At 45.8% G+C, this 143,323-nt stretch overlaps 7 protein-coding genes, 1 long non-coding RNA gene and 1 pseudogene across 10 annotated transcripts; 6 read left to right on the top strand and 3 right to left on the bottom strand.

The window, feature by feature from the left end:
* Positions 1 to 74,115: 74,115 nt before the first annotated feature.
* Positions 74,116 to 75,216, top strand: LOC127348018 (uncharacterized). Its single transcript, XM_051374136.2, has 3 exons — positions 74,116 to 74,526; positions 74,618 to 74,831; positions 74,946 to 75,216. Exons 1-3 carry the CDS (start codon positions 74,350 to 74,352, stop codon positions 75,164 to 75,166), a joined length of 612 nt encoding a protein of 203 aa, XP_051230096.1. The 5' UTR covers positions 74,116 to 74,349; the 3' UTR covers positions 75,167 to 75,216.
* Positions 75,217 to 80,006: 4,790 nt separating this feature from the next.
* Positions 80,007 to 86,984, top strand: LOC127349396 (sucrose nonfermenting 4-like protein). Its single transcript, XM_051375136.2, has 13 exons — positions 80,007 to 80,609; positions 81,300 to 81,387; positions 81,703 to 81,879; positions 82,319 to 82,453; positions 82,535 to 82,594; positions 83,452 to 83,541; positions 84,273 to 84,404; positions 84,859 to 85,003; positions 85,104 to 85,277; positions 85,473 to 85,536; positions 85,645 to 85,714; positions 86,114 to 86,231; positions 86,326 to 86,984. Exons 1-13 carry the CDS (start codon positions 80,470 to 80,472, stop codon positions 86,415 to 86,417), a joined length of 1,485 nt encoding a protein of 494 aa, XP_051231096.1. The 5' UTR covers positions 80,007 to 80,469; the 3' UTR covers positions 86,418 to 86,984.
* A 325-nt stretch (positions 86,985 to 87,309) lies between these two features.
* LOC127349398 (ribosome-binding factor PSRP1, chloroplastic) lies at positions 87,310 to 88,993 on the top strand. The gene is made up of 4 exons (XM_051375137.2): positions 87,310 to 87,643; positions 87,730 to 88,143; positions 88,419 to 88,527; positions 88,651 to 88,993. The coding sequence occupies exons 1-4, from the start codon at positions 87,398 to 87,400 to the stop codon at positions 88,776 to 88,778; spliced, it is 897 nt and encodes a 298-aa protein (XP_051231097.1). The 5' UTR covers positions 87,310 to 87,397; the 3' UTR covers positions 88,779 to 88,993.
* Positions 88,994 to 89,234: 241 nt separating this feature from the next.
* On the bottom strand, positions 89,235 to 93,996 carry LOC127349395 (putative disease resistance protein RGA4; annotated as a pseudogene).
* Positions 93,997 to 96,427: 2,431 nt separating this feature from the next.
* On the top strand, positions 96,428 to 98,718 carry LOC127348017 (putative F-box protein PP2-B12). The gene is made up of 3 exons (XM_051374134.2): positions 96,428 to 96,909; positions 97,058 to 97,176; positions 97,663 to 98,718. Exons 1-3 carry the CDS (start codon positions 96,601 to 96,603, stop codon positions 98,153 to 98,155), a joined length of 921 nt encoding a protein of 306 aa, XP_051230094.1. The 5' UTR covers positions 96,428 to 96,600; the 3' UTR covers positions 98,156 to 98,718.
* A 21,099-nt stretch (positions 98,719 to 119,817) lies between these two features.
* LOC127348015 (acyl carrier protein 2, chloroplastic-like) lies at positions 119,818 to 120,999 on the top strand. Its single transcript, XM_051374132.2, has 2 exons — positions 119,818 to 120,319; positions 120,538 to 120,999. Exons 1-2 carry the CDS (start codon positions 120,155 to 120,157, stop codon positions 120,676 to 120,678), a joined length of 306 nt encoding a protein of 101 aa, XP_051230092.1. The 5' UTR covers positions 119,818 to 120,154; the 3' UTR covers positions 120,679 to 120,999.
* A 486-nt stretch (positions 121,000 to 121,485) lies between these two features.
* On the bottom strand, positions 121,486 to 123,147 carry LOC127349394 (uncharacterized). 2 transcript variants are annotated; one of them, XM_051375134.1, is made up of 2 exons: positions 122,921 to 123,147; positions 121,486 to 122,772 (listed from the first exon to the last, which is right to left on the bottom strand). In XM_051375134.1, the coding sequence occupies exon 2, from the start codon at positions 122,714 to 122,716 to the stop codon at positions 121,670 to 121,672; it is 1,047 nt and encodes a 348-aa protein (XP_051231094.1). In that variant the 5' UTR covers positions 122,717 to 122,772; positions 122,921 to 123,147; the 3' UTR covers positions 121,486 to 121,669. The 2 variants fall into 2 exon arrangements, with proteins under 2 accessions (XP_051231094.1, XP_051231095.1); XM_051375135.1 differs by having other exon boundaries at positions 121,486 to 122,768.
* A 12,025-nt stretch (positions 123,148 to 135,172) lies between these two features.
* LOC127349393 (uncharacterized) lies at positions 135,173 to 138,430 on the bottom strand. 2 transcript variants are annotated; one of them, XM_051375132.2, is made up of 2 exons: positions 138,185 to 138,430; positions 135,173 to 138,015 (listed from the first exon to the last, which is right to left on the bottom strand). In XM_051375132.2, the coding sequence occupies exon 2, from the start codon at positions 137,999 to 138,001 to the stop codon at positions 136,934 to 136,936; it is 1,068 nt and encodes a 355-aa protein (XP_051231092.1). In that variant the 5' UTR covers positions 138,002 to 138,015; positions 138,185 to 138,430; the 3' UTR covers positions 135,173 to 136,933. The 2 variants fall into 2 exon arrangements, with proteins under 2 accessions (XP_051231092.1, XP_051231091.1); XM_051375131.2 differs by having other exon boundaries at positions 135,174 to 138,062.
* A 1,110-nt stretch (positions 138,431 to 139,540) lies between these two features.
* On the top strand, positions 139,541 to 142,419 carry LOC127349392 (uncharacterized). The gene is made up of 3 exons (XR_007880251.2): positions 139,541 to 139,942; positions 140,476 to 140,519; positions 141,980 to 142,419. It is a non-coding gene; the product is annotated as an uncharacterized lncRNA (long non-coding RNA).
* Positions 142,420 to 143,323: the final 904 nt, after the last annotated feature.

Below are 143,323 nucleotides of genomic sequence, written 5' to 3'. Positions count from 1 at the left end.
CTCTAGCACAAATATAGCAATCGATGCTTTTCCTCTATGGAGGACCATTCTTTTACTTTCAATGTTGAGTCAGTTCACCTATTTCTCTCCACCTCAAGAAGCAAACACTTGTGTGAACTGTGCATTGATTCCTACATACTTGCTTATTGCACTTATTATATTACTCTATGTTGACAATATCCATGAGATATACATGTTACAAGTTGAAAGCAACCGCTGAAACTTAATCTTCTTTTGTGTTGCTTCAATGCCTTTGCTTTGAATTATTGCTTTATGAGTTAACTCTTATGCAAGACTTAATTGATGCTTGTCTTGAAGTGCTATTCATGAAAAGTCTTTGCTATATGATTCACTTGTTTACTCATGTCATATACATTGTTTTGATCGCTGCATTCACTACATATGCTTTACAAATAGTATGATCAAGATTATGATGGCATGTCACTCCGTAAATTATACGTGTTATCGTTTTACCTGCTCGGGACGAGCAGAACTAAGCTTGGGGATGCTGATACGTCTCCAACGTATCGATAATTTCTTATGTTCCATGCCACATTATTGATGTTATCTACATGTTTTATGCACACTTTATGTCATATTCGTGCATTTTCTGGAACTAACCTATTAACAAGATGCTGAAGTGCCAGTTGCTGTTTTCTGCTGTTTTTGGTTTCAGAAATCCTAGTAAGGAAATATTCTCGAAATTTGACGAAATCAACGCCCAGGGGCCTATTTTTCCACGAAGCTTCCAGAAGTCCGAAGACGAAACGAAGAGGGGCCACGAGGCAGCCAGAGCATAGGGCGGCGCGGCCCCTGCCCTGGCCGCGCGGCCCTATGGTCTGGGCCCCTCGCGCCGCCTCTTGACCTACCCTTCCGCCTACTTAAAGCCTCCGTGACGAAACCCCCAGTACCGAGAGCCACGATACGGAAAACCTTCCAGAGACGCCGCCGCCGCCGATCCCATCTCGGTGGATCCAGGAGATCGCCTCCGGCACCCTGCCGGAGAGGGGAATCATCTCCCGGAGGACTCTACGCCGCCATGGTCGCCTCCGGTGTGATGTGTGAGTAGTCTACCCCTGGACTATGGGTCCATAGCAGTAGCTAGATGGTTGTCTTCTCCCCATTGTGCTATCATTGTCGGATCTTGTGAGCTGCATAACATGATCAAGATCATCTATCTGTAATTCTATATGTTGCGTTTGTTGGGATCCGATGAATAGAGAATACTTGTTATGTTGATTATCAAAGTTATATCTATGTGTTGTTTATGATCTTGCATGCTCTCCGTTACTAGTAGATGCTCTGGCCAAGTAGATGCTTGTAACTCCAAGAGGGAGTATTTATGCTCGATAGTGGGTTCATGCCTGCATTGACACAGGGACGGTGTGATGAAAGTTCTAAGGTTGTGTTGTGCTGTTGCCACTAGGGATAAAACATTGATGCTATGTCTAAGGATGTAGTTGTTGATTACATTACGCACCATACTTAATGCAATTGTCTGTTGCTTTGCAACTTAATACTGGAGGGGGTTCGGATGATAACCTGAAGGTGGACTTTTTAGGCATAGATGCAGTTGGATGGCGGTCTATGTACTTTGTCGTAATGCCCAATTAAATCTCACTATACTCATCATGATATGTATGTGCATGGTCATGCCCTCTTTATTTGTCAATTGCCCAACTGTAATTTGTTCACCCAACATGCTGTTTGTCTTATGGGAGAGACACCTCTAGTGAACTGTGGACCCCGGTCCAATTCTCTTTACTGAAATACAATCTACTGCAATATTGTTTTACTGTTTTCTGCAAACAATCATCTTCCACACAATACGGTTAATCCTTTGTTACAGCAAGCCGGTGAGATTGACAACCTCACTGTTTCGTTGGGGCAAAGTACTTTGGTTGTGTTGTGCAGGTTCCACGTTGGCGCCGGAATCCCTGGTGTTGCGCCGCACTACATCCCGCCGCCATCAACCTTCAACGTGCTTCTTGGCTCCTCCTGGTTCGATAAACCTTGGTTTCTTTCTGAGGGAAAACTTGCTGCTGTGCGCATCATACCTTCCTCTTGGGGTTCCCAACGAACGTGTGAGTTACACGCCATCAAGTACCTTTTACCTTTCCTCCCTGGCAACGGCGCCAGAAAATAGCTTGATGTCTACGCCCCCTCCTTTTCCTGTAGACAGTGTTGGGCCTCCAAGAGCAGAGGTTTGTAGAACAGCAGCAAGTTTTCCCTTAAGTGGATCACCCAAGGTTTATCGAACTCAGGGAGGAAGAGGTCAAAGATATCCCTCTCATGCAACCCTGCAACCACAAAGCAAGAAGTCTCTTGTGTCCCCAACACACCAAATAGGTGCACTAGTTCGGCGAAGAGATACTGAAATACAGGTGGTATGAATATATATAAGCAGTAGCAACGGCACCAGAAAAGTGCTTTGCCCAGGACAGTAAACAAGCAGTAGTAACGCAGCAGTAGTAACGCAGTAAAATAGTAAACAAGCGATAGCAGTATTTAGGAACAAGGCCTAGGGATCATACTTTCACTAGTGGACACTCTCAACTTTGATCACATAACAGAATAGATAAATGCATACTCTACACTCTCTTGTTGGATGATCAACACCACTAATTGCGTAGGATTATACGAACCCTCAATGCCGGAGTTAACAAGCTCCACAATATTCAATGTTCATATTTAAATAACCTTAGAGTGCATGAAAGATCAACACGACTAAACCAAGTACTAACATAGCATGCACACTGTCACCTTCACACTATGTAGGAGGAATAGATCACATCAATACCATCATAGCAATAGTTAACTTCATAATCTACAAGAGATCATAATCATAGCCTACGCCAAGTACTAACACGGATGCACACACTGTCACCATTACACCGTGCAGGAGGAATAAAACTACTTTAATAACATTGCTAGAGTAGCACATAGATAAATTGTGATACAAAACTCATATGAATCTCAATCATGTAAAGCAGCTCATGAGATTATTGTACTGAGGTACATGGGAGAGAGATGAACCACATAGCTACAGCGGAGCCCTCAGCCTCGGGGGTGGATTACTCCCTCCTCATCATGGAGGCAGCGATGGCGGTGAAGATCGCGGTGGAGACGGCGGTGGAGATGGCTCCGGGGGCAATTCCCCGTCCCGGCAGGGTGCCGGAACAGCGACTTCTGTCCCCCGAATTGGACTTTCGCGATGGCGGCGGCTCTGGATGGTTTTCTCTGTTTCCGTCGAACCCGTCGATGTTTTTAGGTCAGGGACGAATATATAGGCGGAGAGGCGGCGCAAGGAGGCGGCTGGGGCCCCCACACCATAGGCTGGCGCGGCCAGGGGGCCACCCGCACCGCCTTATGGTGTGGGCCCCCTGCTGCCCGCCTCCGACTCTCCTTCGGTGTTCCGGAAGCTTCCGGGGATTCTAAGACTTTCGGTGTTGATTTCATCCGATTCCGAAAATATTTCCTTACTAGGATTTTTGAAACCAAAAACAGCAGAAAACAGCAACTGGCCTTTCGGCATCTCGTCAATAGGTTAGTTCCGGAAAACGCATAAAAATGATATAAAGTGTGAACAAAACATGTCGGTATTGTCATAAAACAAGCATGGAACATCAGAAATTATAGATACGTTGGAGACGTATCATGGGCCACATGCCTCATCACCATCTGTGGGCCACCCGGGCTTCCCGGATCTAGGCACTGTCGATGGTACACCCATGAAGTATACCCACAACAGTAGCCCCCAGAGTTCTCCGAGTTTCGCCTGCTGTTTCCGCCTTGCTAGTCCATCATGGTCTCCAACAATATCGGTAACGCGGAGAAACTTGAAGAACTCCAACTTCACATTTTCTTCTTTTCCCAACTTTTAGTCGGAAAATGCTCCCATTCTGCGGGACTTCATCCATTGACGATTCGAAATACGTTTCCGGGTTACCCCCTGCTTGCGAATGAGAGCCAACTTATCTTCACGCAATTACCCGGAATCTTAAAAGACTCAAATGGTTCCGCCAATTCTGGCGCCATTTTCGCGCGATTTGTGCGGTAACTTATCTCTAGCCATTTTTACCGTTTAGGCTTTGGGACACGTGTCACGCATCCAACGGTGCGACGCTTGCGTTCCGACCACAGGATGCGGAGCACGAATCTCGTCCCTCCGGCCTATAAATATCCGCCGTCGACCCCTAATCCTCATTCACCCCCCTTTCTACCTCTCTGCGAAGCGCCGCCTCGAGCTTCCTCTCCGCCGTGCCGGAATCTCGCCGGAGCTTCGCCATAGCTTCGCCGGAGCTGCTTCGCCGCCGCACGGTGTTTGTCCTGTTCTTAACTCCAGCGAGCCACCGCGCAGAAACCTCGTCGCCGGCGACTCCGACCACCGCGAACTCCATCACGGTGAGCTCTCGAGCTTCGTTCTCGTGCCGTAGTCGGTAGGGATGAACGTTAGGTTGACGACGCTGGATCCGACTAAGGAATGTTTTCCGCCAATGTCTTTTCTTCAGATGTCTTCAACGACTCCGCCTCCAACCTCTGAACCTATCCTGGCAACCCCGATCTCCTCCGCCCCTCCACCCTTCATCCCAGTCAGGCTGGATCCTTCAAAGTATTCCGGCAAGGAGGCTGAAGGGACTTCTGCTAACCTAGAGAAAGCCTCCGGGGCGGATCAGGCGGAGCACAAGGCGGAAGAAATCGTCAAAAAATCGAAGGCTCGTCAACGAGACTCTGAAGCCAAGGGAAAATGGTGGCCCTGCACCACCACTGAGATGGAGCTGAAGAACCTCGAGGCGGAGGGCTTCCTGCAACCCGGAAGCTGGAGGTCAGTTCTGAACGCCTTAGCTCCAGCTCCGGAGGACAACGAGATGGTGCTGACGAAAGCACTGGTGGAGCGGGGCTTTTCATTTCCGCCTTCGGACTTCTTCCTGGAGATCCTGAAGGTCTATGGGCTCCAGCCCCATAACATTTCTCCGAATAGCGTGCTTGCGATCAGCAATCACGTCACCCTCTGTGAGGGCCATCTCCGGGTAACTCCTGAGCTCTCCCTGTTCCAATATTACTTCACTGTCAAGAAGGAGAGGATCCGACAGTCCACCGAGCTAGCAACATGCGGATCCATCACCTTCATGATCCGCCCGAGCCGCGTCTACCCCCACACCGACCGCCACGAATCCGCGCGGTACTGGTCTGGGGGCTTCTTCTACTTGAAGAACGTCTCCGACCCAGCGAGTACAAGAAAATTGCCGCCGTTCAAGAACTGCCCCGCCACCGAGCTTCCGGCATGGTCGTACTGCCCCCACCTCTCCGAGTCGCCCCAGCTCACACGCGCCGTCAGGCGGATCTGCAAGCTAACGGAGGAGGGGCTGACAGGGAAGGACTTGACCCTTTCCTGGTTCACCAAGCGGATCCAGCCGCTCCAACACAGGGACCACCTGATGTTCCAGTACACAGGGCGCGACGACCCAATGCGCGCCACAAAAGACAATCTTTCCGCCGACGCCATCGACAAGAGGATCCGGCTCCTCATCAAGACTCCGCGTGAACTTCACGTTCACGCGTGTAATAAAGACATTCACATGAATGGTTCTGGAACCGCGGTACGTCGTCTTGACTTTAGTCCATTGTTTCTCATCGCATTCAAACTTTTGTCTAAGTGTTTAACTCTATGCATTAGCTCGAGGCCCTTGAAGAAAGTGAACTCGGAACTCTCCTCCGGGTTCCTTCCACCGGCAACACGGATCCGGAAGCTGCATCGGAGGCGGAAGCTCATGAGGCTCCGCGCCCTTCTAAGAGGAAAAGGCATGCTCCTTCCAGCCCCGCCGCTAAGCGCGCCCGTGAAGTGCTTAGCACTGCGGCTACCCGGAAAGCGGAGGCGAAAAAGAAACGCCTCAAGCTGATTAACACCAGCAACAAAGGGCAGCCCGCCATCCAGCACTTCTTCAAGCCTTCCGGGTAAGTGTCTGTTTCCGAGATCCAAGTTCCGATTTCACAAGCAAACCCTTACTTAGTTGTTATACTTTTTTCTTTTTACTGAAGCTCCGGAAGCCAGCCCCCCAAGGCTCCAAGGGTCTTGAAGAAAAAGGTCAAGCCGTCTCCGGCTTCAGTTCCTGTTACTCCTGAGGTGGAGGTCCCACCCAAGGCTTCGTCTTCCTCCAAGCCGGATCCCAAGGATGTCATCAACCTTGATGACCTTCCGGAAGATCCCGCTGACCACGGCGATTCCGCCAAGGGTGCCTCCTCGTCTGCTCCTCCGCAAGATCAACCAGGCGCCACTTTCGCGGAGCCCACAGAGGAAGAATATGAGAAGAAGGTAAAGCTCATTCAAGCCGTCAACGCGATTCGGGTCGACCCTCGACCGACTCAGTCTCTGCAAAAGCTTACCCTCGCACAGCGCCACGCGGAAGTTTCCGCCATGCTGAACAAAGTTTGGGGGAAGCCAGACGAGGAGATGCAAGAGCTCACCGATCTGGAGGACAGTCTGAGAGTGTTTTTTGCCAAGCACAAGGAAGTGCGGCAGGTAATACTAGCCCCCAAGCATTGGGTCAGACATTTCCGTGTAACATGTGTTAGCCGATGCTTTCTCAAGATGTACCTTAGGCGGAAATTTAAAATTTTATACCTCCAAGACTTTGAATTCCTCGCCAGCCCCCAAGATTTTAAATATCCGGCTAACTCCTTGATACGTCTCCAACGTATCTATAATTTCTGATGTTCCATGCTTGTTTTATGACAATACCGACATGTTTTGTTCACACTTTATGTCATTATTATGCGTTTTCCGGAACTAACCTATTGACGAGATGCCGAAAGGCCAGTTGCTGTTTTCTGCTGTTTTTGGTTCCAGAAAGGCTGTTCGGGCAATATTCTCGGAATTGGACGAAATCAACGCCAAACCTCCTATTTTTCCCGGAAGGCTCCAGAACACCGAAGAAGAGTCGGAGAGGAGCCAGGGGGCCACCACACCATAAGGCGGCGCAGGCCAGACCCTGGTCGCGCCGGCCTAGGGTGAGGCCACCCTGTCAGCCCTCATGCGCCGCCTCTTCGCCTATATAACCCCTTTCGACCTAAAAACGCAGTACCAATTGACGAAACTCCAAAAAGACTCCAGGGGCGCCGCCACCGTCGCGAAACTCCAATTCGGGGGACAGAACTCTCTGTTCCGGCACCCTGCCGGGACGGGGAATTGCCCCCGAAGTCATCTCCACCGCCGTCTCCACCGCCATCTTCACCGCCATCGCTGTCTCCATGATGAGGAGGGAGTAGTTCTCCATCGAGGCTCGGGGCTGTACCGGTAGCTATGTGGTTAATCTCTCTTCTATGTACTTCAATACAATAATCTCATGAGCTGCTCTACATGATTGAGATTCATATGAGTTTTGTATCACTATTCCTCTATGTGCTACTCTAGTGATGTTATTAAAGTAGTTTATTCCTCCTCCATGATGTAATGTTGGCAGTGTGTGCATCATGAAGTACTTGGTTTATGCTATGATTGTGATCTCTTGTAGATTATGAAGTTAACTATTACTATGATGGTATTGATGCGATCTATTCCTCCTTTCATAGTGTGAAGGTTACGGTGTGCATGCTATGTTAGTACTTGGTTTAGTTGTGTTGATCTATCTTGCACTCTAAGGTTATTTAAATATGAACATTGAATTGTGGAGCTTGTTAACTCCGGCATTGAGGGTTCGTGTAATCCTACGCAATGGTGTTCATCGTCCAACAAGAGTGTAGAGTATGCATTTATCTATTCTGTTATGTGATCAATGTTGAGAGTGTCCACTAGTGAAAGTATGATCCCTGGGCCTTGTTCCTAAATACTGCTATCGCTGCTTGTTTACTATTTTACTGTGTTACTACTGCTGCGTTACTACTGCTTGTTTATTGTCCTGGGCAAAGCACTTTTCTGGTGCCGTTGCTACTGCTCATACTTATTTATACCACCTGTATTTCACTATCTCTTCGCCGAACTAGTGCATGATACGTCCCCGACGTATCCATAATTTCTGTCGTTCCATGCTTGTTTTATGACAATACTTACATGTTTTGCTTGCACTTTATGATGATTTCATGCATTTTCCGGAACTAACCTATTAACGAGATGCCACAGTGCCAGTTCCTGTTTTCTGCTGTTTTTGGTTCCAGAAAGGCTGTTCGGGCAATATTCTCGGAATTGGACGAAATCAACGCCAAACCTCCTATTTTTCCCGGAAAGCTCCAGAACACCGAAGAAGAGTCGGAGAGGGGCCAGGGGGCCACCACACCACATGGCGGCGCGGCCAAGCCTGGGCCCGCGCCGGCCTAGGGTGTGGCGCCCCCAGGTGCCCCCCCGCGCCGCCTCTTCGCCTATAAAATCCCTTTCGACCTAAAAACACCGGACGAATTGACGAAACTCCAGAAAGACTCCAGGGGCGCCGCCACCGTCGCGAAACTCCAATTCGGGGGACAGAACTCTATTCCGGCACCCTGCCGGAACGGGGAAGTGCCCCCGGAAGCCATCTCCATCAATGCCACCGCCTCCGCCATGCTCCGTGAGTAGTTCCCCCATGGACTACGGGTTCTAGCAGTAGCTAGTCGGTATACTCTCCCCCATGTACTTCAATACAATGGTCTCATGAGTTGCCTTACATGATTGAGACTCATCTGATGTAATCGGTGTTGTGTTTGTTGGGATCCGATGGATGATACATTATGATTAGTCTATCTATAAAGTTTATGAAGTTATTGTTGCTGCAATCTTGTTATGCTTAATGCTTGTCACTAGGGCCCGAGTGGCATGATCTTAGATTTGAGCTCTATATTGTTGCTTAGATTGTATCTACAAGTTGTATGCACATGTCACTGTCCGGAACCAAAGGCCCCGAAGTGACAGAAATCGGGACAACCGGAGGAGATGGCGGTGATGTGAGGATCACATGTTTTCACGGTGTGTTAATGCTTTGCTCCGGTACTCTATTAAAAGGAGTACCTTAATATCCAGTAGTTTCCCTTGAGGCCCGGCTGCCACCGGCTGGTAGGACAAAAGATGTTGTGCAAGTTTCTCATTGCGAGCACGTACGACTATAATTGGAAAACATGCCTACATAATTAATAATCTGGATGTTCTATCTTAATGCTTTGATTCCTGTCAATTGCCCAACTGTAATTTGTTCACCCAACACTTGTCACTTATTGGAGAGTTACCACTAGTGTAGATCGCTGGGAACCCCGGTCCATCTCTCATCATAATATACCTGTTCTACATGTCATTGGAAGTAGTATCAACTATTTTCTGGTGCCATTGCTCTCATATTGCTATTACCGCTGCTGTGTTCTTGTTACCTCTGCTCTCATATTACTGCTACTTTCACATCACCCCTGTTGCTAGTGCTTTTCCAGGTGCAGCTGAATTGACAACTCAGTTGTTAAGGCTTATAAGTATTCTTTACCTCCCCTTGTGTCGAATCAATAAATTTGGGTTATACTACCCTCGAAGACTGCCGCGATCCCCTATACTTGTGGGTTATCAAGACTGTTTTCTGGCGCCGTTGCCGGGGAGGCATAGCTCTACTCATAAGTTCACCTGGGGAGTACACTCTACCTCTCTCTCTGTATTTAATTTGTTTTATTTTGTTTTGCTTAGTTTACTTTTTCCTAGTTTACTTGTGCTTAGTTTATTTCTGTCTAGTATTACTTTGCTTAGTTTACTTTTGTCTAGTTTATTTCAGTTTTGTTTTATTTTCCTCATATACCCAAAAAACCATAAAAATTTGAAAAACCGAAAAATTAAAAACTGCTGTCATGGGAGAACCAACAACCTACTTGGAGCTTATGGAATGTTATAATTGTTATAGAGAATCAAGAACTGGGAAAATAATGAGTGCTATGATAGAAAAATTAAATACAATTGCTAGAATCTTGCTTAGACGCCATGACATAAACTGTTGCTCTCAACAGGATACTAAACATCTTAAATTTCAATGTGTCTTTAGTGAGGAATATTTTATTAAGAGCTATAATCGGAATTGCTATATTCATTATGGGTTCGAAGAGGTAGAACAATTTGTCTTATTTATGGGAGCCTCCGAGATAGAATCCTTCATGGTTGAGAATTATGAAACTTGTGCTATTTGTAAGGACCTTAAAGATTATGTCTCTACTATCCTTAATTCTTGCATAGAATGCTACAGTAGGAATCCTTATATCCTTGATTATAAAGAGAGACACATTAATGCACAAAAATGCACTCACAATTTGCAGGAACCGGTGGAAGAAGAAATTGATGAACCTGAAAGCTCATTGGATGAAAAAGAGGAGGAAATTGATGAACCTGAAAGCTCATTGGATGAAAAAGAAGAGGAGAGTGACGAACAAAAGGAGGAAGAATGGATTAGCTACCCATGCCGACCTTCTAATGAGAGTAACTCTTTATCTCTTACACTATTTGATTGTCCTCCATGCTTACCGAAAGAGGTTGAATGTTATGTTCCTGTGGATTCTCTTGAAATAGTACCTATGAGTAATACTTGTGAGAATAATTATGCTACTGTTATATATGATAATCCATGCTACTTTGATAAATCTTATGATAATGCTTTGTTTGTGCCTGATGTCGAAATGCATGGTACTAAAGAATTTTGCTTAGCAAATGTTTATGATAAAGCTCTAGATGATGGTCCTATGTTACTTGATACTATTAATTGTACTACTAATGAAAATGGGATTGGAGAGTCCTTGACTTATTCTATGAGTCCCATATCTCTTGAGATTGATCAACTACCTTGTTATATTATTAATAAAAGTAAGTTTGAAAGTTTTAATTCCACTATTCTTGAGATTGATAAAAATTATATGTTTGGGGATCATGAAAAGTATGCTGCATGTGATAATTATATTGTTGAGTTTATTCATGAAGCTACTGAAAATTATTATGAGAGAGGGAAATATGGTTGTAGAAATTTTCATGGTACTAAAACACCTCTCTATATGCTTAAAATTTTGAAGTTACTCTTGTTTTATCTTCTTATGCTTGTTACTTTGCTTTTCATGAACTTGTTTATTTACAAGATTCCTTTGCATAGGAAGCATGTTAGGCTTAAATGTGTTTTGAATTTGCCTCTTGATGCTCTCTTTTTCTTCAAATACTATTTCTCGCGAGTGCATCATTAAAACTGCTGAGCCCATCTTAATGGCTATAAAGAAAGCAACTTCTTGGGAGATAACCCATGTGTTATTTTGCTACAGTACTTTATTTTTATTTGTGTCTTGGAAGTTGTTTACTACTGTAGCAACCTCTCCTTATCTTAGTTTTGTGTTTTGTTGTGCCAAGTGAAGCCTCTAATCGAAGGTTGATACTAGATTTGGATTTCTGCGCAGAAACAGATTTCTATCTGTCACGAATCTGGGCTGTTTTCTCTGTAGGTAACTCAGAAAAACATGCCAATTTACGTGCGTGTTCCTCAGATATGTACGCAACTTTCATTAGTTTTGAGTTTTCTGATTTGAGCAACGGAAGTATTTATTAAAAATTCGTCTTTACGGACTGTTCTGTTTTGACAGATTCTGCCTTTTATTTCGCATTGCTTCTTTCGCTGTGTTGGGTGGATTTCTTTGTTCCATTACCTTCCAGTAGCTTTGAGCAATTTCCAGAAGTGTTAAGAATGATTGTGTTACCTCTGAACATTTGTGTTTTTGATTATGTACTAACCCCTCTAATGAAGTTTATGAGAAGTTTGGTGTGAAGGAAGTTTTCAAGGGTCAAGAGAGGAGGATGATATATGATCAAGAAGAGTGAAAAGTCTAAGCTTGGGGATGCCCCCGTGGTTCATCCCTGCATATTTCAAGAAGACTCAAGCGTCTAAGCTTGGGGATGCCCAAGGCATCCCCTTCTTCATCAACTTATCAGGTTCCTCCCCTGAAACTATATTTTTATTCGGTCACATCATATGTGTTTTACTTGGAGCGTCTGTTTGCTTTTATTTTCGTTTTGTTTGTATTTGAATAAATTCGGATCCTAGCAATCCATGTTTGGGAGAGAGACACGCTCTGCTTTTTCATATGAACACTTGTTCTTCGTTTTACTTTTAATGTTCAATGAATAAAAGTTGGAAGCTACAATATTTATCTTTATTTGGTTGGGAAAAGAAAATGCCTCATATGTCTTGGATAATTTGATACTTGGCAATTGTTTTGAGCTCTCAAGTAGATCATAAGTTTTTGCATGTAGTTTAAACCTATTAGTGGAGAACTACCGTAAAGCTTGTTAAAATTGGTTTGCATAATTGATCTCTCTTAAGGTCTAGATATTTTCTGGTAAAAGTGTTTGAGCAACAAGGAAGACGGTGTAGAGTATTATAATGCTTGCGATATGTTCTTATGTAAGTTTTGCTGTACCGGTTCATACTTGTGTTTGCTTCAAACAACCTTGCTAGCCTAAACCTTGTATCGAGAGGGAATACTTCTCATGCATCCAAAATACTTGAGCCAACCACTATGCCATTTGTGTCCACCATACCTACCTACTATGTGGTATTTCCTGCCATTCCAAAGTAAATTGCTTGAGTGCTACCTTTAAACAATTCAAAATGCACCTCTGATTTGTGTCAATGTTTTATAGCTCATGAGGAAGTATGTGGTGTTTATCTTTCATTCTTGTTGGGCAACTTTCACCAATGGACTAGTGGCTTCATCCACTTATCCAATAATTTTGCAAAAAGAGCTGGCAATGGGATTCCCAGTCCCAAATTAATCAAACTAAATAGACACTCCTCCATGGTATGTGATTGTTGGACAGCACCCGAAGGATTCGGTTAGCCATGGCTTGTGTAAGCAAAGGTTGGGGGAGTGTCATCATCATAATAAAACTAAAATAAAAAGGCACTCCTTCATGGTATGAGATTGTTGGCAGGCACCCGAGGATTCGGTTAGCCATGGTTTGTGAAAGAAAGGTTGGAAGGAGTGCCACCCAAAAATAAAATAAAATGGGAGCCGCTCTTTGAAGGTTTGTCTGGCAAGGGGGTTAGAGTGCCCACTACCATTTGTTGACAACAACAAACACCTCTCAAAACTTTACTTTTGTGCTCTCTTTATGTTTTCAAAACCAAAGCTCTAGCACAAATATAGCAATCAATGCTTCCCTCTGCGAAGGGCCATTCTTTTACTTTATGTTGAGTCAGTATACCTACTTCCTTCCATCTTAGAAGCAAACACTTGTGTTAACTGTGCATTGATTCTTACATACTTGCATATTTGCATTCATCATATTACTTTGTGTTGACAGTTATCGATGAGATATGCATGTTGAAAGTTGAAAGCAACTGCTGAAACTTATATCTTCCTTTGTGTTGCTTCGATGCCTTTACTTTGAATTTATTGCTTTATGAGTTAACTCTTGTGCAAGACTTTTGATGCTTGTCTTGAAAGTACTATTCATGAAAAGTTTTGCTATATGTTATCTACTTGTTAGCGACTATAGATCATTGCCTTGAGTCACTTCATTCATTTCAGATGCTTTGTAATAGTATGATCAAGGTTATGTAAGTAGCATGTCACTACAGAAATTATTCTTTTTATCGTTTACCTGCTCGGGACGAGCAGGAAGTAAGCTTGGGGATGCTGATACGTCCCCGATGTATCCATAATTTCTGTTGTTCCATGCTTGTTTTATGACAATACTTACATGTTTTGCTTGCACTTTATGATGATTTCATGCATTTTCCGGAACTAACCTATTAACGAGATGCCACAGTGCTAGTTCCTGTTTTCTGCTATTTTTGGTTCCAGAAAGGCTGTTCGGGCAATATTCTCGGAATTGGACGAAATCAACGCCAAACCTCCTATTTTTCCCGAAAAGCTCCAGAACACCGAAGAAGAGTCGGAGAGGGGCCAGGGGGCCACCACACCACATGGCGGCGCGGCCAAGCCTGGGCCCGCGCCGGCCTAGGGTGTGGCACCCCCAGGTGCCCCCCTGCGCCGCCTCTTCGCCTATAAAATCCCTTTCGACCTAAAAACACCGGACGAATTGACGAAACTCCAGAAAGACTCCAGGGGCGCCGCCACCGTCGCGAAACTCCAATTCGGGGGACAACTGCTCGGCACCTGCCGGAACGGGGAAGTGCCCCCGGAAGCCATCTCCATCAACGCCACCGCCTCCGCCATGCTCCGTGAGTAGTTCCCCCATGGACTACGGGTTCTAGCAGTAGCTAGTCGGTATACTCTCCCCCATGTACTTCAATACAATGGTCTCATGAGCTGCCTTACATGATTGAGATTCATCTGATGTAATCGGTGTTGTGTTTGTTGGGATCCGATGGATGATACATTATGATTAGTCTATCTATAAAGTTTATGAAGTTATTGTTGCTGCAATCTTGTTATGCTTAATGCTTGTCACTAGGGCCCGAGTGGCATGATCTTAGATTTGAGCTCTATATTGTTGCTTAGATTGTATCTACAAGTTGTATGCACATGTCACTGTCCGGAACCAAAGGCCCCGAAGTGACAGAAATCGGGACAACCGGAGGAGATGGCGGTGATGTGAGGATCACATGTTTTCACGGTGTGTTAATGCTTTGCTCCGGTACTCTATTAAAAGGAGTACCTTAATATCCAGTAGTTTCCCTTGAGGCCCGGCTGCCACCGGCTGGTAGGACAAAAGATGTTGTGCAAGTTTCTCATTGCGAGCACGTACGACTATAATTGGAAAACATGCCTACATAATTAATAATCTGGATGTTCTATCTTAATGCTTTGATTCCTGTCAATTGCCCAACTGTAATTTGTTCACCCAACACTTGTCACTTATTGGAGAGTTACCACTAGTGTAGATCGCTGGGAACCCCGGTCCATCTCTCATCATAATATACCTGTTCTACATGTCATTGGAAGTAGTATCAACTATTTTCTGGTGCCATTGCTCTCATATTGCTATTACCGCTGCTGTGTTACTGTTACTACTGCTCTCATATTACTGCTACTTTCACATCACCCCTGTTGCTAGTGCTTTTCCAGGTGCAGCTGAATTGACAACTCAGTTGTTAAGGCTTATAAGTATTCTTTACCTCCCCTTGTGTCGAATCAATAAATTTGGGTTATACTACCCTCGAAGACTGCCGCGATCCCCTATACTTGTGGGTTATCAGTGCACCTACTAGGTGTGTTGGGGACACAAGAGACTTCTTGCTTTGTGGTTGCAGGGTTGCATGAGAGGGATATCTTTGACCTCTTCCTCCCTGAGATCGATAAACCTTGGGTGATCCACTTAAGGGAAACTTGCTGCTGTTCTACAAACCTCTGCTCTTGGAGGCCCAACACTGTCTACAGGAAAAGGAAGGGGGGCGTAGACATCAAGCTATTTTCTGGCGCCGTTGCCGGGGAGGAAAGGTAAAAGGCACTCATACTCCGGTTCAGTGTAATGTACTTTCTGGCGCCATTGTGTTTGTGCTCGAAGCTATTTCCTTTAGATCCTGCAATTGCATCTTTTTGTTTCTTGTTTACACTAGTTAGGCATAATGGAAAACAACAAAAATATGAGAGATCTTTATGAACTTTATCTTGAATTAGGACATGATGTGTTTGAAGAGAGAATTAAAAAACCCATGGAACTTTATATGCATGCTAATGGGAATGTTATTAATATGAATGCTTTGAACACTATTGTTGCTAATGCTATGGAAAATTCTAAGCTTGGGGAAGCTGGCTTTGATGAGCATGATCTTTTTAGTCCACCAAGCATTGAGGAGAAAATTTTCCTTGATGATACTTTGCCTCCTATTTATGATGATTATAATGATAGTAGTCTTTTGGTGCCACCTGTTATGGAGGATAAATTTGATTATGATTACAATATGCCTCTTATATTTGATGATGAGAATAATAATGATAGCTACTTTGTTGAATTTGCTCCCACTACAACTAATAAAATTGATTATGCTTATGTGGAGAGTAATAATTTTATGCATGAGACTCATGATAAGAATGCTTTATGTGATAGTTACATTGTTGAGTTTGCTCATGTTGCTACTGAAAGTTATTATGAGAGAGGAAAATATGGTTGTAGAAATTTTCATGTTACTAAAATGCCTCTCTATGTGCTGAAATTTTTGAAGCTATACTTGTTTTATCTTCCTATGCTTGTCGCTTTGCTCTTCATGAACTTGTTTATGTACAAGATTCCTTTTCATAGGAAGCATGTTAGGCTTAAATGTGTTTTGAATTTGCCTCTTGATGCTCTCTTTTGCTTCAAATACTATTTCTTGCGAGTGCATCATCAAAACTGCTGAGCCCATCTTAATGGCTATAAAGAAAGAACTTCTTGGGAGATAACCCATGTGTTTATTTTGCTACAGTACTTTGCTTTATATTTGTGTCTTGGAAGTTGCTTACTACTGTAGCAACCTCTCCTTATCTTAGTTTTGTGTTTTGTTGTGCCAAGTAAAGTCGTTGATAGCAAGGTTGATACTAGATTTGGATTACTGCGCAGAAACAGATTTCTTTGCTGTCACGAATCTAGGCAAAATTCTCTGTAGGTAACTCAGAAAATTATGCCAGTTTACGTGAGTGATCCTCAGATATGTACGCAACTTTCATTCAATTTGAGCATTTTCATTTGAGCAAGTCTGGTGTCCCAATAAAATTCGTCTTTACGGACTGTTCTGTTTTGACAGATTCTGCCTTTTATTTCGCATTGCTTCTTTTGCTATGTGGGATGGATTTCTTTGTTCCATTGACTTCCAGTAGCTTTGGGAAATGTCCAGAAGTGTTAAGAATGATTGTGTCACCTCTGAACATGTGAGTTTTTGATTGTGCACTAACCCTCTAATGAGTTGTTCTAAGTTTGGTGTGGAGGAAGTTTTCAAGGGTCAAGAGAGGAGGATGATATACTATGATCAAGAAGAGTGAAAAGTCTAAGCTTGGGGATGCCCCGGTGGTTCACCCCTGCATATTTCAAGAAGACTCAAGCGTCTAAGCTTGGGGATGCCCAAGGCATCCCCTTCTTCATCGATAAATTATCAGGTTCCTCCCCTGAAACTATATTTTATTCGGTCACATCTTATGTACTTTACTTGGAGCATCTGTTTGTTTTTGTTTTTGTTTGAATAAATGCTTGAGTGGGAGAGAGACACGCTCCGCTCGTTCGTATGAACACATGTGTTCTTAGCTTTTAGTATTCATGGCGAAGTTTCTTCTTCGTTATATTGTTATATGGTTGGAATTGGAAAATGATACATGTAGTAATTGCTATAATGTCTTGGGTAATGTGATACTTGGCAATTGTTGTGCTCATGTTTAAGCTCTTGCATCATATACTTTGCACCTATTAATGAAGAAATACATAGAGCATGCTAAAATTTGGTTTGCATATTTGGTCTCTCTAAGGTCTAGATAATTTCTAGTATTGAGTTTGAACAACAAGGAAGACGGTGTAGAGTCTTATAATGTTTTCAATATGTCTTTTATGTGAGCTTTGCTGCACCGGTTCATCCTTGTGTTTGTTTCAAATAACCTTGCTAGCCTAAAACTTGTATCGAGAGGGAATACTTCTCATGCATCCAAATACTTGAGCCAACCACTATGCCATTTGTGTCCACCATACCTACCTACTACATGGTATTTCTCCGCCATTCCAAAGTAAATTGCTTGAGTGCTACCTTTAAATTTCCATTCTTCACCTTTACAATATATAGCTCATGGGACAAATAGCCTAAAAACTATTGTGGTATTGAATATGTACTTATGCACTTTATCTCTTATTAAGTTGCTTGTTGTGCGATAACCATGTTCCTGGGGACGCCATCAACTACCTTTTGTTGAATTTCATGTGAGTTGCTATGCATGTTCGTCTTGTCTGAAGTAAGAGCGATCTACCACCTTATGGTTGGAGCATGCATATTGTTAGAGAAGAACATTGGGCCGCTAACTAAAGCCATGATCCATGGTGGAAGTTTCAGTTTTGCACATATATCCTCAATCTCAAATGAGAAAAATAATTGTTGCTACATGCTTATGCATAAAACAGGAGTCCATTATCTGTTGTCTATGTTGTCCCGGTATGGATGTCTAAGTTGAGAATAATCAATAGCGAGAAATCCAATGCGAGCTTTCTCCTTAGACCTTTGTACAGGCGGCATAGAGGTACCCCTTTGTGACACTTGGTTAAAACATGTGCATTGCGATGATCCCGGTAGTCCAAGCTAATTAGGACAAGGTGCGGGCACTATTGGTATACTATGCATGAGGCTTGCAACTTGTAAGATATAATTTACATGATACATATGCTTTATTACTACCGTTGACAAAATTGTTTCTTGTTTTCAAAATCAAAGCTCTAGCACAAATATAGCAATCGATGCTTTCCTCTTTGAAGGACCTTTCTTTTACTTTTATTGTTGAGTCAGTTCACCTATCTCTCTCCACCTCAAGAAGCAAACACTTGTGTGAACTGTGCATTGATTCCTACATACTTGCTTATTGCACTTGTTATATTGCTTTGCATTGACAACTATCCATGAGATATGCATGTTATAAGTTGAAAGCAACCGCTTAAACTTAATCTTCCATTGTGTTGCTTCAATACCTTTACTAAGAATTTATTGGTTTATGAGTAACTCTTATGCAAGACTTATTGATGCATGTCTTGAAAGTACTATTCATGAGAAGTCTTTGCTATATGATTCAATTGTTTACTCATTGCATTTACATTGTTTTGAATCGCTGCATTCATCTCATATACTTTACAATAGTATGATTAAGATTATGTTGGTAGCATGTCACCTCAGAAATTATCTTTTATCGTTTACCTACTCGAGGACGAGTAAGAACTAAGCTTGGGGATGCTGATACGTCTCCAACGTATCTATAATTTCTGATGTTCCATGCTTGTTTTATGACAATACCGACATGTTTTGTTCACACTTTATGTCATTATTATGCGTTTTCCAGAACTAACCTATTGACGAGATGCCGAAAGGCCAGTTGCTGTTTTCTGCTGTTTTTGGTTCCAGAAAGGCTGTTCGGGCAATATTCTCGGAATTGGACGAAATCAACGCCAAACCTCCTATTTTTCCCGGAAGGCTCCAGAACACCGAAGAAGAGTCGGAGAGGAGCCAGGGGGACACCACACCATAAGGTGGCGCGGGCCAGACCCTGGCCGCGCCGGCCTAGGGTGAGGCCACCCTGTCAGCCCTCCTGCGCCGCCTCTTCGCCTATATAACCCCTTTCGACCTAAAAACGCAGTACCAATTGACGAAACTCCAAAAAGACTCCAGGGGCGCCGCCACCGTCGCGAAACTCCAATTCGGGGGACAGAACTCTCTGTTCCGGCACCCTGCCGGGACGGGGAATTGCCCCCGGAGTCATCTCCACCGCCGTCTCCACCGCCATATTCACCGCCATCGCTGTCTCCATGATGAGGAGGGAGTAGTTCTCCATCGAGGCTCGGGGCTGTACCGGTAGCTATGTGGTTAATCTCTCTTCTATGTACTTCAATACAATAATCTCATGAGCTGCTCTACATGATTGAGATTCATATGAGTTTTGTATCACTATTCCTCTATGTGCTACTCTAGTGATGTTATTAAAGTAGTCTATTCCTCCTCCATGATGTAATGTTGGCAGTGTGTGCATCATGAAGTACTTGGTTTATGCGATGATTGTGATCTCTTGTAGATTATGAAGTTAACTATTACTATGATGGTATTGATGCGATCTATTCCTCCTTTCATAGTGTGAAGGTTACGGTGTGCATGCTATGTTAGTACTTGGTTTAGTTGTGTTGATCTATCTTGCACTCTAAGGTTATTTAAATATGAACATTGAATTGTGGAGCTTGTTAACTCCGGCATTGAGGGTTCGTGTAATCCTACGCAATGGTGTTCATCATCCAACAAGAGTGTAGAGTATGCATTTATCTATTCTGTTATGTGATCAATGTTGAGAGTGTCCACTAGTGAAAGTATGATCCCTAGGCCTTGTTCCTAAATACTGCTATCGCTGCTTGTTTACTGTTTTACTGTGTTACTACTGCTGCGTTACTACTGCTTGTTTACTGTCCTGGGCAAAGAACTTTTCTGGTGCCGTTGCTACTGCTCATACTTATTTATACCACCTGTATTTCACTATCTCTTCGCCGAACTAGTGCACCTACTAGGTGTGTTTGGGACACAAGAGACTTCTTGCTTTGTGGTTGCAGGGTTGCATGAGAGGGATATCTTTGACCTCTTCCTCCCTGAGATCGATAAACCTTGGGTGATCCACTTAAGGGAAACTTGCTGCTGTTCTACAAACCTCTGCTCTTGGAGGCCCAACACTGTCTACAGGAAAAGGAAGGGGGGGCGTAGACATCACTCCTCTCTGCTCCTCAGACCACGCGGAAATTGCACGAAGATCTACGCGTTCATGTGCTGGAGCAGATCACGGAGATCGAAGGGCTGCGTCAGAACGCGGAAAACAGCCAAAAGGCTATCCAGCTTCTTGAGACCCGCTTTCATGGTACGAGATCCGGGTTTTGATTTCTTGTGCTGGTATAACTGTTCAGGATGCGTAATATGTGCAACTTTCCGCCTACAGAAAAGTCTGCCAAGCACTCCAAATTCGATGAGCTATCCGCCAAGGTTAAGGTGCTTGAAGCGGAGAATGAGTCCCTCAAGACCTTCATCAAAGAATCCTCCGACAAGGAGAATGAGGCGAGGAAGGAGCTCTCCGAGAAGCATGCCCGCAACCTGGCCGATCTGAATGATAAACTCAAGAAGAGCCAGAGTCGTGTGACTTCCTTGGTGTCCAAAAACAAAGTTCTGGAAGCGGAGGTGGAGGCCATCGACAAACTTATCTTCCGTAAGCGTTTTTCCGTGTTGTTGCTCCGACTACCCTCATATGCTTTTCTCTCCGTAACGGAACTGGACCTCCTTCTTCCACAGCGAGCCTTGGCTTCGAGTGGTCACAGGAGTCGAATCTGAAGAGGACGGAGGCATACGATGAAGCGCGGATTTCCATTGACGCGTTATTTGAAGCCTGTCGCGGAATCGCCAAGACTCTGTCTTTGAAGAAGGCCAAAACTTCCGTGATCGACACGATGACCAAGCTAATGGAACAAGTGCCGGACTTCATTAAAGATTGGCAGAAATCTTCCGCGCGCGGAGTCGCCTCCCTGGTCTTAGCCACCTGCAAGGCTCACTTCCCCGCACTCAACTTTGCGGATGTTGCGCGCGGAGCTCCAAAGGGTTCCGACATGAGCGCCCTCCTCTCGGAAACCCAAGGATACGAGCAGTTGTTTGTCAGGCGGGTGAATCACTCGTTCTGGTATAACAAGCACGACCTGCCCCAGGGATTTTCCGATGCAGAGGAGGAGGAAGGCGAGCCGGAGTATTACGGGGAAGGCTCCGGGTCAAGCATCGAGCGTTCCGGAGAAGGCTCTGGTGATGACTCCGAGGCCGGCTCCGGCGACAGCGACGGCGACGGCTCCGCCTACCAGGAATCTGAAGAAGAGGACTTCGAGTAGAGTTCATGTTTGAACAATGAAACAAAGTTGCATCATCTTGGCCCCAAAGTAGGTTTGTAATAAGACTTTAATTTCTTAAGTAGCTAGGGACGAAACAACTATGCGTGGGGCGGAAACACTTATCCTGCTATCCTTTAGTATTATGTGCATGTTTCGTTTTATGTTGGAAAGCAAGTGCTGACTTCGTTGTTTTCCGGCTTGCCCGCTTGACCTTCCGCGAGCCGGAAGACCTTAGCCGGAAACACTCGCCAGCGGCGACGAAGCCCAATGGCAATCCGTCAATAACCGCGGAAACAAGCCCCCAAGCATAGGTGCCGGAAATCGCTACTAGGAATCCACGAGTTCGCAACAGATAACAATTTAATCAGAAAACTTAAGCTTACGTCCTAAAGGACGATTTTTGAAAATCACAACTTTTATACACGCCTAGGCGGAAATATCCAGCTCTGCGGTTTTAGTCGGAAAACATACATGATCTAAAAATGAACAAGTAAAGGAGGTAGAAGACTCAAAGAGTGAACCATAAGCTTTATTTTATTGATCATGTATAACTATTACAGAGTTTGTAACTCGGAAAAAATACGCTAAGTGTAGAAAGGACGTAGCTGTGCGATGTTCTAGGGGCGATCTGTCTCATCGTAGATGTCATCCGGATCCTCACGCTTGCGTTTCCGGTGCCAATTAGCAGGTCTGTCCTTCAGCTCTCGGAAATCAACAAGGTAGTATGATCCATTATGAAGCACTTTGCTAACGATGTCCTTCCCATGGAGACTGCAGCTTATGGTCTTTCACCTGCCGAAGGCGGAGGACCAGGTCTCCTGTCATGAAAGAGCGATTCCGAACTCGACGACTGTGATAACATCGGAGCTTCTGCTGGTAGATGGCAGAGCGCTGGTCAGCTAAATTCCGAGCTTCCTCGATCAGGTCCACAGATAGCTATCTGGCCTCGTCAGCTGTTTCTTCATTGAAGGCGGAAACTCGCGGCGAATCGTGGATGATGTCGGACGGAAGCACGGCTTCGGATCCGTATACCAGGAAAAATGGGGTAAACCCTGTTGACCTGTTAGGGGTAGTTCGCAAACTCCACAAGACAGCTTCCAACTCGTCAGCCCAAGCTCCAGCTGCTCGTCGCAGCGGTTCTTCAAGGCGTGGCTTAATTCCTGATAATATTAGGCCGTTAGCCCTTTCAACTTGACCATTGGATTGTGGGTGAGCCACAGATGCAAGGTCCAGCCGAATCCCTACTGTCTCACAATAATCCTTCAATTCTCCCTGTGCGAAGTTTGTGCCATTATCTGTGATTATGCTGTGTGGGATGCCGAATCTCATTACGAGGCTACAGACGAATTTTAGTGCCGTAGCACCGTCGGCTTTTCTCACTGGCTTAGCCTCGATCCATTTGCTGAACTTGTCAACAGCGACCAAGAGGTATTCAAAACCGCCAGGAGATGATCTTTTTAACTTACCAACCATATCGAGCCCCCAGACCGCAAACGGCCAGGTGATAGGTATGGTCTTCAGCTCTTGGGCTGGAGCGTTTGGTTGAGTAGCGTAGTACTGACAACCTCGGCAGGTCTTGACTATCTTATCAGCATCCTCTTTAGCTGTGAGCCAGTAAAAGCCTAGCCGAAAAGCTTTTGCAACGAGTGACCTGGGAGCGGCATGATGCCCGCAATCCCCTGCATGGATCTCTCTGAGGATTTCAATGCCATCTTGATTAGAGACGCATTTGAGAAATACCCCTGTTGCGCTCCGTTTGTAGAGCTGTCCATTAACATTTGTGTAGGATCTTGCTCGTCTGATGATCTGTCGCGCGAGGACCTCGTCCTTTGGCAACTTCTGATCGATGAGGTAGTCCAGGAAAGGCTGTGTCCAAGCCGGAATGATAGTCATCACTTCTCTAGCCGGAGATACTGCCACCTCTGGGTTTTCCGGGTTAGCGCCCTTCACCGAGGGTATCCGGAGATGCTCCAAGAAAATTCCAGGCGGAATTGGCTTCCTGCCGGATCCGAGCTTGGATAGCATATCTGCCGCTGTGTTGTCATCTCGTCTGACGTACTTGACTTCGTATCCGAGGAAATGTTTGGCGATCTCGTCAACTTCGTCTCTGTAGGCCGCCATGACTGAGTTTCTGGCGTTCCAGGTTCCGGCTACTTGCTGTGCCACCAGGTCTGAATCTCCGCAACATATAATGTGCTTGATCCCTATCTCCTTGGCGATGCGCAATCCATGTAGTAGAGCCTCGTATTCCGCCATATTGTTTGTAGCTTCGAAGTGTATTTGCAGGACATACTGCAGTTCTTCTCCGGTAGGGGACTTCAGGGTGACTCCGGCTCCTGAGCCTTGATGCTGCTTGGATCCATCGAAGTGCATGACCCATGTCTCAGGTTCCGGCTCCAAATTCATATCTGGAGCTTCTGTCCAATCTGCGACGAAATCTGCCAAGACCTGGGATTTGACCGCGGTCCTGGCTTTGTAGTTGATGTCGAAGGCGGATAATTCAATGCCCCATTTTGCTGTGCGTCCTATTGCATCAGCGTTGTTGAGAATCGTTGACAGCGGAGCCTTGCTCACGACTGTTACTGGGTGCTCTTGGAAGTAGTGTCTCAGCTTCCTGCTGCCTAGGAATACTCTGTAGGCTAACTTCTGAAAGTGAGGGTAGCGTTGTTTGGACTCCGTAAGGACTTCGCTAATATAGTAGACTGGCCTTTGGACTCCATACTCGTGACCTTCTTCCTGTCGTTCTACCACGATGACGAGGCTGATGACTCTGTTGGTAGCTGCCAGGTAAAGGAGCATAGGCTCTGACTCTCCTGGAGCTGCTAGGATAGGTGGGGAGGTAAGTATGTCCTTCAACCCTTGAAGAGCTACATCCGCTGCCTCGTCCCAGACAAACTTGTCTGTTTTCTTCAATAGCTTGTACAGGGGAAGTGCCTTCTCGCCAAGACGGCTAACAAACCTGCTGATTGCTGCGACACAACCAGTGAGCCGTTGCACATCATTGAGACAAGTTGGCCTTTTTATGCACAAAATTGCCTTGATTTTTTCCGGGTTCACTTCAATGCCCCTGTTAGAGACAATGAAGCCAAGGAGTTTTCCAGCTGGTACGCCAAAGACGCACTTCAGCGGATTCAACATCATCTTGTACCGACGGAGATTCTCAAAGGTTTCTGTGAGGTCGCTGATCAAGTCGGATCCTTTCCGAGTCATGACCGCGATGTCGTCGACGTAGGCGTGTACGTTCCGGCCAATCTGGTCCTTCAAGCACCGCTGCATCGTACGTTGGTAGGTGGCACCTGCGTTTTTCAAGACAAAGGGCATAGTAACATAGCAGTAAGTGCCGAAGGGGGTGATGAACGAAGTCGCCTTTTGGTCAGACTCCTTCATCCGGATCTGATGATACCCGGAATACGCATCAAGAAAACACAGAAGTTCCGCCCCCGTCGTCGAATCAATGACTTGGTCAATGCGCGGCAAGGGGAACGGATCCTTCGGACAATGCTTGTTCAAGCCGGAGTAATCGATGCACATTCTTAGTATTTCAGTGTTCTTTTTGGGTACAAGGACGGGATTTGCGACCCAATCAGTGTGGATTACTTCTATTACAAAACCTGCCTCTAGTAACTTTGCTAATTCCATTCCTATGGCGCGGCGCTTCTTATCTCCAAAGCGTCACATAGCTTGCTTCACCGGTTTAGCCCCCGGGTTTATATTGAGGTAGTGCTCGGCGAGTTCCCTTGGTACTCCGGACATGTCAGAAGGCTGCCATGCGAAGATATCCATGTTAGCGCGGAGGAACTCGACGAGCGCGTCTTCCTATTTGGGGTCCATGTTGGCTCCGACTGAGACCTGCTTGGAATCGTCGCCTTCCTTGAAGTTGACTTTCTTGGTCTCTATCACGGCCCTGAAGGAGTTTTTCTGTTCTGAGATCTGCTTCTTGGTGGTCTGCATTTCAGTCGGATCCACCGCGACTCTGTAGCCTTTCAGCTCTTCTCCAGATATCACAGACTCTGCGAAGGCGGCTTCGCCCAACTCACACTCATGAGCCTTTTTGTAGTCTCCGGATACGGTAATCATACCCTTAGGACCCGGAATCTTGAGCTTGTTGTAGATGTAGCACGCTCTCGCATGGAACTTGTGGTAGGTGGGCCTGCCGAAGATGACGTGGTAGGAGCTCTTGAAGGGCACAACTTCAAACGTGATCTTTTCTTCGCGGAAATTGTGAACATCGCCGAAGGCCACGGGAAGTGTGATGTTGCCGAGGGAATTCGCCTTCTTACCCGGAACCACGCCATGAAACTCAGTTGTGCTGTGTTTGAGCTGTTCCTTGGTGAGGTTCATCCGCTCTAGAGTCTCCAGGTACATGATGTTCAAGTTGGCTCCACCATCCATGAGGCACTTGGAGAAGTCATACCCGTCTATGCGGGGACTTACAACCAAGGCGTAGCATTCTTTTGGCACAATGGCAGGGTGATCCTCCCTGTCAAATGTGCACGGGAGTTCCGACCACCTGACATACTGCGGCACAGCCGGAACTGTGGCGTTCAGGATCCGGGTAGCTGACTTGGTAGCGCGGACTGTTGGGGTTCCGAGGAAAGTGTGGTAAGCCCCACGCTCTTTTTCTCGAATGGGTTGGATTTACCTGTGGACCCTGCCATGGGATCCGGCGAGTTATCATCCTCATCCATCGCCTCGGAACTGTCCTCCTCCTTGTCTTTGTTCTTGCCCTTGCCTCCTTTGCCGCGAGGGCGGTGCTTCCGGGCTCGCTTGTATCCTTCTTCCGGGTCGTTTTTCAGATCGTTGACCCACTTGCAGTTGCGGTTAGTGTGAGTGGACTTCCCTGTAACCGGATCCAGGTGGGCCAGGCAGGGCATGTCTCTGTACTCCTCGTAGGTTTGCGGGGCGCGGGATCCACCAGCTGTGACCTCAGTGCCGTGCTGCTGACCCCTACCGGCTCCGCCTCCACGGCCGCGTCCTCTTCGGCCTCCTGAACCTCCGCGTTGGAATGCCATGGCGACCATCTCGGATCCGCCACTTTTCTGGTCATCAGGTGGGTTTTTGCGTTTATTGCCACTGGTGTTACCGTTGTCACGGTTCTTCTTTTGCTGGTGCAGGGGAATTGCCATCGCTGCTAGATCTCCGCCTGCGTCGTCATCGGCGGTAGTGTGATCGCTGGCGATGGTGATCATGTCATCCAACGTCAGTTTGTTTGCATTGACCAAGCAAGTTAGCTTGTGTCGCAGCAGTCCTCCTCGCTGCAAGCCACCAATGAAGGCGTGCATTGCTGTGCGGTTATCAACGTTCTCGCACTCGTTTCTGCATGCCAACCATCGGGTGAGGAAATTCCTCGATGTTTCACCCTTCTTCTGGATACATGCCTGCAGGTCGCTTGTTGTGGCAGGTCTCTTGTAGGTGCCCCTGAAGTGTTTCTCGAAAGCGTTCTTCAGGTCGAACCAGCAAAAGATGGAATTCTTCTCGAGGTCGCTGAGCCAGATCCGGGCTGGACCTACAAGGTACAACTGAAGCATGCGGCAGGCGATGTTAGGGGTTCCTCCGGCGAAGGTTACAGCATTATAGTAATCCTCAATCCAGGTATCCGGCCTTTCCGTGCCATCATAATTCTTCAGATTTCCGGGTAGCTTGAGATTCATTCTTGGCTTTGGTTCCTCTCGAATCATCCTGCCAAAGCATTTTGGGCCAATGTAGTCAGATCTGTACTCATTGAGGCGTTCTCGGGCATCGCGTGGGCCGCCGCCTGGGGTTTTTGAGTGGGAGCGGGATCTTCGGCCACCGCCTCCGCCTCCGCCTCCGCCGCTGGGTGGCGGTGAAGGGGACCTGCGAGGGGGCCTGTAAGATTTTTTGCTTCCGCCTTCTGAATCCCGGCGGTCTTCCTGAGGCTCGCTCCGGCTTCGGTGACTACCTTCACCTTGGTGATAGTCTCCTCCGTCGTTCCAGCTCCAGCAAGGCTCTGGCTCACGTTCCGCGTTCCTGCTCCTCCTGGGCTCCGGCTCGCGATCATTATTCTGGTTCCGGCGTGGTTCCAGCGTACGCGCCCTGGTCCTTGGCGGCGGCATATTGTCGCGGATGTTAATTCCACCAGCCCCATGGGGCCTGGTGTTTCCGGCTGGACTGCGGCGACGAGGTGGCGGGGGACGCGGGTACCCGTTAGGCGGAGGTGACGGATCTCGGTACTTGTTCCTACCAGTGTACATTGCATCCTTTCCCTTCTTCGGATCTGACGGAGGCGTCTTTGACGGCACGGGGATTGGATTCGGGTGCTCCCTTGTTTTTCTTCTGCGCTCCGTGGATCCGGTGCGCGATTCATCATCAGGGTGGCGATTGACGCAGGCGTTCTTCTGCGCGGTAGATACACAGTGATCCGGATTGGATTCCAACCTGCGCGAAGTATCGGCCTTGCTCTGCTGCTGCATTGCTGAGGCAACGAGCGTGCGAACATAGTCGATGTCAATCTCCTCATCCTTCTTTTTCAAGATCTCAGCAGCCTTCTTCATGTTATCCTTTGGAGTTGCGAGCGGCTGCTGCTCTGTGGGGGTTGCGAAGGTAATCCTGCGGGGAGGGATGGCTTCACGCCTGATCCTAGCTTCCTCCTCTTCAACGAATTTCACCTTGGCCTCCCAGTGCTTCTCGAGTTCCCTGATTTTTGCAAGAGATTCATCGACCTCGCGGTCCTTCTTCTGAAAGTGGACCACAAAGTTGGCAGCTTCTGTCCTCTCATCCAGCATCGCAGCTGCGGTGTTGGCGAACTTTTTGGCAGTAGCCAGCATCTCCTATCTTGTTGCTTCTAAAGCTTCCGGATTTGCGGCATCGTCAGGGGTTATTGGTTTGTTGAGAATAGCCGAGTGCGCGATTGCCTCCATGCCTGCTTGTTCAACCAGCTCTTCAGGTGATAGTACTTCCTTGTGCGGACGCTCCCGCGATAGCGGGGATCCAGCACGGGATGGCTGTGGATCGGAATAGGTGTTGTCATCCCCTGATTCGCGTTGATCCATTGCCGCCAAGGTTGCAAGGACCTGTTTAGGCTGGGCGGATTCAACTTCGGGCTGATCACCGTATCCGTATTCCTTCACCTTGCGATCGAACTCTTCAGTATCCATGGAGGTGGCATCCCCGGAAATTGGGCTTAGGTTGCCCAAAATCGACTCTTCAACCGGAGCTCCGCTTTCTCCGACAGCCTCTTGCTGATCCGGAGCAGCGTTGTTTTCCGGGACCTCGACCTGCTCGGGACCAGCTCCGGCTTCTTGAGGGGCGGTTCCGGCGGTATGGGCCAAGAAGTGAACGAAGTGACACCTTTGCTTTTCTAACACCTGGGAGACCCAGGCGGATCTGCATTGGTCTTCCACCTTTACTTCCTGCTCAGGGGCGGATTGGGTGGGTTTTGATTTTTTCAGATCTAAGGCGGAATCTTCGCTAGGAAGTTCCTGCGTCTCAGATCGGATCTTCGCGACTGCGTCCTGCTCAGCGGCGGTCGCGTCAGCGCTACTTACCAGTGGGTTTCCGTCGGAATCGACGGTTTCCCCGATGAAGATGTGTATGCCGCCAACTGGGACGATGGAGAGCTTGACGGGGTCGGTTTTAGCCGGAATCCAGCACTCATCCGGAGGGACGATCGGCAGATTTCCGGCGTAAAGGACACGCCCCACAGCGATGGTGTCGTCGAAGCTTCCCATGGCGGAACCCTCCCGGTTCCGGCCTCTAGACGCCGCAGGCCCCACGGTGGGCACCAACTGTCGTTGCCTAATCGACGGTGCCTCGGAGGAGGGATCCTCACGAGGGGGAGAAGAAGTAGGGGCCATAGGGCGGAGTGCACACGGGACGGTGGTACGCGATTTACCCAGCTTCGGAACACCTGCACGATGACAGGGCCTACTGCTGCTTGTCTGGAATTATCTGGGCGCTTTCGCGTTGTTACAATGAGTTGTGGTTGTGCCTCTAGGGCTCCCAGGATCCGGCTTATAAAGGCGCACGGATCTAGGGTTTACATGGAGAGTCCTACCCGGATACAGGTTTCCTAACTACGGTACAGTGTCTTGCCGCGTACGTCAAGGATCCACCCTTCCATCTATGTCGTACCGGATCCGGGTCCCTACTGGGCCTTCATGGATCCGGGTTCCTCCAAAGGTCGGTCGGATCCGGCTCCCTACTCCTGGGCCGGACATCTTCCGTCAGGATCAACAGCAACTGGGCCGCCCGATGGGCCACATGCCTCATCACCATCTGTGGGCCACCCGGGCTTGCCGGATCTAGGCACTGTCGATGGTACACCCATGAAGTATACCCACAACAACCACATATTGCATTCTCACAAAGAATGATTATGAGGTTATTAAAAGTGAGCCAGGTAGGTTCACAGTTAAGTGCCCATACAAGAGGTGTAGGTGGATGCTGCATGCATCCACAATGCTCAGAAGTACCGTGGTTCAGGTACTACGCCAACCAGTTGTGTATTTTAGATCACGGTGTAAAATTTGTTAACTGTTACTGACATCCCTTATCATTATGTTTCAGATAAAGAAGAACTCGATCGTCCATACTTGTCCCCCTTGAGCGGGAGCGCCAGAGGAGAAATCAAAGCTAGCGAAGACTAGGTGGTTGGCAGATGCAATCATAGATTGGCTGAGAGAAACTCCATCACTTGGTCCAACAACACTCATAACCAAGATATCTGAGAAGTTTAATATAAAAATACCTTACATGAGGATGTTCTATGTAAAGGAAATGGCTCTTGACAGGATCAATGGTCCATGGAATGAAAGATTTCAGTTGCTTTACACTTTCAAAGCTGAAGTGGAGATGGCTAGTCCAGGCAGTGTTGTAGTGATAGAGAAGCATACAGTTCCCTACAAATTGAAAAGCGGGAGGATAATGCAGAAGGAATGTTTTAGAAGGGCTTTTGTTTGTTTCAAAGCTTGCTGGTGGAAAGGCTTTCTGGACGGTTGTACAACTCTTCATGGCAGGTTTAAAGGACAGCTAGTTGCTGCTACTGCAGTTGATGGACACAATTGGATGTTCCATGTTGCTTATGGAGTTTTGGAGGTTGAGTCAGAGGAAAGTTGGACTTGGTTTCTGCAGAATTTGCGCGACCTTATAGGTCATCCACCAGGACTTGTTATCCACACAGACGCTTGCAAAGGTTTGGAGAGTGTAGTAGAAGCAGTATTCCTGGAGTGGAGCATCGGAAATGTATGTGACACTTGGTACAGAATTTTACAAAGAAATTCAAGGGTAAAGTTTTTACTGACAACCTATGGCCAGCTTCATACACATGCATCATTATGAAGCATCTGTTTCATTTGGATGTGTTGTATAAACAAAAACCTGGGATGAGGGAGTACTTGGATGAACATCATGTTAGGGTGTGGTCAAGAAGCCAATTCAATGAAATTTGCAAGGTAGAATTGTAACAAGTAACCTTGCGGAGAGTTTCAATTCAAAGGTCAAGTCATTGAAAGGGTTAGGGTTAGGGCTGCATATGCTATGAATGTTCCTACCTTGTTGGGAAAAGATCAATGGATGAAAGTCGATCCAGGCTTCAAACTGTACTCTCTAGTTTTGACTAGACCGGGAGGTAGGCCGAGGAAGAATAGGATCAAAGCTAGTGCAGAGGGTGGTGCACCGATTCGACGAAGTAAGTGCAAATGTTGTGGAACCCATGGACACATTGCTAGGATTTGTAAAAATCCAGTTGACCCAGCTTTTGAAATGGAAGATCAGGCGGGAGCAGCAAATGCAGAGGAGAATGAAGCAGCAATTCAACATGAGGAGATTGAAGCAGTGAATCGAGAGCTGCTTGAACCGATGGATCGAGAGCGCCTTGAACCGATGGATCGAGAGCTGCTTGAACCGATGGATCGAGAGCAGAGGGAACATATGGATCGAGAGCTGCTTGAATCGATGGATTGAGAGCAGAGAGAACAAATGGATCGAGAGGCCGTTGAAGAAATGTATAGACAGCTGAGTGAAGCAATTGATCGAGAGCTGGGTAAACCGATGGATCAAGAGCAGATTGTAGAAGCAAGGGAAGAAAATGAATTAGAAGAAAGAGCACAAGATTCGTATGATATGGTTGTCTCGGTCTTGGCACAACCCGAAGAGCAGATTGTAGAAGCAAGGGAATAAAATGCATTAGAAGAAAGAGCACAAGCTTCGTATGATATGGTTGTCTCGGTCTTGGCACAACCCGAAGAGAACAAGAAGAACAAGAAAGAGGGCAAAAGGAAGGTAGACACTGGTAATATCCCTGGTAGGGTTACCCGGAGTAAGGTGGTGGACCCAGCGAGTCACACCAAGAGCAAGAGAAAGATTTTATTTTGAACAATTAATTTGAAATTGTATGAACAATTTGTATTGGGGATCCCTTTGTATTGAATTCGAACTAGTGTGACGTTCCCAAGTTTGTATGTTGAATAATCACAATAATGTATGTGTTATTGCAAGTTTTCTATGGTCATGCACCTCGAATAAGTTCATCGCTTAAGCCACATTTATCATTTTCTAAGTGACTAAACTCAAAAAATATAGTTTTGGGTTTAGTTTAATTCAAAATAATTCAAAACATGGTGAAACCTCCCCATAAAGTCTTGTTATATTACCTACAACCTAGAGAAATAATAATGGAAAAGGAAATATAGAGATATGAAGTTTTTCCAAAACCACTTGCTAGTCCATGAGCTACTAGCTATGAAGATGCATGGCTTTCTACTCAACACACCTCCCAAATACCCACTACGCTTACAAACTTTGTCCAAATGAGTCCAAATTCGTCACACTTGTGTATCTTTGAATTGCAAACATATCACATCGGCCAAAATGTACTATATTGTTCAAATAACAAAATCTAACATTTTTTAGGCCAAAAGCTTCAATTTCCCTTACTCCCTTTATTATTTGGGTACCCCTGTTTTACTTTGTTTTACTCAGTTTTCCCCTTCCGGGTCCACTTGTTTTACTCAGTCCTACTCAGTTTTGCCCTTCCGATAAACATTTCCTCACTTTTCCCCCTCTTAGTTCTACTTAGTTTTCCTCACTTGTACTCACTGGCTGATCTCTGATTGGTCGAGATGTATGTCACACGGCTCTTAGTTGGTTGATAGCTCAACGTACGCTTGCACCATTGGATCATTTATGATCGGGCGGCCTGTATATCTCTCTCTACCTCGATGGACTCATACGAAGAGAAGAGCAGAGCACATACCTACCAACTCTGGCAGTCACATATTCTAGTCGCATCTTCCTCTCTCCTATTTCTTCTCTTACTCTGGCGGTCGTGGCGGCGCGGAACTGCAGCGCACGTGTAGCAGCGCGGATCTAACCGTGCGTGCGGTGGCGCGGATCTAACCGTGCGTGCGGCGGTGCGGAACTGCATCGTGCGTGTGGCGGCGCGGATCTAACCATGCGTGCGGTGGCGCGGATCTAACTGTGCGGCGTCGTGGATCTAAGAGTGCCGGTGAGGATCTAACCCTCAGAAATAGTTGAAATGTCTCTCTTTGTCTCACTTTCGTTTCTCTTCTCAGATCTATTGATGATGAAGAACACCAAGACAGTGGCCGTGCCGACAGTGGTCATCGATGCCATGATCATTGAAGCCATCGCCTACAACATCGCTGCGACGACGCAGATCCAACCTTCAATGTCGGAGCCTGCCGATGTCTCACTTCCGTTGTCCTCCTCAGATCCATTGCTGATGAAGGACACCAAGATGGCGGCGGTGCCGAGAGTGTGAATCGATGCCAAGACCATTGAAGCCATCGTCTACAACCACGCTGCGAAGCCGCCGATCCAGCCCTCCTCAGATCCGTCGCTCATGAAGTACACCAAGACGGCGGTGGTGCCAAGAGTGGTTGCGAAGCCGCAGATCCAGCCCTCCTCCATGTCCGAGTTTGCGGATGGCGCAGATGACCACCCCTCAGCCGCCCTTCGTCCCGGCCCTTCTAGCCCATCGATGCGCGGCCGTGTTCGACGCTGCAAATTGGGATAAATTAAGATAAATTTATATTTTCCAATTTCAAATTGGGATAAAATTGTTCGAACTACTACCTCCGTCTCAAAAAAAGCTTCTCCACTTTCTCGATGTGTCCATGTACATCCGTATGTATGATTTGAATTCTATCCCAACTTTATTGGGAAGATTGATATGTATTTGATCCGAGAGGCTGGTACATGCTTTCACTTTTGGGATCCCTTCACTTTTATAAGATGTTCATGCATGCTAAAATTATCACGCGCATTACTTAGCACAACTAGGAAATTGTACGCCAAAATACAGTGGTTAGAGCCACAACAAAATACAGTTGTTTGAGCCACACCAAAATACAGTGGTTAGAGCCATCTACTGAATAACAATTCTATACTATCTAAATCATCTACCACAACCACATAACTGCTAGGACATGGATGACACCTAATAAAACTGCCCAGATGAATCTACTTTTCTCCTCTCCCATCACTTGAAGTTCATGTTCTAGATTTTCTACCACTTGATCAAATACGGCAAGATCTATCTCAAGTATCAACTTCTCCTTGCGAATAAGCTCTGAATACTTCTTTTCTTCCTCCACAGTACGCTTCAGCTCAAATATCATCAGGTTTTTATGGGCCAATTCATAACCTAAATTGGCCACCTTCTCCCCCAAATCCATCCTCTGGCTACACCACTGGGTTGATTCATCTTGGTATGCAATATACCATGGATCATCGGCTTGCCTGGAAAACTATAACAATAATGGAAAAAAGAACAACTGAAATCACTCCAACAGGCCATGGCGGCACTTCAAATTCAACGGTAGTACAGAGAGCAGAAGCTAGATACCTGCACTTCTGACGAGGTAGGAGAAGTAGAACGTGGCCACGGCATGATCGAATCCCCACCCTCGCCGGTGTACCCACTAAGACCAGACATTGAGGACTATTTCGCACCTGCAAACTCCAATAAATTACGGGAACCAAATCGATTAGGGGGCGGGGGAGGCAGAAGTGGAGGTCTTACCAAGCTATACTACCAATTGGTGTGCGGAACAAATCACGGTCGTCGTGGGCGGCGGATCTGCTTGCGGTGGACTTTCCTACGGTGGGTACAATGCGTGCAGACGAAACAAGTGATGGAGTCGTGGTTGACGTGCAGCGCCGCAGTCCGTCCGACACCGCCGGGGGACAGAGCCGGCGGCGCGACGAGGCACCGACGATGGCTGCTCCGTCCGAGGGTGGGGAACGAGCTGCTAGCGGTTCTCCGATGACTAATGAGATACACAACACTAGGTTCCAGCCATGTTTAGCATACGATTCACTTTAGATTAAGCTGCGAAAATAGTCACCTGCTGGGTCTAGCTTAAGAAAAGTTAATTAGCGAACTTGTTGCCTCTCTCTAACTAAAAGCATGGATATATGCCTTTTCACTAAGGGCGACCCCAGCGGTCATTGGCTGAGGTGGCCCCACAGAACGGCTCTATATGATTTTCTCTAAATAAATAGACGACCCCAGCGGTCATTGGCCGTGGAGGCCCCACAGAGCGGAAATATATAATTTTCTCTAAATAAATAGACGACCCCACTGGTCATTGGCTGTGGCAGCCCCACAGAGCGGCAATATATGTCTTTTCCTAAAAAATACACGACCCGACTGGTCATTGGTGATACGTCTCCAACGTATCTATAATTTCTGATGTTCCATGCTTATATTATACCAATTGCTACATGTTTTATATACACTTTATATAATTTTTATGCATTTTCCGGGACTAACCTATTAACAAGATGCCGAAGCGCCAGTTCCTGTTTTCTGCTGTTTTTGGTTTCAGAAATTCTACACAGGAAATATTCTCGGAATTGGACCCCGAAGACAGAAGTCAATATTTTGCCGACGCGGACCCAGAGAGCCAGAGAAGGGCCAGAGGGGGGCCAAGGGGCCCCCACACCATAGGGGGCGCGGCCCACCCCTCTGCCGCGCCACCAGGTGGGGAGGGCACCCTGGGGCCCCTCCGAGGCCGTCCTTCCGCCTATATATTCTCCCAGAAGTAAAAACCCTAGGAGCACCAGTCATATTCCACCAAGGGTTCCGCAGCGCCGCCGCCATCGACGACAAGTTTCAGGGGACAGAATCTCTATTCCGGCATGCCGCGGGACGGGGAATTGCCCCCGGAGTCATCTCCATCGACACCACCGCCATCTTCATCGCCGTTGCTGTCTCCCATGATGAGGAGGGAGTAGTTCTCCCCCGAGGCTGAGGGCTCTACCGGTAGCTATGTGGTTCATCTCTCTCTCCCATGGTGTGATCTTTATGTGATCATGAGCTTTGTAATCTAGTTGAATATGTAGATGTTACTCTTGTCTATTATGCACTCTAGAGGTTACTTTAATATGAACTCCGGAGTCACTCTCCACGGTGTGCTGGTGACAGTGTGCGCATCGTGTGTGATTCCTTTATGAAGTTGTGGAGCTTGTTTACTCCGGCTTGAGGTGTGCTTTTGCAGCCCTACACAATGAATGGTGTTTGTTATCCAACAAGAGAGTGTTTGAGAGTAGCATTTATTTATTCAATTATGTGATCATTGTTGAGAGTGTCCACTAGTGAAAGTATGATCCCTAGGCCTTGTTGCTAAGCATTGAAACACCGTTTCCAACAAGTTCTGCTACATGTTCGCTTGCTGCCATTTCTATTTCAGATTGCAATTACTACTTATAATCATCCATATTACTTGTATTTCACTATCTCTTCGCCGAACTAGTGCACCTATACATCTGACAAGTGTATTACGTGTGTTGGGGACACAAGAGGCTTCTTGTATCTTAATTGCAGGGTTGCTTGAGAGGGATATCTTTGACCTCTACCTCCCTGAGTTCGATAAACCTTGTGTGATTCACTAAAGGGAAACTTACTGCTGTTCTACAAACCTCTGCTCTTGGAGGCCCAACACAGTCTACAGGAATAAAAGCGTGCGTAGACGTCAAGCTATTTTCTGGCGCCGTTGCCGGGGAGGTAAGGTAAAAGGTATTCACATCCTCCGACTACTAAGTGATAAGTCTCCAACGTACCTATAATTTCTGATGTTCCATGCTTGTTTTATGACAATACCTACATGTTTTGCTCGCACTTTATAATGTTTTTATGCGTTTTCCGGATGTCGAGGGTGCTCCTCGGCAATGCCCTCCGATAGGGGCTTAGGGTTGATGGAATCCTGCAAGCTGACACGAGACATCGGTTCACAGACAAGCGGGGAGAGCGATTTACCTAGGTTCGGGGCCCTCGATGAGGTAAAACCCTTACGTCCTGCCTGTCTGTTCTTTGATTATGATGAAAACAAGTTACAATGGGGTGCCGAATAGTTCGGCTGTGATCTCGTCGAGATGCTAGCTGCTAGGGTAACCTAGTTCTAAGCTTCTGCTGGCTAGTATTGCTAGGATTGATTGTGTCCTCCTCGATAGCCCCTCTCCTGGTCTTTATATAGGTGGCCAGGTCCCGAGAGGTCTAATCGAGTACGAGTAGATTTACAGTAGATCTATCTCCAATCTTTCCTTGTTCGGCTTCCTCCGCGTCTTGTACTCCAAGTAATCTTCCGTCGCACCGTCCTAGTGGCCCATCTTGCCGTCGGGTTCCTTCATGGGCCTCCTGTTGGACCACGTAGGGTAGAGTAACATTGGTTACCCGAAGGGTAATGCCCACGTCAGTAGCCCCCGAGTGTCTAGCCGAACATAATTCGGGTAGAGACTAGAGCATGTCTTCTTCCGAAGTCCTTCTCCTCGATCATTCTTGCGTTTCTTTTATCTTCTATTTTTTATCGGGTGCGCGTCAGCACTCCCGATGGGAGTAGCCCCCGAGTCTAGGTACGGATGCTTGCAATCCGTGCGTAGACTCAAGTTGTGCCACACGAACATTTTCTTCTACCGAAGCTTTTTCCTGCAAGTCTCTGTAGTCCATCCGATACATTTTCTTTATGCAAGGGATAACGAATAACGTGCCCAACTTTTGTTGGTTAACTGCCGATGGCAAAACAACGTTATCCTACACAGAATCAAGTCCCCGGGCATGATCCTGGAGTGCGAAAAAAGTTTTATCGGGTGCACATTCAGCGCCCCCGATGGGAGTAGCCCCCGAGTCTGGGCACGGGCGTTTACGTCCGGATGCAGACTTGAGTCAAATTTTTCCTTCGAGTCTTTATTCTATCGGGTGCGCGTCAGCGCTCCCGATGGGAGTAGCCCCCGAGCCTAGGTGCGGATGCTCGCAATCCGTGCGTAGGCTCAAGCTGATCACCCGATACTTTTCTTATCTCTTCGTATGCAATCAACAGTGCCCATGATGTCACTGGTGACACGCTGCTGTTGTGACCTGATTGACAAGACTTGACCCCCCGGGCCCACCCTAGTTCTGCGCAAGCAGTTTTTAGGTTTTGACCAGTGCACGCGCAGCGACCGAGGCGTTTCCTCGATTTTCGCGCGACGTGGGAATAATGGGCCGCCGGTTCCATCCTGTTTTCTAGCGCCACGTGTACAGCTGGATTCGCTCCACCTCCCACGACACCCACGGAGTTATGGCCACAATCTCATGTTAATCCTTTTGGTATAAATAGAGGGCTTCCTCATTTTTACTTTTTTACACCTTCCACTGCTCATCTCCTTCGCGTATCCTCTCCTTCTTCCTGCATCCTTCCCTCAGAAGCTTCAGGCGCCATGGGTAAAAAGAAGGGTGCTAGCGCTTCGGAGGCGGCCAAAGTTAGCCGTGATTGGAGTGCCTCCGCCATCTCCAACCGCGACATCAACAAACTGCGGGTCCTCGGATTCATCTCCGCATCTGAGGACGACATTCGCCTTCCAGGTGCAGTTTCTCGCCCAAAGCCCCCAAAGGGCTTCACCGTCATGTTCACTGCTTTTTTGTTCCGCGGCCTTTCTCTTCCCGCGCACGAATTCCTTCGCTCTCTTCTTTTCTTCTACGGGATTCAGCTCTGGCAGCTGACTCCAAACTCCATCCTCCACCTCTCTATCTTCATCACTGTCTGCGAAGCCTTCCTTGGCATTGATCCTCACTGGGGTCTCTGGAGGAAGATCTTCTACGTGAAGCGTCATAATGACAGCAACGCCCCCCCCCCCCCCGTCGTCGGTGGTGTTGGCTTTGTTGTTAGGAAGGAAGTCGACTACTTCGATTATCCAATGAAGGAGTCCGTCCAAGGCTGGCGCAACAAGTGGTTTTACCTGCGAGACCCGTTAGTGCCTGGACGACGCTTAAACCTTCCTCCCTTCGAAGATAGGCTGATAGCTAGGCCGAAGAAATCTTGGCGAAACATTCTTTCTCCCGAAGAGAGATTGACAGCCGACAGGCTGTTCGACCAAATAGTCATACTGAAGAACACGGGAGGCTTGACAATGCGCGGTACTGAGGTTGTCTCAGTGTTCCTTCAACGTCGAGTGCAACCGCTGATGTCTCGCCCCCACCAGCTGTGGCTTTACACGGGCAAGGAGGATGAGTCCAGAGTTAGCTCTGCCGAACTTTCGGCTGAAGACCTCCGGGATGAAGTCCGCCGCTTAACGTGCCTTAGTATGAAGGACAACATCGTCCTGACATCGGCTCGTCCTCCTTATGATTCTGATCATCCTCCAACTGAGGTAATTCTTTACCTTGTTTCTTTTCTTCTGCTGTTACTATTCCTTTATCCGTCGTGCCTTTCAAACTCCTTTTCCTTCGGCAGGCGCTCGCTGCTGCCCGGTGTTATCCTCCTACACCTGAAAGCGGTGTGGTACTAGAGGATGATGACAAGGATTCTGACGGAACCGAGGAGGCCCCGCATGCCCTTGAGGATAGTGATGTCCAAGAGGAAGAGGCTACTGAAGATGACGCCTTCATCAGGAGTAGGCGTCGGAAGCAGGTACATGATGACCTTATCACTTCGGCTGAATCAAGTCCTCGCGGAGGAGATAATGATGCCGACGAAGCTACCGCGCCTCCTCCCGCCAAGAAGAGTTCAACAAGCTTCTTCGCAGGCGAAGATGACCTTGACCTGTGAGCGTCTCTTACTCCTTCTTTGATTTATTTCCCATTATCTTGCATGCTAAGTGTGCACTATTTTTAAGCAGCTCTGATGATGATGATGACGAAGTCCCTCTTGCGAAGAGGGCCAAATTTGTTTCTGAGAGAACTACATCGGCCAAGGAATCCAACCCTTCTCCCGCGAAATCGACGCCTCCCTCGCGAACGGTTGTAGAGAAGGTTCCAGTGTCGACGGTTATTCCTCCTGGCGACGTTCCTACTTCATCAGCGGGTCGCGACCATGTAAGTATTCAACCTGCTCCGCTTTTGCCGAAATTTTCTTTATATCGACTGAATCCTTATGATCTTATTTCGCCGCAGCCGATTTATGCCACAGTCGATGCTGTGGCGGAGTTCGCCGAAGAGTTCACCCGACTAGAAACCGAAAACTCCCAACTTCGAAAGACTATCAGATCTTCGGCTGATCAGGTGCTTGAGGCCAACAGGCTTGCTACTGACGCCAAGAACGAGAACGTCTTGCTGAAGGAGGAAGTGAAGAAGCTGAAGCAACGACTGAAGGATGAGCAAGACGCCAAACGTGCAGCGGCGGCCGCGATCGACAGGAAGGAAGGCGCTCTTCGCGAGTCTTTCAAGGATTTGTTAGGTAAAATTCATAGTCCACCGTTTTTCGTCTTGGTGTTTCTATCATTGATTACTGATCTGCCTTATTTCAGATGTTGCCGACTTAACCGTCACCCGACGTCATCAACTTCGGGAGGACTCTACAGCCGACGCCTTGTCACTTGCCGCTGAGTCCAATGTCCAAGTACTTGCCCTTTTGAAAAAGGCCAAAGGAGCGTTGTCGAGGTTATACTCGATGATCTTCCCGAAGATGAAGGAGGACAAGACTCTCGACGAGATGGCGACTTCTTTCCTTGTTGACCCTTCAGAGCCTGTGGAGGTATTGAAACGTCGTAGCCGTTTATTTGGGGCAGTTCTCACTTTCCAATTGCTCATGGGCCATGGGATGGGGTCAGACTTGGAGGAGTTGTCCAAGGCGTTGCCTGTCGATAGCGACAATCATTTAGTCGACCTTGAACCTTACAAGCGATCGGCAGTTACTTGTGCCAACCGACTCCTGAAGCTGGTGGATGAAGCTCAAGCCGAGCCTACTCCCGAATCTGCCCCTGGCTCGTCATCAGTGAACCCTTGAACTTTTCATTCGACTTGTTGTAAATAAGATCAGTCGTAACTTCATTGCAGTCCAGTTTTAGTTCGGCTTTGTTGCCAATTTGAACATGCTTTTGAATGTATCACATATGCCCAGCGCTCCCGATGGGAGTTTTACTTTGATACTAGTCTGAATTAAGGATTGCACTGCAGATTCCTCCGTCTTCTTCTCGTGCTGAGCTTTTTCCGAATCCTTCAAATAATGATGAGTCAGGCCTCGTTCGCCGCTTGCGTGACCAAGTGTCTAGTTTAGACAAAGATATCACTTCTCTTCGTGCGATGGCGGCCTTGGTGAAGAAAAGGGGGGAGACAGCGACAGCTATCGAACAGTACGCTCTTGATGGTCTCCATGTTGCTACCGAAAGTTTAGGCTGTAAGTATTAACCCATGCTCTGCTCTCTGCAATAGTTTTGAGTATTCCCTTAACTGGTTCTTATTCCTTTCCAGTTGTAGCTTCAGATGCGGCTGAGGAGAACAAGAAGATCCATGAAGAGGTTGAGGCAATGACTGACGTTGCGCACCCGAATCATGGTTTGTGGCTGCATCGTCCGAAGGCTGTCGTCATGGCGAAGTTTAAGTATCGGGTGGGGAAGGCGCATTATTATTTTGATAAGTTTCGTGCTCATCTCACGATGGTTTGGAACACCTTGTTTCCTCTGGACCAAGCACCCGAAAGCTTATCTGCCTTGTTCACCCAATTCAAGTCTCCCGAAAGGATTCGGCAGCTGGTGCGGAAGGAACTCCTGGCTGGTGCGGAGCTTGCTTTTGCTTCAATATTGGCATGTCATCCATCCCTAGACTTGGGAGCCGTAGCGAACACCGAGAGGAGCTTAGGTCAGTATTATGATGCCGCTAGAGGTCCTGCTTACACCATTGTTTCCCGGATGGAGTCGTGTCTTGAGAAGGATCTGAAGGCCCATTGGGACCGGGGAGCTCGACTATGAATGTAATAGCCTTATTTCCTGCATAAGATTACTTTGTATAAATTTATTGCGTACATTGTACGCTATGTTAATTTGATTGATATTTTATTTGTCGGGGGCGGCTGAGTGATCAGTTCAACCTGCTCTCCCGACGACTTCGTTGGATTATGCAATGTTATTGCGAAGCCTTTGTGTAAGTTTTGTAAGAGCGAGAACCATCGACTTAGTCGAGGGAATTAGACGCTTGGCATCGTCACGCGGTGCACCGGTTTGAGCCTTATATTGTGATAATGTAACCATCGACTGCAGCACTCGCGTATTTTCTCGAGGCTTGGATTGGTTGTTTTCTTTTTGTGTGTCACTAATCTTAGCTCTCGTTGAGAGTATTTAATTAATGACACTGCGTGTTTTCTGGGCCAACGCTCCCGATGGGAGTAAGAGCCGGAAGTAGGGGCCGCAGTCGACCTGTTCAGGTGGTGGGGCCTAAATTGAAGAAAGGAGGCAGAAAACCTGATTAAAACTTTATTCATAAGGAAAAGCAACCTTAAGGGCTATAAAAATAAAAAACAATCGCGCCCTATGTATAGAACCATCGCAGGTTGATGTCTACGGGTGCTTCTATTCTTGTAGACAATGTTGGGCCTCCAAGAGCAGAGGTTTGTAGAACAACAGCAAGTTTCCCTTAAGTGGATCACCCAAGGTTTATCGAACTCAGGGAGGAAGAGGTCAAAGATATCCCTCTCATGCAACCCTGCAACCACAAAGCAAGAAGTCTCTTGTGTCCCCAACACACCTAATAGGTGCACTAGTTCGGCGAAGAGATAGTGAAATACAAGTGGTATGAATGAATATGAGCAGTAGTACGGTGCCAGAAAAGTGCTTGCTGGCGTGCAGTTGATGGTAGTAATATTGCAGGCAGTATAAATGCAGTAAAACAGTAAACAAGCAGCGATAGCAGTATTTAGGAACAAGGCCTAGGGATCATACTTTCACTAGTGGACACTCTCAACATTGATCACATAACAGAATAAATAGATAGATGCTAGACTCTACACCCTCTTGTTGGATGATGAACACCACTAACTGTGTAGGATTACACGAACCCTCAATGCCGGAGTTAACAAGCTCCACAATATTCAATGTTCATATTTAAATAACCTTAGAGTGCATGACAGATCAACATAACCAAACCAAGTACTAACATAGCATGCACACTGTCACCTTCACACTACGAAAGGAGGAATAGATCACATCAATACTATCATAGCAATAGTTAACTTCATAATCTACAAGAGATCACAATCATAGCCTACGCCAAGTACTACACGATGCACACACTGTCACCATTACACCGTGCAGGAGGAATAAACTACTTTAATAACATCACTAGAGTAGCACACAGATAAATTGTGATACAAAACACATTGCAATCATAAAGAGATATAAATAAGCACTTCACTATGCCATTCATAACAGCGAATAAGTATTCTGTGAAATATAGCCTAAGAGACCCACACGGTGCACACACTGTCACCTTTACACACGTGGGACAAGGAGTCTCCGGAGATCACATAAGTAAAATCCACTTGACTAGCATAATGACATCTAGATTACAAGCATCATCATATGAATCTCAATCATGTAAGGCAGCTCATGAGATTATTGTATTGAAGTACATGGGAGAGAGATGAACCACATAGCTACCGGTACAGCCCCGAGCCTCGATGGAGAACTACTCCCTCCTCATGGGAGACAGCAGCGTTGATGAAGATGGCGGTGGTGTTGATGGAGAAGCCTTCCGGGGGCACTTCCCCATCCCGGCGGCGTGCCGGAACAGAGACTCCTGTCCCCCAGATCTTGGCTTCGCGATGGCGGCGGCTCTGGAAGGTTTCTCGTACCGTGGCTTTTCCGTATCGTGTTTTAGGTCAGGGACCTTTATATAGGCGAAGAGGCGGAGTCGGAAGGTCGACGAGGCGGTGACACAACAGGGGGACGCGGCCCAGGCCCTGGCCGCGCCGCCCTATCATCTGGGCCCACCAGGGCTCCCCTCTGGTGGCTCTCGGGTGTTCTGGAAGCTTCGTGGAAAAATAGGATGCTGGGCATTGATTTCGTCCGATTCCGAGAATATTTCCTTACTAGGATTTCTGGAACCAAAAATAGCAGAAAACAGGAACTGGCCATTTGGCATCTCGTCAATAGGTTAGTTCCGGAAAACGCATAATAATGACATATAATGTGCATAAAACATGTAGATATCATCAATAATGTGGCATGGAACATAAGAAATTATCGATACGTCGGAGACGTATCAGCATCCCCAAGCTTAGTTCCTGCTCGTCCCGAGCAGGTAAACGATAACAAAGATAATTTCTGGAGTGACATGCCATCATAACCTTGATCATACTATTGTAAGCATATGTAATGAATGCAGCGATCAAAACAATGGTAATGACATGAGTAAACAAATGAATCATAAAGCAAAGACTTTTCATGAATAGTACTTCAAGACAAGCATCAATAAGTCTTGCATAAGAGTTAGCTCATAAAGCAATAAATCAAAGTAAAGGTATTGAAGCAACACAAAGGAAGATTAAGTTTCAGCGGTTGCTTTCAACTTATAACATGTATATCGCATGGATAGTGTCAATGTAAAGTAATATAACAAGTGCAATATGCAAGTATGTAGGAATCAATGCACAGTTCACACAAGTGTTTGCTTCTTGAGGTGGAGAGAGATAGGTGAACTGACTCAACATAAAAGTAAAAGAAAGGTCCTTCAAAGAGGAAAGCATAGATTTCTATATTTGTGCTAGAGCTTTGGTTTTGAAAACATGGAACAATTTTGTCAACGGTAGTAATAAAGCATATGTATCATGTAAATTATATCTTACAAGTTGCAAGCCTCATGCATAGTATACTAGTAGTGCCCGCACCTTGTCCTAATTAGCTTGGGTTAACACTGATTATCATTGCATAACATATGTTTCAACCAAGTGTCACAAAGGGGTACCTCTATGCCGCCTGTACAAGGGTCTAAGGAGAAAGTTCGCATTGGATTTCTCGCTTTTGATCATTCTTCAACTTAGACACCCATACCAGGACAACATAGACAACAGATAATGGACTCCTCTTTTAATGCTTAAGCATTCAACAACAGTTAATATTCTCATAAGAGATTGAGGTTTTATGTCCAAACTGAAACTTCCACCATGATTCATGGCTTTAGTTAGTGGCCCAATGTTCTTCTCTAACAGTATGCATACTCAAACCATTTGATTGTGAAAACCGCCCTTACTTCAGACAAGACGAACATGCATAGCAACTCACATGATATTCAACAAAGAGTAGTTGATGGCGTCCCCAGAAAACATGGTTATCGCACAACTAGCAACTTAATAAGAGATAAAGTGCATAAGTACATATTCAATACCACAATAGTTTTTAAGGCTATTTTGTCCCATGAGCTATATATTGCAAAGGCGAATGATGGAAATTTAAAGGTAGCACTCAAGCAATTTACTTTGGAATGGCGGAGAAATACCATGTAGTAGGTAGGTATGGTGGACACAAATGGCATAGTAGTTGGCTCAAGGATTTTGGATGCATGAGAAGTATTCCCTCTCGATACAAGGTTTAGGCTAGCAAGGTTATTTGAAACAAACACAAGGATGAACCGGTGCAGCAAAACTCACATAAAAGACATATTGTAAACATTATAAGACTCTGCACCGTCTTCCTTGTTGTTCAAAACTCAATACTATAAATTATCTGGACTTTAGAGAGACCAAATATGCAAACCAAATTTTAGCAAGCTCCATGTATTTCTTCATTAATAGGTGCAAAGTATATGATGCAAGAGCTTAAACATGAGCACAACAATTGCCAAGTATCAAATTATCCAAGACATTTTATCAATTACTACATGTAGCATTTCCCGTTTCCAACCATATAACAATGAACGAAGCAGTTTCAACCTTCGCCATGAACATTAAAAGCTAAGAACACATGTGTTCATACGAACCAGCGGAGCGTGTCTCTCTCCCACACAAGCATTTATTCAAACAAAAACAAACAGACGCTCCAAGTAAAGTACATAAGATGTGACCGAATAAAAATATAGTTTCAAGGGAGGAACCTGATAAATTTGTCGATGAAGAAGGGGATGCCTTGGGCATCCCCAAGCTTAGATGCTTGAGTCTTCTTGAAATATGCAGGGATGAACCATGGGGGCATCCCCAAGCTTAGACTCTTCACTCTTCTTGATCATAGTATATCATCCTCCTCTCTTGACCCTTGAAAACTTCCTCCACACCAAACTCGAAACAAACTCATTAGAGGGTTAGTGCATAATCAAAAATCCACATGTTCAGAGGTGACACAATCATTCTTAACACTTCTGGACATTGCCCAAAGCTACTGGAAGGTAATGGAACAAAGAAATCCACCCAACACAGCGAAAGAAGCAATGCGAAATAAAAGGCAGAATCTGTCAAAACAGAACAGTCCGTAAAGACGAATTTTAAAGTGGCACCAGACTTGCTCAGATGAAAATGCCCAAATTTAATTAAAGTTGCGTACATATCTGAGGATCACGCACGTAAATGGTAAGATTTTTCTGAGTTACCTACAGAGAATTAAGCCCAGATTCGTGACAGACAGAAATCTATTTCTGTGCAGTAATCCAAATCAGGTTCAACCCTACTATCAAAGACTTTACTTGGCACAACAATGCAATAAAATAAGATAAGGAGAGGTTTCTACAGTAGTAACAACTTCCAAGACTCAAATATAAAACAAAGTACTGTAGTAAAAAAAACACATGGGTTATCTCCCAAGAAGTGCTTTCTTTATAGCCATTAAGATGGGCTCAGCAATTTCAATGATGCACTCCCAAGAAATAGTATTTGGAGCAAAAGAGAGCATCAAGAGGCAAATTCAAAACAAATTTAAGCCTAACATGCTTCTTATGAAAAGGAATCTTGTACACAAATGAATTCATGAAGAACAAAGTGACAAGCATAAGAGGATAAAACACGAGTAACTTCAAGATTCTCAACATAAAGAGGGGAAACTTAATATTATTAAGATGCATACAACCATGTTTCCCTCTCTCATAATAACTTTCAGTAGCAACATGAGCAAACTCAACAATATAACTATCACATAAAGCATTCTTATCATGAGTCTCATGCATAAAATTATTACTCTCCACATAGGCATAATCAATTTTATTAGTTGTAGTGGGAGCAAATTTAACAAAGTAGCTATCATTATTATTCTCATCATCAAATATAGGAGGCATATTGTAATCATAATTAAACTTATCATCCATAGTAGGCGGTACTAAAAGACCAATATCATTATAATCATCATAAATAGGAGGCAAAGTATCATCAAAGTAAATTTTCTCCTCAATGCTTGGGGGACTAAAAATATCATGCTCATCAAAGCCAGCTTCCCCAAGCTTAGAATTTTCTATATCATTAGCAACAATCGTGTTCAAAGCGTTCATACTAATATGTTCCATAGGTTTTTTAATTTTCGCATCAAACCATCCATGTCTTAAATCAGGAAATAGAATAAGAAGCTCATTGTTGTCCATTATGCCAAACTAGTGTAAACAAGAAACAAAAAGATGCAATTGCAGGATCTAAAGGAAATAGCTTTGAGCACACACACAACGGCAACAGAAAAGTACTTTACCTGAGACCGGAGTATGAGAGCCTTTTACCTTTCCTCCCCGGCAACGGCGCCAGAAAAGTGCTTCGTTGCCGGGATCCAGTGTGTGAGTGCCGTTTACCTTTCCTCCCCGGCAACGGCGCCAGAAAAGTGCTTGATGTCTACGGGTGCTTCTATTCTTGTAGACAGTGTTGGGCCTCCAAGAGCAGAGGTTTGTAGAACAACAGCAAGTTTCCCTTAAGTGGATCACCCAAGGTTTATCGAACTCAGGGAGGAAGAGGTCAAAGATATCCCTCTCATGCAACCCTGCAACCACAAAGCAAGAAGTCTCTTGTGTCCCCAACACACCTAATAGGTGCACTAGTTCGGCGAAGAGATAGTGAAATACAAGTGGTATGAATGAATATGAGCAGTAGTACGGTGCCAGAAAAGTGCTTCTTTGGCGTGCGATTGATGGTAGTAATATTGCAGGCAGTATAAATGCAGTAAAACAGTAAACAAGCAGCGATAGCAGTATTTAGGAACAAGGCCTAGGGATCATACTTTCACTAGTGGACACTCTCAACATTGATCACATAACAGAATAAATAGATAGATACTAGACTCTACACCCTCTTGTTGGATGATGAACACCACTAACTGTGTAGGATTACACGAACCCTCAATGTCGGAGTTAACAAGCTCCACAATATTCAATGTTCATATTTAAATAACCTTAGAGTGCATGACAGATCAACATAACCAAACCAAGTACTAACATAGCATGCACACTGTCACCTTCACACTACGAAAGGAGGAATAGATCACATCAATACTATCATAGCAATAGTTAACTTCATAATCTACAAGAGATCACAATCATAGCCTACGCCAAGTACTACACGATGCACACACTGTCACCATTACACCGTGCAGGAGGAATAAACTACTTTAATAACATCACTAGAGCAGCACACAGATAAATTGTGATACAAAACACATTGCAATCATAAAGAGATATAAATAAGCACTTCACTATGCCATTCATAACAGCGAATAAGTATTCTGTGAAATATAGCCTAAGAGGCCCACACGGTGCACACACTGTCACCTTTACACACGTGGGACAAGGAGTCTCCGGAGATCACATAAGTAAAATCCACTTGACTAGCATAATGACATCTAGATTACAAGCATCATCATATGAATCTCAATCATGTAAGGCAGCTCATGAGATTATTGTATTGAAGTACATAGGAGAGAGATGAACCACATAGCTACCGGTACAGCCCCGAGCCTCGATGGAGAACTACTCCCTCCTCATGGGAGACAGCAGCGTTGATGAAGATGGCGGTGGTGTTGATGGAGAAGCCTTCCGGGGGCACTTCCCCGTCCCGGCGGCGTGCCGGAACAGAGACTCCTGTCCCCCAGATCTTGGCTTCGCGATGGCGGCGGCTCTGGAAGGTTTCTCGTACCGTGGCTTTTCCGTATCGTGTTTTAGGTCAGGGACCTTTATATAGGCGAAGAGGCGGAGTCGGAAGGTCGACGAGGCGGTGACACAACAGGGGGGTGCGGCCCAGGCCCTGGCCGCGCCGCCCTATCATCTGGGCCCACCAGGGCTCCCCTCTGGTGGCTCTCGGGTGTTCTGGAAGCTTCGTGGAAAAATAGGATGCTGGGCATTGATTTCGTCCGATTCCGAGAATATTTCCTTACTAGGATTTCTGGAACCAAAAACAGCAGAAAACAGGAACTGGCCCTTTGGCATCTCGTCAATAGGTTAGTTCCAGAAAACGCATAATAATGACATATAATGTGCATAAAACATGTAGATATCATCAATAATGTGGCATGGAACATAAGAAATTATCGATACGTCGGAGACGTATCACAGGTGTGCGACATTCCATGGATTTCCGACATCTTTTCCCGAAGTTGGATTTTTGAGCATGTACGCTCCTCCTGGTATCACTTCGGTGATGATGTAGGGTCCCTCCCATGGAGACTCGAGTTTCGAGGGCCTTTTTTGCTTCAGCCGAAGTACCATATCTCCAACGCTAAAGCATCGGTTGCGTATTCGTCGACTGTGGTAGTTCCTCAGCACCTACTGGTATACCGTGGTTCTGGCTAAAGCAATGTCTCGGGCTTCATCTAGTAGGTCTACAGCATCTTGTAGTGCGATGTTGGAAGAGGGTTCTGTGTATGCCGTCACTCGAGGTGCTTCGAATCGAACATCAGCTGGCAGGACTGCTTCGGCCCCATGTACCAAAAAGAATGGGGTGTACTGAGTCGACCTGTTAGGCGTGGTACGCAAACTCCAAAGTACTGATGGTAACTCTTCGACCCAAGCTCCTTCTGCGCCTGTAAGGCGTTTCTTGAGACCGTCCCCTATTAGACCGTTGATCCTTTCCACCTGACCGTTTGTTTGCGGGTGAGCCACTGATGCGAATTTCAGTTTTATTCTCCTGTCATCACAAAATTCTCGGAACTCTTTGGAGTCGAAGTTAGTCCCATTATCTGTGACGATACTGTGAGGCATGCCGAATCGACATGTTATTTCCTTGAAGAATTGGACTGCTGTTTTTGCCTTCTGGTTTCGTACTGGTACTGCCTCGATCCATTTTGTGAATTTATCGACTGCGACTAATAAGTACGTGTGTCCTCCAGGCGATGATCTCGGCAGTGGCCCAACTTGATCGAGTCCCCATTGGGCGAACGGCCACGCCAAGGGTATCGTCATTAGGTCTGTTGCAGGGGCGTGCGGTTTTAGGGAAAACCGTTGGCAAGGGTCGCACTTCATGACCAGATCTCGAGCGTCCGCCGCCGCCGTTGGCCAGTAAAATCCTGCCCTGAAGGCTTTTGCGACGAGAGCCCTACTTCCCGCATGATGCCCGCAAGTTCCCTCGTGTATTTCGCGCAGCAGTGCTCTTCCGTCGTCGATGGCAATGCACCTTTGGAAGATACCGGATATGCTACACTTGTAGAGTTCACCGTTTACTATGGTGAAAGCTTTCGATCGCCTGACGATTCGTTTCGCTTCTACTGGATCCGCCGGCAGTTCCTGCCTTGTAAGGTACGCCAGGAACGGTTTAGTCCATAATGGCTCAAGGAGGAGGACTTGTTCGGCTGGGAGAGTTGGAGCTTCGTCGATAACTTGCTGCGGGTTTGCCTCTGCATCCTCAGTCGATGGTTTTAAAGGTGTCGGCGCCTTCTATTTTATTGATCGCTGAGTGATCACCTCGTAAAATACTCCGTCTGGGATGGGAGAGCACATGGAGCCGATGTTTGCTAAGGTGTCGGCTTCCTCGTTGCTGGCTCTGCCGATATGTTTGAGCTCACACCCCTCGAACTTGGCTTCCATATTTTGATACAGCTGCCGATAGGCGATCATGTTGTCGCTAACTGCGTCGCACAGATTCATCGACTGTTGTACTACCAAGTTTGAGTCCCCGTAGATTTCCAGGCGGGTCGCCCCACACGCCTTTGCCATCTTCATTCCGTGCAGCAGTGCTTCGTATTCTGCTTCATTGTTTGTTGGCAGAGAGAAGTTCATACGTAGTATGTACTTCATCTTGTCTCCTTGTGGTGATATCAGCACTACTCCTGCTGCAGCGCCTGTGCTTCGCTTTGACCCGTCGAAATACATTATCCACGATCCCGACATGTCAGGTGCCGCCGGTGTCTGGGATTGAATCCAGTCTGCCACAAAGTCTGGGAGGATTTGGGATTTTATAGCCGTCCGGTTAACGTAAGTTATGTCGTGAGGTGCTATCTCGATAGCCCATTGAGACACTCGACCTGTGGCCTCTGGATTGGTCATTATATTTTTCAACGGCGCTTCCCTCACGACGACGATCGGATGCTCTGTGAAGTAGTGCCGTAGCTTACGGGCTGACCTCCATACTGCATATGCCAGCTTCTGATGATGAGGGTACCTCTGTCTTGCGGGTGTGAGTACTTCGCTGAGATAGTAAACGGGCCTTTGCACGCCATGAACTCTTCCTGCTTCTTCTCGTTCGACGACCAAAACGCTGCTGAAGACTTGGGCTGTTGCAGCTATGTACATGAGCAGCGTTTCCTTCTCGCGGGGGGTTACAAGGACTGGAGATGTCGACAAGATCTTCTTCAGATTGTCGAAGGATTCCTGCGCCTCCTTTGTCCACTCGAACTTTTCCAATTTTTTCATCAAATTGTAGAAAGGCAAAGCTTTTTCTCCTAGCTTGACGATGAACCTGCTGAGTGCTGCCAGACGTCCTGCCAACTGCTGCACTTGATGCAGATTCTTTGGCGGCTCCATGTCGAGAATAGCTTTGATTTTCAAAGGGTTGGCTTCGATTCCCCTGGCCGAGATGAAGTATCCTAGTACTTGCCCCCCTGGTACTCCGAAGAAGCATTTTTTGGGGTTTAACTTGATCTTGTACCTGTCTAGGTTATCGAAGGTCTCCCGCAAATCGTCGACGAGGGTGGCAATGTGCTTCGTTTTTACCACGATATCGTCAATATAGACTTCGATGTTTCGCCCGATCTGCTCTCCAAGGCAAGCTTGCATGCAACGTTGGTAAGTTGCTCCCGCATTTTTCAACCCGAAGGTCATGACGTTGTAGCAGAAAACGCCGTGTGGGGTGATGAACGCGGTTAGTTCATGATCTTCCTTCTTCAATTTGATCTGGTTATACCCAGAGTAGGCATCGAGAAAGGAGAGGCGGTCGCATCCGGCTGTGGAATCAACTATCTGGTCAATTCTAGGCAGCGGGAAGTGGTCTTTCGGACAGTGCTTGTTGAGGCCGGTGTAGTCGATACACATACGCAGAGCGGTGGTGTCCTTTTTGGGTACCATGACAGGGTTAGCCACCCACTCTGATTCCTTGAGCTCTCGGATGAATCCTGCTTTACGAAGTCGATTGATTTCCTCACCAATTGCTCTCCTCTTGGGTTCAGAGAATCGACGCATCGACTGCTGCACTGGTTTGGCTGTCGGGTCAACATTAAGGGCGTGCTCAGCGAGTTCCCTGGGGATACCTGGCACGTCGGATGGTTCCCATGCAAATATCTCCCAGCGCTCACGGAGGAACTCGATGAGCGCGCCTTCCTATGTGACCGTAAGGTCAGCCGATATATTGACCGTTTTCTTCGGGTCAGTGGGGTGCACCTGCAGTTTCTTAGCTTCCTTTGTAGCATCAAACTTGTCGGATCTTACGTCTCGGTTGTCGGCTGGTGGTTGCGTATGATCCACAGCTGCGTCGATCGCATTGAGTTCCTCCTTAGCGCCGAATTTCGAGGCGATCTTCTGGAACTCCCTGTCACAGGTGTCTGATCGAGCAAAATTCCCGTGAACGGTTATTGGGGTTCCGTTGTTGCCTGGCATCTTCAGTTTTAGGTACGCATAATGAGGCACGGCCATAAACTTGGCAAACGCCGGCCTGCCGAGGATGGCATGATACTGAGACTCCCAGTCGACAACTTCGAACTCGATCTTCTCTCTCCTGAAATTGGCGGGCGTGCCGAAGACCACATCCAACGACGTTTTTCCAAGAGAATAAGCGGGTCGAGTCGGTATAATGCCATGGAATCCTGTGTCGGATTCCCTTAGCATATCGACTGTTAAACCCATTGCTCTCATTGTGTTGGCGAATAGTAGGTTTAAGCCGCTTCCTCCCTCCATGAATACTTTGCTCTGTTGTACCCTCCGATCTGTGCCTCGAGGACTAGAGCTGCATGGCCTGGTCTAGGGACAGCTTTTGGGTGATCTGTCCTGTCGAAGGAGATACTTTGTTCCGACCTGTCGATGAATTCGGGTGTGTCGACCATAGCGACTTCTGCGTACTTCACTTCTCGCGAGAATTTCTTGATTTCCCTTTTTGAAAAGCTGGTTTTATGGATCATGCTGACCTGCCCGCGTGGTTCTGGGAATACCTTGGCTGGTACATACTCGTCCTTCTCCATTGGTTCATATGGCTCCGGCACGTACGGCTCCGGCACGTACGGCTCTGCCCGATAGCTGTAGGATCTTGCCCTCTTCTCCATCATGTGGACTCTTGATATAGCTTCGCTCCTGAGGTCATCGCAGAACTGTCGAATCTCCAAGAAGTGTCGGCAGTTCCTCAATAGGTGACTGGATTTCTCCCGACCGTCCTTTGGGTCGATATAGGAGTGGAGATAGCATGGTGCATCGAGTTGCTCCGTGGCTGATAAGTGCGGTGAACGGGCGCGGCCATGGATCGATTGCATGCCCTCCTGTTCCCGTTCGGACTATCGAGGGTGAGGCGTTGCACGTTCTTCTTCTCCATGGTATAATTCCCTTCGCCTTTTCTTTCGCCCTGCTGTGGGATCGAAACTTCCTCGGCTGCCTCCATGCGTGCTTCTGGGTGGAATTCCCAAGGTTACTGCCAAGGTATCCTCTGCCGAAACCGAGGGGCCCGAACCGGACGTATCCGTCCTAGGGAGTCGAAGAAAGCCTCCGGAGTCAATGATGAAGTGGACCCCTCCAAAGGTGGTGGTCGTGTCGTCACGCGATTCCGCGGGAATCGAGTGCGACGTCTTGAGGTGAGGTACGAACTCGTAGGATCCGCAACGAATCGGATCTTTTGGACCTGGAGGTGTTGGTGACTCGAGCACGAACGCTGCAGATGTGACTGGTACTGCCGATGCCCTGCCTTGTGCCGACAGGCTTCCCACAGACGGCGCCAATTGTCGAGGGTGCTCCTCGGCAATGCCCTCCGATAGGGGCTTAGGGTTGATGGAATCCTGCAAGCTGACACGAGACATCGGTTCACAGACAAGCGGGGAGAGCGATTTACCCAGGTTCGGGGCCCTCGATGAGGTAAAACCCTTACGTCCTGCCTGTCTGTTCTTTGATTATGATGAAAACAAGTTACAATGGGGTGCCGAATAGTTCGGCTGTGATCTCGTCGAGATGCTAGCTGCTAGGGTAACCTAGTTCTAAGCTTCTGCTGGCTAGTATTGCTAGGATTGATTGTGTCCTCCTCGATAGCCCCTCTCCTGGTCTTTATATAGGTGGCCAGGTCCCGAGAGGTCTAATCGAGTACGAGTAGATTCTGATGAGATCTATCTCCAATCTTTCCTTGTTCGGCTTCCTCCGCGTCTTGTACTCCAAGTAATCTTCCGTCGCACCGTCCTAGTGGCCCATCTTGCCGTCGGGTTCCTTCATGGGCCTCCTGTTGGACCACGTAGGGTAGAGCAACATTGGTTACCCGAAGGGTAATGCCCACGTCACCGGAACTAACCTATTAACAAGATGCCACAGTGCCAGTTCCTGTTTTCTGTTGTTTTTGGTTCCAGAAAGGCTGTTCGGGCAATATTCTCGGAATTCGACGAAACAAAGACCCAGTATCTTATTTTTCCCGGAAGATTCCAGAACACCGAAGGGGAGACGAAGATGGGCCAGGGGGGCCCCACACAATAGGGCCGCGCGGGCTCCACCCTGGCCGCGCCGGCCTATGGGGAGGGAGCCCTGGCGCCCTTCCGACTCCGCCTCTTCACCTATAAGAGCCCTTTCGACCTAAAAACGCGATACCAATTGACGAAACTCCAGAAAGACTCCAGGGGCACCGCCGCCATCACGAAACTCCGTTTCGGGAGACAGAATCTCTGTTCCGGCACGCCGCCGGGATGGGGAAGTGCCCCCGGAAGCCATCTCCATCGACGGCACCGCCTCCATCATGTTCCGTGAGTAGTTCCCCCATGGACTACGGGTTCTAGCTGTAGCTAGTTGGTACTCTCTCCCCCATGTACTTCAATACAATGATCTCATGAGCTGCCTTACATGATTGAGACTCATCTGATGTAATCGGTGTTGTGTTTGTTGGGATCCGATGGATTGTTACATTATGATTAGTCTATCTATAAAGTTTGTGAAGTTATTGTTGCTGCAATCTTGTTGTGTTTAATGCTTGTCACTAGGGCCCGAGTGGCATGATCTTAGATTTAAGCTCTATACTTATTGCTTAGATTGTATCTACAAGTTGTTTGCACATGTCTATGTCCGGAACCCGAGGCCCCGCAGTGACAAAGAATCGGGATAAGCTGGAGGGGAAGGCTTAGGTATGAGGATCACATGTTTTCACGGAGTGTTAATGCTTTGCTCCGGTGCTCTATTAAAAGGAGTACCTTAATTTCCAGTAGATTCCCTAGAGGCCCGGCTGCCACCGGCTGGTAGGACAAAAGATGTTATACAAGTTTCTCATTGCGAGCACGTATGACTATATATGGAAAACATGCCTACATGATTAATAATCTTGATGTTCTGTCTTAATGCTATTTCAATCCTATCAATTGTCCAACTATAATTTGTTCACCCAACACTTGTTATTGGAGAGTTACCACTAGTGTAGATAGCTGGGAACCCCGGTCCATCAACTATTTTCTGGTACCATTGCCACTGTGTTACTATTACTGTTGATGTGTTACTGTTACTATTGCTCTCATATTACTGTTGCTTTCACATCACCCCTGTTACTAGTGCTTTTCCAGGTGCAGCTGAATTGACAACTCAGTTGTTAAGGCTTATAAGTATTCTTAACCTCCCCTTGTGTCGAATCAATAAATTTGGGTTTTACTTCCCTCGAAGACTGTTGCGATCCCCTATACTTGTGGGTTATCAAGACTATTTTCTGGCGCCGTTGCCGGGGAGGCATAGCTCTACTCATAAGTTCACCTTGGGAGTACACTCCACCTCTCTCTCTGTTTTATTTTATTTTGTTTTACTTAGTTTACTTCTGTCTAGTTTATTTGTGCTTAGTTTATTTCTGTCTAGTATTATTTTGCTTTGTTTACTTTTGTCTAGTTTGTTTTTGTTTTGTTTTACTTTTCTCATATACCCAAAAATCCATAAAAATTTGAAAAACCTAAAAATTAAAAACTGTTGTTATGGAAGAACCCACAACCTATTTGGAGCTTATAGAATTATATAATAATTATAGAGAATCAAGAACGGGAAAAGTTATGAGTGCTGTGATAGAAAAATTGAATACAATTGCTAAAATCTTGCTTAAACGCCATGATATAAATTGTTGCTCTAAAGAGGATACTAAACATCTTAAATTTCAATGTGGCTTTAGTGAAGAAGTTTTAATTAAGAACTATAATTGGAATAACTATATTCATTTTGGGTTCGAAGAGGTAGAACAATTTGTCTTATTTATGGGAGCCTCTGAGATAGAATCCTTCATGTCTAAAAATTATGAAACTTGTGTTGTTTGTAAGGACCTTAAAGATTATGTCTCTTCTATCCTTAATTTTTGCATAGAAAGTTACAGTGATAATCCTTATATCATTGATTATAAAGAGAGACTCATTAATGCACAAGAATGCACTCACAATTTGCAGGAACCTGTGGAAGAAGAAATTGATGAACCTTGAAGCTCATTGGATGAAAAAGAGGAGGAAATTGATGAACCTGAAAGCTCATTGGATGAAAAAGAAGAGGAGAGTGATGAACAAAAGGAGGAAGAATGGATTAGCTACCCATGCCAACCTTCTAATGACAGCAACTCTTTATCTCTTACATTATTTGATTGTCCTCCATGCTTACCAAAGGAGGATGAATGTTATGTTCCTGTGGATTCTCTTGAAATATTACTGATGCGTGCAATTAACACACGTCCGTTGGGAACCCCAAGAGGAAGGTGTGATGCAGACAGTAGCAAGTTTTCCCTCAGAAAGAAACCAAGGTTTATCGAACCAGGAGGAGCCAAGAAGCACGTTGAAGGTTGATGGCGGCGCCAACGTGGAACCTGAACAACACAACCAAAGTACTTTGCCCCAACGTAACAGTGAGGTTGTCAATCTCACCGGCTTGCTGTGAACAAAGGATTAACCGTATTGTGTGGAAGATGATTGTTTGTGAAGAACAGTAAAGAACAAGTATTGCAGTAGATTGTATTTCAGATGTAAAGAATAGGACCGGGGTCCACAGTTCACTAGTGGTGTCTCTCCCATAAGATAAATAGCATGTTGGGTGAACAAATTACAGTTGGGCAATTGACAAATAAAGAAGGCATAACAATGCACATACATATATCATGATGAGTACTATGAGATTTAATCAGGGCATTACGACAAAGCACATAGACCGCCATCCAGCATGCATCTATGCCTAAAAAGTCCACTTTCAGGTTATCATCCGAACCCCTTCCGGTATTAAGTTGCAAGCAACAGACAATTGCATTAAGTATGGTGCGTAATGTAATCAACACAAATATCCTTAGACAAAGCATCGATGTTTTATCCCTAGTGGCAACAGAACATCCACAACCTTAGAACTTTCTGTCACTGTCCCAGATTTAATGGAGGCATGAACCCACTATCGAGCATAAATACTCCCTCTTGGAGTCACAAGTATCAACTTGGCCAGAGCCTCTACTAGCAACGGAGAGCATGCAAGAACATAAACAACTCATATATGATAGATTGATAATCAACTTGACATAGTATTCAATATCCATCGGATCCCAACAAACACAACATGTAGGATTACAAATAAACGATCTTGATCATGATAGGCAGCTCACAAGATCGAACATGATAGCACAATGAGGAGAAGACGACCATCTAGCTACTGCTATGGACCCATAGTCCAGGGGTGAACTACTCACACATCGATCCGGAGGCGATCATGGCGATGAAGAGCCCTCCGGGAGATGATTCCCCTCTCCGGCAGGGTGCCGGAGGCCATCTTCTAAATCCCCCGAGATGGGATTGGTGGCGGCTGCGTCTCTGGAAGGTTTTCCGTATCGTGGCTCTCGGTACTGGGGGTTTCGCGACGAAGACTTTAAGTAGGCGGAAGGGCGGGTCAGGGGGCGTCACGAGGGACCCACACAACAGGGCCGCGCGGCCAGGGCCCAGGCCGCGCCGCCCTGGCGTGTCGTCGCCTCGTGGCCCCACTTCTTATCTCCTCCGGTCTTCTGGAAGCTTCGTGGAAAAATAGGCCCCTGGGCGTTGATTTCGTCCAATTTCGAGAATATTTCCTTACTAGGATTTCTGAAACCAAAAACAGCAGAAAACAGCAACTGGCTCTTCGGCATCTCGTCAATAGGTTAGTGCCGGAAAATGCATAATATTGACATAAAGTGTGTATAAAACATGTGAGTATCATCATAAAAGTAGCATGGAACATAAGAAATTATAGATACGTTTGAGACGTATCAAGCATCCCCAAGCTTAGTTCCTACTCGCCCTCGAGTAGGTAAACGATAACAAAGATAATTTCTGAAGTGACATGCTATTATAATCTTGATCAATACTATTGTAAAGCACATGAGATGAATGCAGCGATTCGAAGCAATGATGAAGATAATGAGTAAACAAATGAATCATATAGCAAAGACTTTTCATGAATAATACTTTCAAGACAAGCATCAATAAGACTTGCATAAGAGTTACTCATAAAGCAATAAATTCAAAGTAAAGGCATTGAAGCAACACAAAGGAAGATATAAGTTTCAGCGGTTGCTTTCAACTTCAACATATTTATCTCATGGATAATTGTCAACACAAAGTAATATAACAGGTGCAATAGGTAAACATGTAAGAATCAATGCACACAGTTTACACAAGTGTTTGCTTCTAAGATAGAAAGAATAGGTAAACTGACTCAACAATAAAGTAAAAGATAGGCCCTTCGCAGAGGGAAGCATGGATTACTATTTTTGTGCTAGAGCTTTTCATTTTGAAAACAAGAAACAATTTTGTCAACGGTAGTAATAAAGCATATGTGTTATGTATAAGATATCTTATAAGTTGCAAGCCTCATGCATAGTATACCAATAGTGCTCGCACCTTGTCCTAATTATCTTGGATTAACACGGATTATCATTGCATAACATATGTTTCAACCAAGTGTCACAAATGGGTACCTCTATGCCGCCTGTACAAGAGTCTAAGGAGAAGGTTCGCATTGGATTTCTCGCTTTTGATCATTCTCAACTTAGACACCCATACCGGGACAACATAGACAACAGATAATGGACTCCTCTTTTAATGCTTAAGCATTCAACAACAAGTAATATTCTCATAAGAGATTGAGGTTTTATGTCCAAACTGAAACTTCCACCATGATTCATGGCTTTAGTTAGCGGCCCAATGTTCTTCTCTAACAATATGCATACTCAAACCATTTGATCATGAAAATCTCCCTTACTTCAGACAAGACGAACATGCATAGCAACTCACATGATATTCAACAAAGGTAAAAGTTGATGGCGTCCCCAGAAACATGGTTACCGCACAACAAGCAACTTATTAAGAAATAAGACACATAAGTACATATTCTTCACCACAATAGTTTTTAAGGCTATTTGTCCCATGAGCTATGTATTGTAAAGGCAAAGAATGGAAGTTTAAAGGTAGCACTCAAGTAATGTACTTTGGAATGGCGGAGAAATACCATGTAGTAGGTAGGTATGGTGGACACAAATGGCATGGATTTTGGCTCAAGGATTTGGATGCACGAGAAGAATTCCTCTCAATACAAGGCTAGGCTAGCAAGGTTGTTTGAAGCAAACTCAAGTATGAAATGGTGCAGCAAAGCTCACATATGAACATATTGTAAGCATTATAAGACTTTACATCGTCTCCTTGTTGTTCAAACACCTCAACCAGAAAATATCTAGACTTAGAGAGACCAATCATGCAAACCAAATTTTAACAAGCTCTATGTAGTTATTCATTAATGGGTACAAGGTACTTTTTATCGTTTACCTACTCGAGGGCGAGTAGGAACTAAGCTTGGGGATGCTTGATACGTCTCCAACGTATCTATAATTTCTGATGTTCCATGCTTATATTAAACCAATTGCTACATGTTTTATATACACTTTATATCATTTGTATGCATTTTCCGGGACTAACCTATTAACAAGATGCCGAAGCGCCAGTTCCTGTTTTCTGCTGTTTTTGGTTTCAGAAATTCTACACAGGAAATATTCTCGGAATTGGACCCCACGAAGACAGAAGTCAATATTTTGCCGACGCGGACCCAGAGAGCCAGAGAAGGGCCAGAGGGGGGCCAAGGGGCCCCCACACCATAGGGGGTGTGGCCCACCCCTCTGCCGCGCCACCAGGTGGGGAGGGCACCCTGGGTCCCCTCCGAGGCCGCCCTTCCGCCTATATATTCTCCCAGAAGTAAAAACCCTAGGAGCACCAGTCATATTCCACCAAGGGTTCCGCAGCGCCGCCACCATCGACGACAAGTTTCGGGGGACAGAATCTATGTTCCGGCACGCCGCCGGGACGGGGAATTGCCCCCGGAGTCATCTCCATCGACACCACCGCCATCTTCATCGCCGTTGCTGTCTCCCATGATGAGGAGGGAGTAGTTCTCCCCTGAGGCTGAGGGCTCTACCGGTAGCTATGTGGTTCATCTCTCTCTCCCATGGTGTGATCTTTATGTGATCATGAGCTTTGTAATCTAGTTGAATATGTAGATGTTACTCTTGTCTATTATGCACTCTAGAGGTTACTTTAATATGAACTCCAGAGTCACTCTCCACGGTGTGATGGTGACAGTGTGCGCATCGTGTGTGATTCCTTTATGAAGTTGTGGAGCTTGTTTACTCCGGCTTGAGGTGTGCTTTTGCAGCCCTACACAATGAATGGTGTTTGTTATCCAACAAGAGAGTGTTTGAGAGTATCATTTATTTATTCAATTATGTGATCACTGTTGAGAGTGTCCACTAGTGAAAGTATGATCCCTAGGCCTTGTTGCTAAGCATTGAAACACCGTTTCCAACAAGTTCTGCTACATATTCGCTTGCTGCCATTTCTATTTCAGATTGCACTTACTACTTATAATCATCCATATTACTTGTATTTCACTATCTCTTCGCCGAACTAGTGCACCTATACATCTGACAAGTGTATTACGTGTGTTGGGGACACAAGAGACTTCTTGTATCTTAATTGCAGGGTTGCTTGAGAGGGATATCTTTGACCTCTACCTCCCTGAGTTCGATAAACCTTGGGTGATTCACTTAAGGGAAATTTGCTGTTGTTCTACAAACCTCTGCTCTTGGAGGCCCAACACTGTCTACAGGAATAGAAGCGTGTGTAGACATCAATTGGCTGCGGCAGCCCTATAGAGCGACCCCATTTGTCATTGGCAGCACCACGTATACAATCAGGAAATAAAACGGCCCACACGTCATCGATAGATGGATGGCTGCTCCGACGTGTCTCGACCCTACCCGTCAGCATGAGACGGTCAGGAGGAACTGCCCCTGTGCAGCCCCACCCGTCAGATTAACGGTCAAGGCCTCTGACCAGACGGCTACCGGCCGTTCCAACACTTGTGAGTGTTTAAAACTAGAGGGAGGGGAAACTGAGGAAAAGTTAAGCGGCTGGGGCCCGAGGGCACGAAAATAGAAATCCCAAGAGTTAATGATGTTATTGGGCATAATTTTCAAACTAGGAAAGGATTACGCCAGGGGGACCCATTATCTCCAATTCTTTTTAACATTGTCGCTGATATGTTAGCGATTCTTATTGCTAGGGCTAAGGATGAGGGTAAACTGGGGAGTTTGTTGCCTCATTTGATTGACGGGGGAATCTCCATTTTACAATATGCGGATGATACAATTTTTTTTTGGAACATGATATTGCTAAGGCTGTTAATATGAAACTAATCCTATGCATTTTTGAACAACTATCGGGTTTAAAATTAATTTTCACAAGAGTGAAATTTTTAGCTTTGGTAAGGCAAAAGATATGGAGGACCAGTGTAGACATATTTTTGGGTGCTAGTCCGGAACCTTACCTTTAAATTACTTGGGGATTCCTGTACATTAAAGGACACTGCGGAATGCGGAGTGGAATCCTATTGAAAATCGGTTTGCCTCCAAATTGGGGTGCTGGCGGAGTAAATTGTTGTCCTATGGAGATAGGTTGGTTCTTATTAATTCAGTTCTCTATGTTTATTCTCTCCTTCTTGAAAATACCAATTGGGATGAGGAAGAGGTTAGACTATTATAGATTAAGTTTTTTCTGGCAATCTGATGAGCACAAGAGGAAATATAGATTATCTAAATGGAATATTTTGTGTAGACCGAAGGACCAAGGTGGGTTGGTAATTGAGTTTTTGGAATTAAAGAACAAATGTTTGCTGAGCAAATGGTTGCTTAAACTTCTCTCAGAGGAGGGTATGTGGCAGCAGCTCTTATGTAACAAATATTTTAAAAATAAAACACTGGCACAAGTAGAGGTCAATCCGACTAATTCACCTTTCTGGAAGGGTCGCATGCATGTTAAAGAGGACTTCTTCAAAAGAGGTTTTTTAGAGTGGGGGTTGGAACATCTGTTAGGTTCTGGGAGGATGTGTGGATGGGAGATACTCCTTTATCTCATCAATATCCGGCATTATATAATATTGTTCAACATAAGAATGTGTTAGTTTCGATTGTGCTTGCTACTGAACCTATCAATATTTATTTTAGAAGAGGTTTGAATGACAATAAGTGGGTGCAATGGTTACATCTATGCCAACGATTAATTACAATTAGCCTAACATCTGAACCTGATAAGTTTATTTGGAAGCTTACTGATTCGGGTATTTTTCAGTTAAGTCTATGTACCTTGATTGGATGAATGAGCATACTATTTACCTTCGTAGATATCTATGGAAGTTAAAGATCCCTTTGAAAATCAAAAAAATTATGTGGTTCATGAGCAATAAGGTGCTTCTAACTAAGAAAAATTTAGCTAAACGGAAGTGGAAAGGATCTCAAAAGTGTTGTTTTTGTGATTCCACGAAAACCGTTAATCATTTGTTTATTCGTTGCCTTTTTGTGAAGATAATATGGTGAATGATGTACCTTACATATAACATTCCTCCCCCAGCTAATATTACTAATATGTTTGATAGATGGCTGAATGCAGTGGCAGAGCCATGCCTTAGCTGTGTAGTCAATTGACTACACAGTTTTTTGTCAATATGAGCTGAAAATTGCAAAAATTAATTTAAAAATTATACAAATATGTGTATTTGACTACATAGTTTCATGCTGACAACACAGAGTTGATATGCTGGCTCCGCCACTGGCTGAATGGTGTGAGGAAAGATGACAAAAAAAAAATTAGAATTGGTGTTTCGGCCATTTGTTGAGCTATTTGGAGGACTAGAAATGATATTATCTTTAACAAACAGAGTGGAACTATTTTTTGCAGGTTATCCGACGAGCTGCTCATTCAATTCAGCAATGGGTTTTCTTTCTTCCGGTGGAGCAGCGGGTGGATATGGTTATTGGATGCAATCGGATGCTAGTGGTTGCTCGGGACTTTTTTTTCAGGCTACTGGGTGGCGGCATCTTAATAGAATAGCAAATCAATAGCTTTTCTAATTGCCATATTTTCAGCTGGTTGATTCATGTATCGACCCTAGCTTTTTTGTGATTGTAATAAGTGATGATGGATTTATCGTGACTTGTTACTTTGTTTTAATAAAGTAAGCCGTCTGCATCTATTGATGCAGAGGCTGAGCCTATGCTCCTTTATCTCCACTACTTATAAAAGCACGAAGTTGGCAGGAACAATTGATCTCAGCCGTTTATTCCTGCACATCTAATGGTGTATGTCGCTCCAATGACGTTGTAAATTTTCTATCCTTTTCTGTTTTGTACCGCGCCCACTAATTGCGGTTTTTACGCTAGGCAGTTTTTCCATCTCCATCTCCATCTCCACTACTTATAAAAGCACGAAGTTGGCAGGAACAATTGATCTCAGCCGTTTATTCCTGCACATCTAATGGTGTATGTCGCTCCAATGACGTTGTAAATTTTCTATCCTTTTCTGTTTTGTACCGCGCCCACTAATTGCGGTTTTTACGCTAGGCAGTTTTTCCAGATTGCAATTTGGCTTCTTACTTTCCAAACGGACGCTCGCCCCGTCTATCTCGCGACACCCCACGCAGCCGAGACGATGAGGAGCATGAGCCCCAGCCAGAGTGCGGGGAGATTCGGCAGGGCCGCCGGTGGCAGCAAACTGCACCACGGTGTGCCGCTACTGCCCTCATGGCGTTGTTGCCGGTCGTGCTGTTTCTCGCAGTCAGGCTGCCCGCAGACCATGTGCGCCAGGCGAGGCTGAGACGGTGCTGGCGGCGACTGCGACGTGACGGCGGCAAGGCGATGATCGTGATCAAGGCCACGCTGAGTGAAGAAGAGGAGGAGGCGGTGGGGGCTATCGCGAGGGGCGGGGAGGCGGAGGCCGCGTCGAGTTGGAGCAGTAGATCTGATCAAGGGCTCCTGCCGGGTGCCTGTTTCTGGCCAGCGCCTCCTACCGCTCCAGCACCTGCCCCTCATCCGCGCGCCAGTAGCAGAGCCGAGGGCCAACGCCTGTTGACGACAGCGACATCAACTTCTTCGGTTCTTCCCGTGGAGTGTTCGTACTGTAGTATTACTTTAACATCTTGATAGAATGTGAACGGAAGAGGAGCTCCATGAAGCCTGAAATTACAAGATTTGCTCCGGAAAACCTACAACTTAAACAGGACCTTCAAATATTTTATCCGTGATATCCAATCACTTAAACTGTTGCTAATATGTTTCGTAGCCTGATAGCTTGCTACTGTCGAACTTTGTAGGCTGCAGCTATTTGTTGATGAAGAAGAGCAAGAAACAGTCACTTGTTGAACAAGAACAAGACGAGCCGGGAATGATGCAACAGCATATTATTGCTTTACAACATCAGGTATCCACTTTCATGACATGTCGGAGAAGGTGCACTGGGTTCATTGATGTTTTTGTTTAGTGGACTTTTTCCGCGGTAGGTTCATCCACCAGGTTCGTCTATCAATATTGTTATTTTGACCGCATTCTGCCGAACGATGAGTAGAGTTAAACTGAGAGCCAAGAACGCACACTGTCGATGAAGCTAACATTGTTAAAAAGTTGCAATGCTTTTACATTTCCTTAACTTATCTTGATTTGATAGCCCCAAACACGGTTGATAGTCCACGTTTTATATTAGGATGTTTAGAGAAAATATTTTCCAAATTTTGCAAGTGAGTGCAAATAATATGTGTACATTTTCCCCTAATTTTTACTATAATAAAAACAATTATAAATTACATGGTTAGTCGTGTGTTGCACGTGCACGCTAACGATCATAGTAGAACTCAAAGGAAGTGTATGTTGTGCGATCACCTAGAGATAGCTTAATTGTTTGGTACGTAGTTTGGTTGATGGCGTCTAGACCTGATCAATGTTCTATATGTACTGTAGAATTTATCGAGACAAGATGCACATGAAATTAAATTGATTTACAAAAAAGGACTAAATGATACATTTAAACTATTTTATTATAAAAACGTGCGTTGCACGTACACACTAACTAGTATCGACAAAAAAAAGCGAAGAGCGGAAGAGTGAGAAGTCAAAAGATCACGTGGTGAGGAGCACCAGCAGAACAACATCCAAGGCTGGAGAGCTCAGAGCATCTCCAGTCGTGTCCCCCAAACCGTCCCCCAAACCGCGCCGGATCGAGCGTTTGGGGGACGTGTTTTGTTCGTGCCGTGTTTGGGGGACGTCGCTCTCCAGCCGCGTCCTCCAATCGCCGCCCCCAATCAGAAATTCAAATAGATGCATTCAAAAGAGATCGTTCCCGCCGATTCGTCGCGATCAGAGTAGCGGCGATCGATCAAAGTACTGGGCGCGCGATCATATTACAGACCGGTGGTGCATGCAAATTAGAAGAAGGGGAAGGGGTTGGTGATACGTCTCCGACGTATCGATAATTTTTTGTGTTCCATGCCACATTATTGAAGTTATCTACATGTTTTAGGCACACTTTATGTCATATTCGTGCATTTTCTGGAACTAACCTATTAACAAGATGCCGAAGTGCCAGTTGCTGTTTTCTGCTGTTTTTGGTTTCAGAAATCCTAGTAACGAAATATTCTCGGAATTGGACGAAATCAACGCCCAGGGTCCTATTTTGCCACGAAGCTTCCAGAAGACCGAAGAGGAGACGAAGTGGGGCCACGAGGCGGCCAAACCCTAGGGCGGCGCGGCCCCTGCCCTGGCCGCGCGGCCCTATGGTGTGGGCCCCTCGTGCCGCCTCCTGACCTGCCCTTCCGCCTACTTAAAGCCTCCGTCGCGAAACCCCCAGTACCGAGAGCCACGATACGGAAAACCTTCCAGAGACGCCGCCGCCGCCAATCCCATCTCGGGGGATTCAGGAGATCGCCTCCGGCACCCTGCCGGAGAGGGGAATCATCTCCCGGAGGACTCTACGCCGCCATGGTCGCCTCCGGAGTGATGTGTGAGTAGTCTACCCCTGGACTATGGGTCCATAGCAGTAGCTAGATGGTTGTCTTCTCCCCATTGTGCTTAATTGTCGGATCTTGTGAGCTGCCTAACATGATCAAGATCATCTATCTGTAATTCTATATGTTGCGTTTGTTGGGATCCGATGAATAGAGAATACTTGTTATGTTGATTATCAAAGTTATGTCTATGTGTTGTTTATGATCTTGCATGCTCTCCGTTACTAGTAGATGCTCTGGCCAAGTAGATGCTTGTAACTCCAAGAGGGAGTATTTATGCTCGATAGTGGGTTCATGTCTCCGTGAATCTGGGGAAGTGACAGAAATCTCTAAGATTATGGATGTGTTGTTGCCACTAGGGATAAAACATTGGTGCTATGTTCGAGGATGTAGTTACTGATTACATTACGCGCAGTACTTAATGCAATTGTCTGTTGTTAGCAACTTAATACTGGAGGGGTTCGGATGATAACCTGAAGGTGGACTTTTTAGGCATAGATGCATGCTGGATAGCGGTCTATGTACTTTGTCATGATGCCCAATTAAATCTCACAATACTCATCATAATATGTATGTGCATGGTCATGCCCTCTTTATTTGTCAATTGCCCAACTGTAATTTGTTCACCCAACATGCTGTTTATCTTATGGGAGAGACACCTCTAGTGAACTGTGGACCCCGGTCCAATTCTCTATACTGAAATACAATCTACTGCAATACTGTTCTACTGTTTTCTGCAAACAATCATCATCCACACTATACATCTAATCCTTTGTTACAGCAAGCCGGTGAGATTGACAACCTCGCTGTTTCGTTGGGGCAAAGTACTTGGTTTGTGTTGTGCAGGTTCCACGTTGGCGCCGGAATCCCTGGTGTTGCGCCGCACTACATCTCGCCGCCATCAACCTTCAACGTGCTTCTTGGCTCCTACTGGTTCGATAAACCTTGGTTTCATACTGAGGGAAAACTTGCCGCTGTACGCATCACACCTTCCTCTTGGGGTTCCCAACGGACGCGTGCTGTACGCGTATCAAGCTCTTTTTCTGGCGCCGTTGCCGGGGAGATCAAGACACGCTGCAAGGGGAGTCTCCACATCCCAATCTCTTTACTTTGTTTTTGTCTTGCTTAGTTTTATTTACTACTTTGTTTGCTACACTAAATCAAAATACAAAAAAATTAGTTGCTAGTTTTACTTTATTTGCTATCTTGTTTGCTATATCAAAAACACAAAAAAATTAGTTACTCGCATTTACTTTATCTAGTTTGTTTTATTTATTACTGCTAAAATGAGTAATCCTGAAGTTGAAGTTCGTACGTTTAAGCAACGAGGGGGAGAATGTTTAAGAGATGCTTGGTATAGAATTAGTGATGCCCATAATAGGTGCACTAAGAAACACTCCACCACTATCTTACTCAGGAATTTTTATGTTGGTATCTCTAGCTGGAATAGGTATGTTCTTGATAGTCTCGCGAAAGGTAACTTCCTAAGTACTCCTGCATTAGAAGCTAACTGCATTATTGAGAATCTATTTGGAATACCCCCTGTTGATGAAGTTAAAACTGAAATCTCTCTTGAAGATGTTATGAAAAAATTGGAAACCTTAGAGAAAAAATTTTTAAGTATTGAAGCTAAATTGGAAATGTTACTTGATAAAACTGATGAACTTGATAAATCCTTAGGAGGAATTGATGAAAGAATTAGTGTTCTAGGAACTTGTGTTGTCCATGACGATCAAAGCAATAGGATTGACGAACTTGAAAAAGCTATGGGAACCTTGGGTTCAACATTTTCTTCTCTTAAATATAAGGAGAAAGCTTATGTGGGTAAGGAGCAAAAGTTTATGTATGTCTCTAAAGTGCCTAAACCAAAGAAGTATTATTATAGGCCTAAAATTGACAAAGCCCTTAGTGCCACTACGGATGGGGGAGCTCATAATAACGATGCACCACCCTTTGATAATACTTGATACACACTTTCTGCGCCTAGTTGAAAGGCGTTAAAGAAAAGCGCTTATGGGAGACAACTCATTGTTTTTACTACAGTACTTTGTTTTTATTTTGTGTCTTGGAAGTTGTATACTACTGTAGCAACCTCTCCTTATCTTAGTTTAGTGTTTTGTTGTGCCAAGTAAAGTCGTTGATAGTAAAGTTCATACTAGATTTGGATTACTGCGCAGAAACAGATTTCTTTGCTGTCACGAATCTGGGCTGTTTTCTCTGTAGGTAACTCAGAAAATTATGCCAATTTACGTGAGTGATCCTCAGATATGTACGCAACTTTCATTCAATTTGAGCATTTTCATTTGAGCAAGTCTGGTGCCTCGATAAAATTCGTCAATACGAACTGTTCTGTTTTGACAGATTCTGCCTTTTATTTCGCATTGCCTCTTTTGCTATGTTGGATGAATTTCTTTGATCCATTAATGTCCAGTAGCTTTATGCAATGTCCAGAAGTGTTAAGAATGATTGTGTCACCTCTGAACATGTATATTTTGATTGTGCACTAACCCTCTAATGAGTTGTTCTAAGTTTGGTGTAGAGGAAGTTTTCAAGGATCAAGAGAGGGAGATGATACAATATGATCAAGGAGAGTGAAAGCTCTAAGCTTGGGGATGCCCCGGTGGTTCACCCCTGCATATTCTAAGAAGACTCAAGCGTCTAAGTTTGGGGATGCCCAAGGCATCCCCTTCTTCATCGACAACATTATCAGGTTCCTCCCCTGAAACTATATTTTTATTCCATCACATCTTATGTGCTTTGCTTGGAGCGTCGGTTTGTTTTTATTTTTGGTTTTGTTTGAATAAAATGGATCCTAGCATTCACTGTATGGGAGAGAGACACGCTCCGCTGTAGCATATGGACAAGTATGTCCTTAGGCTTTACTCATAGTATTCATGGCGAAGTTTCTTCTTCGTTAAATTGTTATATGGTTGGAATTGGAAAATGATACATGTAGTAAATTGCTATAATGTCTTGGATAATGTGATACTTGGCAATTTTTGTGCTCATGTTTAAGTTCTTGCATCATATACTTTGCACCCATTAATGAAGAAATACATAGAGCATGCTAAAATTTGGTTTGCATATTTGGTCTCTCTAAGGTCTAGATAATTTCTAGTATTGAGTTTGAACAACAAGGAAGACGGTGTAGAGTCTTATAATGTTTACAATGTGTCTTTTATGTGAGTTTTGCTGCGCCGTTCATCCTTGTGTTTGTTTCAAATAACCTTGCTAGCCTAAACCTTGTATCGAGAGGGAATACTTCTCATGCATCCAAAATCCTTGAGCCAACCACTATGCCATTTGTGTCCACCATACCTACCTACTACATGGTATTTCTCCGCCATTTCAAAGTAAATTGCTTGAGTGCTACCTTTAAAATTCCATCATTCACCTTTACAATATATAGCTCATGGGACAAATAGCTTAAAAACTATTGTGGTATTGAATATGTACTTATGCACTTTATCTCTTATTAAGTTGCTTGTTGTGCGATAACCATGTTCACTGGGGACGCCATCAACTATTCTTTGTTGAATTTCATGTGAGTTGCTATGCATGTTCGTCTTGTCTGAAGTAAGAGCGATCTACCACCTTATGGTTAAGCATGCATTTTGTTAGAGAAGAACATTGGGCCGCTAACTAAAGCCATGATCCATGGTGGAAGTTTCAGTTTTGGACATATATCCTCAATCTCATATGAGAATAATAATTGTTGCCACATGCTTATGCATTAAAGAGGAGTCCATTATCTGTTGTCTATGTTGTCCCGGTATGGATGTCTAAGTTGAGAATAATCAATAGCGAGAAATCCAATGCGAGCTTTCTCCTTAGACCTTTGTACAGGCGGCATAGAGGTACCCCTTTGTGATACTTGGTTAAAACATGTGTATTGCGATGATCCGGTAGTCCAAGCTAATTAGGACAAGGTGCGGGCACTATTAGTATACTATGCATGAGGCTTGCAACTTGTAAGATATAATTTACATGATACATATGCTTTATTACTACCGTTGACAAAATTGTTTCATGTTTTCAAAATAAAAGCTCTAGCACAAATACAGCAATCGATGCTTTTCCTCTTTGAAGGACCATTCTTTTACTTTTATTGTTGAGTCAGTTCACCTATTTCTCTCCACCTCAAGAAGCAAACACTTGTGTGAACTGTGCATTGATTCCTACATACTTGCATATTGCACTTATTATATTACTCTATGTTGACAATATCCATGAGATATACATGTTATAAGTTGAAAGCAACCGCTGAAACTTAATCTTCCTTTTTGTTGCTTCAATGCTTTTACTTTGAATTATTGCTTTATGAGTTAACTCTTATGCAAGACTTATTGATGCTTGTCTTGAAGTACTATTCATGAAAAGTCTTTGCTTTATGATTCACTTGTTTACTCATGTCATATACATTGTTTTGATCGCTGCATTCACTACATATGCTTTACAAATAGTATGATCAAGATTATGATGGCATGTCACTCCAGAAATTATCTTTGTTATCGTTTTACCTGCTCGGGACGAGCAGAACTAAGCTTGGGGATGCTGATAAGTCTCCGACGTATCGATAATTTCTTGTGTTCCATGCCACATTATTGATGTTATCTACATGTTTTATGCACACTTTATGTCATATTCGTGCATTTTCTGGAACTAACCTATTAACAAGATGCCGAAGTGCCGATTCTTGTTTTTCTGTTTTTGGTTTCAGAAATCCTAGTAACGAAATATTCTCGGAATTGGACGAAATCAACGCCCAGGGTCCTATTTTGCCACGAAGCTTCCAGAAGACCGAAGAGGAGACGAAGTGGGGCCACGAGGCGGCCAAACCCTAGGGCGGCGCGGCCCCCCCCTTGGCCGCGCCGGCCTGTAGTGTGGGGCCCCCGTGCCGCCTCCCCGACCTGCCCTTCCGCCTACTTAAAGCCTCCGTCGCGAAACCCCTGCACCGAGAGCCACGATACGGAAAACCTTCCAGAGACGCCGCCGCCGCCAATCCCATCTCGGGGGATTCAGGAGATCGCCTCCGGCACCCTGCCGGAGAGGGGAATCATCTCCCGGAGGACTCTACGCCACCATGGTCGCCTCCGGAGTGATGTGTGAGTAGTCTACCCCTGGACTATGGGTCCATAGCAGTAGCTAGATGGTTGTCTTCTCCCCATTGTGCTTAATTGTCGGATCTTGTGAGCTGCCTAACATGATCAAGATCATCTATCTGTAATTCTATATGTTGCGTTTGTTGGGATCCGATGAATAGAGAATACTTGTTATGTTGATTATCAAAGTTATGTCTATGTGTTGTTTATGATCTTGCATGCTCTCCGTTACTAGTAGATGCTCTGGCCAAATAGATGCTTGTAACTCCAAGAGGGAGTATGTATGCTCGATCGTGGGTTCATGTCTCCGTGAACTGGGAAGTGACAGAAATCTCTAAGATTATGGATGTGCTGTTGCCACTAGGGATAAAACATTGGTGCTATGTTCGAGGATGTAGTTACTGATTACATTACGCGCAATACTTAATGCAATTGTCTGTTGTTAGCAACTTAATACTGGAGGGGTTCGGATGATAACCTGAAGGTGGACTTTTTAGGCATAGATGCATGCTGGATAGCGGTCTATGTACTTTGTCGTAATGCCCAATTAAATCTCACAATACTCATCATAATATGTATGTGCATGGTCATGCCCTCTTTATTTGTCAATTGCCCAACTGTAATTTGTTCACCCAACATGCTGTTTATCTTATGGGAGAGACACCTCTAGTGAACTGTGGACCCCGGTCCAATTCTCTATACTGAAATACAATCTACTGCAATATTGTTCTACTGTTTTCTGCAAACAATCATCATCCACACTATACATCTAATCCTTTGTTACAGCAAGCCGGTGAGATTGACAACCTCGCTGTTTCGTTGGGGCAAAGTACTTGGTTTGTGTTGTGGAGGTTCCACGTTGGCGCCGGAATCCCTGGTGTTGCGCCGCACTACATCTCGCCGCCATCAACCTTCAACGTGCTTCTTGGCTCCTACTGGTTCGATAAACCTTGGTTTCATACTGAGGGAAAACTTGCCGCTGTACGCATCACACCTTCCTCTTGGGGTTCCCAACGGACGCGTGCTGTACGCGTATCAGTTGGGCGACGGCGTCGTATCCTGAGTCGACGCAGGCCCGGGAGTGGCGGATTCATAAACCAGTTTAGAGCATCTCCAGTCGCGTCCCCCAAACCGTCCCCCAAACCGCGTCGACATTGCCTTCTGGCTCCTCTTCATTGGCACTTTCTGGTAGTCGCTGTTGATGAGCTTGCGCTCATCGAACTCGGCCTTGATCCTCGCCCAATACTTCCCGCTTTTCTGGTTGGCGCCGATGATGGAGTCATGGCTCACCGTCGCCCACGACTCGCACAGACAAAGATCTTCCAGAGGCGTCCACTTCGGGCCTCGTGTGCCCGACGCCTTCTTCTTCTTCTTCTTCGTCCTCACGCCGTCCGCGTCTACCTCCACGAGATCATCGTCACCGGCACCCTCGTCGTCCTCTTCCTCGCCGCCCTCTTCGTCCTCATCGTCGTCCTCCTCGTCGTCCTCCACCTCAACCCCGTCGTCCTCCTCAGCACCGGCGCCGTCGTATTCGAGCGGACCCCTGCGGCCGGTGAAAGGGTCGCCGTCCGGACCGGGTCCTGGCTCGCGCTGCTCGTACGCCGGGGAGTAGAGGTTGTTGGGGTTGAAGCCGCCGTGCGGCAGCGCATCCTGGTAGTGCGGCGACAAGTTAGGCGTCACGCACCCGGGAGTGGCGGAGGTGCCGTCGTTGTAGAAGGCGGCTTGCGACGGAGAGATCACTCCCGGAACGTACACCGGCATGGACGTACTCCATGGGCTCGCGTTGGTGGCGGCGATACACCCGGCCATTACGTGCTGGTGCTGGTGCGCCGCCTGAGCCTTCTTCTCCAGCTCCGCCGCCCTCCGTCCTTTCCGCTCCGCCGTCGATAGCTTCCGGCGCAGGCAATCTTGCTGCCATTGATCTTCGGTCCATCCTTCAGGCTTCTTCTTCGCAGCCGGCGCCTTCCGCGGCTTCGCGAACGGCGCTGTCGCCCCTTTCGACCCATTGCCCGGCGGCTTCTTGGCCGCTTTCTTCGCCATCTTTTTGGGGGCTGTCGGCGGCGCCATGTAGAGAGGGTAGCGGCGGCGGGTGGACGGCGGGAGGGAGAAAGAAATCGGCGGGATAGGAGAAATGAATCGGCGGCGGGATATGTTTTGGGAGGCCTGTGCGTGGTGGTATAGGCGCGATTTGGCGGGAGCGGCGGGATTTGGCGGGAGTGTGAGACGAATTTTCCGTGTGCCGCTGACGGGTCGGCCCCGCGTCGGTTCGCCTCGCTTTTCGTTGTGTCCGGCGTCCCCGAACCGTCCCCTATGGGACGGGGACGGGCTCGGGGCGCCGGACACCGTATCGGGCCGCGCCGGACAAAAATGGGCTTTGGGGGACGCGGCTGGAACGCTTTTTTTGTCCGGCGCGCCCCAAATCCCTTTAGGGGACGCTTCGGGGGACGCGACTGGAGATGCTCTCAGGCTACTAGGTATGGGGGGTGCGGGCTGGACGGACGTCACAGGCAATCTGCTGTCCTCGTGCTGTAGCTGCAGGGGCATGTCGGCCGAGTTGGGGAGGCGGACGATCCGAGGCGGTGTTTGATTAGGATTAGGAATTCCGATTCCGATTCCGATTCCGCCTTGGTCCCTTGGTCACCCGGCCTATAGATCTATCTATATATACAGAGACTCGATCGATCGATTGACGCTGTACCTAGCACCGGTCGACTAGACGCGCGATGGGATCCTGGTTCTCTTCCCCTGCTCCTACTTTCTGTACGGCGGCAGCTGGACATGATGTCCTCCGTGAACTCTGGAATCGCCAAGCTGCTATCAGCATCCCGGGCAAGTTCGACGCCATCGTCATCTGTGATCTAGCCAACTGGGCCCTCGAACACTACAACTCCAACCATCCGGTATACATCCCGTTTCCTTCTTAGTTTATTTTCTTGATTCTATCTACGGACGCATGAGCTTATTACTAATATGGATACATCACTATTACAGGGCGCACCCGAGTTCCACTGTCATGGCTACCTGACACCGGAGTTGGACCTCAAGGCAGCCTGCGTTGGCTTCAGGAAAGATCTCTGGTACCACCTCAACTTCCTGGCTCGCCGAACAAGCGACGGCCATGCCGTCGAGACGCGACGCTTCTTCGCGGAAATGCGGTTCGAGCCATCCTCCGACAGGCTGATCGTCGAAACATGCATCATCTTAGGTAAGTATGTAGCCCACGCGGTTTATGTTACTCTATCTATGCAACTCGGCTGATTGATTGATTGATCCAATCCAAGCAAGCTGATTCTGTTTCTACCTCCCTCTTTCTCTCCAGAGGAGCCGTGTTCCAACTTCAGTACCAGCTGCGCATTTTGTCCCGATGAATACAAGATCTTGCATCCAAGCGAATTTGAGTGCGGAAAGGAGGGGCACGAAAAGGAATTCTTCCGCCACAGGTGTGGAATGGATGGACGCACCAAAGTGTTCTTCAGCGAGAACGAGATGCTACATACACCTTTCATGCTAGGAGCAGCAGTACCTCGATATAGATTGTAATATGTTGAAGAGTGATGTGTATAGTTTCGCTTGAGATCTACTGCTGAAAGTTATACCAAACAATCTATAGATAATAAATAGAATTCCACTTTTTTACCCTCTAGTTGTGCAATTGTGTAACGGCCCAGGGTAGCACCCCTATTAGATTTGTTTGTGTTTTTCTTTTGTGCATCATCATGACATATGCATCATATCATCCATGTTTTTATTAAATAAAATTATTTTATAAAACCCTTCCTCGTCTTTCCTTTAAATAAAACCTTATTCTCTCCCTCTCATATTTCTTATTTTATAATTAAGCTTTTCCAACAAATAAATTTTAGAATATAAAGGTGTTTTGTTTGTTTACAAATAAGGTAAATATTTTGAAAACTAGATTTGAATCTCACTCTCATCCCGGGTTCAAATCCAAAACTGAAAAAGAGTTTTAACTAAAAAGGTTTGAACAAAACAGAAAAGAAAAAGGAGAAAACAAAGCTTTGAAATAAAACTCTAACCTAACCTCTAACCAGGCCCAGCTCCCTTCCTGGCCCCTTTCCTTTCTCTTTCCCCGGTGGCCATCACTCCATCTGGCCCAACTCCCTTTCACCCCGGCGGCCCACCATCTTCCTACCAGCAGCCCACCACCAGCCCTTACCCCTTCGCTTCTTTTCTTCCCCTCTTGGCGTCTTCCTCAAAAGCTAGCACGAAAATGGCATGATGCCGTGGTCCTCCACCAGCACAACCACCCCTGCCCCACTCCTCACTTTCCCCCCTCCATAATTTCCCTTCGGTGCCATCCAGGAAAACCCTAGCCTCTCCTCTTCCTCCCCTCGCGTCGCCACTCTTTCTTCCCCTCTCCCTTTCTTTCTCTGTGAGCAACGGAGGCTCCACCGCCACTGGTTCACCGTGCTGCCGCCATCTCCGACTACCCCGCGTCGTTCTGAGGGCACCGACGGGTGCGCCTCGACGTCCTCGACCTCCCTGTACCTCCAATCGAGCAGGGGCGCCCTAAATCGCCGCCGCCGACCTCGTTCCCCATCAGCACCGGCGGCCAAATTCTCCGTCTCCGGCGCCGCCCTTCCTCCTCCGGCACCAGCGACCGCACGTCGAGCTTCAGGGTGAGCTCGTGCACCCCCTAGACATCGTTGCATCCTCCCTAGTTTCCGTTTCGACCTCTTCACCGCGGTGACCGCCGCCCTTCTTCCGCAGATGCCCGACGCCGGCGGTTCTCCGTCGACCCCTGGGCCCCGCACCGCCACTTTCTGGTCCGCCTCCTCGAGGTGCTTTGAACGCGTGCCTCCACACCTCCTGGAACCATATGCATCGTCGCACACGTTCACGACGACGCCGGTGGTCACCGCATCGAGCACCTTCTGTGTGTGCGCGCATGGTTCGCCACGTTGGCAGCCCACGTGGAATCTAACCCCACCAGTCATCCTCCGCGGCTACACCCTCCCCCCCGGTGAGAAAACGTTTGCCAGATCTAGATCTGGGCTTTTGCGAAAAAACCCCTTCATGTTTGTTCCTCAACCCGCGGTACCTGCAGCTGACAGTTTTCCCCATAACCCCCTGCAGTTTCGAAGAAACAACCCGTGATCCTGCATCTGCCGTGTCAGCCCTCCCTGGCCCGCACGTCAGCCGCCCATGCTAGCTTCCACCTGGGTGAGAAACGTCTCTGTTTTTTTTGAAAAAATGGAAGGAAATGTTTAAAACTTGCAAAATTAATATCTTTTAAATGGTAACTCGAAATGAAAAGTGTTATATATGAAATTTGATAAATGTGTTGAACATGAATATGCCATCCATGCTTGCTGTTTCATCATGCATCATATAATTTCGTGCTAGTTTGCATTATCACCTAATAAGTAACATATGGAATATGTGGGATATTGTATAGAGGATGTCCCGGTTCCATTTAATATTGAAGTAGCGCACCCTGCCATGATATGTCATGCTAACCAACACTTAACTTTGTCGGTAGAAAGTGCAACTCCAACCTTATTTGATTGTCCGGGGTTCCAACTCCGCTTTAATTGGATAAGAGCATCACATCATCCTTGCCATGTCATGCATATCTTCTTGATCATGCCGGTTCTTCTTTTAGTAGTAAGATTTGCATACATTGTGTGTTCCAGCATTTGCTTCTTCCCGGATAGGATCGCGAAGTGGTGCTGTGAGATACGACGAGTCCTCCGGATGTTCCTCGACAAGCTTTAACAGGCAAGCATTTCCTAAACTCCTGTCTCTGCAGGAGTCGCTCACCTATTTTATTTTGCCTTCTCTCTTGTGGTAGCCTTGAGTTGCGTTCTTGTCACGTGTCCTATCCACTTGTTACCTCCCATATTGCCTCCACCACCCTCCTAAAGATGTTGTTTGGTTATCCAGTCTGCCTTGCGAGTCGTAGCGCATGCTTAGGAGCTGTTGTTATCTCTATATATCTGTTGGGCTTGTTGGGAGGTTATCACATGATATATTAGTTGTTAGAGATAAACATGCTTTACCTTAATTGTTAACAACTAAAATTGTAAGCAGAGGCATCTGTGAGCCCTTTTGCGAAAGCATCGGAACTTTGACTCGCTAGTGTCCCCTAGGACCCGAGTTCTTGTTATCTGTTCCGAGATTGCGCGCTCTACCCATACGTGGGGACGATTATCGGGACCCTCCATCACCCATTACCTTTCCTTGAGTCTGTTTAATTGGGAGCCACAACCTTGGTTTTATTTGCATATGCCATGCATGCCATGCCTTCGTGTGTTTACTTCCTATTGCCTTCGGGTATTTATATTATGTATTGTACCTTGCGGGACGTTTAGCGAAGCGTGTGGTTTGCACGCCTAGCCGCCGACACAAACCTTTGAGTCCGTATCGGAGTACGGCCGAACTTCGTCACGGGTAGCTTAGTTTGGTGGCTCCCATTAAACTTTCTCTTGCATTGGGAACGGTCTTGTTATGAGACTTCACCTGTAGTAAGTGGGGTCGAGCATGCGTATGGTTACATTTGGCAACCCCTGCAGGGTGTACATCTTATCGATAAGCCGTGTCCACGGTTATGAACGACTTGAAATTATATAGCTCGATCATATAACAACTTACACCTTTACTTATCAGCTGCGTGTTGGTCAATTTGGACTAGTCGGAATAACATTATTTTTAACAGACAAAAGGGAACTAATTTTTTGCAGGTTATCCGACGAGCAACATACTGGATTCAGCAATGGGCCTTTCTGCTCCCGGAGGATCAGCGGGACACTTTGGCTACTGGATGCAACCGTCTGCTAACGGTTACTCAGGACTTCTATTTCCAGGCTACCGGGTGGCGGCACACTAGTAGATTGAAGAATGCTTAGTTTGAAGTCTTTTTTCAATTTTTCGATGGTTGATACTTGTCTCAACCCTCTCTGATCCGTGACGTAAACCTTATACTTTACTAAACTCTGCTGAATTGTTCAATAAATGAAAAGGCCGTGTGCATTGTATTGATGCAGAGGCTGGGCGATGCCCCTTTTCAAAAAAATATATAGTTCCATCATTGCAGTGTTGTTGTCAGACGGAAGGGGCAAGTAGAGGAGTTGAGGCTCTAATGAAGGTTCGGCTACCCATAACCGTCTTAGGGTAATTGACGTGGAACAAATATCGTTTGGTTGCAACATTTTGTTTACTCTGACGCCGCCACCTCACATTTGAAATGGAGGAGAAAGAGATAATTGAGACTCTAGTGACACCTCGATTACCCATGATCGTTTTAGGGTAACGTGGAGCAAATAACGTATGAGATTTTCAAAACAACAAGTTTGGGGTTTTAAAAACTCTGTGCACCCCCAACACACCAGGGATCAAACTTGACGCTTTGGTGTCTCATAAAGGTGAAATATTCTTTTATTGGGAGACAACATTCCCGTTGATAGTGAGACGGTTGTGGTGACTTCGTCAATGTCAAGACCCGCCAGGTTAGATTATCAAAATTTGTCTCTTGGAGGATCTTATAGGGGTAGGATGTGTATTCGTTCATATGGATGATTGTATGCACATATTTATGACGTTTTCGAGAAAAAAAGCCTTATTGCCTCCGAGAGAAAAAAATCTTGGTGTCTTTGATAGAAAATTCTCTTGTTCCTCTACTCTTTTATTGAATTTTTTTATATCATGGTTCAATCTTTTAAGGCGAAAGGAAAGAAGAGTACTCATGACTCAAGGAAAACCCTATTGCCTACAATCTTCAATATTAATGTGGAACATTTAATGCATGTGATTTATGGAGCAACATCTACTATTCCGGTGACGAGACCTCTTTCTTGGCACCTTCCCCTCCCCCTTCGGCGCCGCGCCATAGGAACGTCATTCCTGGCACTATCCATCCATATCTCCATCACTCTTTCTCTCCGTCGTCACCTTCCGTCGTCACGTCCCCTCGCGTGTCACCCCATCTTCATAACGCAAGGCGGGAAAACAGACGCGCCTCCATCAAACACGTTTCCCGACGTAAGAGCCACCTGTTTTCGGCGCTCACGTCACGCCGGCTATAAAATCCCCCCACGGGCTCTCGGCCCCTCCGCACAACCGAACACCCACCGTCGCCTCGAACCTCCCGTCCGCCATAGCCATTTTTCCCGGGCATCGTAGGTCGTTATCATTGTGATGATAGTAGAAGAGGAAAAATCTCTATGAGAAAAGCTTTCCAAAAACAAAGAAATTCTTGAGAGGAAATTGCGGAGTCGATAAGGCGAGGAGGAGAAGAGAGAGGGGGGAAGAATGTAAGGTAAGGTAAGGTAAGGTAAGGAAGGTGAGCTGGTGCTTGGGTGGTAGGCGGGCGCAGAAGATCCGGGGCTGGCTAGCTAGGTCTCCTTTTCAACCCTCTCGGCCCGCACCTTTCCTCTTCCTCTTCCTCTTCCTCCCGTCTCCGTCTCCCTCCGTCCCCATCCTCACCGCATTCGCATCTCCGGATCCCCTCACTCCGCCGCCCGCCCGCGCCGCCCTCCGCCCCGCCATTCCCGCCGCCTCGATCTCGCACCCACGGACTGAACCAGGGATGCCGGTACGACGCGAGCTGCCGCGCGGCTGATCTCCGCTCACGCCGGTGGGAGCCCTCTCTCTCGCGCCTGCGCGCGCGCCGACCTAGAGGGATCCCGTCGCGGCTGCGCCACCCCCCGTCCTCCTCCTCCCCCATCTCCCCTGGTAGCAGAGCCACCACCACCGCCACCAGCAGCAGCGACCCCGTTCTAGGGTTTGCTCGGGGGACGCCTCCCCGATCTCCTCGTCTCCGCTCGCCTCTTCCTCCTCACGCTCGCCCTCCCCTCCGTCGCCCGCGTGGTGCGACGGGCTAGATGTTTTCCCACGGCGCGGATTCCGCCCACAACGCCTCCGCTGGCGGCGTCGGCGTCAGCGCCGGCGGCCTCACCCTCCCCGCCCGCTTCATGTGGCCTCATGGCGGCAAGAGTGTCTTCGTCACAGGCAACTTCACCAGGTTCGCTACTTATCCCCCACCTCCCCGCCCTATCATATCCCCTGTGATTACTCACTGCCATCTCGTTGACCTCCTTGTATTTACTCTGCCATTATTATGCGCTAGGAATATTGGATTCCTCACTGCCCGTAACCGTTTCAACTGTATTTTTACTTCTACCGTGTGTTGTGTGTGCAACGCTCTATAGTTTCATTTCCAATGGGAAATATACTGCACTACTTACATATTTGCTCACTTAATTTATCTATGACCGCGCCCTGTGTAGATACAAACTTGATGACCTAAGTCCTATCTTCTGTGTTGACCGTAATCAATGATGAATATAGATTATCTCCCCGCCCTCGGTCTCTAGGATGTATTTTTGTATTGTGGTTTATCAGGGTTCCATGCAGACCGTTGGGCTTACCCGGCGATGCTGTTTTGTCGGTTCGTGCATGAGTAAATACGGCGGGGCATGTTCCCGCCCGTAGTTGAGTGTGCCTGGCAAACCAAAGTTCGAGTACTGTCCTCGTGCTGGCACACGGAAACAAAGGAAATTTCCAAATAGATACAAAATTGTAAATGTTCCCTGTTCAGGAAAGCAACATAAAACGGGATTTGGGCTTCTATTTTTTCTGTCGATCGCTGGCTCTTTAAAACCCAGGCTAATGTTTTATTATGCACCAACCTTATTGCAATTTTTTGTCCTAGGTGGTCAGAGCATGCGCCGATGTCTCCTGTCGAAGGTTGCCCCACTGTATTTCAAGCTGTCTTCCAATTACCTCCAGGGATTTATCAGGTGCCCTTCTTTATCCCGTGCGACCGACAGTTGTTGCGTGCTTTTCGTTGGTATATGTTTAGATTTATTTCATGTATTAATATTTCTATTCCGCTTCCTTGGGTTACTATTTAGCGTTTCTGTCCAGCATAATAATGCTTGAATGTTACCTGCTTGTCTTTCATTGTCTTCCACGTGATTGCATATTGCTGCATTTGCATTTGCATGTATATGTAACTATGTTTTTTCTTTCATCACATCTAATTAACCAGGCATGACATATATGCAATGTAAATGCTAACGTAAGGACCTCCTTGCTTGGTTATTGATCTGCAGTACAAGTTCTGTGTGGACGGAGAGTGGAAGCATGATGAGGGGCAAACTACTACAACAGGAGAGTATGGAGTAGTAAACACTTTATACTTGACAAGGGGATTCGACCACATAAATAACGTAGTGAGCCCCAGTACACCTGGGAGCATGGATGTGGACAGTGAAAATTTTCAGCGAAATGTAAGTTTCACTTATCTTGCAGAGTTTTGAGTGAACAAACACATTATGTGGTAGACCCTGTTCTTTTGGTAACCATTCTTGTTAGCTTAATATAAATAGCATGGGGACATGATCTTAAGCACATATAAATGTATAACCATCTGAGTGTTGTGATGTCTTGAAAATGCCTTTCTGTGGGAGAGGAGGGTGGAGTGGTTACCCACCTCTGTGTCTGCACAAGGGGCATACATCATATGTTCTTTGTTCCCTTGGATAATTTATACTAAAGCATGCATGCTCAATCATATCTTGTTACCTGCACTTCATGTGCCCGTTGAATGGTGGTTACAAGTTAGTTCTCTGTTTTGTTATTTTATAAGTTCCTACTAGAAGGTTAGAAAATTGAGTTATTGAGCAGGGATGAAATTTGTGACACTGGTCTTCCTTGTCTTCATCACAGGTTTCAGTGTCAGATGGTGCCCTTCAGGATGGTTCTCCAAGAATTTCAGAGGCTGCTATACAGATCTCTAGGTGTCGTGTTGCTGAGTATCTGAACGCGCATACTGGCTATGATCTACTACCTGATTCCGGAAAGGTATGGAAAACCAGCTGCTCTTATATGAGTGTTGTTAATGAAAAGCTTTATTTATATAACATTATCCTTTTTTCAATTCAGGTCATTGCTCTGGACATTAATTTACCCGTGAAGCAATCTTTCCACATTCTCCATGAACAGGTATTAAATCTTACCTTAGTTTTCCCCCCTTCTGGAGCTGTATCGTTAGTATTCGGGAGACATTCGAAATTGCTCGTCAGCCTGTTGCTTTACACCACCTTCCTGTATTGGCACAAATTAGATGCAAAACATAAATCACAATTTATTTCAGTTATTCTTGCTGATACTGTTCTTAGCAAGTACTACCTCTGGTCGGAATAAATTGACACGCCTACCACCTAGCAACATGCATGCATGGGCCTCCCTCCATGTCGATTAAGTCCGACCAGAGGGAGCATCTGTGGCTGTATCTTGTAATTTAACACACATAAACAGATGATGCTTAACTGTCCATAGTTGCACTGCGCTGTAGATTTGGGAGAAGTGAGAACAATGGCATACATTTTAGTAAATGCTGACCCATCGGTTTACTTGATATTGGAAACTGAACATTACTAGTTCGTTTGTTAAAATACAACTAATATAAGTTTACAATTTAATACTGTACACGGTTTCTAATTTGCCTTATTCCACCAGCTGCTCCCAGTTAATAGATATTAGCTTTTTACATCTTTTCAAGCTCTGTACACTAGTTTATGGGTACTTCCTCTGTCCGGAAATAAATGAATCGGATTTGTCTAGATTTGCATGTATCTATACACTAAAACGCGTCTAGATACATGCAAATCTAGGCAAATCTGACTCAGTTATTTCAGGATGGAATAGATGTGTCCTGCTCCATAAGTTCAGATACATCAGTTATTTGTCTTTATTGCGATCCAGCATTTCTGGCACCTTGATAACCCGTTGTTGGTTTTATGATATATTGAAGTCATCATCAGTTTGTGAGAACATACATTAAGTAGCGCACTTTGCAGGGTATTCCTGTGGCTCCTCTGTGGGACACATACAGGGGTCAGTTTGTTGGGCTTCTGAGCCCACTTGATTTTATACTTATATTGAGAGAGGTAATCTATTTCAACACTTGCTCTTTGTTCTTAGACTCTTAAGTGTTGTCATTATAATTCAACTGTGTTGGCAGTTCGCTTGTGTTATGTGTCATTCTTGTACCCTGTAGGAGAGGCAAATAGTCCTGGATGTGTTTTTCACTAAAATTTATCGTTGCGGGCGATGCCTAACTATTTATTTCATACATTTTTCCACTGACAATTTAGAAGCATCGGGAATATAGACTCACTTGTTTTGAACTGAATTATTCAAGTGTTATATCGTCTTGCTTGTTTGACCTGGGGGAGGGGGGTGGCAGTTACTTGCTGTAACCGCTTACTGGCCACCCTCAGTGTGGCGTAAATCCGTGTATAACTATTTTATTGTAGTACTGTTGAATCATTTATGCTTTTTAGGGCAGGTACTGGATTACACTTTTGGATTCTTTAAGCTGTGAAAGGTCAATTTTTATGTGCCCTTTTAGTTACTAGTCGTTCTAGGAACTGCTAATGTCTACGACTAACAAGTTAGGTGATCCTTGTCCACTGGTAGTATATCCCAGTTCTCCTGGTCAGGGTAATCCGTGTTTGTTGGTGACAGTTTATAACAAGTTTTTACACAATTTTTTTGAGCAAGTGGAACCCCCCTGCGCAGGCAATGAAAATGCACTCATCTCGTTATGTTTTACATGATAAATCCTTGTCTGTATCAGGTATTTTTGTTGAATTGTAATATCTTATTTTTGTTGCAGCTGGAGACACATGGCTCAAACCTCACAGAGGAACAGCTTGAAACACACACTATATCTGCGTGGAAAGAGGCTAAGAGGCAAACTTATGGAAGAAATGATGGACAATGGAGATCAAATCAGCATCTAGTGCAGGTAAGTTGCTACCTATTTCTGGTTGAGAACTGGATTTCAAATTTCCGTGCAATTTGGCTTTGCAGACTTAATGGGACTGATGTTTGATCTCGAGTTGACCAATTATGCTTGCTTTCATGAAATTGAGAACCTTGCTTGCCTAGTGTCTAGATGAAATCATTCCTTTTCCTTTTATTTTATTTTATTTTATTTGACAAGTCGTAGACAGCAGTAGTGGAAGAACCCTTTTCATCGCCCATGTTTAGCACACATTGCACTTTTGTATAGAACTGACCTCGTGAGCGTTGTGACCTCTTTACTAATCAGCTGGTTGGTACGGAATTTGTTTCCATTACTTAAGTTTTGAATGTTAATGTTTGCTTCAGTTTTTCTTATTCAACCCCAAGTTCTTAGTATTTATTTTCCTTGCAATTTTATGTGGCAATGCACTAACATGAGTTGACCTGATTTCTAGGCCACCCCTTATGAATCCCTGAGGGATATTGCCATGAAAATACTCCAAACTGGTGTTTCTACAGTTCCAATTATCTATTCATCTACATCAGACGGATCATTTCCGCAGCTGTTGCATCTTGCATCTCTTTCTGGAATTTTGAAATGTAAGTATTCCCCTCTGCATCTTTATGACAGACCGGACTTGTATTTTATGTGCTATGAGCAGCTTATCGCAAGATAGCTTAGCAGAATATTATTTTTCAGGTATCTGTAGATATTTTAAAAACTCTACTGGTAGTTTGCCTATTCTAAACCAACCAGTATGCACAATTCCGCTGGGTACATGGATTCCGAGAATAGGTGAACCAAATGGTCATCCATTGGCTAAGTTGCGACATAATTCATCACTTAGCTCTGCCCTTACCTTATTGGTTCAAGGTATGTTCTCTCTTCTCTTTGTTGCAACCAAAGGCATTACCAAATAAAGGTGCTCTTGCCTGAATTTATAAATTCGAAAGCAGGCCCTGTGTTATTCAACACAATTCCACTGATATTCCGTATAATGTGAAACTATTGGCTCTGCAATTCTTCGAAACTGATCACTTACATTCTATACTCTAATTGTATATGCAGCTGGAGTTAGCTCAATACCAATTGTGGATGAGAATGACTCGCTGATCGACACATATTCCAGAAGGTATACACCATTTCGACACAAGAAGACACACTGCTCTTTTGGTAGAGTTATTTTGCTATGTTCCACTTTTGCTGATGACTTGTTTATTCTGTTTCATCCATTGTGTAGTGATATCACAGCTCTGGCGAAAGACAAGGTCTACACACATATTCGCCTAGATGAGATGACCGTTCAGCAGGTATGCTAGTAAAAGTCTAGTAATGCCTATCTTAATTAGGTTTTAGACTGAAACTTATGCCATGGTTTAGTTATCCAACCATCAGGATGTTTGGTATGGTAAACATGTTCCCTTACGAGTTGGTATTTTGGGAATGAATTGGCATACCACAGCTATTTTGGAAGTATGTTTATCCCGCCGTTTGCTGCATCTGGCCTGAAATGTAACTGATATTCAGGCAGGGAGAAAATCTACATGTGGTTGAATTTTTTTTTTCACCTATGTATAGATAGTTAGGTACTCATTTGTCCAAGTGTCAGTCGATAGTTTGATACCACCTATCAGATCAGTGTTTGCGAAATTCATAACTGCTGCTGAAGCTTAACTGAATAGTATCAACATTTATTTTTCTGTTGTCAGGCTTTGCAGCTTGGCCAAGATGCGAATTCACCTTTCGGACTTTTCAACGGGCAAAGATGCCAGATGTGTCTCCGATCTGATTCTCTGCTGAAGGTTATGGAGAGACTGGCTAATCCTGGTAAGTTGTGTGTGTGTGTTCATTCAGTCGTGACTGCATGAATACGAATAGTTCGATTAATCCATTAATTGAACTCTTGTATATTGTTTACCAGGGGTGCGCCGCGTGTTCATCGTGGAAGCTGGAAGCAAGCGTGTGGAAGGCATAGTATCGCTGAGCGATATATTCAAGTTCTTGCTAAGCTAGCAGAAGGCATCGTCTTTGTTTTGTTGGGGTGCAACAGCTGCCAGAGTTAACAAGAGTAGCACAAACAGATTGTGGAGGCAACAGTTGAGACCTGTGGCTGGCTGTTGCCGATAATGGCCGTTCAGGGTCTGTAAAGTTTTTCTTTTCTTGCTTGTGCCCCTCACCGCTGGTACCGAAATATCTGGTGACTTTTTCTTCTTCTTATCTTATTGGATTGTTTTGGCTGCTTGGCGAGACTAGTCTCCAAGGAGCTTAGTTGGTTCTGTCTTGGTCCATTCTGTGTCTAGTGCTAGAGACCCGTTAGCATCAAAGAGAATTGGGGGGAGTGTTCCAGAGGGTGAATGACTGTCTGAGTTCCAGTGCACCAGTACACCATGTGTTGTTTTTGCTCAACGTAAAATCTTTCGGTGGGCAATGATGCAACCATGGTTGGAGGCTTTGCTGCTGTTTTCTTGGAACCGGTCTGGAAACAAGAAAAATCGAATGTTGATAGCAATCCTCCACCTGGGGGGATGTACAATTGTAAACATCATTTTATGTTTGAACTCATTTCGTTTTCTCATTGTAGATCATTATCGTCATTGTACATTCGCTGTCCTCGATGAGCAAAGTTTGCAATTTGCATTGTGGCTAGGTGGAGCTAATATCTTGGGACAGCTTGTCATTGTCAGTAAGAAAATCCAAGCAAATGGAGGTGGAGCCGCCGTTGTACGCGACGGCGTGAACCTGTGTGCGTGCGTGTCCCCACGTCCACATGCCACGGCGTGGCTTGGTCCCTTGTGGCTGTTCCGGTGAAAAATCTAGAGTGGATAGGACCAATCCACATCACCGCCCTGAAAAATCCCACTCCCACTACAGCACAGCTTACTCTTCCCTGCCCGCTCTACAAAGATTCAGAGGAATCCGCCCATCCAATCCAATCCATCTTCTTCCCCAGCATTGCCTTCTCTTCTAGCTGAAGCAAGTTCGAGTGTGTTGAGATGAGCATGGCGGCGACGGCGTCCACGGCCTGGCCATCGACCTCCTCCTCCGTCCTCGCCCCGCACACCCACCACGCCACTCCCAGGACCTGCCACCTCCGTTCGGGCTTCCTCGGCCGCGCGCTCGCCGTAGCCCCGCGCCATGTGGCCGGCGCCGCCGCCTCCGCCGCCGCCGTGCCCGTGCGCGCCGCCTGGGACGGGCCCCTCTCCTCGGCGCGCCTCATCATGCAGGGCCGCAACGTCAAGGTAAGATCTTTCCCTTCCCCACCACCTCGCACTATGCAAACGCGACATGGAATTCACCCCCATACGCCCCTCGCTGCCGCGCGCAGCTGACGGAGAAGCTCAAGGAGCACATCGAGGACAAGGTGGGCCGCGCGGTGGCGAAGCACAGCCACCTGGTGCGCGAGGTGGACGTGCGCCTCTCGGCCCGCGGCGGCGACCTGGGCCGCGGCCCCAAGGCGTCCCGCTGCGAGATCACGCTCTTCACCCGGCGCCACGGCGTCGTCAGGGCGGAGGAGGAGGAGGAGTCCAGCTACGCCAGCATCGACGTCGCCGCCGGGATCATCAAGCGCAAGCTCAGGAAGATCAAGGAGAAGGAGACGGACGTCAGGCACCTCAAAGGCACCAAGGAGTGGCAGGCTGCTGATGCGGCAGCCTTCTCCTCCGACTCTGATGTCGAGGTGGATGATGATGAGCTGGTGGAGGTCATCGGCGCCGAGGACGAGGAGACCGTGCTCACCAAGGTACCCCACCCATCTCCTCCTCTTCCCAGGAATGGATTGTTACAGGTTACCACAGCTAACTATGCTGCACATTTTGCTCAGCATGTTTGTTGTTGCGCAACAATCTTTTAACATTCACTTCTTGCAGAGTATCGTATTGCTCGCATTGTCACAACTGTCAATTGCACGCATTTTACATCCAGTTTTTACAAAGAATCAAGTTGCTGCATGTCTGGCGAGATTGATCGGCCGATGGATGCGAGGCTGATGGGGTGTCATTGCTTGGTTGCGTGCAGGTGGTGCGCACCAAGGTGTTCGAGATGGCGCCGCTGACGGTGGACGAGGCGCTGGAGCAGCTTGAGAACGTCGACCACGATTTCTACGCCTTTAGGAATGAGCAGACAGGTGCCTACTTTCACAGCCTTGCATTTGCTCTCCTCTATGGTCTATGGAACACTTCTTGTGTGCACAACTGATTGGTTGCGACCTTCAACTCAACTCAAGTTAACCGAGCTGTTCGAACTGCAGGGGAGGTGAACATCCTGTACAAGAGGAAGGAGGGAGGGTTTGGGCTCATCATCCCCAAGCAGGACGGCCACGTCGACAAGGAGACGGTCGCCAAGGCCAACGGCAAGGAGCAATCCATCGCCGGCTGACTTGACCGTTTCGCCTCGCTAAGTCACTAGCTGTAGCTTTGTAGTTCGTCTGTTTTACTTTCTGATGGATGGATATGGATGGATGGATGGATGTCTGTCGGCTGCTGATATTTCATTAGACAACATGTCCAAGTGAAACCGAGACCTTGTGCTGTGCAAGTTTAAACATTTCTGTTATGATCCCACACCACTTGCTAATCCACTATTATTAGTTACATCAATCTTTTAATCCTCCAGGGGAACCTTGCTTCTTATTCCAGATTACACATCTTCATGATTCTTTTGAGGCAGCAAACATCATTATGCTCAGTTGCAGATTGGTAGTGCAATCTGACATGGAGATTTGAGTTGCCAGAGTCATATGCTTGTAGCCAAGCATACTGTTCTCAAATCACAACAATATATGTACAAGAACTCGTTTGTAAAAAGTGCACCCCTCCTGCAACTTCAGAAGAGTAGCAGTACAAGTTTGATGTGGATCTTCATAATAGCATCATACAGAATGTAGCTGTAGGATGTGCTCTGTCTTTGTGGACTGGACAGAGTTATCCATGCAACCGCCATTGTGCTTTTGCCCAGCTAGCAAAATGTACACCTGTAAAAAATATATTTCAGCGATTGATGATCTTATTTACTGACAAAAACCTATAACGAAGATCACACTAGGAGATTTAACTGAACTAAACCATAACAATATATATCTCCTTATTGCAGATTCCAATATGCGGAGATTTCCAGCTGTACCTTTTCCTCTAATGAATCATCCTAACTATATATGCAAATACTACAAATTTAGAGAGTGAAAACATGTTTATCTCCTCGTACGAATTCAGAGAGTGGAGAACATGCTTACAGAGGTATTATTTGTAGCATAGGTGCTCAAATTTGGTGGTTTGAAGACGATGAAGCAGCATCAATTGATAGATTTTGGACCGTCCTCCCGTTGATCCGAATGTATGGAACATGACAAATGTTTGGCCAACCTAAACTTCCAGGTTTGAAATTACTTTCCTGTTCAGCTGGAAAGTCCACCATAATCAGTTCGTCGAGGGTTCGTGGAAAATTTTCTCCTGCTGCCACTGGTTTCACGCTTATTTGAAGTGCTTTTAAGGAGGGAAGTCTGGCTAGTGTTGAAGGGAGTCGTTCAAGAAAATAACAGGCATGAAAAATGATTTTTTGTACAGATGTCAGCTGTTCGAACCATTCCTCCTGCACCGGGGTGAAATAACGGTCCTCTATATAAGCGATTTCCAGAACTCGCACTGAGGGGAGAAAAGAATTTCTGTGTAACAAGCTGGAATCTGTAGTTATACTGGTAAGCTGAAGTACACACTGCTCATCTTGCCTAGTAGATTGGTCTGAAAGTTCGCTAAGAATGTTCGGACAACCAAGAACATTGACCTTCATCAGGTTGGGAAAGTTGTGTAATGCACCAACCAAGCGTAGGGAACCACATTTCCTAAGATGTAGATACTCCAGTGACTTCAATTGATGCCCGGAGAGCATGAGCGGGTTATCGCAGTAAGACATACTTAATCTTTTCAAACATGCCAAGAGTTGTAGATATTGTGACAGTGCCTTGACAAAGTCCCCACAATACGAAATTCCAAGTTCTGACAGGGAAGACAAGAATGATAGATTGGGCAATTCTTTCAGCAAAGGGCAATCAAGAAGTTCAAACCTTGTGATGTGTGGAAAGAGGGGGCCGTGATCTTCTTCAGCATGTGACCATTCTATCCATGATGTCATTGATGCAACTTTTAAGTCCTCCACATTTGGGAGAGAACTAAAATTTGTCCCATCAGCATGCTTCACTGAAGGCAACTTATCTAGAGTGAGATGCTTGAGTGAAGGGAAATTTCCAAATGGTGGAAGTGCACCTAGAAATCGGCAGTTTTCAACATGAAGGGAGTGAAGTTTTGTGAAAATGTGATCTTGTATCATCCAGACTGGGAAATTTGTGGCCCCGTAACCTTCAATCATGAGCTCTTGCAAATTTGGGTGTGGTCGCAAACCTTCAAGCACATCTTTTGATACATTTCTCCCCCTTAGCTCCAAGATTTCAAGGTGTTTCTTCTCAATCATACTTGCATCCTTTGCCTCTTGCGTGCTCTTAATGAGATGGATGTTGCTGATGCAAAGTTTTCCAGACAACTCTTGCATGTTTTTCAACTCATTTATCATGAATCCATTTTTCTTTCTAGCACTGAAGTTCTCTAATTCTTGAAGTTGACTTAGTTGCCCAATAAAAGGAATGTCAGAGAGAGCTGTAGCATCAACATGCAAGTGTCGTAAGTTGGCAAGCTTATTAATGCTTTGAGGAATATAATTGCCGGTATATCCGCGGAGGTATAACACTTGAAGATTAGAAGGGAAGTTGCGCAAATTGTTGACTCTTGTGAAAGAAAGATCGAAGAACCTCAATCTTCTCAAGGACGCAATGTTCGGCAACATATTTGTCAGCACCTCCAAATGAGACAAGTCTAACACCCGTATGCTTCTTGAGTTGGCTAACATGTTGTCAAGAACATCACAAACTATATTACTTTCACAATGACCAAATAATAAGATCGTCCACAGATTCTTATACTTGTTGAGTTCATGAGTGTGCGATTGATTACCGACTTGCAGAGCCAAGTGGCGAGCAGTTGGTGACACTCTTTGTGAGGTCTCTCTGTGGAGGAAGCATTCGTATGAAGAAACACCAATCGCAAGAGCCCTTACTAGATCGTGCATAGTGTATCTCTTGTTGTCAAATGTAGCCTGGAAAAATGATCTTTGTACAAGTTCATCAAACAATTTACTCCCAATATCCTCCAATCTAGTGTCATCAAATTCTCTTTGTTGGATGAAATCGTGAGAAATCCACATATTGACCAATCTATCCTTATCAAACAAGTAGTTTTGTGGAAAGATGGAACAGAAAGCGAAGCTCTGTCTTTGTCTAGGTTGTAGTTCTTGGTAACAAATTCCCATATATGGAAGGAGAGACAGCTTCACTTAGATCCCACCAATCACTCTCCATGATGCTTACCCACACATCCACATTTAATCTGGATCTCAACAGATTTCCCATTACTTTTGCTGCTAATGGAAGACCATCTAGCTTTTTTGCTATTTGTTCACCAGTTAACAGAAGGGTCTGATTGTTCTCAGTTACAACATTGGTAGTGCCAAATGCATAATACTGGAAAACTAACCAAAAACTCTCCCATGGCAAAGGTGCTAGTGGAACTTGACACATTGTCGCTACCATGTCTCCAACCCTTTTGCTTTGTGTCGTGACAAGAACTACACTTCCTGGCACTTCACACGCTACAGCAGTAAGCAAACTATTCCACTGATCACACATCTCATCCCATACACTGTCTAGCACAAGAAGGAATCTTCCATTTTGTTGGATGACTCTTTGAATATTGTTGACAGTTGTTTCCAAACTATCTTCATAGTTAAAATATGAATCACTTCCTTTAAACGAACACAAAATCTCCTGCAGTGTTCTCTTCACACTATAGTGTTTTGAAACATACACCCATGCCCTGTGCATGAAGTGACCCTTCACATTTTCATGATCATAAATAACTTGAGCAACGGTTGTCTTCCCAACCCCGCTCATACCAACAATCGGGATAACATCGAGACCAGCAATGCGGTACCTTGCCCCATGTTTTGTTCTTATGTTGGAAGGTTCTGGTTCAGAACCAGACGAACCCAAAATAATTTTTAGTATCAACTCAAGAACTTCATCCCGACCAAACACCTTGACATCAATTGGAAGACGAGAAGTAGTGTCTCCCCCAGTTCCTCCCCGCTTTATTGTTGTTGGATTGCTGTGCTTTAGGAGCTCAAGAAATGTGCTAGATGTTGCACAAAGGTGGTCTAGCTTTTGCACAACACATTCAAGCATTTTGATGCCCTCATCAGGCACAATCAAACTTTTCAAGGCCACGACCGATGATGAAATGAGCTCGCTCATCTTGCGCTTTCCGGTGACTGTTTCGAGACAATCAAATCTGTCGAGCACATCCTCCGCTTCATAGGCAGCATTATGGAGGTTCCTTAGCCACTTGGAAAGACTAGTGTTGGTGATAATTTGGTTGTCAGCCACCTCAGTAATGGCTTTCACCATGGTTAAGCTTGTGCACAATTTGGTCAGAAGCTCTTCAGAACCTTGGGTTCGCTTGTAATTGCTCTCAAGGAAGTCCATCGTCTTGTCAATAGCACGTTGGATAACTGCTGATGAAAAACCACCAACCACCTGCTCTGCTATTGCAGACATGATGATTTTTATCCTATAATGATGGTATAATTTGTTAGTCCATGTTTGTATGCAGTTGCAGAAATTATGTCAAGTGTTAAGGAGATTCTGCTTGGCTGCAATGATCATTAGATATCGAAAGGAAACCTTTCAAGAAATTCACTACCTGATGAAAATTTTAACATATGCAGGTTGATAGGCAGTACCACTACTCCAGCACTACTACGAATATGCTCTTTTATTTAGTTTAACCTATGGATGTTGATTATCAGTTATCACTGCCAAATGCTTATCATTTAGTCAAAGTCGTCACATGTACAGAAAATCTAGTCATTGATGGAATTAGATACCTTCTCAACTATAAACTAACTAATCACGTAATTAAGAAAATCTACTTTGGGGAACATGGCAGGATATGGATACAAAGGTACTGGCCTGGATCTCAGTGCTGTTCAGTGCTCAGTTATCTGTTCATCTTGCCAAGAAGAGCATGCTAAATATCTACCTATATGCCCAAGTCTATGCATTATTTTGATGAATGCAGATTTACAACGAAATTCAGCTAAAGTAGTAAGAGACGAGAACATAGTATGGAAAGGAAAGTTAGTTAGGCTCAAGTAACATGAAAGCTTCCAATCAGTCATCTAATACCTGACAAGGCATATACTGACATAATCAAATCATGAAGAAGGAAATTATATTTTTGTTCTAAACTTGAATTCTTCTGAAGGAAATTGATTGAACACAAAGCGCTCATGTGTGTGTGTGTGTGAGAGAGAGAGATACCTGCAAGGTACCTCTAGAGAGAGTGAGGTCGTCGGCCAGAGTGGCGATCTGAGCAGGTGCTCGGCCGGCGATGGGATAATCACCAGACCAAAGCAATTATAAATGGAGACATAATGACAGAGTTTACAGAGAAGCTTCAGTGAACATGCCGCCGTGACTTTTTAGTAGGAAGACTTGACCTTAAGGCCGGCCGGCTAATAATACTCCATGGTGGTAATTGCTAAACATGCTGCTAGTGACCATACAGGTCATTGTCGGTCTCAAGCAAAATGATGCGACTCTTTCTAAGTTTAACTCAGTGTCCTCCTCCTATTGGGAACAATGGATGAATTGCACCCTTGGCTCACATTTGTTTTAGATAAAAGGCACAAGTGCCCAACTTTAAATTAACAAAGCCACCAACGGCTAGTGGTTGTTTTAGACATTTGTTGGCTCACATTTGTCTGGTTAATGGTTGTTGTGCTCTCAACACAATCTTGTGTTATCCATTTGTTTGCTTATAGGAGGTGGATAAGTTTTCTTATCACGATATAATTCAATATTTACGGGAAGAATGGGCCATTTCAAACAAAGGGCATATGTCTCTGTAGTTAAGCTACAGTTGTTATTTCTTAACCTGGAAGTAACTCTTCTCGGCCTGACTAGCAGGACGACGCTGAAAGCAAATCCTAATCGATTGTGTGAATTAGAAACTAAAAACCACGCGTTGATCCCGTCGTTTTTGAGTGCGGCATCTAGGAGACCAGGAGCGCCTAGTCGAGGCACGTATAAACTGTGCGGATGGTGCTTACTTTTAGCATTTCGAATAATGCGTCGAGATAATTTTAGTGCTCCCTTCCATTTAGGTTCATAACCCCCCCCCCCCCCCCCAATATTTGAGTTCAATTTAACCCTAAATTTAACTAAGAAAATATAATTTAGAAAGCGTGGTGTTTTGCCACTCGGCATAGCTACACAAGGTATCCCATCGCTTATGTGCACGGAGGTGCTACACCGCTTATGTGCACGGAGGTGCTACACGTATTTTGTATGGCGCTCCAGTCCAGAATCCAATCAAACTCCGGGCTAGCTTTATATCAAGTGTTAATTAGGCTAAATCAATGAGAGAATCATGTAAATCTCCCCTCAACGTCATGTACCGTCCGCCCATGATGTGCTATCTGTCCACACTACTAGTTCTTGCTATTCTACCATTGTTGAAAGTGGTGTTTTGGCGCCCAGGTGCATATAAACAATTATAAAAACACATAATAAATAGTTTTTACAATGTCAACACGAATTCAGAAAAAATATTGCATGTGCATCCAGACATTCTATGTTCTCACACAATTTTTTGAGATTTGTTTTTATATGGAGCATCGTTGTTTTCCCCTCAATAGTTCTATTGGTGCATCAAAATTTTTTTTTACGCATGACACAAAAAATATTATTTTCCCGAAAAATTGCATCCGAATATATAATATCCAGATATACATGCAATTTATTTTTCTATCTTTTTGACATTTTAAAATGTGTTTTCAAACATGTGGAGTTCAAAACATTTGGCATGTCAAGACCGCAATAGCAGGCCATCCATTATTACGTGTGACTGAGTTTTCAGGGCAACCAAATAAATTATAGCAAATAATTAAGGAGTGATTCTAAAAAACCAGGAGTAACTACGGGAGCACATGTGCTCATGATCAGATGAGCACTTTGGCGATTTAGATGACACAAGAAAAATATAACGTTGAATTTTAACACACATTTTGTTGCTCAAAATCTTGTCAAATTTTTGCTCGAAAAAGAGTTCTTGTAAACCCAAATAGAGTACCCATTCGATTTGTTGCTGTTTGATGTGACAATAATAAATATCAAGCGGCCCCACATGAGGAATCAATGAACCAGGGGTTCAAGTGCGCCTCATCAATTTGGAATAGAAGAGAGGTCAAGATTACGACTACGTGCACCTGAATTCCCGGGATACCTTTGCAACTAAATCATATTGGATGTATATGTATCTTTCCAGATGTAAATCAACTCTACCCTTGTAATCCTCGGCTTTTATATAAGACGGGAACTTGTTCAAAAAATATAAGACGGGAAGGTTCCTGCGCCGCGTAGTACCCATCTTCATCATTCAATCGTGCAAACGCAACACCACCATAGCAGTGTCGAGACCCCACTCGAGATCAAAGTTCAGAAAAAGATCCAACCATAAACAAAAGTAGGGCTTTTAGCGGACTATTGTTTCCCGAGGTCCAAACATGTATAGATAGGTTCCGAAGTGCTACCATCGGGATCTTATGGCCGCATCATCCTCTATTAGCTATGTACGTAAAATCCCTTGACACCAGCGACCACGAGAGGATAAAGCTTCATATGGAGGGTGCGCTAGTAGGGTTTAGGATTGCTACCCATGTCGCCACTACACATGCCGCAATGTAATCAGGTTATTGATGAGAAGATTTCTATGCGAGAAATGAGCGTTTTAGGTTTTTCTTTTTAAGGTCAATTTTGTGACGATCTTGATATCTTTCATGATGAGCATGGATGGGTCACAAAAAAAATTACAATCAGTATATAATAGCTAGCGGGAGGACCATCGAGGCGGACCCACATGTCGGGATAAAATAAAGGAAAACCCATATTAAATACAGCCTGACCATCATGCTGATCTAAAGATAAAAGTTACTTCGTAACAAGTTAACATGATCTTTTAATAGGACGCGCTTAGCTCGGTGGACTTATTAAACGCTCCGCCGCTGCCTTATTAGCCAGGCATTCGCTGAGACGCTGATGGCTAACACCATGAACAAGGAGGCAAGGAAGGTCTACGAGGATGGCGAAGGCGGGATCCATCGGCTCCCGGACGAATGCTTAGCGAAGGCTATCGGCCTGACCTCACCGGCGGACGCCTGCCGCGCGGCAGCTGTGTCCGCCGCTTTCCAGTCGGCGGCGGACTCCGACGCCGTGTGGGAGCGGTTCCTGCCGCCGGACTGCGACGCCGTGCTTGAGCGGGCAGTTCACATCGTGGATGCCTCCTGCAAGAAGGAGCTCTTCATGGACCTCTGCGACGAGCACGTCCTCATTGACGATGGCAAGATGGTCTGTCAACTATATATTCATCACTTTTGCTGCTTGATCTCTTGATTTGACGCTTACAGAAAAGAACACATCGTTTTTTTCCTCAACGATCTGATATATGCGTGCATGCATGCCTTGTAACGATCTACTATGTGATAAAAATGTTCAGAGTTTTGGGCTGCAGCGATCAAATGGCTCCAAATGCTACATGGTGTGCGCTACCGAGTTACAAATCGCTTGGGCTAATGTAGATCTCTACTGGAGAAAGAGATCGGACCCAGATTCAAGGTATTTCCAGGCTTTCCCACTCTCATGAAATAATTTGTTTCGTCGCACTTGCGTGAAAAAATGAATTTCACCTTTAACCCTTTAACTATAATTTTGTGGTAGAGTTATACAAACTTTTTGGTGACACTTTATTGCGAATTTCTGATGGCGTGTCAAGTTCTATCCCAGTACTTAACTATTTGGTGTCTTACAAAAATGCAGTAGCCAAATATGCATTACAAATGAAAGATGCGGCACAAATAAAACATACAGTGCCAATGATACCAAAAGTAGTAGTAAAAATCGCTTACTCCAATCATATGAGGTATAAGCATTGTCTTGGTAAGAATGCGGTACAAATTAACACTAGAAGTATAATCATATGAGTACTTTATTTTTATAACCAACAATATAGGAACTATATTTTGGACATCCATTTTTTCTACTTTATACGGGTACGTACTTGCAAGCTATCACGATTGCATTGTGAATTTGTTTGACAAGCAGGTTCTCGAAAGTGATAGAGCTTGTCTCAGTCTGCTTGTTAAGCATCTATGCCATCATTAACATCAAGGAGCTCTCTCCTGGTACCCACTATGCGGGCTACCTCGTCTTCAAGCTCGCCCACGACGCCTCCGGCCTTGGCTCCTCACGCCAAATATCGTTCGTTGAGGTAGACGAGCAGCCGGTGGGAAAAGTCTACACGGCGTCTCTCCATCCTTGCACCCGTTCTTCCTGTGAGCTCGACAGGGAATGCGAATCATCGACGATGGAGGAGCCGCATGAGCACAAGCAGGAGGATGATGGAAGTGGCATCGCCGTCGTGAGGTACCCGCGACAGAGAGTGGATGGGTGGCTGGAGCTAGAGATGGGTGATTTCTACACGGGCAAAATTGATGATCCAACCGCAAATGTTAAAATAGCATTGTCCGAGCATGAGGAGCTGCAGTGGAAGAAGGGGCTCATCGTCGAAGGCATCGAGATAAGACCAAAGAATTAATTGAGATGATAGTTCTATATGGATACCAGAAAACTTATGTCGCACTTTGGGTGATGAGCGAGTAATAGGATGGTTAGTGTTTGATGTAGTCGTGGCATGTTATTATTGTTTATCGTATACTTTTTGAAAAAGTGTAACAATTGAAGGTTATGTACATTTATGATATCTAATCACTACGGAAAAACAGGGGCTGCCGTGCAACAAATCTTTGCCGTGAGCCCACGCACGACAAATATTTCTTTGCCTTGCGACCGAGCAGAACGCACGGCAAAGAAAAGGAGCACGACAACATCTGAAGGGAGCGCACGATAAAGAAACATTGCACGACAGAGTCTGAAGATAACGCACGACAAAGAATCGCCACGACAATGACCCAACACACCACACAACAAAGATTCCGTGCACGACAAAGACGTTGGGCATTGCCGTGCATCACCCTTTGTCGTGCATCACCCTTTGTCGTGCGCGCAGCTAGGCTGCATGGCAAGCAGGCTTTGCCGTGCGCCATATGACATTTCCTTTGTTTTTCTTTCTATTTTATTTCATCTAATACTTATATATTTTGAATTAGTTTTACTTTTTGATGATCATTTTTATTAGTGTTACTTAACACAATGTGTATATACCCATACTATTTGCAATACAAAAGTACTCTCCATCTTCATCCCCCCACATATATTAGGGTTTTAGCAATCCGTGCTTCAGAAAATCTGCTAAGTGTTATCATCCAAATGTGAGGAAGGTCACACCGGGGAGCTATTTTTACACCATTACGCCTTCCACCACACTTTCACACATATCATAGTTCCACATGCAAGATTTGGTGGGATTCCGGTGCTCAGGCGGTCATTCTTCCCCCCAAACAACGGTATATGTGCCCCGGCGGGTCTACCCTCTAGGGTTAGGGACCCTTTGGCACATGGTAGCCTCCGGCATACCCGCAACTTAGCAATTATCACATGAGCTACCTTGATCTACTGGTTAGGGTTAGGTTTAGGGTTAGAGTTAGGGTTTAGGGTTAGGGTCAGGATTTAGGGTTTAGGGTTTAGGGTTAGGGTTTAGGATTTAGGCTTTTGCAGCTCCCATGTCAGCAGCTGCAGTTGCATTAATCGAAGCCTCCCCAGTTTAGGGTTTAGGGTTTAGGGGGAGCTATTTTTGCACCATTACACCTTCCACCACACTTTCACACATATCATAGGTCCACATGTAAGATTTGGTGGGATTCCGGTGCTCCGGCGGTAATTCTCCCCCCCTCCCCCAAAAACAGTAGTATGTGTGCCCCAGCGGGTCTACCCCCATAGATTTTTCCACGCAAGGTTCCACCAATGTACTTTTTCATTGTTCTAGGTTTTTTAGGACATATACACACGGAAAACCAAGCTTGGGACACTTTGGCATATGGTAGCCTCCGACATACCCACAGCTAGCTATTATCACATGAGCATGCCTTGATCTAATGGTTATGGTTAGATTTAGGGTTAGGGTTAGGATTTAGGGTTAGGGTTAATGTTTATGGCCGGGGTTAGGATTTAGGGTTAGGGTTAGGTTTATGGTTTAGGGTTAGGGTTTAGGATTTAGGGTTTTGCTACTCCTGTGTCAGCAGCTGCAGTTGCATTACTCGAAGCCTCCCCAGTTTAGTGTTTAGGGATTAGGGGAGCTATTTTCACATCATTACACCTCGCACCACACTTTCACACATATCATAGGTCCACATGCAAGTTTTGGTTGGATTCCGGTGCTCCGGCGGTCGTTCTCCCCCTCCTCCCCTAAAAACAACGGCATGTGTGCCCCGGCGGGTCTACCCCCTAGATTTATCCGAGGTTCCACACCAATGTACTTTTCCATTTTTTAGGTTTGTTTAGGACATATACACATGAAAACCAAGCTTGGGACCCTTTGGCACATGGTAACCTTCGGCATACCCGCAGCTAACCGAAATCACATGAGGTGCCTTGATCTACTGGTTAGGGTTAGGTTTAGGGTTTAGGATTAGGGTTAGGGTTAGGATTTAGGGTTAGGGTTAGGGTTAGGATTTAGGGTTAGGGTTAGGTTTAGGGTTTAGGGTTAGGTTTAGGGTTTAGGATTTAGGGTTTTGCCAGCAACTACAGTTGCATTACTCGAAGCCTCCCCAGTTTAGGGTTTAGGTTTATGGGAGCTATTTTTACACCATTAAACCTTCCACCACACTTTCACACATATCATAGGTCCACATGCAAGATTTGGTGGGATTCCGGTGCTTCGGCGGTCATTCTCCCCACCCCCCCCCCAAAACAGCGGTATGTGTGCCCCAGCGGGTCTACCCCTAGATTTCTCCGCGCGAGGTTACATCAATGTATTTTTTCATTATTTTAGGTTTGTTTAGGACATATACACATGAAAAACCAAGATTTGGATCCTTTCGCACATGGTAGTCTCTGGCATGCCCGCAGCTTAGCCATTATCACGTGAGCTGCTTTGTTCTACTGGTTAGGGTTAGGGTTAGGTTTAGGGTTTAGGGTTAGGATTTAGGGTAGGTTTAGGGTTAGGGTCAGGATTTAGGGTTAGGTTTAGGGTTTGGGGTTAGGGTTTAGGATTTCGGCTTTTGCAGCTCCCGTGTCAGCAGCTGTAGTTGCATTACTCGAAGCCTCCCCAGTTTAGGGTCTAGGGTTTAGGTGAGCTATTTTTACACCATTACGCATTCCACCACACTTTCACACATAGCATAGGTCCACGTGCAAGATTTGGTGGGATTCCGGCGCTTCGGCGGTCATTCTCCCCCCTCCCCCAAAACAACGGTATGTGAGCCCTGACGGGTCTACCCCTAGATTTCTTCGCGCGAGGTTCCACCAATGTACTTTTTCATTGTTTTAGGTTTATTTAGGACATATACACATGGAAAGCAAAGCTTGGGACCATGTGGTGCCTTGATCTACTGGTTAGGGTTAGAATTTAGGGTTGGGGTTATGGTTTAGGGTTATGTTTAGGGTTTAGGGTTAGGGTTTAGGATTTAGGCTTTAGGCTTTTGCAGCTCCTGTGTCAGCAGCTGCAGTTGCATTACTCGAAGCTTTCCCAGTTTAGGATTTAGAGGAGCTATTTTTACACCATTGCACCTTCCACCACACTTTCACACATATCATAGGTTCACATGCAAGATTTGGTGGGATTCCGGTGCTCCGGCGATCATTCTCCCCCTCCCCCCCAAAACAGCGGTATGTGTGCCCCGACGGGTCTACCCCCCTAGATTTCTCCGCGCGAGGTTCCACCAATGTACTTTTCATTATTTTTGGTTTGTTTAGGACATATACACATGGAAAACCAATCTTTGGACCCTTTGGCACATGGTAGCCTCCGGCTCCGCAGCTTAGCCATTATCACATGAGCTGCCTTGATCTACTAGTTAGGTGAAAGGATCGTATGCCGCACCTAGAGGGGGGGGGGGGGTGAATAGGTGCTAACCAATTTTTAGTTCTTCTTCAAATTAGGCTTGACACAAATGGTAAATTCTCTAGATATGCAACTAAGTGAATTTCCCTATATGACAAGGCTACCAACTAAGCAAGATATATCTAAGCAATATAGAGAGAATAGGATAGAGGTAACCGAGAGTGGAGCACGCGATGACACGGAGATGATTCCCGTAGTTCCCTTCCTTTGCAAGAAGGTACGTCTACGTTTGGAGGAGTGTGGTTGCTACGCAAGCCAAACCAACAGCCACGAAGGCTTCACTCAGATCTCCTGTGAGCAACGCCACGAAGGCCTAGCCCACTTCCACTAAGGGATTTCCTCGAGGCGGAAACCGGGCCTTTACAAAGTTCTTGGGGCACACATCCACAACCAAATTGGAGGCTCCCAAATCTGTAACAACACAACAAATCAACAAGCATACATCAACAACAACAACTAGGGATCCAAAGAGGAACACTAGCAAGGGGGCCCTCAAGCATAAGAGGGGGAAATGAAGAACGCTTCGGTGAGGATGTAGATCGGGGTCTTCTCCTTCGATTCTCCAAAGCACAAGTGATTTGGGTGGTTGAGGGAGGAGATCTGGCGATTTTGGAGTTCTTGGTGGCTCAGCAATGGAGGATGAAGTTCTTAGGGTTTGAGCAACCTTCCAAGGTAAGTGAAGGGGGGTATATATACCCCACCTACTTTTCTGCCCGTTGGAGAGAAGAAACGCCGGCAGTGCCGGCCTTGAGACGCCGGCAGTGCCGGCCACCCCGGCAGTGCCGGCCTTGAGACGCCGGCAGTGCCGGCCACTTTCCTGATACGGCAGATCGACAGACAGGCCGGCAGTGCCGGGCCAAAGATGCCGGCAGTGCCGGGGAGTGCACACCGGCAGTGCCGGCCCGGAGTTGCCGGCAGTGCCGGCCACGGCCAGGTGGCAGCTTCTTCCTTCTTTTCTTTTCTTCCTTTTTGAGTGGGTCGAGATTTTCCGAGGTATCTTTTCCATAACTGTAAACCACTTAGCACACGGTTAAATTGTCACCGGTGTTGTTAACAAACACACAAAACTCAGAGATCATGAAATGTTCTTTCAATCTCCCCCTTTTTGGTGTTTGATGACAATACCGGGATTATGCAAAGAGTAGAGCAAGAATATCTATATGTTTGGCAGCAGAGAGAAACTCCCCCTAGATGTGTGCATGCGAGAAATTTAGTGCAAGAATATATATATGCACACATTAGGTATAGAGCAACTTCAACTAACAACATAGTAAGCACAATGCTCATAGGACATAAAGCATAAGATGTATGGGAAAAGATAAAAGATGACAAGTTAAGATCATACCTTTTCATATTGACATCCTTAACATTTCAAGACAATAGCCTCAATATCATGAACAAGAATCCCATAATCACATCAAGTATCAATTTGAGATAGATCCATAGACAATATGAGATATAAGATGATCATACCAATCCATGATAATACTCTCAACCATATAGAATACCGAAACCATAGTAAAAGTTTGATGTCTACGTTCCCCCTCCTTTCCTGTAGACAGTGTTGGGCCTCCAAGAGCAGAGGTTTGTAGAACAGCAGCAAGTTTTCCCTTAAGTGGATCACCCAAGGTTTATCGAACTCAGGGAGGAAGAGGTCAAAGATATCCCTCTCATGCAACCCTGCAACCACAAAGCAAGAAGTCTCTTGTGTCCCCAACACACCAAATAGGTGCACTAGTTCGGCGAAGAGATAGTGAAATACAGGTGGTATAAATAAGTATGAGCAGTAGCAACGGTGCCAGAAAATAGCTTGCTGGCGTGTAGTTGATGGTGGTAGTATTGCAGCAGTAGTAACGCAAGAAACAAGAAACAAGCAAAGTAGTAACGCAGCAGTATTTAGGAACAAGGCCTAGGGATTACACTTTCACTAGTGGACACTCTCAACATTGATCACATAACAGAATAGATAAATGCATACTCTACACTTTTGTTGGATGATGAACACATTGCGTAGGATTACACGAACCCTCAATGCCGGAGTTAACAAGCTCCACAATAATGCTCATATTTAAGTAACCTTATAGTGTAAGATAGATCAACAGACTAAACCAAGTACTAACATAGCATGCACACTGTCACCTTCATGCATATGTAGGAGGAATAGATCACATCAATATTATCATAGCAATAGTTAACTTCGCAATCTACAAGAGATCATGATCATAGCATAAACCAAGTACTAACACGGTGCACACACTGTCACCTTTACACACGTGCAGGAGGAATAGAACTACTTTAATAACTTTGCTAGAGTAGCACATAGATAGTAGTGATACAAACTCATATGAATCTCAATCATGTAAAGCAGCTCATGAGATTATTGTATTGAGGTACATGGGAGAGATGAACCACATAGCTACCGGTACAGCCCCGAGCCTCGATGGAGAACTACTCCCTCCTCATGGGAGCAGCAGCGGTGATGAAGATGGCGGTGGAGATGGCAGCGGTGTCGATGGAGAAGCCTTCCGGGGGCACTTCCCCGTTCCCGGCAGCCGTGCCGAACAGAGACTCCGTCCCCCGCATCTTGGCTTCGCGATGGCGGCGGCTCGGAAGGTTTACGTGGGTTTCGTCGAACGCCTCGTGGTTTCTGATCCAGGGGTTTTATATAGGCGAAGAGGCGGCGCAAGAGGGCTGACAGGGGGCCAAACTATAGGCGGCGCGGCCCCCTCTCGGCCGCGCCTCAGTAGTTTGGTGGGCCTGTGGCCCCCTCCGACCTCTCCGGTGTGTTCTGGATGCTTCCGGGGATTCTAAGATCTTTGGCGTTGATTTCGTCCGATTCCGAGAATATTTCGTTACTAGGATTTCGAAACCAAAAACAGCGTAAAAACAGAACCGGCACTTCGGCATCTTGTTAATAGGTTAGTTCCAGAAAATGCACGAATATGACATAAAGTGTGCATAAAACATGTAGATAACATCAATAATGTGGCATGGAACATAAGAAATTATCGATACGTCAGAGACGTATCAGCATCCCCAAGCTTAGTTCTGCTCGTCCCGAGCAGGTAAAACGATAACAAAGATAATTTCTGGAGTGACATGCCATCATAATCTTGATCATACTATTTGTAAAGCATATGTAGTGAATGCAGCAATCCAAAACAATGGTAATGACATGAGTAAACAAATGAATCATAAAGCAAAGACTTTTCATGAATAGCACTTCAAGACAAGCATCAATAAGTCTTGCATAAAAGTTAACTCATAAAGCAATAATTCAAAGTAGAGGTATTGAAGCAACACAAAGGAAGATGAAGTTCAGCGGTTGCTTTCAACTTATAACATGTATATCTCACGGATAATTGTCAATGCAAAGCAATATAACAAATGCAATATGCAAATATGTAAGAATCAATGCACAGTTCACACAAGTGTTTGCTTCTTGAGGTGGAGAGAAATAGGTGAACTGACTCAACAATAAAGGTAAAAGAATGGTCCTCATAGAGGAAAAGCATCGATTGCTATATTTGTGCTAGAGCTTTGATTTTGAAAACATGAAACAATTTTGTCAACGGTAGTAATAAAGCATATGTATCATGTAAATTATATCTTACAAGTTGCAAGCCTCATGCATAGTGTACTAATAGTGCCCGCACCTTGTCCTAATTAGCTTGGACTACCGGATCATCACAATGCACATGTTTTGACCAAGTGTCACAAAGGGGTACCTCTATGCCGCCTGTACAAAGGTCTAAGGAGAAAGCTCGCATTGGATTTCTCGCTATTGATTATTCTTCAACTTAGACATCCATACCGGGACAACATAGACAACAGATAATGGACTCCTCTTTTATGCATAAGCATGTAACAACAATTAATAATTTTCTCATTTGAGATTGAGGATATATGTCCAAAACTGAAACTTCCACCATGGATCATGGCTTTAGTTAGCGGCCCAATGTTCTTCTCTAACAATATGCATGCTTAACCATAAGGTGGTAGATCTCTCTTACTTCAGACAAGACGGACATGCATAGCAACTCACATGATATTCAACAAAGAGTAGTTGATGGCGTCCCCAGAAACATGGTTATCGCACAACAAGCAACTTAATAAGAGATAAAGTGCATAAGTACATATTCAATACCACAATAGTTTTTAAGCTATTTGTCCCATGAGCTATATATCGCAAAGGTGAATGATGGAATTTTAAAGGTAGCACTCAAGCAATTTACTTTGGAATGGCGGAGAAATACCATGTAGTAGGTAGGTATGGTGGACACAAATGGCATAGTGGTTGGCTCAAGTATTTTGGATGCATGAGAAGTATTCCCTCTCGATGCAAGGTTTAGGCTAGCATGGCTTATTTGAAACAAACACAAGGATGAACCGGTGCAGCAAAACTCACATAAAAGACATATTGTAAACATTATAAGACTCTACACCGTCTTCCTTGTTGTTCAAACTCAATACCAGAAATTATCTAGACTTTAGAGAGACCAAATATGCAAACCAAATTTTAGCATGCTCTATGTATTTCTTCATTAATAGGTGCAAAGCATATGATGCAAGAACTTAAACATGAGCACAACAATTGCCAAGTATCACATTACCCAAGACATTTATAGCAATTACTACATGTATCATTTTCCAATTCCAACCATATAACAATTTAACGGCGCTTTCAACCTTCGCCATGAAAATTAAAAGCTAAGAACACATGTGTTCATATGCAACAGCGGAGCGTGTCTCTCTCCCACACAAGCATGATGTAATCCAATTTATTCAAACACAAACAAAAATAAAAGCATACAGACGCTCCAAGCAAAGCACATAAGATGTGACCGAATAAAAATATAGTTTCAAGAGAAGGAACCTGATAATTTGTCGATGAAGAAGGGGATGCCTTGGGCATCCCCAAGCTTAGACGCTTGAGTCTTCTTGATATATGCAGGGGTGAACCACCGGGGCATCCCCAAGCTTAGAGCTTTCACTCTCCTTGATCATGGTATATCATCCTCCTCTCTTGACCCTTGAAAACTTCCTCCACACCAAACTCGAAACAACTCATTAGAGGGTTAGTGCACAATAAAAATTAACATATTCAGAGGTGACACAATCATTCTTAACACTTCTGGACATTGCATAATGCTACTGGATATTAGTGGATCAAAGAAATTCATCCAACATAGCAAAAGAGGCAATGCGAAATAAAAGGCAGAATCTGTCAAAACAGAACAGTTCGTATTGACGAATTTTAAAATGGCACCAGACTTGCTCAAATGAAAATGCTCAAATTGAATGAAAGTTGCGTACATATCTGAGGATCATGCACGTAAATTGGCATAATTTTCTGAGCTACCTACAGGGAGGTGGACCCAGATTCGTGACAGCAAAGAAATCTGGAACTGCGCAGTAATCCAAATCTAGTACTTACTTTTCTATCAACAGCTTTACTTGGCACAACAAAACACAAAACTAAGATAAGGAGAGGTTGCTACAGTAGTAAACAACTTCCAAGACACAAATATAAAACAAAGTACTGTAGCAAAATAACACATGGGTTATCTCCCAAGAAGTTCTTTCTTTATAGCCATTAAGATGGGCTCAGCAGTTTTAATGATGCACTCGCAAGAAATAGTATTTGAAGCAAAAGAGAGCATCATGAGGCAAATTCAAAACACATTTAAGTCTAACATGCTTCCTATGCATAGGAATCTTGTAAATAAACAAGTTCATGAAGAGCAAAGTAACAAGCATAGGAAGATAAAACAAGTGTAGCTTCAAAAATTTCAGCACATAGAGAGGTGTTTTAGTAACATGAAAATTTCTACAACCATATTTTCCTCTCTCATAATAACTTTCAGTAGCATCATGAGCAAACTCAACAATACAACTATCACATAAAGCATTCTTATCATGAGTCTCATGCATAAAAGTATTACTCTCCACATAGGCATAATCAATTTTATTAGTAATAGCGGGAGCAAATTCAACAAAGTAGCTATCATTATTATTCTCATCATCAAATATAGGAGGCATATTGTAATCATAATCAAATTCATCCTCCATAACAGGTGGAACCAAAAGGCTACTATCATTATAATCATCATAAATAGGAGGCAAAGTATCATCAAAGAAAATTTTCTCCTCAATGCTTGGGGGACTAAAAAGATCATGCTCATCAAAACCAGCTTCCCCAAGCTTAGAATTTTCCATATCATTAGCAACAATTGTATTCAAAGTATTCATGCTAATATGTTCCATGGGTTTTTTAATTTTCGCATTAAACCATTCATGTCTTGACTCAGGAAATAGAATAAAAAGCTCACAGATGTTTTCCATTATGCCTAACTAGTGTAAACAAGAAACAAAAAGTTGCAATTGCAGGATCTAAAGGAAATAGCTTCGAGTACTTACAATGCCGGGAAATAGCTTAGTAGCCGAGGTCCGGAGTGTGAGTACCTTTTACCTTTCCTCCCCGGCAACGGCGCCAGAAAAGTGCTTGATGTCTACGTTCCCCCTCCTTTCCTGTAGACAGTGTTGGGCCTCCAAGAGCAGAGGTTTGTAGAACAGCAGCAAGTTTTCCCTTAAGTGGATCACCCAAGGTTTATCGAACTCAGGGAGGAAGAGGTCAAAGATATCCCTCTCATGCAACCCTGCAACCACAAAGCAAGAAGTCTCTTGTGTCCCCAACACACCAAATAGGTGCACTAGTTCGGCGAAGAGATAGTGAAATACAGGTGGTATAAATAAGTATGAGCAAGAGCAACGGTGCCGTAAAATAGCTTGTCGGCGTGTAGTTGATGGTGGTAGTATTGCAAAGAGTAGTAACGCAAAGAAACAAAGAAACAAGCAGTAGTAACGCAGCAGTATTTAGGAACAAGGCCTAGGGATTACACTTTCACTAGTGGACACTCTCAACATTGATCACATAACAGAATAGATAAATGCATACTCTACACTTTTGTTGGATGATGAACACATTGCGTAGGATTACACGAACCCTCAATGCCGGAGTTAACAAGCTCCACAATAATGCTCATATTTAAGTAACCTTATAGTGTAAGATAGATCAACAGACTAAACCAAGTACTAACATAGCATGCACACTGTCACCTTCATGCATATGTAGGAGGAATAGATCACATCAATATTATCATAGCAATAGTTAACTTCGCAATCTACAAGAGATCATGATCATAGCATAAACCAAGTACTAACACGGTGCACACACTGTCACCTTTACACACGTGCAGGAGGAATAGAACTACTTTAATAACTTTGCTAGAGTAGCACATAGATAGTAGTGATACAAACTCATATGAATCTCAATCATGTAAAGCAGCTCATGAGATTATTGTATTGAGGTACATGGGAGAGATGAACCACATAGCTACCGGTACAGCCCCGAGCCTCGATGGAGAACTACTCCCTCCTCATGGGAGCAGCAGCGGTGATGAAGATGGCGGTGGAGATGGCAGCGGTGTCGATGGAGACGCCTTCCGGGGGCACTGCCCCGCTCCGGCGTGCCGGAACAGAGACTCCTGTCCCCCAGATCTTGGCTTCGCGATGGCGGCGGCTCTGGAAGGTTTCTGTGGGTTTCGTCGAACGCCTCAGGGTTTCTGATCCAGGGGTTTTATATAGGCGAAGAGGCGGCGCAAGAGGGCTGACAGGGGGGCCAAACTATAGGGCGGCGCGGCCCCCCCTCTGGCCGCGCCAGCCTGTAGTTTGGTGGGCCTGTGGCCCCCCTCTGACCTCTCTGGTGTGTTCTGGATGCTTCCGGGGATTCTAAGATCTTTGGCGTTGATTTCGTCCGATTCCGAGAATATTTCGTTACTAGGATTTCTGAAACCAAAAATAGCAGAAAACAGGAACTGGCACTTCGGCATCTTGTTAATAGGTTAGTTCCAGAAAATGCACGAATATGACATAAAGTGTGCATAAAACATGTAGATAACATCAATAATGTGGCATGGAACATAAGAAATTATCGATACGTCGGAGACGTATCAAAGTTCACCACACAAAGGACACATAAAACACAAGATAAGGTTCAACGTAATATAGAAGATAAAAGGAGGACACAAGCTTTAACGGAATGATAAAAAGCAAATGCTTGTGCCCTCAAACCTCCCTAGCAAATCCCGTGCAAGTCCTACTAGACCTTCTTCTCCCCCTTTGGCATCAAGACACCAAAAAGGAGAAAAGAAGCGATGCTACAACGTCCCATGAGAGCTCACTCATCCTCCGTCTCTTCATCGTCCTCCGTCTCTTCATCTTCTTCAGACTCGGCGGGCTCAACATCATCATCACTAGGAGGGCACCGACGGCGAGAGGGACCGGGAAGACCAAGCTGTTCAAACTCAGTCACATTGCCATGCTTGGAGAGCCATTCTTCTTCAGGAGTGATGACCTCCTCAGATCCACTTTCAACAGGAATATCCAACTTGCGCATGATAAGCTTTGTGTTCCTCCTGTCCATTTTCCGCTCCCTATGAGCACGACATCGACGCTCGTTGATGTCAGACTTGAGGCAGAACATCTTGGCCAACTTGGCCTCTATGCGAGCAAACCAGCCATTGTCAGCAGGAGGTGCATACTCAAAATCAGAGTCTTCTTCAGCAGAATCCTCATCATTGGGAAGACGAGGAGGGTTGTCGTGAGTCTTGACCTTGAGATCCTTAGCCTTGTGAGGCACCAATACTACCTCATCAGAGAGTATGCCATATCCAGCATCGTCCCATCGTGAGCATATGAAGCGCATGAAGTAAGGGGCAAAAACAGGAGCCTTGCGAGCAATAATGCATGCCCAAAACTCATTCCACAGAAAGTCCATCACATCAAGCTGAAGCCCAGAGTCACGGTGCTGATGAGAGAGATATAACAAGTTCCCAATGTATCCATAGATCTGATCAACACAACCAACCTTGGGATTAAGGACCTCTCGATAAATGCGGAGGAGGATGTCATACACCGGGCGAAGGAATTTCTGAGAACCATATACCACTTCTCCTTCAAGATAGAGATCAGCAAGGAGAGCCTTCTCAATGGGCTTGGGAGTGTTGTGAGCTCTAAAATATCCATCTGCATTGGCTGGGAGCACAGGATAACTAAGGCAAGCTGCAAATTGGTCCCAAGAGCCATGTAGCAAGCGACCCTCTGTCATCCAAGTCATAGTCTTGGCATCATCAATGTCAACATACACTGTGGCAAAGAATTGCCCAATCACATCCACACTGTAAGGCTGCTCGAACTTCATAAGAGGAAAGAGACCAAACTGCTCACAAATCTCTCGAGCTTCTGCAAAGTATTGGGCATGTTTATCCATGTGAGAAAAGTTGATGTGATGCATAGGAGCGACTTTGTAGGTGGCATGAGCATAGAGATCATCAAAAATCTTCTCTTGATACTTAGTCCAGAACAGCTCAGAGCAATTGGTGGCCTTGGGAGTGGTGTAGATGACGGTCTGACGCAGTCGAGCATACTCAGTATCGGGCCACTTCCCAACAGGCATGCCTCTTAACCTCCTGATGAGATTAGCTCGAGGTTCAACCGGAGCCATGTTCTTCTCCCGACGAGACGACTTCTTCACAGGAGGGATTTCAGCTTCAAAGTTGCTCGGTAAAGCCCGTTTTCCTGGGTTGAAGCGATGAGGGTCACCACCTGCACCTGTGATAGCAATGGATGGAAGAAGCATAGGATAAGGTACACTAAAACACAGCACATTATGATAATCAAAGCATGGTGAATGAAGTGTTTAAGATTCAACAAGAAAAAGGCTAAAGACGATCTGGGCACAGCTTCACCGGCAGTGCCGGGGAGGTACGGGCGGCAAGCAGCCGGCCCGACCGGCAAAGGCCGGTGAGAGGCGGCAAGAGCCGCCACACCGGCGAGCTTGGTGGGGAGGCGGCGGCAGTGCCGGTCAACAGAAAAAAATGCCAGATCTGCTCTAGACTCAAACATTGTTCCTCAAACTTTCACAAAACCATGCTCAAGGTTATCTACCTCTATGGCAAAACTTTCGGAAAGAATCGTCCACCCATCTTTCTTCTAGAGAGGTCTACCCAATCTAGAGAGGGAGAGAGAGGAGGAAGACTAACCGGAGGAGGAAGCCATGGAGGGGAGGGGGGCCCTGCCCGGATGAACCACCCAGAGGAGGGAGGAGAGCCCGGGCCGGCGGCTGGAGGGCAGGGCGACGGCGGCGGCGGCTGGAGTCGGATGGGAGGAGGAGACACGCGCTGGGGAAGAAGAGAGCAGTTGCCCTAACCCCCTGGCGGGTCCACTACTTAACCCACGCCGACACCGGCAGTGCCGCCCAGCCGAGGCCGGCAGTGCCGGCCCCACCGGCAGTGCCGGTGTGGGCACGCCGGCAGTGCCGCCGAAGCAGCCCACTGCCCAAAAACCCTCGAAAAAATGCTGAGTTTTGGAGTATGGAGATAGATATGGTTTCTTTAGGAAATATGAGGCTTAGGATAGATACGCCAAACTGTGAGATGGTACATGATCACTCATTTTTGCAAATAAATCAAATGAGGGCCAAAAATGAGTGATTTCCCATAAACAAGGAGATGTCAAAAAAAATCCAATGAAAATCCAAACAACTCCAACTCTTCACAAAGAAGAGTGTGGTGGCCTAGGCCACCATATATGAGTGATGTGACATGGCACCGCGAAGATATATCTTGGGTCCAAGTCACTACTCATCATTGAAGCTCACATATCAACATATGATATTAAGAGAATGATTTCTTAATGTTGGCATTATGGGGGGAGGGATAGCTCAATAATTTAAACCGCACTCCCCCTATTTCCATGCCCACATCTAAACCAAATAAAGTTTTGAGACGAAGGTGTGTTTGCAAGATGGTCAAGCTATACTCCTTGAATCGATGATATTTAGCTCATTCCTCAAATAAGTGAACCTTGCTTCATCAAGAGGCTTCGTGAATATATCGGCAAGTTGATCTTTGGTAGGAACATAGATAAGCTCAATATCACCACGGGCAACATGATCCCTAATGAAGTGATTCCGGATCTCAATATGCTTCGTCCTTGAATGTTGCACCGGATTATAGGCAATCTTGATGGCACTCTCATTGTCACATAATAGAGGCACTTTGTCACAAATGACACCGTATTCCTTTAAAGTTTGCCTCATCCATAACAATTGAGTGCATCCACTTGCGGCGGCAACATATTCGGCTTCGGCGGTGGAGAGAGATATGCAATTTTGCTTCTTAGAAGACCAACACACCAAGGACCTACCAAGGAATTGGCAAGCCCCGGAAGTTGATTTCCTATCATCCTTGTCACCCGCCCAATCCGCATCGGTATATCCATTGAGAATAAAACTTGAGCCTTTGGGGTACCAAATACCATATCTTGGGGTATCAACCAAATATCGAAAGATTCTTTTGAGAGCCATCATGTGGCTCTCCTTAGGAGAAGCTTGATACCTTGCACACACACCTACACTCAACACTATGTCCGGTCTAGATGCACAAAGATAAAGCAAGGATCCAATCATGGAGCGATATACCTTTTGATCCACCTCTTTACCATTGGGATCAAGTGCAAGATGACATTTGGTAACCATAGGAGTGGCAACACCCTTCATTTCGGTCATCTTGAACCTCTTGAGCATGTCTTGGAGATATTTTGCTTGATTGATGAAGGTTCCTTCTCTTAATTGCTTGATCTCAAAACCAAGGAAAAACTTCATCTCTCCCATCATAGACATCTCAAACCTATCGGTCATAAGCTTTGAGAATTCATCATTGAAAGCTTTGTTAGTAGAGCCAAAAATAATATCATCAACATATAATTGGCACACGAAAAGCTCCCCATTGACCCTCTTAGTAAAAAGAGTGGGGTCGATTAGCCCAACATCAAACCCACGGTCTACCAACAATTCCTTAAGGTGCTCATACCAAGCTCTAGGAGCTTGCTTGAGACCATAAAGTGCTTTATCAAGCTTGTAGACATGGTTAGGAAAGTTGAGATCCTCGAACCCCGGGGGTTGCTTAACATACACCTCTTCATGCAAAGGACCATTAAGAAAAGCACTTTTCACATCCATTTGTTGAAGCTTAAAGTTATGATGCGATGCATAAGCAAGAAGGATACGGATGGACTCAAGACGAGCCACGGGAGCATAGGTCTCTCCAAAGTCAATCCCTTCAACTTGAGAGAAACCTTGAGCCACCAATCTTGCCTTGTTCCTCACAATATTTCCAAACTCATCTTGCTTGTTCTTGAATATCCATTTAGTGCCTATAACATTGCGGCACTCCTTTGGCTTCTCTACTAAGGTCCACACTTTGTTGCGCTTGAAGTTGTTGAGTTCCTCATGCATAGCTTCCACCCAATCCGAATCTTCAAGAGCTTCAAATACTTTCTTGGGTTCCACTACGGAGATATAGGCATGATGATTGCTAAAGTTAGCCAATTGCCTTCTTGTGGAGACTTTTGCTCGAACATCACCTAGGACCTTATCATGAGTGTGTCCACGAATTTCAAGGGTCCTATCTCTTCTTGCTAAACGACGGGCCTCGATCTCCTCCTTGGTTCTTCGTGGCCTTGGAGGTGTCACTTGATCATCTTGACCATTTGGGTCCCCGTTTTGACCTTCAACTTGAGCTTCCTCAATTACTTGAGGTTGCTCATCCTCATGTGCTTGATCTTGAATGTTGAAAGGATACTCATCGGATCCATCATGAATCCGTGGTTGATCTTGTTCTTGATCTTGTCCTCGATCTTGTCCTTGATCTTGTCCTTGATCTTGCACACAAGGGGGAGGGTTTTGTTCTTGTTCTTGGGTTGGTGCCTCATTTGCTTCACTTGATGGGGTTTGTTGATGTTGAGAAGATGAGGGCTCCACCGTGGTAGAGCATAGTCCTTCCCGAGACGCCACACCGTGTCCCTCAATGGGGCGGAAAAATCCCACACCCATTCTTACTATGGCATCTTGAGGTATTTCATCACCTGCATAAACATCAACTTGCCCCACTTGGGAGCCATCATTTTCTTCGAATTTCACACTACAAGATTCAATGATAATCCCGGAGGATACATCAAAGATTCTATAAGTGTGAGATTCGGCACCGTAACCAACAAATATACCCTCCAAAGCTTTAGGAGCAAATTTAGACAAACGAACTCCTTTGATTTGGTAGAAACACTTACACCCGAACACCTTGAAGTACGAGATATTAGGCTTGTTCCCGGTGAGTATTTCATATGGAGTCTTGTTCAAGCCCTTGCGGAGATAGAGCCGGTTGGAGGAGTGACATGCGGTGGAGATGGCTTCGGCCCAAAAGTTATAGCGGGATTTATACTCCGCCATCATAGACCTTGCCATATCCATAAGAGTCCGGTTCTTCCTCTCCGCAACACCATTTTGTTGAGGGGTGTAAGCGGAGTATTGATGACGAATCCCCTCATCACTAAGAAAATCATTGAGTGTGTAGTTCTTGAACTCGGAGCCGTTGTCACTTCTTATTGCCATAATGAGGAGGTTGTGTTGGCGTTGCACCTCGGTAGCAAAGTCAATGAATATTTGTTGAGTCTCATCTTTCGTCTTGAGAAAGTAGACCCAAGTGTATCTTGAGTAATCATCAACAATCACCAAGCAATGTTTCTTCACACCAAGACTTGCATGAGTAACGGGACCAAAGAGATCCACATGAAGGAGCTCCAAGATCCTCTTGGAAGAGATGATGGTCTTGCTTGGATGCGGAGAGTCATGCATTTTGCCTTCAACACAAGCCCTACAAACACGATCTTTGGCAAAAGACACATTTTCCATTAGTCCCACAATATGGTTCCCCTTGTGAAGACTTTGCAAAGTTCTCATGTTGACATGGGCTAGGCGGCGATGCCACAACCAACCCACGTCCGCCTTTCCGAATAGGCACATCGCACTTGACGTGGTGGTCCCCGAAAAGTCCACCACATACAAGTTGTGTTCGCGATACCCAACGAATGCGACTTTTAGAGTCTTGCTCCACAAGAGGACCACAATATCATTATCAATAAAGACGGCGAAACCCATCTTGCCAAGGGCGGAAACGGAAAGCAAATTGTAACCAAGGGTTTTGACAAGCATGACATCCACAAGAGTAATGTTGTGTGCAACCACAACCTTGCCAAAACCCAATACCTCGGATGTAGAATTATCGCCAAAGGAGACGGTGATATCATTTATGTTAGGCCTCAACTCCTTGACGAGGTTCTTGCCGCCGGTCATATGACTTGTACATCCACTATCAAGTACCCATTTTGACCCTCCGGCGGCATAGTCCTACATGAGATCAATTCTTGGATTTAGGTACCCATTTTTCAATGGGTCCTCTTTTGTTAGCAACAAGGGTCTTTGGGACCCAAATAGACCAAGCAACATAACCATCATATGGACCAACATACTTAGCATAAACATCACCATAATAATCTTTAAAGAGAACATAGTGAGGATTATCTATTCCCGCACCATCATCATTAATGGTGTTGCCCTTTCGGGTTCACCATTAGCTTTCTCATGTGCGGGCTTGGTCTTTTTCTTGTTTGCCTTTTAGCCTTGGCATTGAAACCAAGACCCTCCTTCCCATTGTTTGACCTTTGCTTACTCAAAAGATCATCCAAGGAAAGTTTACTTTGGGGAGAGGAGGTCCTAGCAAGTTCATCTTTCAACCTAGCATTTTCCTCAATAACATTTGCATGATCACATGAAGGAGTAGAGGAGCTAGGCACATCATATGAGGCAAGCCTAATTTGAAGTTGCTCATAAGACTTGGATAAGAGAGTGTATTCACTCTTCAAAGCTTTGTGAGCTTTGTCTAGTTCATCTAGACCTTTCACAAGTTTCTCATGATCAACCTCAAATTGGGCCTTTTCCTTTTTAAGCACTTTAGACTTAGCCCTAGCAAGATCTCTAGCTTTTGTGAGCTTGTTAATTTTATCTTGAGGCTCTTCAAGAGTTTCTAGCCTCTCCTCAAGAGAGGCTATAGTTTCTTGACTTTCCTCAAGAGCATTTTTAAGAGCATGGATTTCAAGAGAGTCTTCTCTCTCTATTTGACCCTTTTTCTCAAGCATATCACCTTGTTGAGCTATACGAACCATGAGGCTAGAAACATGCTTCTTAGTGTTACCTTGTAGGTTAAGAATGAAATCATCAAACTCTAGCATTTCTTGTTTCACTTTTAGACTATCATCATCAACCCCTAGATCACTAGATAAGTTAGGCATAGAGGGGTTAGGGGATGATACCTCGGAGGATTTAGCCATAAGGCAACTTTCTTCCTCCACATGAATGACCTCATTGGGGGATTCACTTGGTGATGAAGAGTTAGTGGAGAGGGAGGCAAGAGCGACCAATCCATTAGAGGTTGCATCTTCTTCATCATCAACATCATCATCTCCGGAGGTATACTCTTCTTGAGTTGATAGCACAATAGGTGTGTCCAATGAGGACCTTGCCATGAAGCAATGTGCATTCTTGATATGAGGATTCTCATTGGGAGATTCAAAGAGAGATGAAGAGGGTGTGTTGGTGGTGGCGATGGCGGCCAATTCCTTTGAGCTTTCTTCATCTTCATCACCACTAGAACTTTCAACTTCATCGGTAGAATATTCTTCCCTTGTTACTAGCACAACTCTTGAGGGCCTCTTGCCCTTCTTGGTCTTGTTGTTGTAGAACTTCTTGTTGAGGGGCTTTGAATATTTGCCCTTTGAATCTTTGCTCTTGTCCTTGGGAATGAGCCTCCCATTATGAAGCTCTCTATTCTCATAGGGGCATTCGGCAATGAAGTGGCGCTTGTCATCACAATTGTAGCATGATCTTGTCTTTGGACCAAAGCTTGTGAACCCACTTTTGTTGTTCCTCTTGATGTTGTCTTCCTTGGCCTTGGAGGGATCAATCCAAAACGACTTTGCATGGAAGGCCATGTGGTCATGGTAGTGGCATTGCAAATCTTCCGGATAGGTCATGCTCCAAGATGCCCTATAAGATTCTTGAGGAGTCACTTCATCGACGGAGTTGACCACCAAGGCAAGGTTGGAACCTTTTGCCATCCCAAGAGCACGATTGCGAGAATCATGAGAGGCTTCCTCAAGCACCTTGAGAGCTTGCATCTCGTGCACGACTTGTTGAGAGGTGAGAGAGGAATAGCATTCCCTCCCCACAAGAGTCTTGACATCGATGGGTACAAATGGCATCATGCATTCAATGTACTTCTCCTTGATCCAAGAGTCATTTATGTGGGTGGCACCAATAAGCCGGAAGGCATCGGCAACGGTGAGAAGTCTTCCATACATATCTTCATGATCTTCATCCGGTAGCCTCAAGAACCCTTCGGCTTTATTCTTGAGAGCATTATACTTGTTCCTCCTTGTGCTCTCACTTCCAATGCAACTCGCGGTCAAACCATCCCAAGCTTCCTTGGCGGTGGTGTAGTTCCGAACACGATGCAATTCCTTTGTCCCCACACTTGATTGAATCATGTGCAAGGCGGTGTTGTTGAGTTGACTATCAATGGCTTCTCTTCTAGTCAAATTGTCGGGGTTGTATGGCTTGAAGCCCACCTTGATGATTCTCCATAATTCATTGGAGGCACTACAAACATGAGAGCGGAACTCAAATTGCCAAGTATCGAAATCCTCAATAGAAAACTTAGGTGGGTCGCCCCTAATGTTCAAATGAGGCATGGGAACCGGTATATCGGGTGATTGGAAAGGTGGAGGTACTCGATTGTAGCTCTCACTTTCACTAGTTCCCTCGGGAGATGCAATGGGGGATTTGATAGTGTTTAAGTTATCACCTTCCACGGGTTTGGTAGATGAGGGTAAGTCCGAAGCCTCTCCCTCATGTAACACACCCGTGTCTTTAACCACTACACTAGGAGCCTTGGGAAGGGCCGGAGCCAAAAGCTCGGCAATCATCTTTTTCATGCTTTCCATTTGGGCTTCCATGGAGGACTTCAACGAATTGAAGTCTTCCACGGAGACCATCTTGGCGGCCCCTTCCGAGGACTCCTCGTCCGGCATACTCTTAGGCGGTTAAGCCCGAAATAAGAGCCGAGGCTCTGATACCAATTGAAAGGATCGTATGCCGCACCTAGAGGGGGGGGGGGGGTGAATAGGTGCTAACCAATTTTTAGTTCTTCTTCAAATTAGGCTTGACACAAATGGTAAATTCTCTAGATATGCAACTAAGTGAATTTCCCTATATGACAAGGCTACCAACTAAGCAAGATATATCTAAGCAATATAGAGAGAATAGGATAGAGGTAACCGAGAGTGGAGCACGCGATGACACGGAGATGATTCCCGTAGTTCCCTTCCTTTGCAAGAAGGTACGTCTACGTTTGGAGGAGTGTGGTTGCTACGCAAGCCAAACCAACAGCCACGAAGGCTTCACTCAGATCTCCTGTGAGCAACGCCACGAAGGCCTAGCCCACTTCCACTAAGGGATTTCCTCGAGGCGGAAACCGGGCCTTTACAAAGTTCTTGGGGCACACATCCACAACCAAATTGGAGGCTCCCAAATCTGTAACAACACAACAAATCAACAAGCATACATCAACAACAACAACTAGGGATCCAAAGAGGAGCACTAGCAAGGGGGCCCTCAAGCATAAGAGGGGGAAATGAAGAACGCTTCGGTGAGGATGTAGATCGGGGTCTTCTCCTTCGATTCTCCAAAGCACAAGTGATTTGGGTGGTTGAGGGAGGAGATCTGGCGATTTTGGAGTTCTTGGTGGCTCAGCAATGGAGGATGAAGTTCTTAGGGTTTGAGCAACCTTCCAAGGTAAGTGAAGGGAGGTATATATACCCCACCTACTTTTCTCGCCCGTTGGAGAGAAGAAACGCCGGCGTTGCCGGCCTTGAGACGCCAAGAAGTGCCAGCCACTCCCGGCAGTGCCGGCCTTGAGACGCAAGGCCGGCCACTTTCCCGATACGGCAGATCGACAGACAGTGCCGGCAGCAGCCGGCCAAAGATGCCGACAGTCTGGGAGTGCACACCGGCAGTGCCGGCCCGGAGTTGCCGGCAGTGCCGGCCACGGCCAGGTGGCAGCTTCTTCCTTCTTTTCTTTTCTTCCTTTTTGAGTGGGTCGAGATTTTCCGAGGTATCTTTTCCATAACTGTAAACCACTTAGCACACGGTTAAATTGTCACCGGTGTTGTTAACAAACACACAAAACTCAGAGATCATGAAATGTTCTTTCATTAGGGTTAGGGTTAGGTTTAGGTTTAGGGTTAGGATTAGGATTTAGGGTTAGGGTTTAGGGTTAGGGTCATGATTTAGGGTTAGGTTTAGGGTTTAGGGTTATGGTTTTGGATTTAGGCTTTTGCAGCTCCCGTGTCAGCAGCTACAGTTGCATTACTTGAAGCCTCCCCAGTTTAGGGTTTAGGGTTTAGGAGAGCTATTTTTGCACCTCTATAGAGTTTTAGCGGATATGTTAGAAATGCTCTTAATATACATTCTTGGTATTCTTCCTTGGGTCTCCCCTATACACACAGTAAAATGCTCCGAATATCTCCAACTATATCTATGCTTAATGTAATTTTATTGATGAGATGTTAGTGAAGATCCATTCTCAAGTTCCAGTTCTTGAGCAGGCCAAGCAGGACACTATTGACAAGGTTTGTGGAATAGTGAAGAAGCAACTAGCCGTCGCTCAAGACACGCCTGTAAACGGGGAAACAATGTTCGGCGACCTTGGGGCTGATTCGCTCAACACGGTAATCTCATCGACGTGATTGTTCAACATCACCTTTGACTACTTTATTGGCGTACTCCACTCTCTTTTTTCAGTAATAATAAGGTAGTACATCTTGTGTAGTCTTGCGTATCGTTCCAATGTATAATGAATGAATCAGTTCTAGACACTGAGTGCTAGCTGATTCAACCGCTTCTAATCCAAGTGTCGCATCCGGTTACTGTTATGAAATGGGTGCAGTTTGAAATTGTGATGGGTGTCGAGGAGGCATTCGGTATCACGGTGGACGAGTCGAGCGCCCAGGAGATCAAGACGGTGGAGGACGCTGCCACTCTTATCGATAAGCTCATGAATCGTGATAGACAAGGAAGGTTGAAATGACGGCACATTTTCGTTTCTCCGACATAGTTTTGAGGGGTGCCCAGTTTAGCCTTTGTTGTTGTATATACTTACTCTTTGTAAGCGTGAACCGGCGTGCGCGGTACGATCCTCCTGGCTAAAAACTAAGTTAGCCGGACTCTATCTATATATGCAGAGGTTGTCTGTCTGGATGCTATCCCGTACTGAATAAAACAAGGGAACTAGTTCCTCCCTGAGGCATGATTGCTGGTCTTCTATTTGTGTCACTCGAATGAGTATGGTTGGAGTACTTCAGAACAAGAACATTTGTGTCTATATACGTCAATATATTCCTCTTTGGATTTTTTTTTTCACGGCCTAATTCGCATTTGACATTATACGTGGGACATGAACCCCAAGTGAAACGATCAATCAGGAATTGTCGGCATTTGGAGCTGATGGATTGGTTTGTTCATGCAGAACTACTTATCCTTTTTGGTACATTTAATTAGTGTTGCAGTCACCCATCTGTATATAAAAACAGGCTAATATGTTTTGGTGGAAGACACTTTCAGAATCTGCAGATCAAACCACACTTGAGGCTCAGATGTTCATGTATCTATATGTTGAGATAATATGGATGCCATGCTTTTGAACTTTTACTAATCTTAATAAGCTATTCTCATATTGCACTTTCGGTCAGCATGCTTGCGGAAGACAGTACCCACATGCAGTGCAAGCAGGTCGATACTCCAGGAAGTTGTCGATGCTGCACGTAGGTGTAGCTTGGAGGGTCCTGCCCTCTGAACAGCTTGCCGAAGACCAGCCCACATACTACATTGGTTGTCAGCGGTTTGTCACCTACGTACTTTTTTATTTGTATTGCTTTGTAAGTTGAGACACTCATGTTGTGCCAACCAATGTACTATGTGTAAGCTAGTAATGGCCAGTAGCTGATGCAACACATATTCTCTTGAAGAGCGCATAGTCATCTTTTTGATGTTGCAATATACTCCTACAAGTAGTGAAATAATCACAGGGGTTTGACGTTTCCACTGACGTTGTAGCGCACGGACTTGTGTCTGATGATATGGAGGCTTCCTGTGCCTGCAGGATCATTGATAATCTCCACCCCAGCGAGCACCACAAGGCTGTCAGCTTTCTTGCGGTGCGTGTGCTCCGACGACGGCTGCCCCTGAGTTCTCCGGAAGAACTTGGAAACGCAGAGCTTGCTTGAGCCAAGCGGCAGGAGGTGTGACGCTGTGAGTGTCCACCCCTCCGGCGGCCGCGGCGGCTGGTCTTCCCAAACATGCAGCAGGGGGAAGACCCGACTTGGCAGTACCGGCCGCTCCTGCTGGAGATCAACGGCGCAGAGGTGCTCGTCCTGAGCAGAAAAGCCGAACCAGAGGCCGCGCTCGGGGACGTACTCGGCGCGGCCTCTGAAAGGCAGCGCCCAGCAACCGATCTTGCTCCACCTGCCGCCGTCCGTGTCGAAGCTGTACGTGCCGGCGCCGAGCGTCGACACCCAGATGTGCGAGTCGTCTACCACCGTGTGGGCGGCAAGCGCATACGGGTCGTACGCCTCCTCCACCCCCAGCTTGTAGGGGAAGTAGGTTGGGTCGCTGCGGTCGATGTTCACGGTGGGGAGCGGCTCGCTGCGAGACCACCGCCAATCCTTGAGGCGGAGTCGCTGGAAAGGCTGCAGCTGACGCGACCGGCCGGGCTCGCGCCCCAGGACGTACAACTCATCGCCGACGGTGAAAGAGATGGAGCTTGGCATGGGGTAGGTGATTGGACTCATGGCGCGGATGGCCCTTAATGAGCCGTCGTAGAAGAGGGTGCGGCCCTCGTGGTCGGTGGCAATTACATCGTTCTTGATGGCCATGAGGCTCATCCACCCAGGGCAGGGCCAGTCAAAGGATACGGCGGCGGGAGGCATCCGACCGCGAGCCGGCACTGCTGATCCGGCAGCGGCAGCGGCAGGGTGGAACAAGCCTGCCGGATCGATGCGGTGAAGGTTCAAGACCGGGCGGCGACCGCTCAATTTACTGACCACCAGATTCACAAAAGGGCGATTCATGGTTACTTGTCAAACACGGACTGAGCAAGAATCTGACAACTCCTCTTCCTTCCTTCCTGATAATCAATCAATCAATCAAAGAGGAAAAACAAACAAACAAACATGGTCTAGTTAATCGTTGGTCTTCTATCGATCCAATCTAGTCGCAAGATCCAGTAATAATCAACTAGTAAGAAATAGAACCCGATTGAGATCTGAGCGTACCTGGTGACTATCCCAGAACGAACCTGCGTCGATTGGAGACAGGTGCCGCGATGCAAACAGATTAGCAAGTCCTCTTGATATAGTGGCGGCGCCCGGAGTGTCTTTTTTTTCTTCTTTTTGGAGAGAGAAACGGAGTCATGAACGGAGCAGTTCTGCCAATTCCCAATCCGCTATTTTTGAAACAAGTCCACCTAACCCCTAAGGCATGTACTAGTTTAGACAGATGGTGGTGTATGTAGTACTAATACATGTCATATATAGACGATACTATAGATAATATGTGTACAACAGTCTGTTTGTAAGTTGCCTACACCCTCCATACAATAGCAAGATCGCAGTCTGTAAGCTGTCTGTAAGAATGCTACAGACTGTCTGCAACTTCACAGACAGTCTCACTCTCTCCCCTCATTCTCTTTCATCCACATCATCAAAAGCCCATATAACCACCACTTACAGACAGCTTAGTCATACATGCCCTAAGTATTAGGTTTAGGGACCCTAACCCTCCCTAACTATTAACTAGAACACATAAGAGCATTTCCAATGACCGCGCCAAATCGATCGCGTGCCAGCACGCGCCGTAAACCGCTTTTGGACGCGGATGTTTTGCACTATCCTAAGCGCTATAGTTTGGGCTTCGGCTGCAAACTTTACTCCCGCGCGTCCCCGCCCCACCGCCAAATCCTCACCTCCACGCGGCCGTCGGTGCAATTCCGGGGGTGGACGCATCCCCCGACACCCCTCTGACCCTCCCTACTCTATTCCACCAACCGCCGGCACGACCTCCGACGTGGCGCGGCCGAATGCGCCAAACCCTAGTGGTGCTGCTCACAACGGTAACACCTCTGCATGCGCCCTCTTCATCCCGTCGCGCCCGCCGCTGCACTCTAGCGCCGCCGCCGTGCAGGTGGCCGCCTAGCGCCCGTCGCCCACGGCGGGTGCCGACAAGTCGCCGCCGAAGAAGGGGAAGTCGTTCGCTACTCGGCGCGTGCATCAGCCTCCGTCGTCGGCTCCATCAAGCAATCATCCGCTGCCATTGTCGCCTATTGGAGATATGCCCAAGAGGCAATAATAATGTGGTTATTATAATATATCTTTATGTTTATGATAAATGTTTGCATACCATGCTATAATTGTATTAACCGAAACATTGATACATGTGTGTTATGTAAACAACAAGGAGTCTCTAGTAAGCCTCTTGTATAACTAGCTTGTTGATTAATAGATGATCATGGTTTCGTGATCATGAACATTGGATGTTATTAATAACAATGTTATGTCATTAGATGAATGATATAATGGACACACACCCAAATAAGTGTAGCATAAGATCACGTCATCAAGTTCAACTTGCTATAAGCTTCCGATACATAGTTACCTAGTCCTTCGACCATGAGATCATGTAAATCACTTATACCGGAAGGGTACTTTGATTACATCAAACGCCACTACGTAAATGGGTGGTTATAAAGATGGGATTAAGTATTCGGAAAGTGTGAGTTGAGGCATATGGATCAAGAGTGGGATTTGTCCATCCCGATGACGGATAGATATACTCTGGACCCTCTCGGTGGAATGTCATCTGATTAGCTTGCAAGTATGTGACTAGGTCACAAGAGATGACATACCACGGTACGAGTAAAGAGTACTTATCGGTGACGAGGTTGAACAAGGTATGGAGATACCGATGATCGAACCTCGGGCAAGTAGAGTATCGCATGACAAAGGGAACCGGTATTGTATGTAAATGGTTCAATCGATCACTAAGTGATCGTTGAATATGTGGGAGCCATTATGGATCTCCAGATCCCGCTATTGGTTACTGGTCGGAGAGAAGTCTCAACCATGTCTGCATAGTTCACGAACCGTAGGGTGACACACTTAAGGTTTGATGTCGTTTTAAGTAGATATGGAATATGGAATGGAGTTCGAATTTTGTTCGAAATCTCGGATGGGATCCAGGACATCACGAGGAGGTCCGGAATGGTCCGGAGAATAAGATTCATATATAGGAAGTCACTTTCCAAGTTTGGAAATGATCCGGTGCATTTATGGAAGGCGCTAGAATGTTCTAGAACCTTCCGGAAGAAATCACCATGGAAGGTGGAGTCCCGGACCCTAACCAGCCAACCAAGAGGGAAGGTGGAGTCCATGGTGGACTCCACCATCTTGGCCGGCCAAGAAGGAGGGAAAGGGAGGAGTCCCTGTCCCTCTAGGTTTCGTCCATACGGAAGTTTTTGAATTGGGGTCTTATTCGAACACTTTGGGCAAACCCTAGGGATTCCACCTATATAAAGAGGAGGAGAGGGAGGGGCCGGCCACACCAATGCAGCCGCACCCCCAAGGCTCCCAGGTCGGCGCCCCTCTCCCAAACCCTAGCCACCCCTCTCCTCCCACCTCTCCCGTAGAGCTTAGGCGAAGCCCTGCCGGAGATCTCCACCGCCGCCGACACCACGCCGTCGTGCTGTCGGGATTCCGAGGAGGATCTACTACTTCCGCTGCCCGCTGGAACGGGGAAAAGGACGTTGTCATCAAACCAAACATGTGACCGAGTACGGAGGTGCTGCCCGACTGTGGCACCGTCAAGATCTTCTACGCGCTTTTGAAAGCGGCAAGTGATTGTCTTCAGCAACAACGAGATCTAATCTTGTAGGCTTTGGAAATCTTCGAGGGTTATTCTCATGATCTTCTCGTTGCTACCATCTTCTAGATTGGATCTTGGCTTGTTGTTCGTTCTTGCGGTAGGAATTTTTTTTGTTTTCTATGCTACGAATCCCATCAGTGGTATCAGAGCCGTGTCTATGCATAGATTGGTTGCACGAGTAGAACACAATGGTTTTGTGGGCGTTGATGCTTTTGTTGTCTTTAGTTCGTGTACTTTGCATCTTGCGGGATGGTGGGATGGAGCGGCTTGGGCTAACTTTACATGACCGCGTTCATGAGATTTGCTCCACGCTTGACATGCAACTTGTATTACATAAGTGGCTTTGCGGGTGTCTGTCTCTCCCACCATAGTGAAGATTCAATCTACTCTTTCTATTCACAGCACTAGTATCACCGTTGTGGTTCATGTTCGTAGGTAGATTGGATCTTACTCGAAAACCCTAAACCACGTAAAATATGCAAACCAAATTAGAGGCGTCTAACTTGTTTTTGAAGGGTTTGGTGATGTGATATGGCCATGATATGATGATGAATATGTATGAGATGATCATTATTGTATTGTGGCAACCGGCAGGAGCCTTATGGTTGTCTTTAAATTTCATGTTGAAGTATTATTTCAAAGTAGTTGTAATAGTTGCTACATGGGAGAACAACCATGAAGACGGCGCCATTGACCTTGAAGCTACACCGACGATGATGGAGATCATGCCCGTTGATGATGGAGATCATGTCCATGCTTTGGAGATGAAGATCAAAGGCGCAAAGATAAAAGGGCCATATCATATCACATATGAATTGCATGTGATGTTAATCCTTTTGTGCATCTTGTATTGCTTAGATCGTGACGGTAGCATTATAAGATGATCCCTCTCACTAAATATCAAGATAATAAAGTGTTTATCCTTAGTATTCACCGTTGCTAAGACTTGTCGTTTCGAAACATCACGTGATGATCGGGTGTGATAGATTCTACATGTGCATACAATGCACGCGGATACTAAGGTTGCATTGCCGAGCCTAGCATGTACATACATGGTCTCGGAACACAGGATACTGAAAGGTAGAGCATGAGTCATTTGAATGATATGATGAACACTTTGAGTGTTCGCCTTTGAAGCTACATCTTTTCTCGTGATGATCGGAATTGGTGTAGTGGATTTGGTTCGTGTGATCACTAAGACAATGCGAGGGATGTTGTTTTGAGTGGGAGTTCACCTAGTTAATTTTAGAATTAATTTTTTTAACTCAATTTATCATAAACTTAGTCTAAACTCTTTGCAAATATGTTGTAGATCATGGCATCCCCTCCATCAATTTTAACCAGTTCCTAGAGAAAGAAAAGCTTAAAAGCAATGGTAGCAACTTCACCGACTGGTTCCGTAATATGAGGATTTTCCTCAATGGTGGAAATCTGCAATATGTGCTCGAAGCACCCCTAGGTCCCCCACCACCACCTGCAGTATCTGAGGATGTAAAGAATATTTACGAGACTCGGGTAACTCGGTACTCTCAAGTTCAGTGTGCCATCCTGTGCAGCCTAGAGGCGGAGCTCCAAAAGCGTTTTGAGCACCACGATCCTTATGAGCTGGTCCATGAGCTAAGAACTTTTTTTAAAACTCATGCGGCCGTGGAAAGCTATGGGGCCTCGAAACACTTCTTTGGCTGTATGATGGAAGAGGGTAGCTCCATTAGTGAGCACATGCTCGCTATGTCCGGGCATGCGAAGAAGCTCAGTGACTTGGGGATAATGATTCCTAACCAGCTGGGTATTCATCATGTACTCCAATCACTGCCACCTAGTTACAAGAACTTTGTGATGAACTACAACATGCAGAACATGAACAAAGAGTTACCTGAACTCTTCTCCATGCTGAAATCTGCTGAGGTAGAGATACGAAAAGAGAACCAAGTGTTGATGGTCAACAAGACCACCAGTTTCAAGAAGCAAGGCAAACCTAAGAAGGGCAACTTCAAGAAGGGCGGCAAGAGAGTTGCTGCGCCTCCTGAGAAGCCTAAGGCTGGCCCTAAACATGGTGTTCGATGAAGTGCCAGAGAGGTAAACAACATTTATTTTTATCAATTTTTTAGTTTAGATGCATACATTGCTGGAGAGCCATGAATTTTATTGCAATGTAGTGTCGATGACGCGTCTTTCATGGACGCGATGAATGTTTGATCTTCATTCGCGAATGATGAAATTGTTGAAGAGGAGGAATATGACGATGTCGATGAGGAAGGAGAGGGGTTGATTGGACCGCGCCCTACCGGTTAGTCGATAAACTACACCATAGCGGAGGACAAGTTGATGAGGACATCCCTACCTCACTACTACCTCCGTCATTACCAACTGAAGATGAACCTGCTGTGAAGCTCAAGTCCAATGAAGTTCGTATTGGACCTATTACAAGGGCTCGTGCAGAGCTACTTAAACAACAGGTGAACTTGTTCCTAAATGATACTTTGATTGATGAGAACTTTATACTGCCCAAGTCCTGTTATTTATGTATCATCAGGTATGAAGAGGAGACAAGCATCGCACGAGGAGGAGAGGAGCAGCTGGATGTGAAGATGGACGTCAAGATGGACGTGGAGCTGGATATGGAGCTAGACATAAAGATATTCGATGGAAGCACGAGGGAGGAGCGGGAGGCATGCGCGAGAAGGGAAGACGCAGTCCAGGACGGCCCAGCGCCCGATCAGACCGGCCGCCACGCCAGCGCGCCTGGTCTCTGGCTCGGTCCGACCGGGCGGCACGCCGAATCCAGCCCGGCGCCAACCGGGCTTTCTGCTGACGCAGACCGGGCGGGGTACTGAGCCGAAATCCACCCGTCCGGCCAGCACCCGGTCCCTGGCCCGGTTTGAACCGGCCAGCCAGGTCCCAGGCCCGGTCGACCGGCCCCCAGACCGGCTGAGTCCGAGTCTGTCTCGACCAGATCTATTCTGGGTCGGTTATTTTTGTATCTTTTCGACCTGAGGTTTTAGACCACAAGTTGTTTTAGACCACATTTAAGATAAACCCTAGTTCTTAGTTGTTTGCTCTGCAAAACTATTGAATTCCCTACACCATATTGCTTGATATTGTGTAGATCTGAAAGTCTTGTGCGATCTGCTGTTCCATTGGGAATTAGAAGGTTGCAACTTACCGCTTCGTGGTCGGCGGCTACGTGCACAAGTGTGTGGAGTTGCGAATATCTTGCAGGGTTGAGAGCTGTTGCATTGGCGATAGGGACCAATCGAGAGATCTCGTTGCATCATACAAGTTATCATCCACTTCATCAAGTTACCTCCGCTGCAATCACCCCGTGATCATCATCACGACCGTTGCTTACTGAGAAGATCGGGCCACCCCTTATCATCTTGGTATCAGATTCTCGGGTTTCCTCGGTAAGCCATCCACAATCCACCACATATTTGAGTTGTGAGTGTTTCCTATACAGAAAAAGCCATAAAAAGTTAGGGTTAGGGTTTGCCATAGCCTTAGATTGCACTAATTTCAAGTTTTAGTTGCTTTTCGTAGTTGTTTTTGCGTATCTTTTTCTTGCATCTAGTATTGTTAGGGTTTGAGTCTCCTTTATCATCTAGTTTCAGTTTTTGTTTCTCCGAGTCCACATAGCATACAGTGTGTTTGTCCAAACCATAGCCACAGCCTTTCGATATAAGTGACTAGGAACTTCCCCAGAAGAGACTAGTTTTACCGCTCGACAGGCTGCTCATTAGAATTTTGGTGCTTTGCATTATCTGTTGGCCGTGTTATCAAGGAGTTGAGTCATACAATCAAAAAAAAAAGAGAATTGAAAAGAAGCAAAAAGAGCTACATAGCTGCGTATTATAAAAAAAGAAAAAGAAAAAGTGAAGTGCTAGAAAAATTCAAGCGAAGGCCTAAGTTTAGTTTACTGCACCCGTAGTTGAGCAATCTTGTGCCTGTTTCGTTGAGCTTTGCTAGTGTCTCTCGAGTGCATTGCAACCTTTCCTCCATATAGTTGCATTGCCACGTTTATCTCCTTGTGTGAGTATCATTGGTTGTCTACGGTCAGCGCTAGAGCTTGTTATTGGTGAAAATAGGTAGCCCACCTACAACCCCACATATACCCTGCTTTGTCGTGTGATTTGTTCTTATACCCTTGATATTCGCTTCTCTACATCCGTGCACTAGTTGTTACTACAACTGGTAAGCAACACTAATTTACTTTGGAACGGTAAGATCTCCTTTTCTTATCAGTTTTTGAGTGAGTTGTGAGAGTACCACCATATACTTTTGATTTAGTGCACTAACCTACTAATTATGTTTGCTAGTGATAAAAAAATTGTTAACCAAAAAAACAAGAGTTCTACAGATATCATCACATGGAGGGAGTATGAAGCTCTTCGTAATGAGATGCGACGTGAATTCCGCGCTCAGGGTGATGAGCTTAGGGGAACGGTCCAAGGGATCTCCCAGAAGCTCGATACTACATGTGAGACCATCACTACAATGAAAGATCAAATGACGGATATACAGCGCAGTCTAGCAGATTTGCGACTAGCTCTTGAGAATTTGACCCAACAACAACAAGAACATGACGATGATCCTGAGCTTCAAGATGACACACATAATGCTCGTGGTGCGCCACGTGGTAATCACCCTCGTGGGTTTGCTGAACTCCGACGTCCAGATCGTGGGTTTGAGGAAGAAGATGGATTGGGTAAGCCTAAGTTCTCCATACCCAAGTTTGAAGGAGGTGCTGATGTTGAAGAATACCTCACTTGGGAGCTCAAGATTGAAAAGATATGGAATTTACATCCGAATTACACTGAAGATAGGAAGATCAAGCTTGCTTCTTCCGAATTTGATGGTTGTGCATTGCGTTGGTGGGATGCATTTGTTCGTAACCGACAAGAGGATGATGAGCAGCCTATTCGCACATGGTGTGCTATGAAGGAGGCGATGACTTCTCGCTTTGTGCCCACAAATTACTTGCGCAATATATTTGATAAGTTGACCCTATTGAGACAAGGTGTAAAGACTGTTGATGAATACTACATGGAGATGGAGTTGCTTATGCAGCGTGGCCTTGTCTGTGAGTCTCTAGAGATGACAATGCAGCGTTTTCTCAACGGTTTGAAGTATGATATCAAAGGCATTGTTCGTCACTACAGTTACACCAATATGAATCAATTGTTACATCATGCAAGAGAAGTTAAATCACAGTTGGCTGACGAAGCAAAGGTTAAAGGTCGAGCTACAGGAGCTGGGCGCTTCACACCCCGCACGCCCCCACCTACTGCGCTGGCACCATCGACGCGCTCCGCACCTTACTCTACTCCGTCTAGCAAGCCGATCTCCAATGTGTCTAACACAAAGAAGTCCGAATATGCTGTAAGTACGAGTGGCTCTAACATGTCTACTGCGCGCAATCGTGATATGGCTTGTCATACATGTGGTGGCAAAGGTCACTTCAAGAGAGATTGTCCTAACGCAAAGTCATGATTATCAATGAGGACAATGAGTATGAGACTGGAGATGATGTTGATCCAAATGCTCCATAAGATGATGACTATGACACTGATGGTGAAGATGCATATCCGTCTGATGCTCGCACTATTGTTGTGTCGCAGCGTGCTCTTAATGTGTTGCCTAGTGCATCTACTCAGCGCTGCAATTTGTTCCAAACAAAGGCTTTAGTTGGTCCTAACAAGACTTGCAAGGTCATTATTGATGGCGGGAGTTGCCGCAATTTAGCAAGCAAGGAGTTGTGTACCAAGCTGAAGTTGAACTATCTACCGCACCCGCATCCATACTACATTCAGTGGTTGAGCGACAATGGTGAGATGAAGGTAAACCACATGGTGCGTGTTGAATTTGCTATTGGACCGTATAAGGATGCCATTGATTTTGATGTGGTTCCTATGATGGTGTGTCACCTACTATTGGGTCGGCCTTGGCTCTATGACCGTTTTGTGCAACACAATGGCCGTGCCAATACATATCACTTGGAGTTCAAGGGCAAGAAAATCAACTTACAGCCTATGTCACCACAGCAAATCGTCAATGAATCTCGTCAGAAAGTTGAAGTAAACTTGGAGGATGCTTCTTTAGATAGGCGGGAGAATTTTAACGTCGTGAGTGATATAACGAAAAGTGAGAGAGTGAATTCCTTAGTCTCATTATCCACCAAAGAAGACATGAGAGAATTTAGTGAGGATCCTTCGGCCATGCCTCTTGTGCTCTTGTACAGGGGTACGATTTTGTTTTCTAACGACATGACCCCTCTTCCTTTTGGTGTTTCTAATGTTTTGCAGGAATTTGGCGACGTATTTCTGGAAGAGGTACCCGCAGGACTTCCACCATTGCAAGGTATTGAGCATCAAATCGACTTGATTCCCGGAGCTTCGCTACCCAATCGGGCACCATATAGAATGAACCCCGAAGAAACGAAGGAGATACAGAAGCAAGTACAAGCGTTGATCGAGAAAGGTTATATCCGCATAAGCCTTAGTCCTTGTGTTGTTCCTGTTATTCTTGTTCCTAAGAAAGATGGTACATGGCGTATGTGCGTAGATTGTAGAGCTATAAACAACATTACTATTTGATATCGTCATCCTATTCCCCGTTTAGAGGATATGTTAGATGAATTGAGTGGTGCTGCTGTGTTCTCTAAAATTGATTTGCGTAGTGGTTATCATCAAATTAGGATGAAAGAAGGGGATGAGTGGAAAACAACTTTTAAAACAAAATTTGGTTTATATGAGTGGTTAGTAATACCTTTTGGGGTTAACTAATGCACCTAGCACTTTCATGAGACTGATGAACCATGTTTTGCGTGAATTTATTGGCAAATTTGTGGTTGTGTACTTTGATGACATATTAATCTACAGCCGCAATGAATCTGATCATACTATACATATTCGACATGTTTTGCAAGTGCTGCGTGATAATAAACTCTATGGTAATCTTGAGAAGTGCACATTTTGCAAAGATAAAGTCATATTACTGGGTTATGTTGTCTCTCAGCATGGAGTAGAAGTAGATGTGTCTAAAATAGAAGCTATTCAAAATTGGCCTACTCCCATGAATGTGAGTCAAGTTAGAAGTTTTCATGGTCTAGCTGGGTTTTATAGAAGATTTGTTTCCAACTTTAGTACTATTGCTGCACCTTTGAATGACTTGACTAAAAAGGGTGTAATACTTGAGTGGGGCGCAACCCAAGATCATGCTTTTGATGAACTTAAGAGATTGTTAACTTCTGCACCGTTGCTTGCACTTCCTGATTTAAATAAACAATTTGAGATTGAATGTGATACTAGTGGTATTGGAATTGGTGGTGTGTTGATGCAAGAGGGTCGCCCAATTGCATATTTTTCTGAGAAACTGTCTGGTGCTAAGTTGAACTATCATAGAGTTCTTGAGGTTTGGCAACATTACTTGTGGCCAAAAGAATTTATCATACATTCTGATCATGAAGATTTAAAATACCTAAAAGCTCAGTCTACTTTGCATAAGCGTCTTGCTAAGTGGGTTGAGTTCATTGAGTCTTTTCCATACATTATTAAGCATAAGAAGGGAAAAGATAATATTGTTGCTGATGCTCTATCTAGGAAGAATATGCTATTAACTCAACTTGATGTTAAAATTCCTGGATTAGAAGTACTATGTGATTTATATGCTACTGATCATAATTTTGCTGAACCATATCGCTTGTGTGCTATTGGTAAAGCATGAGAAAAATATCACATACATGATGGGCCTATTCACCCCCTTTAGATTTACCATCTCTGAACTTACGTGGCCTCCGGCCTCGTACTCGTGGACGAGACGCAGGAGCGCCTCGTTGGACCTGGTGGCCGTCGGCTGGACGGCTGGATCCGTCGGCGCTGGAGAGGAAGGCGGCGAAGGAGGCGAGGATGCCATGGCGGCGATTGATGCGACGGGTGGTGACTGTCAGTGACAGGAGTGAATGGGGAGAGAGAAGGAGCGAACCGGTGAGGGGAAGTGGGGAGCGAGGATCAAGACAAGGCGGTATCTCCGACGCTTCTCCACGCGTGCAACCGTTGCACGCGAGCGTGCAAAATGGCACGATAACGGGACATGCCCGCTGGAAACTACCGATTCAGACGTTCCTCCGGAGCATGTCCAGGGGTGCTTTGAGAATCGATTCCACAACACGTATCTCTTACACACAACCAAACGGCCGGTTTTAGCTGGGTCGATGCGAGCCAAAAGACTCATAGCCTACCAAACGCGCCCTTGCTGACCAGCTACAGCTCTCACACGAAGCAGCGCGCCTCGTCGATATGGCCGGTGCCATGGTGAGACGCATAATACAGGGCGCAGCAGTGGCGTACGCTGGCAAGGTCGAAGAAGATGAGAGACGCACGAACAGCAGTAGCTCAAGAAGTCAAGAGGCAGAAGTTAGTTTGCTCAGAATAATGGCCGCAAGTAAGGTAGGATGACAATAAGTTTGTGTTCTAGCTAGCATCGACATTGTACAACTGATAGTTCAGATTAGCACTAGTATACAGTCTGCTAATACCAAATGCACGTTCAGTCCAGCGAATCATCAACATATGTATATGTAGATAAATCAACAAAGAAAAAAAAGAATATAATTTTGTGTCATATTCCCACCAGGAACTCACACCGTACAACAAACAAACGTGGGATTGGGACTAATAATCAACTTCCCAAGCCTAATATCTCAACAAACTCCCCCTCTAAACTCCCAATCCCTTTCCCGCAAGGTTGTCAAACACGCTGTAACAGAGTATGGATATGAATAGTAGGATGCATCATATTTAAAGATTTCTTTATTATTCACAAAGACAGAGTTGATGGTTGATAAAAAGCGATGTTGCTTCCATTAGGGCATCTCCAACCGGGCGATCCAAACCGCGCCCGCGTGTCCGGATGGATGGAGCCGGACAAAAACGCGGCCCAGCGCGCGGACCCATCCCTAAAACGGATGGCCGCGGCGTCCGGGACGACCCAAACCCAGCCCAAATCTGGGACGAGTTTGCGTGGCCGCGGACGCCGAGTGCTGGTCGCTCGCGTCCACCCTTTGTCCGCCCCTGGCCCGCCTGTCTGTGTCCCAAAACAGAAACACTCTACTCCAGTCCCAAAACCTAGAGATGGCCGACCTACCGACTGCCGCCGCCACCGCCAGCACCGCCACCATCGGAGACGAGGCACAGCTCGCGGACGTTGCTGCTCCTCTCGTGTCGGAGGCTCCTGAACTGGATGCTCCGGTGGTCGTGGAGCCCGGGCTGGCGACGAAGAAAGCGAAGCTCGACCTCACCGCGGAGCAGAGGAAGATCGAGAGCAAGAAGCGGGGCGACCGCCGCAGGGCGCTCGAGCAACGGAAGAGGGATGTCACTGCCGCGGAGGAGCGGCAGCGGGCGGCGGAGCAGCTCCTCCAACTCAAGACGGAGGCGAAGGCGAACGTCATGCAAGAGCATGCCATGCTCTTTTACGGCCACGCAGCGCTCGCTTAGCACTTGATCCTCCCGGGTGTCGGCACGGCCTCGGGGGGGGGGGGGGGGGGGGCTCGGCATCGTCCGTGACCCGGCCCCTTCCTCCAAGGTCGACACCCCTGCCGACTGCCCCGTTTGGGTACACACCCGGCCCGCAGGAATTGGGGGCGCAGTCGGCGCGGTACGCGTACCCGTCACGTGATGGGTCACCGGAGGTGGGCGAGTCCTTCACGGGGCCGTCTCCTTCGTCCATTGACCTGAACCGTGCGCCGGCGAACTCCAAAGGCCCCAAGCACATGGGATCAGCAGCGATGGCCGGAGCACGCAACCTGCTCGACGATTTGTCGGCCGAGCGTGCGCTGCCTCCGATGCAGGCCCCTTCGTCCTACACGCAAGCAATGCCGACCACCATGCCGTATGCTTCAACCGAGCAGGCTCCCCAGCCACCTCCCATTGCCACACAGCAGGACAGCACTGCCTATCCCGACAGCATTAACATCGACGACGAGCCATTGTTCGGTCAGGAACTCACGCAAGCCGCAGCTGCACAAGCTGGAGGTCGCCGCGTAAGCAAAAGAACCAGCAACTACACGGAGGAGGACAAGGTGCTCGTTGATGAATGGTTGACCATCGGGCAATATGCATTGACGGGTGCCGAGCAGAAGGGGACCGCATTCTGGCGCCGGATCCATGATTACTTCCATGAACATCGCAAATACGGACATGAGCCATTTGAGAGCGACCGCAGCGAGCTATCGCTCCAAAAGAGGTGGGGAGCAATTCAAACGGAATGCAACAAGTTTCAGGCGGCGTATGAACACGTGAAGCGGATCCCCGTTAGTGGGATGGGTGTGAAGGACTTGGTATGATTCTTAAACCTCAAATTAGTCATCCAATGTTTGCACATATGTTTATCATTGTTGTCTTGCTTTGCTCTAGGTGTGGCAAGCTTTGGAATGGTACAAAGGCAACAATGGAGACAAGACCTTTACCTTCCCTCATTGTTGGAAGCAACTCCATGGCACCCCCAAGTTCCAGGAGGGGTTCGAGGGGTACATGGCGACCTTGACTGGCAACAAGACCGCCAAAGATCCCACGGTCATTGACCTTGATGGTGGGCAGCCTTGCGGTAGCTCCACTTCTCGTGCAAGTCGTCCACGCGGCCACAAGGCAACCAAAGCCGACTTGAAGTGTGATGCCTCGTCCATGCTATTGTTTGACACTTTGAAGGAGATGCATGCGGACAGAGAGGTGTCCACAGACAAGAGGGATGAGAGGAGGCGCCAGGAGAAAGAAGAGGACACGAAGAAGTACTTCGATGTCCAAAAGAAGAAGCTTGAGATTGAAGAGATCAAGGCCAAGACCAAAGCTAGAGAAATTGAGATCAAAGAAAGAGAAATTGAGCTCCTAGCAATGGCAAGGGCCCAAGAGGTGGAGTTGAAGGCGAGGAAAGTTGAGCTCAAACGGCAAGCCGAGGACAACCTGATCATGAACACCGACTTGACCAACATGAGCGAGGCGAAGAGAGCTTGGTTCGAGAAGAGGCGGAAGGAGATCCTAGAGCGCCCAAATTGAGTTGACAATCTCAATTTGTAATTTTTATATTTCTTCGAACTATGCCACATTTCATTTCTTCATCATGCAACAGTTTATTTGATATTATTCTATAATTTCAAGATATTATTCTATGTTTGTTAGATACTATTTATAAGGATGCGTGGCCAGATGACCTATTTCTCAAAGAAATATGCCAAATGGCCAAATGTGTGGCCGCTGCGTTGGGCGCAGGGCGCGACCCAAACGGACGCGAGGACGCGGGGCTCCGTCCGCGCGACCACCTAAACGGCCCAAAACAGACGGCCCAGCGCGTCCGTTTTGGTCGCCCGGTTGGAGATGCCCTTATCACAGCAGTTCGACCTCATCGCCTCTGAATCGGTAGGTTTTGGACTTGTGCTTCACAATGTGGAGAGCTGCTGCGTCGTCATGCTTGAGGACCTCCAAGCCAGCGAGCACCACACATGTCTGGACCTTGCTTCTCCAGAGCTGTTGTACCGTCTTGCCCCGCTGATCCTTTTGCGAGAGCCTCACGAGGCAGAACTTGGCAGAGCCTAGCGGCAAGATGCGGGACACCGTCGGGATCCACCCCTCAGGGACAGGCGTGTCGTCTACCCACAGGTTCCGGCACACCGTGGGCGTGAGCTCAAGGTCAGCCACACTGACGGCGCAGAGCCGAGCATCGCCGTCCGAGAGGGCAAACCAGAGGCCGTGCTCCGGTGCATACTCGGCGTGGCCTCTGAAGGGCATAGACCAGTCGCCAGCATTGCTCCAGGTGCCCGTCTGTGTGTCGAAGGAGTAAGTTCCGGCGCCCTCCGTGGATATCCATATCTGGGAATCCCGAACCACCGCCCAGGCACGGATGGCACACGGGTGGTGTGGAGCCTCCAGGTAGTTGTGGACGTACTTGTGGTACTCGAGGGGAGGCGGCTGGAGGGGGCGCCAGTTCCAGTCCTCCGGCCAGCAGTAGCCAAGCGGGCGGCCGTAGCTCAGAACCTGGAAAGAGTTCCCTATGGGCGGCGGTCGATGGTGGATGGACAGGGTGTAGAGGCCGTTGCCGACGGTGATGGAGATGGGGCTCCAGTCGGGGCGTTGCGTTGCATTCATGCTGCGGACGGTTCCAAGAGCGGCGTCGTAGGCGACGGTGCGGCCCATGTGGTCGACGGCAATGACGACGTCCTTGTTCAAGGCCATGAAGTGGATACGCATCCACTCGGCTTTGTTCAACGGGAAGGATATGGCGGCGGGGGGCAGCCGACCGGGATCTGGACATTTATGCACTGCTGCTGCTGCATCTGCTAGTTTTGGTGATCCTGCTGGGTGGAATAAGCCTGCCGGATCGATGCGGTGCAGGTTGAAGACGGGGCGAATGCTGCTCAATTTCTTCACCACCAGATTCACAAAACGCCGACTCATGGATGTTTATACTTCTGAAATCAACACGGACAGAGCAAGAATCTCACACTCCTCTTCCTTGCTGATAATCAATCAATCAAACATGATCTAGTTATTCTATCGATCTATTCATAAGATCCAGTCAATTTAACAACAATTTTACCAAGGGAAAGGGAATTGAAGCCGATCGAGATCTGAGCGTACCTGGCGCCGACCAGCACAGCAAACAGAGCGCCTATGATTCCAGCACGCAGGCAGAACCAACCTGTATCGATTGTATTGGATTGGCTTGGATTGATAGTAAGGAGACAGGGGCGGCGCACAGAGATTTTCTTTTGGAGAGAGAAACAGAGTCATGAACGGATACTTCTGCCAATTCCTAATCGACGCCGGGGGGTTACCCTAATTACCCGAACGAGATCCTCTGACTTACCCCCGCAAACTGCAGAGGGACGTTCTCGGTTGTAGTCCGTCTGATCGCATCGGACGGCAGCATATCCAATCCTGTCAGGCATCTCCAACGGACGCCTAAATTGTTCGCGTACCTTGAAAATGTCCGTTTTCGTCCCGTTTGCGCCTCGGAGTGCATCCTATGATCCGACGGATTTACACGTTGGCATGAATTGGAATATTTCAAAATAACAAAATAAACAGTTTCAACGAAGTCATAGTTAGTACATCCGAATTTTTAAAAGTATACATGGAAATAAAATGGTATTCCTCTAGGCATTGTCTTCATGGCCAGCCAACGGAGACCCGTAGCAGTAGCAATTGTATGTGTCGACTGCTCGGACTCCTCGTCGGAAGAGGAGTCAACGACCTCGGCGCGGAACTTGTCCAGCATATGTCACATGTCCATCTGTGTGGGTAGGAACTGCGGATCAATGATCGCGCACAATAGCGCGGAAAACACAAGCAAGAAACCTACCGGCGTACACTACAATAGATATGCTATACCGTGACGAAAACCCTCGTGACGGTGGTACGTAACGTCACAGAATATCCTAATATGTGACGTTTCACCTATGGCGTCATGTATTCCCAATGATCCATGACGGTCGCACAATCACCGTCACACATTAGCACATTCTGTGACGACTTGATAATTTCCGTGACGAGCGTGGATGAGTCACAGAAAAATTAGCCTAATATCAAATTGATAAAATCCTAATATCAAATTAATTCTCCTGATAATACGGACATTTTTCGTGTTGGTGGTTTTCCAATTGATACCATCGTGCTTCTCTTCCTAAGATATCCTAAGACAAACACTAAATAGTCAAACACGCTTCATTGGATCCCTTGGTCGCGCTCGGTGTGAAATCTAACCGTATTTTTTCAGAGTCTCTCTTTGTATATTCTCTTGTTCTCCTTATTGCCAAGAAATAAAGGCACATCTCATCTCAAAAAAAAAAAGACACGAGTCCATTCCCACAATGAATAGAAATTAAATGTATATAGGGAAAATAATTTTCCCTCGACCCAAGGATCCGCTCCCTCCATTTCCCCACCAAATTTTTTATTTTCCCTCCTTCCAAAACATCCTTCAGTTTTATTTTTTCCGCCTGTTAGGCAGTTGTACACGGAGGTAGCGCCCACTTCCCCTATTTCTCTGCTCTCCTCCTCCTATTCTCTACTAGACGCGCCAGATCGATCGGCGGCGCCCTCCGATTCACCCCCTGCAAGGTCGAACGGCGCAGCCCTCCTCATCTGCGGGATCGATTGCCGGCCTGCTCCCGCGGTCTTCTCTGCGGCGCCCCAGCGCGCTAGAACGCCGCCGCCCTCCCCACCGGCGGGATCGAGCGCCAGCCTCGCCCGCGACCTTCTCCGTCCGCACCCACGAGAACGCCTCCGCCTGTACCCGCGAGAACGTCATCGCCCGCACACGCACGAAACGCCTCCGCCTGCTCCCCCGAGGACGCCGCCACGCGCACCCGCGCCAACGCCACCGCTCTCCTCAAGGTAACAGCCTGTTCTAAAATAATTCGTAGTAGTGGACACTGCAGGTACTTCGTGTATTTGTTGCTATGTGCACCATCTTTTTTGCTGACTGTTTGGTGTGATGCTTTTCTTCTCCCCTTGGTGTTGATATTTGAGATCGATCCCATGATTAATCTGTGTGTATGACAGGGTACTGAGTTTTATGTTCTTGTGAACTAATTAACTGATTGTTTATCACGCGCCAAATAACAGTTGTGATCTTTCTTATTGATGTATTCGTTCATCGGTCAAGAAATAGAGACTTCACTCCAGTCTGTATTCGTCATATCTCTGAATGCCTAACCAAGTTTCTAAGCATTTTTTCCCTGTATTTGTCATATTTCTGAATGCATAACTAAGTTTCCCCGTAAATAAAAGGATTGTTTCTAAGCAGTTTTTTCTATAATTGTCATATCTCTGAACCTATACACATAAATTAACATGTTAGTTTGAGATGCTTGAGACGTCTTAAGCACCTCTCTGGTTCTCACTTGTTCTCTAATAACTTTCTACAGATTATTACATCATGAGACTTACAAGATATAACAAACACAAAGATGTAAGTTCTGTTCCTCCAAACTCTCTTTCTATTGAAGAAATATACAACTGTTCCTTCTCGTCAAGAAAACTGCAGAGCTCGCTGATCTGATTTCCATTGTGTCAGCATGAAGGTCATGGTTAGTGATCTCGTGTTGCAAAGATTCTCTGCCTAGATGCTCCCAGTTATCTGATTCTAGCTTCAAACTCTTTTGTATCGGTAGAAAACTTAGCCTGCAGTTTCATGCTCTCTCCATCTTAAATAGTTTGGTTCAACATTTTTTCAAATCTACATAGAGACCTTAGCATGCTATCATATTAATCTATGTGCTGAAACTGCTGCAATTTGTCCTGAAATTAAATGCTTTTGAGGTGATACTCTGTTTACATGCTTTTCCTTATTAAAGAGAAAAAAGTGAATCGTAATATTGCTAGGAGGGTGAGGTAGACATGTACATGAGGTCTTTATGATCAAATGACTGACCGTATCCTTAGGGTCATTGGTTTTCTAAAACTTAGCATTATATGTAACATATTGCGATACTAATTTTTCATGATAACCTTCTTGGCCAAGGTAGTACAATCTCTGGAGTTATGAGAGAAACACGTTGGCAAGGATTAGGAGGCGCATGGCTGAGCATACATAGTAGATGATTCTTTCTTTTATAACCTATTCATGTACATGTGTATATTAGTATTTCGATTCTACTTCATCAGATCTATGTTTAATAGAGTGCAAAAGTTACTTTTTATCTCTGCATGAAATTTTTCGGCCGTTGTCCACAAAATGTAAGAAGCATTCGGTGTTGATTGTTGTAGGTTTCTTTTGCATCACTGTTGTAACATGCTTGATTAATACACAACATTATGATGCACATTATATATACGTGTATTTTCTTAAAAAGTAATTTCCTGTAACAGAATCATAATGAAAGAAAGGCATCAGACTTGCAGTTAAAAAATGAAATCCAGAGAGGTACCTTTTGACAACAACCTTAATAGTTTAGACGCTGGAGCATGGAAAATGATGGCTCATGGCTGGATGGGCATCTTCGTAGCTTAGACGTTGTAGCACTATGTGTATTTTTGTCTTACTAGTAAATGCATATTTCAACTTGTTAGGACCATGTATGAGTTAATGTTGATTCACCGCCTTATATTTTCTCAACTTGTTTGAATTGGGGAAAGCAAGCTTCTACGAAGCCACACGGTAGAAAGTCTGCCCGACCCAAAACCACAGTACCTACTACCACAAGAACAACAAGAGCATCATCATCTAGGCTTAACCAGACTGACCAGACCCCACCTAGTTGTTTCTGTGCTAGTGGAGCTGCTTGATGACTTACTGTTATTGGTGGTTATTCGCTCCTTGAAAAGAAATTATATATTCTATTCGTCTTTATGGCTCTTACTATGCCTTTTCAACTTTAACTGAACGTACCACCTTTATCTAACTTGAGCAACATTGCTTTTCTTCTACAGACTGCTATGGAAAAAAAAAAGGAGTGAAGCACGGCCAGGAGATGAACACCCGATATTTGTTACACAGATTACGGCTGAAGTTCTAAAGGAGCACATCACCTCAAGCACGTTCTTTTGTATCTAGGATATTAGCTTATGCAGGATGCATCCTAAAGTTAGAAGAAAAAGTTGAACAACAAATGAGAGAGGCAAATGCGATGTACCAATAATAGTTAACCGAGAGAGGGAAAACACAAGAGGTTGCACTTGGAGAGATGCAAAGAAGCAGCAAGAAGAATTGAAGACTATGATGCGTGAAAGCCATCATTATATGGTGGTGCTATTTTAGTATGAACTTGGAATGCTGTCTTTAGTTATGTTAGTTTTATATTGCAACTTATTTTGTGATGTACAAAGATATTTGGTTCTGAGTTACATATATATTGTGATTTCGATGGCAATTGAGTATATCTTGTCATGTGTAAATTAAATTTAGAAATTATTTCAATCAATAATTAAAAATGAAAATTAACAGTGCAAATGGAAAAAAATATTATTTCTCGCTAAAGTAATTGGGAAATTATACACGAAATAAATATTTATTTATTTTTGGAAAAACTAAATAATAAAAAATATAAAAATATAAAATTCGATATGACGTCATTCACATCCGTGACGCCAATCCGTGACGTTTTCTAGCCGTGAGATGCTCTCCCGAGGTGCTTACATCACATCTGACGTCATCGATAGTCGGTGACGTTTTTTCGTGTGCCGCGTCACTAGGAGTAATCTGTGACGGGGATTCCGTGACGATGCTCGTGACGCTCAAACTACGTCACAGAGGAGTCTTCCGTGACGTTTATTGCTATTGCATGACGTCTTGAGCTCGTCACAGTATGTCAGATCTCTTGTAGTGGTAATTGACGGAACAGATCGTGGGCGGCGAGGCCAGACGGCGCAACCGACAAAGTTTGGCCTCCAAACAGGTGACAAGTGCGCGCCAGCGACTACCCCGACTGAGATCGTGTTCTCCAGCGCGGCGAGGACCGAGTGCACAGCGTGTACTACGGTGCGGCGGCGGGTGAGGTTGGGGTGGTGGCGTCGCAGTAGGGCAGCAAAGAAGGAGAAAAAGAAGCAAATCCAAGCGGTCGATTTCGCTGTCCCTGACATGCGTGACTAGGTAAGAAAAGGAGGACGCTCGGCGCGACCGCACAACGTCCGCGGAGACGCAAACCTAGTGCATATATGGTCTAGGTTTGCGTCGCCGCGGACGGGTCCATCACTTTGCATCGCTCCGTTGGAGCAGGGCCCAGACATATTTCCGGTCACTGCGGACGCAAACGGTCGCTCAATGTCCGTTTGGGT

This window comes from Lolium perenne, chromosome 4 (assembly GCF_019359855.2).
Source record: "Lolium perenne isolate Kyuss_39 chromosome 4, Kyuss_2.0, whole genome shotgun sequence".
NCBI lineage: Eukaryota > Viridiplantae > Streptophyta > Magnoliopsida > Poales > Poaceae > Lolium > Lolium perenne.
This window is presented reverse-complemented; position numbering and strand designations above follow the sequence as displayed.

Bases quoted from the DNA above. Each gene is read 5' to 3' on its own strand.
- LOC127348017 (XM_051374134.2), top strand. From the start codon at position 96,601: ATGGCTAACACCATGAACAAGGAGGCAAGGAAGGTCTACGAGGATGGC. The intron at 96,910-97,057 runs GTCTGTCAACTA...AAAAATGTTCAG, and splicing joins TCATTGACGATGGCAAGATG to AGTTTTGGGCTGCAGCGATC. The intron at 97,177-97,662 runs GTATTTCCAGGC...TTTGACAAGCAG, and splicing joins AGATCGGACCCAGATTCAAG to GTTCTCGAAAGTGATAGAGC.
- LOC127349398 (XM_051375137.2), top strand. From the start codon at position 87,398: ATGAGCATGGCGGCGACGGCGTCCACGGCCTGGCCATCGACCTCCTCC. The intron at 87,644-87,729 runs GTAAGATCTTTC...TGCCGCGCGCAG, and splicing joins TGCAGGGCCGCAACGTCAAG to CTGACGGAGAAGCTCAAGGA. The intron at 88,144-88,418 runs GTACCCCACCCA...GGTTGCGTGCAG, and splicing joins AGGAGACCGTGCTCACCAAG to GTGGTGCGCACCAAGGTGTT.
- LOC127348015 (XM_051374132.2), top strand. From the start codon at position 120,155: ATGTTAGTGAAGATCCATTCTCAAGTTCCAGTTCTTGAGCAGGCCAAG. The intron at 120,320-120,537 runs GTAATCTCATCG...AAATGGGTGCAG, and splicing joins GGGCTGATTCGCTCAACACG to TTTGAAATTGTGATGGGTGT.
- LOC127349396 (XM_051375136.2), top strand. From the start codon at position 80,470: ATGTTTTCCCACGGCGCGGATTCCGCCCACAACGCCTCCGCTGGCGGC. The intron at 80,610-81,299 runs GTTCGCTACTTA...TTTTTGTCCTAG, and splicing joins GTCACAGGCAACTTCACCAG to GTGGTCAGAGCATGCGCCGA. The intron at 83,542-84,272 runs GTAATCTATTTC...TTTTTGTTGCAG, and splicing joins TTATACTTATATTGAGAGAG to CTGGAGACACATGGCTCAAA.
- LOC127349394 (XM_051375134.1), bottom strand. From the start codon at position 122,716: ATGAATCGCCCTTTTGTGAATCTGGTGGTCAGTAAATTGAGCGGTCGC.
- LOC127349393 (XM_051375132.2), bottom strand. From the start codon at position 138,001: ATGAGTCGGCGTTTTGTGAATCTGGTGGTGAAGAAATTGAGCAGCATT.
- LOC127348018 (XM_051374136.2), top strand. From the start codon at position 74,350: ATGGGATCCTGGTTCTCTTCCCCTGCTCCTACTTTCTGTACGGCGGCA. The intron at 74,527-74,617 runs GTATACATCCCG...TCACTATTACAG, and splicing joins ACTACAACTCCAACCATCCG to GGCGCACCCGAGTTCCACTG. The intron at 74,832-74,945 runs GTAAGTATGTAG...CTTTCTCTCCAG, and splicing joins CGAAACATGCATCATCTTAG to AGGAGCCGTGTTCCAACTTC.